Consider the following 133,228-nt stretch of genomic DNA (forward strand, 5'->3'; position numbering starts at 1 on the left):
ATAAATGGAATTAGATTAGCTTTGTTTGCCATGATAATACTAATTTTAATCACACGACTGCTACATCTAGTAGCTATAACTTCATCGTGAAAGTCCCGAATCACATCTTCTGTGACATATCTCTTCTCTTGAAGATTAAAGACATCATTTATACTGACGCAAAATATACCGATATTTGGTGAAATCGGTCGTAAGATGGTGGCTCTAATTGTTTTAGAGATCAAAGTCGCTTGCATCGCAAAAAACAATTTCATCTCCAACGATAAAAAAAACTATTCTTAATTTCGATTAGAACAGATCTAATAAAATTAAGATATTAAGGTAGAAAATAATTTTTAGATTTAGACCAAAATTGGCCAAAAAAGAAATTTTACTCAAAATTAAAGACAAAACTATGGAAAAAGTTAAAAAAAACTAAATTTGAGAGATTGGGGAGGTGGTTTTTGGCCATTTTAAAACTATATAAAAGGTTAAAAAAAATTGAATTTGAGAGATTTGGGAGGTGATTTTTGGCCAAAAATGGCCAAAAACCACCTCCCAAATGAATTAAAAAAAAAACTTACTAGAATTTGAGAGGTTTCTCAAAAGAGAGTCGACTAGGGTGTATGCGTTGCGTGATGAAAAAAATCTGAGCATATCTGTTTTACAATAATGTATTTCCTTGAAGATAAGAGTTCTAAAAGTGCAAATAGTGCACATAAATTCCCAACAGTTGAATTTTTTGATTTATTGGCGGTGTCGAAATTTCATTATTGGATTTTTACTTATATTGTTTTATTTTTAGTAGATCAACTGTTCGCGTATATTTTATATCAGTTGATTTGTGTTGTACTTCAATATTTTATCAATACTAGTTTCGCATTACGTGCTATGCACGTGGCTCGTAACGTAACTCGTCAATGAATATATTAGTAAATTTATTATAATTATGTCAATTTTTTATTTATAATTAATATTAAATTAGTTAAATTTTTTTATAAAAGTAAATATAATATATTCGGTTATTAAATTTTTTTGCATACTGAATTTATTTTTCTTTTGGTTTTATAATAACCATAATTAAATAATTAACTTAATTTTATTAATAATATCTTTAAAAATAATAAGATAGAAATTTAAATAATATTATATTGTCCAAATACAATATTTTAATTTTGTAGTTCAATCAAACTAAAAGATAGGTATTCCTACTAATTTGGAGACAATTTAGTTATTTTTTACATACTAAAAACTAAATTGGAGATAATTTAGCTACCTATTCTAATTAGGACTTTAATTACAATAGTGATTAATTAAATAACTAATTAGTTAATGACTATAAAACCTTTATTTTTTAATAGACTGAAAAGGATTATTCAGTAAATTTGCCTGTCTCTCCCCCCATCCGTGCTTTTATATATAATATAGATATAGATATATTCTATCTTTGAAAAAAAGATTTTTTTAAAAATTTATAAAATAATTTTTATATAACTTTATAATTTTTATTAGATTTAAGATAAATAAATAAATTATAAATTTTAGCGTTCTTTATAATTTTAATATGAAAATTCAATTGTGACAATTTAATACATGATGAACTATTATATATTATAATTTGAAACATCTAACATTTGTTGTTAAAAAATGCTGATGAATGGTGTTCACATCAGTAATTTCTGACGGAAAATTATGTGATATTCCAAATTGATGTTTAATATTGCTAAAGTTTAAAATTCGTAATTACATTACCAAATTCACTAAAATTCGTAATTTTTAAAATAGTTAGACATGAAATCAATTATACACCACTATATATTCAAAAAAAAAAATTATACACCACTAGAATTGCACGAGAAGAGTAAAGCTATTTTTTTTTGAAGGTGTCTATGAGTGTACTTGAGTCGTTCTTCCACTGTCATTGTCGTCGTCTATTTAAAATAGCAGAGCTTCGTCGCCCATTAAGAGCGTGAAAGCACGCGCCACATAAACACGTCACCTAGGAATAGTAAAACTAAATGGCGGGGAACAGCAACAAAATTTGCTCCATTTTAAAAACAGACAGAAACCTTTTTTTTACAGAAGAAGCAAACTCTGTATTTCTTTCATAAACTGTGATTTTGTCCGAATGTACAGCGTTCAGTTCATGTTCATGTACACCACTCACTCACATTCATTAATCATTATTATATAACTAATCTGCATGTAACCTCTTAAACTTACACAGAGAGGTAAATTAGAAAAGGCATAATCTTATTTAATAATTCTTGACCTTGATTTTGCACATGGCTTCTTGGGTTTCTCTTTTCTCTCACAAATTTTAGTTTTTAATTTAATTTCACATTCACATGGTCTCCTCAATCTATCTATTTCTTAATTATATGCACCAGTAAATTAATCTAATCATTCCCCCTTTTTACGAGTAATATAAAATACTTTTGACTCTCATCATCAATCAGTTTTGCAGGTTTTTCAGATCTACAGTGAAAAAATCTGTGCCTATTCTGCAACTGAAAAGTTTTGGGTTGCTTCTGTTTTTCCAAAAGGTCAGTTCTTTGAAATTTTGTTGTGTTCACTGAAGAATTTTGGCTTCTGGGTTTGGTTTGTGTGGACCTTAATCAGTATGAATTTTGTAGAATGAGACGTTTTGATTTTGACTGATATTAGAATGTTTCAGATGTTGACGTGTTATGTAGTTATCAAGTTGTTTGGAGATATGATGTAAGCAGAATGAATTTATGTCAAGTCTTGAATTCTAATTTTAATTATAGAATTTCAATTCTGTTCTGCAAGTTGATCAAATCTATAGATTTTTTAGATTGTTTTTTAATTTATATTCAATTATGTTTATTACTTTTATAAATATTCTGAGATTTGGGTTCTTGCCACCACCTTAATTTTGGAAATAGTTGCAGGACTTGGTTAATCTCACATTTTAATATACTTCAGTTTTACTTCTTGTGTTTGTTCTTATAATTTTACTGATCACACCGATTATATTGTTCGGTAGTCATATCGTATATGTGCATTTAAGACATGTTAATAATAGTTTTTGATGGATGATATATCTATTAGGTAAGGTCTTATTTGGATTTCTGCTTGAATGTTGAGGATGTGATATTTTCTTCAATTTCATATGCTCTTTACAGGTTGTGATTATATATAGTCCGGGAATTGGTTTCGACTTCGAAAAGTTGGTATGATCATTCGCTTAGATGCTTGCTGCGTGGTTTTCATATATCTATGTATGAAGTGGAAGTAAACGACACCGAGTTCTGCAAGATGGAGAATGATCAAAATGAAGAGATGGAGATTGAAGTTGTCCCTTCAATGTGGCCTGAAGATATTGATAGTGAAAAACCTTACAATATAGAAAAGCCACGTGGAGATCAAGATATGTTGGAGGAGGTTACAATAGTCGAGGAGCCAAGTATAGTCGATTTTCATCGTCTGATAGAGCTAACAAATTACACTGACAGAGGTTCTTCGCAGCTCGCATACCTTGTAAAGCATTGGGAATATCAGCAGGCCAATGCAGTACGCCTTCTTAAGGAAGAGCTCGACTCCCTAAGCCAGCAGAAGCAGGAAGTTGAGCTCAAAAAATTGGAAATACTCGAAGATTTTAGGTTCGACGAGGAAGGTTATGGTGGTGACAAACGCCCGATATCTATTTTAGATGAAGTAATAGATTTATATCAAGTTCTTCCTTTGAGGAAGAAAGATGTAACTTTTCAAAACAAGATAGTCAAAATAGATGCTGAATATGACACTGTTGCATACTGGAAGCATAAAGCCATGGATTTGGAGAAATCGTTAGAGGCCAGTATCCAAAGAGAGCAGATGCTCATAGAGAAGTTACATGAAAGCATAAATGATCTAGAAAGACAATCATCACCGGTAGAAGAATTATCGCAGATTCTGAAAAGAGCTGATAATTTCTTACATTTTGTGCTTCAAAATGCTCCTGTTGTCATGGGCCATCAGGTACTCACATCACATCTTCAGGGATTCTTGTCATTAGTCTGTTTCTAGCCGAAGAGGCTAATTAGCTCAAAATGTTTTTCTCCAGGACAAAGAGTTAAGATATCGCTTTATCTACAATCATTTTCCGCGTTTGGGAGAGGAGGTAATGAATTGCAATAGGACATTATCTCCTTCTTGAAGTTTTCATATGTTTCGAGAACTGTCTGCTTGAGTGAAGCTACACTACTGATATTCTCTTGGTACTTTGTGTCAGGATATATTGGGAAAAACAGATATGGAAATTTTTTCAGGAGCAGGAGTTAAGGAATCACAAGATTTCAAGAGAGAAGTTCTCGAAAAAGGATTGCCTGCCAAGAGAGAAATTACATTTGAGACGGAGCTATTTGGGTTAAAGACCTTTTTGATCTATGTAGAGCCTGTATTTAGCAAGGCAGGGGAAACAATTGGGATAAATTATATGGGAATGGATGTAACTGATCAGGTAAATGAATTCATTCCCTTTATGATTTCTCAGGATCTTTCTTTATCTTGAAAAGTAATAGTAACATACGGCCCTGATTGTGTAACAGGTAAGGAAAAGAGAAAAGATGGCAAAGCTTCGAGAAGAGATAGCAGTACAAAAAGCCAAAGAAACAGAACTGAATAAAACAATCCATATAACAGGTTTATTTACTCGGTGAAAAGTTTCGTATGCTCAATTCTGTTCTAATCCATAAAAGAGTAGTGCATTCTAATCTTGATTCATTATGATGCTTCTGCAGAGGAGACAATGCGTGCAAAACAAATGCTAGCAACCATGTCTCATGAAATAAGATCTCCTCTATCTGGAGTTGTTAGTATGGCTGAGATTCTATCGACCACAAACCTTGACCGTGAACAAAGACAGCTACTGAATGTGATGATATCTTCAGGAGATCTGGTTCTTCAACTTATTAATGACATACTTGACCTTTCGAAGGTTGAGTCTGGTGTTATGAAGTTAGAAGCTACAAAGTTCCGTCCACGACAGGTTGTCAGGCATGTTCTCCAAACTGCTGCTGCGTCGTTGCAAAAAGTTCTGACTCTTGAAGGACGTATAGCCGATGATGTTCCTACTGAGGTGACAATTCTGATCTTTAAAATTAGGGGATGTGCAGTCAAGTCAATGCTGATTATGGATCAATTCTAAATGATCTTCTTTTTATGCACCAAATTCAGGTGATTGGCGATGTTCTAAGAATTCGACAAATCCTTACCAACTTGATCAGGTACTTATATACATTGCTTTGGAAGTATTTGTTGAATCTTGTGCGGATTGTGTTGGTTTAAACATGCTTGGTATTAATCCTACCTGTTTTCCACAGCAATGCGATCAAGTTTACCCATGAAGGCAAGGTAGGAATAAACCTTTATGTGGTAGCAGATCCATGTTTTGAAAAAGCAGAAGAAAATCATCACAAGTCATCTGCTGATCTGTCAACACGAAAAGCATCAAAAGAGGAAAATTGCGAATTAGCATCTCAAACTAACAATAATCAGAATGGTTCACATATCCTTCATCAAAATCATTTGCTTGATGGCGAACCTATAACCCCTGGTCGAAATAAAGTAGCAAATGGTAACAAATCGAAGGAGCCACAATCACAAGAAACAATAGTGTGGTTACGCTGTGATGTTTACGACACTGGAATTGGAATACCAGGTGCCTAACTATACCGACTTCAGTTAATTGTCAATTTCTACTGAAGAGTGCTTATTTCATATTCTTGGTATCATGTACAGAAAATGCCTTACCTACTCTTTTTAGAAAGTACATGCAAGTGAGTGCAGATCATGCGCGAAAATACGGTGGGACAGGACTGGGCCTTGCAATATGCAAACAGCTGGTGAACTGTTCTTACAATCATATATTATTATTATGCATTGGAATTTACATACTTAAGTGCTTACCTTATGACATTTCTGCGCATTTTTTTTAGGTTGAGCTGATGGGTGGCCGTCTTACTGTATCTAGCCGGGTGAACAATGGGTCTACATTTACATTTATTTTACCATACAAGGTATCATCAACATGTGATTCTTCTGATGATGCTGAGGAGCTTTCAGAGATTGTTGATCATGATGATGAGATGGAGGATGAAGCTACCGGCTTTATTTCGTTCCAACCGCGTACTTTGGGCTCTCTATTTTCTTCCAATGGATCCACCAGAGGTCAAAAATTATTACAACATAATAATAATTACCCTAATTGTCAGAAACAGAATGGTTTCTCCGACAATCTTTACTCATTTCCTTCTAACAACATTAGATCTAAAGAGACAGGTTCAGTTCAGGATTCCTGTTCTACAGTTGAAGTTGCCGAGACATTATCTGAACCTGAAAGTTCATATAGTCACAGCCCGGAACCTGATAGTGAGAATTTGGCTTGTAGAAGAAAACAGTTTCGAGATGAAAGTAATCGTCAACCGCCACAAAATGGCTCCACGGATTCCACTTGCCATGTAGACTCAAGCAGAGAAGTGGATGCACAGTCGAAGGAAATAGAAGCCAACGGATCATGCCGGGATCGCGAGAACTCTAGCATAAGTTCACAGTCTACATCCGGAAGTAGTCCACAAGTAACGCCAACGAACTCACAGCCAAAGATTCTTCTTGTAGAAGACAACAATGTTAATGTAATGGTGACACGTTCAATGATGAAGCAGTTAGGACATACTATAGATATTGTAAAAAACGGTGTTGAAGCTGTGCGTGCAGTTCATAGCAATTGCTATGATCTCGTTTTAATGGTAAATTTTAATTCGGAAATACTTTTAGTTTTTCAAGTTTATGGATATGAGTACATAACACTTGTAATGGATGAAGTGAAAGTTCGGTTAACTGATTTTGCAGGATGTGTGCATGCCAGTTATGGATGGTCTTCAAGCCACAAGATTGATTCGTTCATTCGAAGAAACTGGCAGTTGGGATGGTGCTGTGCAAGCTGGTATTGATCTGCATGCATCTTCCTCAAGTTCATTGCCGGATACTCAAGGCTGTATGCCTTCTACAAGACGGACCCCTATAATTGCGGTATGCTCTTCGATTCCTTATAACTATTGAAATTCATGATGCTAATCGTTTATAATCTGTAGCACGAAAATGAAAGCGCTAAAATGAGAAACGTCAGCTGTAAAATATAGAGTTTCAGAGTTTTACAAGCGTTTTTGCTAAAAAAAGAAACATGAAAACATAAGGCTCGTGAAGTTTCCATGCAACATAGTTTATAATACATGCTTGTGATGAGAAGAAAGCATAACTTAATACAATTATTGATAAAGTTGGTTGCTGAGTGCAGATGACTGCCAACGCATTGTCGGAAAGTTCAGAAGAATGCTACGCCAACGGTATGGATTCATTTATTTCAAAGCCTGTGACTTTCCAAAAACTGAAAGATTGTCTAGAACAATACATTCCATAACTTCTCATGTAAATGAATGACAGAGTGATAGAATAGTTTTGTAACCAATGTAACCATTAGCATCTAAATAGAAGTTGTACAAATCCATCAATACCAAAAAATGTTATAAACTTTTGGATCTAATTGTTCTGATCTTTCAAAAAATAGAGAAATTTCAGAACTCAATAAAAGAATACATGAACATGTAATTAGTGGCATCAAGTAGTGTTTATAGTTCTTGATTCCACGAGTTCATTAGTATTTATGACTACTTGTTGAGGTGTTGGATTTGGATCATCGTAAACTACAGAAGGCGTCCCGTGTTCTTCAGGAAAATCTGTTCGGACAGAACAGATTGAAGGACTTGGGTTGGTGCTGCCAAATGTATCTTATTTACTTCACTACCCTTTCTGAAAGTGTGTGATTTCAAGTCCTTGCGGTCAAAATTATATTCTGACCAACTTTATAATTCTGCTCCATACTGATGAAGAATCATATAAATCCGGATTAGGTTGCAATATTTGATCTATATTTAAGAGGGCCAACTTATTTCTAAATTACAACATATGATTTCTAATATATTTATTATATTCAGTTCAATTTTAAAAATAGAAGATGCTAAATCAGTTTTCATACAAACCAAACTAAAAAATTTATCTTAGTTAAAAAATCAATTGAACTTATCGCTGTTGTATAATTCATTTAAAAAATTAAAGGTTTTAGGATAAATTAATTTGATTTGGTTGTGTAAAATGACAAATTCAATTTAATTGAGTTACCGAATACACACTCCTAAAAAATTAACTCAAAATTAACTCTTTTATACATTTATAATCATAATTATTGAAATTAATAGTTATTAAGAAGAATGTGATAATCTAATTGTGGGATGATTTTGAATCTTAATTTTTTTAATTGTCCTTAATTTTCTTCGCAATTTCATTTTAAAAAACTTTATGGACATAAAATTGTGTCAGAATGCAAAAATTACCTCAAAGTTTATAATTGAGAAATAAAGAAAATACATAAGGAGCTTAATGGGCGTTTCATCAAAAGCAGCAGCAAGTTTGAGGTTTTTTTGCGCTGGAAAAAACATAAAGGTCAGAAGTGATACGGACTCAAAGTATTAGGGCCATTTGAGTATCTTTTCCCTAAATAATCAATTACAAATTGCTCATTATCGCATAGATTAGGGATTATACTCGCCGGAGAGATGTCGTATTTGCTTCCGCACTTGCACTCCGGATGGGCCGTCGATCAGGCCATCTTGGCCGAAGAAGAGCGTCTCGTTCTCATCCGATTTGGTCACGACTGGGATGACACCTGTATGCAGGTATCCACTTTATTTTTATTATTTACTCTTATTTAGGGTTTTAGTTTTATGAATTTTATAATCCATATTGTTATTGATTAATCGATTTAATTCATTATGCTGATTGGGATTTGGATATTTCTGATTAAATTGTTAATGATTTTTTTTTTGTTTTTGGTTTTCAGATGGATGAAGTTTTGGCTTCAGTTGCTGAGACAATTAAGAATTTTGCTGTCATATACCTTGTGAACATCACAGAAGTACCCGATTTCAACACGATGTACGAACTCTATGATCCATCCACGATCATGTTCTTCTTTCGGAACAAGCACATAATGATTGATCTTGGAACCGGGAACAACAATAAAATCAACTGGGCGCTTAAAGATAAGCAGGAGTTCGTCGACATTGTTGAGACTGTGTACCGTGGGGCAAGGAAGGGCCGCGGTTTGGTTATTGCACCTAAAGATTACTCCACCAAGTACCGCTACTAAGTGTATAGGTAAGTTATTATTCGTGTGATTCTGTTGAAAACTATGCTACGAAATTATTAAAGTGCAATGTGCTTGTTAACACAGGTTTATTGTGGTATTACTGCCTCTATTTTATTCTAGTTTTGCATTGTTACCTTGATAATACAATTAAAGCCAAAAGTTTATAAAAAAATTAGGTATCAGCTTCTATTTGAATGCTAATGGTTAGAGAAATTTTCAGGACTTGATAAAAGAAAATATAGATGTGAACTATACAAACATCTATGAATGACTACTTGTTGATTCTACAAGTTCATTAATATCTATCACTACTTGTTGAGGAGTTGGATTTGTATCTCCGTAACCTACAAAAGGCGACCCGTGTTCTTCAGGAAAATCTGTTCGGATGGAATAGATCGAAGGACTTGGCATCGCCGAATGTATCTCATGCACTTCACTACCCTTTCTGAAAGTGTGCGATTTTAAGTCCTTGTGGTCAAATATTCTGACTAAGTTGATAATTCTGCTCCATACTGACGAAGAATCTGAAACATCCGAATTTGGTAGCCAAATTTGCCTATGTTGGTAAAAGAAAACGAGGGCGAATATGATCAGAGCGAATACCGAAGCTACTCCTGCAATTAAAAATAATCCCCAGAAACTTTTGAGACTAAGGCTACTGGAAGCAATACTAGTGCTTGCATCTGGACACGGGACTTGTTTTCCAAACCATGCTTTCTCAATTCTCTTAATTTTATCTCCTTCGGTCACATCCAAGATTGCTCTCGATATATCAGGTACTAATGGAGATCCTCTAGGGAAAACCTGAAATGCCGTGTCAAAATGTAAAATTTATCTGAAAATTAGTAATTAAAAAAGAAAAAGATGAGGAGCTTACAAATCCAAAGCCACCCGTCTGAAACGTCGGTTCAACCATAGTATATTTGGAGCAATACTTTGCAAGAAACAGCTTAATGTATGGAATTTCATCAAAAGCAGCAGCAATGCCGCCATTTTTTCTTCCCTTCGAGAAAAGTTCGTTGCATTCTTCAGTAGATTTGTACATTTTGAGATTTGATTCATCAAAGCCCAAGCTTGTCAAGATATCTGGAACAAAAGAGCCTTTTAGGTACCCAACGTTATCTCCATTTTTTATGAGCTGATGAACATCAGTTACAGTTGGTATGAGCTGCTGGACGGTGAGGAGACTTGTTAAACTAGCTGTATAGCTTTGAGTGAGAATCAATACTACAAAGCACCATATGATTACTACTACTCTGGCCAAGTTGCTCATCACTTTCTCCCCTGAAATTGTAAGTATTAGTTCTTGAATTCATATCTACATTTCACGGAAAAACTTATCGAGTCGTAAATTCATTTCTTTTAAAACTCTATATTTAGAACTTATTCTAGTACAAATATATATTATTTCAGCGCTAGTGTGTCTACTATATAGTTTTATATCATCAATGCGTCGATGAGTACTTACGTTGGGCAAAAGCCATGGTGGAGAAGGAGAACCAGAAGGCTGTGCCAACTTGATGCGAAGGAGGACCTCTAAAATCTTCATTGATTCTATGTTCAAGAACCCAAACAGCAAATCCAATGAAAATAAAGAAACAGAAACTTGTCACCCAAAGATCCCATGTCAAAGGCTTCAAGAAAACCCATGCATTTTTACTCTTGTTGTCTTTAATTGGAACAAACATTGATACTCCTGACGGAGTATAAGGCAATGTGAAGTCGACATAAAAGGATCTATTGGCAATTATAGTTGTGTCTCCCACCACAGCATCAAAATCCTGTTAGTCATAGAACAAATAAAATTAACTCAGACAACAGTATACTCACTCCGTTGCAAATTAGTCGATAGTTTAGGATAGATACAAATACAAAGAAATTTAGGTTATTTAGCTAGTTGAATATAATGTTGAGGAGAGCTTAAAAGATTTACCCCAGTGTACACTTGATTGACTAGATTATTATAAGTTCCTGCAGTGCTACCATCCGGCTTAGCGAATGGGATGTATTCATAAGTCAGAGAGTAAGGCAATGCTTCTACTACAGCATCAAAAACATCTATGCAGTAGCCTTTTACACTTGTAGCATTAGACATGCTATCTCTCGTCACCTTAACAAATTCACTATAGCCTTCCTTCACCGGCACTCCGATTCTTAGTTTCTTGCCATTTGTTGGAATCTCCCATCCCTTGGGAACAAAAGTTGAATCCCCTGGCCAAATAACAGGTGCAAGATTGGACTTAGAGGTGCTTGTTTTTGCTACTGGCGAGCTCAGTTTCTTGATAAGACCATTTTTGGGTGTCCAAAATCCAAGTTCTCTAGTTCCATCACCGATAACATTGATTATCTGGAAAGCTGATGGTGGTAGCTGCCCTTTAACGAATAGGAAATCTCCAGCGAGGCCTTTGAAGCGAGTGGTTGATAATGCTTGAACTAGGGCAGGACCATTTAGTGACACCCCAAGTGATGCAAGGTCAGTCGATGAAGAAGTATTCGCCTCTCGGAAGGATAAATTTCCAGCCCCAGTTTTCTCAACTGCCATAGCTAATGCAATAGCGGCATCATATGCCCATAGTTCGAAAATACTCAATTCAAAATCAGTATTCCCTGGATTTTCCTGCAGAAAATGTCTCTTCCATCGAACACGAAAACTTTCGAGCTCCTTACTCATTGGAACATAAGGTCGAATACCAATCACACCTTGCATTGATTCAATAATAGAAGGATCTAGAGAAGTCAAATAATCAGCCATTCCATCAGTAATGATCCAAACATAGCCTTCGCTCATCATTCCAAGTTCTTTTGCTTTGGTAAAGAGACGAGAGCCCAGAAATGGCGGCATATGAACAATGAAAACTCTAGTTTGCATAGTCATCAATTTTAAAAGCTCTACAACTATTTGATCATCAGTAGAAACAGGAGATAGAGTACACCTGTAAGGGATACGGGTATCGATCTTTTGTAAAGTATCCGCTAAAAATGGCAAAATTCCTTGGCCGTACTGATTATCGATGTAAATGGGCACTGCCTGTCTCCATCCAAAAGCTTTAATGACTGCACCAATGGCATTGAGTTGAACTGAGTCATCTTGTGCAACTCTGAAAAAATATGGGGTTTTGATGGAAGTAAGTAATGAAGGATTTGTTGCAGAATATGAGATGATGGGTATCTGAGCTTTTTGTCCAAGATCAATTACGAAATCAGCTTGCATTGATGTATTTGGTCCTATGATTGCTTGCACTTGCACATTTTTTATCAGGTCCAGAGCTGTGATTTCATAACAGGAACAGCTACATGAGCAAACTGTACAATTCTCCTTTATTTTGTTTGGCAAAGGTTATATAAAAACATTGTACTTTTTGGTTTGGTACACATAATTAAACTCCTGTATACATTTTTTGGGTACAAATAAACTTAAACATGAACAAAATCTTAACTCTCTTATAGTTTAAGATAAAAGGTATAAAAAAACTTTCGTACTTTTTGAAAAGAAAAAATAATACCCTTTGAAAATAGACATATTATTGATTATAAGCAGCGCTTTTGTGCCCGTTGTGACGATGTTGAAACAGGAAATCACATTGTTATTTTCTGTCATTTTACTTGGAGTTTTTGGTCAGATTTTCTTAGCAAGATTGAGATTTTAGCATGGACCATTCCGGGTGATATTTCTAACTTTTAGTCAATGGATGGATTTGACTAATCCGAGCTACAAAAATCTTTGGGCAATGATTTAGTTTTTCTGCATTTGGGAATTTTGGAAAGCAAGAAACAAATTGATGTTTCCAATGAGGCTATTAGCAACAAGGATTTGATTTTTTTTTTTTGTATTAATAAGGGTGTGATTCATCATAGATATCACAATTCTCATTTTATTTATGGCGGTAACGATGTATTCCGATACTTAGACTTCTTTTTTGAGGTTTTAGCTTTCGATTTTTTTTCCTTCACATCTTATGGTATAGCTAATATAATCACCATTTATCAAAAAAAAAAAATAGACATATTAATAAGCTATAGTGTTTTACATGACTGTCGGATGTATGTTCATGTTACTGCAATATTGATTTTATTTTTTGATGGAAAGATAATAATTAATAGAATGTAATTTATTATTACAAAATTAACTTTTTAGTATTTTCAAATGCAAATTAAAATAGGATTAATTGCATATAAAATCACCACTTTTACACGATATTGTAAAAATAACACGACCTTTAAAACGTGGCAATTCAGGACACCACCGTTCATTTCTTTTCAAAAACAACATGAACGCATTTTTAGTGGTGGTTTTGCTGACGTGGCATGACACGTGGCACTCCCATCGGGTGTCAAATTCAGCAAAATTTTATCTAAAAACATGCTCATGTTGTTTTTGAAAAAAAATGAAAGGCGGTGCCCTGAATTGACACGTTTTAAAGGTCGTGTTATTTTTGCAATTTCGTATAACAGTGGTGCTTTTATATGTAATTAACCATTAAAATAAAGGTATCACATAGGAAAAGCGAAGAGAATTTAGGTAGGTTTTAGTGAAAATGTTCCCATTCTTGTTATTGACTGTTTCAAAGTCAAAATATTCTCATTTAAAGATCAATATTATTTTGGTCAAATGTTGACTTTTTGCTAAAAACAAACCGACTCTCTCACATACCTACATCATACCTTTTCCAAATCGGGAAAAAGTACAAAACCAACCCTAATATTACTACCAGTGTGCAAAAATGAGCCTGATGATTTTTGAAGTGCAAAAATAGCCTTAATATTCCCATTGTGGTGCAAAAATGACCATAACGTCCTGAAATCTATAGACCCCTCTATTAGACAAAATTATATCATATGTTAAACTTAAGGTTATTTTTGTGCTTCCAATATCAGGGTCATTTTTTAGCCATATCGGCAACATTAGGAGCATATATCTTTTCGATATTAACAAATATTATTTCTCAAAATTTTCATTGTAAAATTGTTCTGTAAATTATCCTTGCAATTAAATTATTTCCTTTAAATTTTTTGATTTTATTATTTTTATCTCAATTAGTATCCATGAGATTCTCATGCCATGTCAAATAGATTAGCCGAATTAACCTTTTCTTTTATACTCCACTGCCTCATATTCTTCTTTATTTCACCCAAGGATTTCTGATGTGGTAAAAGAGACTATTTACTTATTTCTTTGAAGAATAATTACAAAAAAACAAACAAACTCTCCAATTTAATTTTGATAGCAAAGTGAAAAATCTTAATCTATTTACATATTTTAGGAAATGACAAAAATGATAAACTTAGTAAAGATGAATGGTTTTATAATTTATAAAAAATAGAAAAATTCTCCAACTAATCTGTCGAACATATATAGCAGGAATAATAATAACAATATGGATATTAGTTGAAGTAAAAACAACAAAGATGAAGAATTAGAAAAAAAAAATATTTGATTTTATAGGATAATTTTATAATAGAAGTTCAAAAAAATTATTTTTCAATACACATCAACATAAAGATATAAAAATGATTCTAGTGTTGCGCATAAAAAAACTTGGCCAAATATTGTAAAAAGGCCAAACCTTTTACAAAAGTTTCACAAAAGTTCCGACCTTTTAATTTTGTCGATTTTGGCCAAAAACTGATTATTTGTTTCACAAAAGTCCTGACCTTTTAATTTTGTCGATTTTGGCCAAAAATGGATTATTTGGTTTCACAAAAGTCCCGACCTTTCAATATTTGGCATGCCAAATAGGCGTCACATAAGCGCCACATAGGCAAATTGAAATCAATCTGAGAGTTGGTCACAATTGAAACCAAATAATCAGTTTTTGGCCAAAATCGACAAAATTGAAAGATCGGGACTTTTGTGAAACTTTTATAAAAGGTTTGGCCTTTTTAAAACATTTGGCCAAAAAACTTTAATGACTTCGAAGGTAAAAAGATGATCTTAAATTTAACGGCGTGATATTTGTTTTTTGCCAGAAAACGGCGCGATATAATCATGTCTAATTGAGAACTCTAAGTTTCAGTTTTTCAGAACATTAAGGTCATTTTTGCTCCTCAATGACAATATTAGGAAATATTTGCACCTCGAAAATCATTAGGATCATTTTTGTTCTTCATCATTTTTGTTCTTCAGTGACAACATTAGGATCATTTTTATATCTTTTCCCTTCTAAATAATTAAGACGTGAGTTCCAAATCCTATCATCAAACTAGTTATAACAAAATAGTGATTACACAAACTAATTATAGAAGAAGTAATTAATTTTCCACAACTAAAGTCATCTAGACTCTAGTTCAGCCAAATGAGATCGCCTTGGTTTAGCACAAATTTTAAGACAATCAAAGTTTTTATCATCAATTTAATTTCCTCATCCACAATTTAACCATATATATATATAATAAACTGCTCATGAATTGAAGAGATAGAGAGAGAAAGAAGGTGACCTGCAGAAGCAGCGCCGACGACATCTTGCATGGAGTCTCTAACGTTAAGAACCAACCTTGTTTTGTAATAAGAATGGGAACCATAAAAATCCGACAGGGCCATCTCTATGCAGCTCAATCCTTTCCTCTCGGCCTCCAGGTCGACCACAACTCCGACATTTACGAGCACTGTCGTGTTCTGATTCTGAGCCTTCGTCATTTCTATGAACACACCAATAAGTAAAAGCAAAGTGAAAGAGATGACATATTTTGAATTATATTTTTTCATCTTCTGTTTTTGCTTATTGGGGTACTATTTCTGTATACACAAAATTATTGATTTGTTTATAACATCTCTGGATTTTATAATTATATAGAGACAAAAAGAGAGACGTGAAGAGTTTACTTTTATGCTGGGACGACGAAGAACATAAATTAATAATTGTTATTACATATTTAAATCTGCTAAATTGCTTCCACTAATGAGTGACTAAGATTGCAGACATTTGAGATGCACTGCAGTCATTTTAATTTTCCTGCTTACTTGGAATGGGCACCATTTGTTTTTATCTATTTAACTTTTTTTGATTTTTTTATCGGACAAAAAAGGAGTGTGCAGTATACTCACCGTAATACGGTCCCAAACTGACTTTAATTGTCTATTTAATGCGACACATTAGCATAATGTTCTGCGTCATTGGACTTTGAGAGACGAAATAAATAAAAATATAAAACTACAAAAGATGTAAGAAGATATAGTAAATAATTTTTTTTAAAAGTAGGGGATTTTTCATTATTACTATGTGAAATTAAAAATTACTTAACAGAAATTGAGCGACATATTCACAATTTTTGTCTATAAAAAGACTTAATAAATGCAAAACGGAAAGTATAAAAATCTATTGAATACAAAAACTAACTTAAAAAATGAATCAAAATAAATAAAAATATAAACATGCATCATGCATGAATCGTTTGATAGGTTAAGCTTTCATTACATTCTTTTAATTCCAAATTGATAAAATATTTGAGAAGAAATATATATTAAAAAATTAGCTTATAATTTCGAATTAAAAATATAAATTGCCGTCAAAGTATGATCCATATTCAGATAATAATTGTCTAACAGTTTGAGATAAAAAAAATATTTATAATAAGTACGTCGAGAGAGTTACTATATTCAGATAATAATTGTTTAATATATTATTGATTTACTTTACTTTGACCAAATCAAAGTATGATCCATAAATATGATGATTAGGCATTTTGTCTAAAGTCCAATAAGCAGATTAACTACGGGTGAAGATATTATGCTATTCCAGATCAGAATTTTTATTTATTTTATTGTATAACCTATTGGTTTACTTTACCTTGACTAATTCAAAGTTTGTTCGATGTCAGAAAATTAAAGTTTGATTAGAGAAATTATGACCTGATGAATTGCAAATTTTGACGATTAGGCATTTTCTGGTGATTTTGTTATCTCCAATTTGAAGTCTTGTGAATTAAGACGGATAATTGACATTGATGGTATCGAAACTACAACTTATTTATTTGTGTGATCAAATTTTAATTTGTTTCTAATTATTAAATTTTAATTTGTTTTAACAGAAGTTTTTTTTTAAATAAACAATTTGGCAATCGGAGAGCTTTTTGGTCAAATTATACACAAATGTCAAGTTTTATAGAAAAGAATAAAAAAATATAACTTTATTTTTTTTATTGAAAAACCTCTCATATAAATAAAATTAATATTTAATAACCAAATAGAATAGATAATAGTAGAATTTAATAATTGACGTAGCAGAAGTCACAACTAAGAACCAGATAATTTAAATGTCGTTGATACGTAATATACTAGCAAGTAAACTTCTAAAACTTATTGATTCAATATCAAGAATTTTAATGAGGCATCAAAATTTCGTTGATCCAATTAAGTACCGAAATTTCAAAAAATGATTAAATCTGTCTTTAACTATATAAATTGCCGTCAAACAACTCATAACGCTGTCTAAATACTAAAATAAAAAAAACCCTAAAGGAAATAAAATAACAAAAATTTTAAATCTACCATAATCACAAAATTGCCATTTTAAAGGCTCAAACGATGGAATTTTGTCCAAAAAACGATGTAGACCATAAATAAAGCTGAAGAGTATTGATTGTTAGCTAATTTAACTTGTTTCTTATAAATTTAGGCTCAGAAATTGCCCAAATCGCACCTCCAATTTTGATAAAATTACAAAATGTTATTATGCCGCCTTGTACTCCTTTTTCTCCATGAAGTCGAATTCCGTCTTCACAACTGCATCAATAACCATTTTAAACGAATCAAAATTTAATCATCAAAATATAAAATAGTAATAGTTTGAATACTTCCACGGTCAATTACCCGAATTAAGATATTATGCTATCTTTCTTGCCAATTCAGATGACTCATAAAGCTTTCATTCTTGACTTGCTTGATTACTACTAACTTCATAAAGAGGCTGAAGAAACCACGACCAAATAAATAGTTTACTATTTTGATTTAAATATAAAATATATTATAAATTTTAACATGTTTTATGATTTTACTATAAATTTTTAATTTTTAGCAATTTAAAATATGAAATCTCATTTTTTAAATCAAAATGATGAGCTTTGATAATATCGATTATGAACGTAGTAATCTATATATTTTGTCGTCCACATTAATATTTTTGTATTGAAATATTTAGTTTTTTTATCATTTAAGATAAATTTCATCTCGAATGAGAAAATATGTCACAAAAATTTATAAAAATCGAAAAAGCTTATGATAATAAAACGGCTTAATAGCATAAAAAAATCACAAATTTTAGTGTGTTTAAACTTTTAATTTTGGCAAATTAATACATTAACTTTTTTTTTTTTGTAATTTTAGCACCGAGCAATTTTCTGTCAGAAAAATGTTGATGTGGACGTCGGAACAGTGATTATTCCGTCGTACACATCAACATTTTTCTCTATTTTTCTGAAAGAAAATTGACCGGTGCTAAAATTGCAAAAAATCAAAAGTTTGTGTATTAATTTGCCAAAATTAAAAGTTCATATTAAATTTGCAAAACATGCTAACATCGTGGTTTTTTATAAGCCATTAAGCCTAATAAAATTCCTGAATCATCTTAGATTTACGTTTAGGCTTTTATTAGATTCCTTAAACGACTAGCAGACATCTAGGTTTTATACTTTGACTTTAATTCTAAGATGACTCAAACAACAAATGACTTGGAATTCATTTTCTTAGCTTGAATTCAACCGATTAAGAAGCAGAAGACGATTCTAATTAATGGTCATATAGTCATCAGAATCATAGTATTCTAATTGACACATTAGAACAGAGTAAATTTCTAGAAAATTAAGTCCTCCACAAATTTCAAAGTTACACATATAAGGACAACACTAGTTAATAAATAAAAGAATATATAGATATGACGGTAAGTTTAACATCTTTGATTTTGAGAGCCTCAACTACTAGGCTGAATACATAGTTTGACCCCTGAACTTGTACTTTTTTACCCATTTAACTTCCAAACTTAACATCTCACCTATCGAACCCCTGAACTTGTTAAATAACCCGATTTGACCCCCGAACTTGATAAATACGTAAACATTTAACCCCTCCGTACACAATTTCTTCTAGAACGTTTCAAGTGACAGGTGGACACGAAGGGTTCAATACTTATATATTTATCAAGTTCAGGGGTTAAATCGGATTATTTAACAACTTCAGAGGTTCGATAGGTGAGACGTTAAATTTAGGGGTTAGATGGGTAAAAGGGTACAAATTCAGAGGTCAAACTATGTATTAAGCCTCAACTACTACTACATGAACTATACAACCATTATGGATGACTACAATTCCACAAGCTCATTAATATTTATCACTACTTGTTGAGGAGTTGGATTTGGATCTCCGTAATCCATAGAAGGCGTCCCGTGTTCTTCAGGAAAATTGGTTTGGACGGAATAGATTGAAGGACTTGGCATTGCCAAATGTATCTCATGCACTTCTTTACCCTTTCTGAAAGTGTGTGATTTCAAGTCCTTGTGGTCAAATATCCTGACCAACTTAACAATTCTGCTACAAACTGATGAAGAATCTAATAAATTTGGATTAGGTAGTAAAATTTGTCTTTGTTGGTAAAAGAAGACAAGTGCGAAAACAATAAGAGCTAAAACTGAAGCTACTCCAACAATTAAAAATAGACCCCAGAAACTTCTGAGACTAAGGCTACTGGAAGAAATAATAGTGCTTGGATCTGGACATGGGACTTGTTCTCCAAACCATGCTCTTTTAATTCTCTTCATTTTATCTCCTTCCCTTAAATTCAGGATCGCTCTCGATATGTTAGGTACTAATGGAGATCCTCAAGGAAAAACCTGAAACTTCGTGTCAGAATGCAAAATTTATCTGAACATTAGTAATAAAAAAAAAGACGAGGAGCTTACAAATCCAAAGCCACCTGTCTGAAACGTCGGTTCAACCATAGTATATTTGGAGCAATACTTTGCAAGAAACAGCTTAATGCATGGAATTTCATAGAAAGCAGCAGCAATGCCGCCATTTTTTCTTCCCTTCGAGAAAAGTTCGTTGCATTGTTCAGTAGATTTGTACATTTTGAGATTTGATTCGTCAAAGCCCAAGCTTGTCAAGATACCTAGAACAAAAGAGCCCTTCGGATAGCCTACGTTATCTCCATTTTTAATGAGCTGATGAACATCAGTTACAGTTGGTATGAGCTGCTGGACGGTGAGGAGACTCGTTAAACTAGCTGTATAGCTTTGAGTGAGAATCAATACTACAAAGCACCATATGATTACTACTACTCTGGCCAAGTTTCTCATCACTTTCTCCCCTGAAATTGTAAGTATTAGTTCTTGAATTTGTATCTACGTTGCTCGAAAAAACTTAACGAGTCCTAAATTCGTTATTTTCAACACTATCTTAAGAACTTATTTTCGTAAAAAGATATATTATTTCGGAGCTTTTTGAGCATGTACTACATAGTATTATACCATCGAGGCGTTGATGAGTACTTACGTTGGGCAAAAGCCATGGTGGAGAAAGAGAACCAGAAGGCTGTGCCAACTTGATGAGAAGGAGGACCTCTAAAATCTTCATTGACTCTATGTTCAAGAACCCACACAGTAAATGCAATGAAAATAAAGAAACAAAAGCTTGTCAACCAAAGATCCCATGTCAAAGGCTTCAAGAAAACCCATGCATTTTTACTCTTGTTGTCTTTAATTGGAACTAACATTGATACTCCTGACTCAGTATAAGGCAGTGTGAAGTCCACATAAAGGATCTATTGGCAATTATAGCTATATCTCCCACCACAGCATCAAAATTCTGTTATTCAAGGAACGGATAAAATTAGTTTAGACAGTTTACAAATACATATACCGAGAAATTTAGTTCATTTAGCTGGTTAACTATAATATTGAGGAGAGATTAAAAGATTTACCCTAGTGTACACTTGATTGACTAGATCATTATAAGTTCCTGCAGCGGTACCATCAGGCATAGCAAATGGGATGTATTCATGAGTTAGAGAGTAAGGCAATGCTTCTACTACAGCATCAAAAACATCTATGCAGTAACCTGTTATATTTGTAGTATTAGTCAGGCCATCTCTCCTCACCTTTACAAATTCAGTATAGCCATCCTTCACTGGCACTCCGATTCGTAGTTTCTTGCCATTTGTCGGAATCTCCCATCCCTTAGGAACAGAAGATGAATCCCCTGGCCAAATAACAGGTCCAAGATTGGACTTAGAAGTGCCTGTTTTTGCTACTGATGAGTTCAGTTTCTTGACAAGTCCATTTTTGTGTGTCCAAAATCCGAGTCCTCTAGTTCTATCGACGATGACATTGATTATTTCGAAAGATGGTGGTGGTAGCTGCCCTTTAACGAAACGGAAATCTCCGATGAGGCCTTTGAAGCGAGTGGTTGATAATGCTTGAACAAGGGCATGACCATTTAGAGACACCCCAAGTGATGCGAGGTCAGTTGATTAAGAAGAAGTATTCGCCTTTCCAAAGGCGAAATTTGCAGCTCCAGTTTTCTCAATTGCCATGGCTAATGCAGTAGCAGCATCATAAGCCCTTAGTTCAAATATGCTCAATTCAAAATCAACATTTCCTGGATTTTCTTGCAGAAAATTTCTCTTTCAAGGAACACGAAAATTTTCGAGCTCTTTACACCTTGGAACGTAAGGTCGAACACCAATCACATCTTGCATTGATTCAATGATAAAAGGATTTAAAGAACTCAAGTGGTCAGTCATTCCATCAGTAATGATCCAAACATAGCCTTCGCTCATCATTCCAAGCTCTTTTGCTTTGGTAAAGAGACGAGAGCCCAGAAATTGTGGCATATGAACAATGAAAACCCGAGTTTGCATAGTTATCAACTTCAAAAGCTCTTCAACTATCTGATCATCAGTAGCAACGGGAGATAGAGTAAACCTGTAAGGGATATGAGTATCAATTCGTTGTAAAGAATCAGCTAAAAATGGCAAAATTCCTCGGCCGTACTGATTATCGATGTAAATGGGCACTGCCTGTCTCCATCCAAAAGCTTTAATGATGGCAGTAATGGCTTCGAGTTGAACTGAGTCATCTTGTGCAGCTCGGAAAAAATATGGGGTTTCGATGGAAGTAAGTGAAGGATTTATTGCAGAATATGAGATGATGGGTATCTGAGCTTTTTGTCCAAGATCAATTACGAAATCAGCTTGCATTGATGTGTTCGGACCTATGATTGCTTGCACTTGCACATTTTTTATCAGCTCCAGAGCTGTGATTTCATTACAGGAAGAACAACATGAGCGAACTGAAAACATGTTTAATGTTTATAGGAAGAACAACTTGCATTGTTTATTTGTGCTTGATTCTATGTTTATTTATTTAAACGATATGAACAATATTTGGCTCGTTTATGTTCACAAATAGCTCGATTACGGTTTCGTGAACTAGTTCGTATAAAAGCTTGATAAAGAGTTTAGGAACTGATACATATAAGAATTAAATAAGAGTTCCAGAACTGGCTAATCTTATTTAAATCAAATATAAAACATTCTTAATACATTGCAATTTTATTGTTATAAACAAAATTGCATAGTTTTAACAAAAGAAAAAAGCAAAATTAAGTAGTTTCGGCTCGTGTTTGTGTTCGTTTAACTGTTAAACGGATAAATATGAGTTGAATACAAACCAAATAAGAACACTATAAATTTTAAATAAATTGAATATAAACACTAATTCAAATTAAGTTCAGAAAAATATAATAACCGATACAAATTCCTCGTTCATATTACGAGCCGAATATGAACATTTCAAAATTTCGGTTGGGTTATGTTATGTTCACAGCACTATTACATTGTCAGAGGCAAGAAATGAAAGTTTCCCTATATCTTGTTATTGACTGTTTCAAAGTCAATATATTCTTAGAGAGAACATTTAATATTATTTTGGTCAAATGATAAATCTGAATTATTTTTCTAAAGACATTTTTTGGGTCGGGAATGAGATGAATCTATCAAAACAGAGCCAAAAAGAAACCAACTGACACACATAACTATATCATAATTATTCTAAAATAAACAAGACGTGAGTTCCTATCATCAAACTAATTTTTAAACATTGATTGAAAGAACTATTTATAAAAAGAATTGATAAAATAATAATAAAAAAAACAAGTTAATCAGTGTTTCATTATAAATATTATCCTGTAGAAAAAAACAAGTGAAGGTTTTAGAAAAAATGTTCTGCATCTTAAAATAGCAGAATTGAAGAGATAGAGACACTACAAGAACAATTTTAATCTTCAATTTTTTTAGTATTGTTAAGGATCGATGGTATTGTTTTGTAACGTGAAATTATACAAAATGTGTCCGCTTTTTTATTTGTAGCTTATATTTTCGATAAACGGTAATTATAAGCTGCACAATTCAAAAATACAAAAAAATAAATTGTGTTATGCAATGTTTAAAAAAATAAAATTAGACTGTTACAAACATAAAACGTGAGACTTAATATGCAAATAACTCTAATATTAATATTAGAATATAGCATTATATCATTATTTTGGCGTTTGCTTTAATATTTTTAATAGGAAATTTTCCATATTCTAGATTATATGTAAACAAGGTTTGGGGTTTAAATTATCAAAGTTGACAAATTTACGTTTAAAACTTTAAATTATAAAACACGCTAATTTTCATGATTTATTTTACAGTTATCTACTTACCACTGTTATTTGTATGTTTAAGGTAAATTTGATCTCGAATGAGAAAATATGTCATAAGAGTTAACATGTTTATTGATAAATCTCCCATAAACTCTCATCAAATCTTTTTTGAACAAAGGGTCAACGCGCCCTAGGGGTGAGCATCGGTCCGTTCGGTTCAGTTCGGTTAGAAATTTTTCGGTTTTTTCGGTTTTTGGTTTGGAAAATTCTCAAACCGAACCGAACTTTTAGTTTGGAGGTGAAAAAACCGAACCGAACCAAACCGAAAATTTCGGTTCGGTACGGTTCGGTTCGGTTAAAACCGAATTTCACCACTTTTTATTTCTTTAAAATTTTTTATATTAAAATTAATTGAAATATTAAATAATTAGAGTATAATAAACTTCCATATATGTTTAAATAACAATTATTAACTTATATATCAACAATAATTAAGATATAAATACAAAAAACATATAAATATAAGTATATATGTATATTATTTTTAAAATATATATATATTTTATATTAAAGTTTGGTTAATTCGGTTTTTCGGTCGGTTCGGTTTTCAAAACACCCAAACCAAACCGAACACCGAACACCAAACTTTACCTAGAGTAGAAACCGAACCAAACCGTTTTCACCGAAAAATCGAACCAAACATCAAAATTCGGTTCGGTTCGGTTTTTCAGTTTGGTTCGGTTCTTGCTCACCCCTAACGCGCCCCCTAAAATTGTGTCATGGGATCATCTAATCCAATTTATACTTTTTTGAGCAACTAACCCCAAAACTCTTCATTTTCGGGTCAAATAATCCCATAATTGTATTTTTAAAACGCGTAAAATATAAATCGGAGATGAGGGATGCAAAAAAATAATTAGATACTTCCCTAATTGTTGCGATATAATTATTCTTAATCTGTTTTTTAAAATTAAAATATAAATTATGGGGTTATTTGACCCAAAAATGAAAAATTTTGGAGTTAGTTGCTCAAAAAAGTATAAATTGGACTAGATAACCTCGTGCCACAAATTTAGGGAGCGCGTTAACCCTTTGTTCAATATTTTTTTTGGAACATTCTTACATATATTAATAAGCTGTATATAAAATACATTGAAGCCAATGAAATTGGTTTTGCCATATTACAATTTTTATTTTACATTTAGTTTTTATTTTAATAATTGTATTATAATTATTAATATTTTTATATTGCTAAACATTAGAGTTGGGATATATATACACACACACTCCAAATTTAAAACTCATCTTCTAATATTCGTTTTTGAGAAATCTATAATTTCTTATAGTAAATTATTACATATAGATTAAGCAATAAAACTCATCCATAATTTTTTTTACTAACCCATGCTTGATTAATATTTTTATTACAATAAAAAGAGGGAGAATCGAATCTAATACTCTTAACCGAGGCTATACATGTGGGGACACGCTTGTTTAATGTTTATTAAATACAAATTAATGAATAATATCTTGAGGGATTGAATTTTCTCAAGTATATTTTGAATTTGAGTAGGTCATTTCACGGTATATACCATTCTTTTTTTTTTTTGAAACTCAATACCAACTTTATTAATGAATATCAGAAGCTAGTACATCAATAAGAAAATGAGGTGGACTATTCCACACTCTACACACAGACATAGAATTGACTGCTTTCGCCAAACAATGGGCAGCAGAATTCGCTGAGCGTTTTACAAAAGTAAAGGAAATATTATCCATATTGCGCAACAAAACCTTGATGTCAGACACAACATCAGCAAAATAAGAGATATCCTTGCAAGGGCTCTTAAGAGCAAGGACTAGCTCTTGACAGTCTGTCTCAACACGAATCGGAGAAGCTCCTCTAGTTTTCAGCCAACTAAGAGCCTCACGAAACCCAATTGCCTCCGCAGTTCGTGGCTCATAAGAACCGAGAAGACCAGCCTGCTTGGCAGCACAAAAATGACCTCTATGGTCGCGAAGAATACATCCATAGGCACTAAAGTTTCCAGCAACAACAATGGCAGCATCAACATTGCAAGTGAAAGTACCTGGAACCGGGTTATGCCAACAGCTTGCTGGAGGATGAAGCGCAGGAGAAGAGCCGTTCAGTTTAGAAGCTCTTGCGTCTTTCCACTGTCTAAGGAAAACGCTAGATGCCCGCACCACATCAGCAGGAGAATCAGATTTTTGATTCCAAACCATATTATTCCTGTTCTTCCACAAATACCAGAATAAAACACACAAACCATCAAAATTATCGGTACTCATCATAGCATATTCACATAGAACCAATCAATAAAAGACATAGCAGATCTATTATAGTTGGTCTTTAAAAATAGCTTGAGACAGTCTTGAGCGAAAGAGCAATCACGGAAAACATGAGTTTCAGATTCGCCTTCCTCCTTACAGAGACTGCATTGATTCACAACCACGGCATGACGTTGTAGAAGATTGTCAACCGTAGGAAGGCAGCCTGTTAGAGTTCTCCATAAACAATTCTTAACTGAAGGGGGAATACTCAAACTCCAAAACTTATTCCAGTTAATCTTTTGAATAGAAGAATCTATAAGATGATGATTACTAAAAGACTGATGATAGGCACTTTTGACTGAAAATAAGCCCTTTTTATCCTTGTTCCAGAACCAACAATCATTGTTTCTGCTTGGGTTTAAAGGAATAGAGTATATAAGAGCCCTATCCCTTTCATTAAACAGAAAATCAATAATGGAGGTGTCCCAACTCGCTCCTGGGATGATAAGCTGAGAGACATAAATAATGTCATTATTTTGCGGTTCCATTGACGTTACAAACGGAGCGTCGTTCGCCGGAAGCCAAGGATCAGTCCAAATCAACGTAGATGAGCCATCACCTATCTTACGAGCTAAACCTTTAACCGCAATCTCCCTCCCAGCCAAGATACTACGCCACACATACGAAGGATTACTTCCGATAACTGACTAAAGAAAGCCACATTGAGGAAAATAACGAGCTTTGAGAACCGCTGAGGCCAAAGAAGAAGGAGAATGAAGGATGCGCCAGCTATGTTTAGCCAACAAGGCAAGATTGAAATCATGCAAATTACGAAAACCAATCCCTCCGAATCTTTTAGAAAGACACATTTTTTCCCAGCGTTGCCAAATGATGCCCAAATTACTATTTCCCGAAGCTTTCCACCAAAACCGAGATATAACCTTCTCAATATCATCACAAAGATTTTTTGGGAAAAGAAATACTCCCATGGCATAGGTAGGTAAGGCTTGAAGCACAGCCTTTATCAGAATCTCTTTACCTGCTCTAGAGAGAGACTTCTCTTTCCAATCTTGAAGTCTTTGAAGAATGCGATCTTTGATGTAACCAAAGGTTTGGGTCTTGCTTCTCCCTACAGAGATTGGGAGACCCAAATAAATACCCATCTCAGTAACCTGCTGAACCCGTAGGGCATTACAAATGTCAGAGCACATCATATGATTTGAGTTTCTGCTGAACGTGATGGAAGACTTCTGAAAGTTGACTCTTTGGCCCGAGGCTGATTAGTAACTAGCAAGGCTCTCGCGAATACAATCTGCTTCAGCTATTGTGGCATTGAAGAATAAATAGCTGTCGTCCGCAAAAAAGAGGTGAGAAACAGGAGGGGCTGTAGGAGCAATTTTAAGACCATGTATCTGACCCCGGTTAACTTTAGAAGCAAGGAGTTTCGATAAGCCTTCAGCGCATATGATGAAGAGGTATGGCGAAAGCGGATCTCCTTGCCGGAGGCCACGGAAAGGCCGGATAGGACCTAGTTCTCTGCCGTCATGCACAACAGTATATTGAACCGTCTCGACACAAAGCTTGATCTAGTTAACCCAGACATTAGAGAAACCAAGGGTACTCAACATAGCAGAAAGAAAACCCCATTCAATGCGTTCATACGCCTTACTCATATCAAGTTTAAGGGCAGCCAATCCTATTTTTCCTTGACGCTTACATTTAAGATGGTGAAGCAATTCATAAGCAACTAAGACATTATCAGAAATTAAACAATCTGGAAGGAAAGCACTTTGAGAAGGCGAAATGATATATGGCAGAATTTGTTTGAGTCTATTAGCAAGCATCTTAGACACAATCTTAAACAAGACATTACACAAGGCAATCGGTCTCATATCAGTAATATGACTAACATTTTCTTTCTTAGGAATAAGAACAATGAGCGTATCATTCAAACCATTCGGCATATGGCAATTATTAAGAATGTCAAGGAAAGATCTAGATACCTCAGAACCCACAATATTCCAAAATCTCTGAAAGAACGCTGGGTTAAAACCATCTGGTCCCGGACTCTTGTCTGGGTGCATAGCAAATAAAGCTGTGCGGACATCCTCTTTTGTAAAGGTCCTGGTGAGGAACTCATTCTGGGCATTAGACACCACTGAACCAACAACAGAAAGAACCTCTCTCATATCACCATTGTTAGAAGAGTAAATAGATTCAAAATAATCAACAATTAGATTATCCAAACCTGAGCTCCAAGTTCGCCAATTTCCCTGGTCATCTTGAAGTTGTTGGACTGTATTTTTTCCTTTTCCTTGATGAAGCGAAAGAATGAAAATACTTCGAATTGCAATCACCTTCTTGGAACCAAAAGAGCTTAGCTCTCTGCCTCCAATAATCCTCCTGTTGGGTAAGGATCATGCCATAATCTTTAGAGGCATTGTTGTATTGAGCCAGCGAATAAGAATCAGTTTTTCCTCTGTGTCTAGCCATCATGTGTTTGCTGATATCCAATCTCCTTTTGAAGGACTTGATAATAGCTCTTCCCCAATTCTGAAGGGCCTCGGTACAGTTAGCTATGCGCCCTTTGATGCCTTCAGAAGCATTCATATGCCAAGCTTGGAAAACAACTTCAGAGCAATCATTTTCTCGGAGCCAAGAGTTCTCGAATCTGAAGCGACGAGAATGAGTATTTTGCTGCCCAATTTTTAACTCTAGAAACAAAGACGAATGATCAGAAGAGATTGTGTTAATATTACGGAGCTTTGACTGATTGAAGCAGGACTGCCAAAGGGGATTAACAAGAACACGATCAAGGCGCTCCTCGATCCAATTATCCGTACCTCTTCCTCTTTCCCACGTATAAGGATGACCAATCATATCTAAATCCATAAGGTCACAATCTGTAATAGCCAAATTGAAACCATCAATGAGCCAATTAGGTTGAACATTACCTCCTCTCTTTTCACTAGAGCGGAGTATGTCGTTGAAGTCACCAGCACAACACCAAGGAAGGGAGGCCAAATTGTTGAGAGAACGGAGAAGATCCCAAGACTCACGGCGACGGTGTCTTTCCGGGAACCCATAAAAACCTGTGAAGCGCCATTGCGGCAACTGAGGGAGAGAGACAATGGCATCGATGAAATTATTATCAAAGCTTCTGATAGAGACCCAATCTTGATTTCGCCAGAACAAAGCCAAGCCACCACCATGGCCAACACTGTCGACAATACAGCTACCTTCAAACCCTAAACGGGTACGGACCCGGTCCATTTTGTCATGTTTTATCATCGTTTCCATAAGGAAGATGAGAATGGGTTTATGGATATGAACCAAATCCATAAGGACACGGACTGTGCGTGGGTTACCCAGCCCACGACAGTTCCAGTATAAAATACTCATTTCGGTAGGTGGGCCTGCTCCACAGGGCCCACCAAATGCAAGTTTTTTGATTCAGTTGTAATGGGTTGCTGGCCCAAAACTTCAAATCGTGAAATATATTCCCCTTGCCCTGGAATATTTTCTTGGGTACGCTGCCTTTTAGGATCCAAAATCACCCCTTCTTTTATCATAATAGTTTCCTTATTCACCATCAGACTAGATTGTGCACTGCCATGCTCGTTAGTTGCCTTTTGAGTTACTGCCTTATTGACCGGATCTGATTGTCTCCCTGATTGCCTTGATTGATGGTGTTGCCCCTCAAAATTATCAACTTCCATATTTGCTTCATCCCCTCCGTCGTTCACCGGAGTACCTTTTTTCAGCCATGGATTAGCTGAGAAAATTTTCGGCTCACCCATAGTTGCTCTTATGGAACTGTCATACTTCTTCTCCGGAGGATTAACAGGACTGTCATAGCGTTCCTCATAAATTTTTTCTGAATGGCCGATTATACCACATATAAAACAGAAGGATGGAAGTCGTTCGTATTGGAAAGATAGCTCTATCCAGTCCCCACCACTTCTCTTCATCAACATATTCTGCTTAAGAGGCATACCTACCTCCATTGAAATACGAATTCTCATATAGTTTCTCCACGCACCATCAAAGTTTTTTTTATCTGTCTCCACATGATGACCAACATAGTTCCCAATTGCCAAACAAGTTGCCTCTGTTCTGAACCCAACAGGCAGATTATACACTTGGATCCACATCTCAATTTTTGTTAAACTCACCATTGATGGTAGTTCATCGTTCTCCAACCGTTTCACCAGCAGAACATTCTGGTTGAACGTCCAGGGACCATCATTCAATACTCGAAGGATATCGAGTTCATGAAAGAATTCAAATAGAAACTGGCCTACCACCTCAGTTTGTGTCACACTAACTCCCCTTCCCGGCCTCCATAGAGTGGACAGGGTTTGTCTCATCGATTCAAAATGAATTGGTTTTTGTAAAAGGAATTTCCCCACCATGTAGAATTTACTCGCTTCCACCATTTGTAAATCATCTTCTAGAATAAGCCCTTCCACAGATCTATCATCCAGAGATAGTTTAGAGCATAGCTCTGTCACTTCCTTGCCACTGGAGTTTCCAGCCATGATTAATGAGTAAAACAAGATGAAACAGGAAGAAAATAACACTCCAAAAGGAGAGACTATCACACTCCAAAAGGAGAGACTTTTCTAATGAAAATACGGTATATACCATTCATTATAAAATAAACGGTGTAAATAAAAAAAGCACAATCAATCAAATTAATCTGCACCGTTCATTTTATAATAAACGGTATAGATCGTAAATATTGACTTCTTAAAGTTCAAATGAATTTGAAGGAATTCCAATTCTATCTTGAGAATATAATTCCGTGACCATATACATCATAATAAAATTTACATTTATGATTTTTCGAGTTCTTACACAACTAGAAATTGACAAACAACGTCTAGGTCTTATGAGAATATTCACTTCAAATTCAAATTATTTAGAGGCACTTAGACTTTGTAAGATGACTCAATGAACAACTGACTTGGAATTCATTCGCTTAGCTTGAATTCAACTGTTCCAATAAATGTTCATGGTAATCAGAATCCTAGTAATCTAATTGAAAGTTGAAACAGTCTCATAAGAGTACATTTCCAGAAAATTAATTCTCCACAAACTTTCAAGTCACATATTTAAGGAATATACCAATCATTGACTTTTCTTCATAATGCTGTGGGTTCTCCTTCTCACTTTAAAGTCTTTGACGTATATGGTAAGAGGGTGGCTGCCTATTTGGGATGTTCGAGAGCGTTCCTAATTTCTAAAATCCAATTTTTACTAATATATACTCCCTCCGTCCCACTCTAATTGACAAAATATGAAGTTTGTGGTGTCTGATTCTAATTGACAAAACTAATATAACTATAATTTTTTTCTTCAATTTTCCATCTTTACCCTCATTTAAAGTCATATCTTTTATGGAAAAATGGTGAATATTTAATGAAAATTTGACTAATATACTAATAGCATTAATTAGCTCTATTATCAATAGAAAAAGGGTATACAAGTAACTTTTTATGTCATTTATTAGTTTGTATTTGTTATTGTAATTTAGTTATTTTGTCAATTAGGATGGGACAGAGGGAGTATATATATAATGCTCGTTTATTGCACGGCTTGTCATGACATTAAAAAGTGAAGGAATTATGTTTTTGAGCTATATATTTTTAAAATTAATAAATAAAATATTATCACAATAGGCGGTACAATAAAAAATAAAATAGATGGATTAAATAGCGGTTTTTATAATATTCTTATTTATAGATATTATTGTGGGAATGACCGTTATATTTCTTTATCTTTTGATTGAATATATATATTCTCTTTGTTTTAAATTGACAAAATACTATAGCATAAAAACATATATTAAGAAGAAGAAAGGGCCAACGCGCCCCCTAAACTTGTAATACGGGTCATCTAACCCAATTTATACTTGTTTGAGCAACTAACCCCAAAACTCTTCATTTTTGAGTCAAATAACCCATAATTATATTTTTAAAACGCGTAAAATACAAATCGAAGGTAAGGGATGCAAAGAAATAATTAGATACTTCTCTAATTGTTGCGATATAATTATTTTAAATTTATTTTTTGAAATAAAAATATAAATTATGGGGTTATTTGACCCAAAAATGAAGAGTTTCGGGATTAGTTACTCAAACAAGTATAAATTGGGTTAGATGACCCCGTGTTACAAGTTCAGGGGGCGCGTTGACCCTTTGTTCTATTAAGAACGTTTAATATTAGGACTAAAATATTGTCGCATGTTTATTTAAACATGAGAGGTCGTATTAGATAAATTTACATTATTATTTGCTAATGAAAGACATGGATTAAAAGAATATACATTATTTTAAATTAACCTACACTTATCATTTTCACTAAATGATATAGATTTACCGAACATGATCTCGCATTTGCAAGTGAACTTTATAATTAGTTTGTAAAAGAATAAGTTATCAACCGCTGAATGAATTATAATTATTTTACTTATGATAAAATAAATAAAATAGACAAAATATAGAATAGCCATAAAAAATTATTCTAAAATTTAATTTACTTTTGTTTTAAATATGTATATATAAAATTTTCACAAGTATCCTTATGCAAATCAAGTAATCTACTGCGAAATTACTATATATATTTTTTCAGTAAAATTATAGTCGAAACATTAGAAAACACACTCGAACACCTCAACTATATTGACATTCTCTTAGCACATGTATCGTGTTTTGAAATTAGTATTAAAAATAAAATTAAATACTATAATTAATAAGAATATAATAATATTTATTTAATCACTTAATAATAATTAATTCCTTACAATTTGAAATTAATAATAACAATAATAATTAACTTCCGTATCAGTTTGAAACAAAAATAATATTTATAATAAGTTTGTGAAAGCTAGAATATTTATCAGGTTTTAATTTTTCAATCGTGAAACAGTAAAAATAATTGTCATAAAAGTTTAAGTATGAGGTAAAACATATTCATATAAGAATTTTTTTTTTTTAATGTATAGCATATTGGTTTACATTGACCAAATCAAAATATGATTACTATTTTGTATCCGATAAGAGTTTAGAAATGGAATAAAGCAACGACGTCTGAATTCTGACTTGGTCCCTCTCCAAAATAGCTTCTTTTCTTCTTGGCAAAACCCATGTGGAAACCCCTGTAGTTTACTTGTTTTGTTCGAGAGGTCCCTGTCTCAAAGTTTGTCATGTCTGGATCCATGTACTTGTTATTATTTCAATTTTGACACCCTTACCTGGACGGAATTGAGCAAGTGTATCACACTCTCGTTAAATGAGAGTGTGCAAAAATATAATTCTCACATTTTAACACTTTAATCCTAAAAAATAATACATAAAATATAAGGACTTTCTACCATATTTTACCATCATCTTCTTCCTTTTTCTTCTCCTACTTTATCTTCTTCCTACTGTTAAATTCCTTTTTGCTTTCATATGTCTTTAAAGAAGCACTAAAAACCAAAAAATGTCTAAGAAATATTGATTTAAACTAACTGATATTATTACCCTTTAAAAATTCTTCTTCTTGATTTTAACTAACTCGTTTTATTATCAAGACTATTCTTGATCCATCTGATTGATTTAAACTAACTTGATCTCAGAGTTTCACTCACCGCACCAAAAAAATATTCGCTATCAATGTCACCGTCATGAGAACAGGTAAGAATATGACGATAAGGCGGTGATAGTGACGGAGGCGACGGCGGTGCTGCAATAGAGGGAAGAATCTGAAAATTAGGATAAAAAAACTTGTCAATGTCGAAAACAACCAACGACCCATCATCATAAGCGGAAAACCCATTAATCTTTACGCTGTTAACTTTAACTTCGTCGGAAGAATTTCTGTTGGAAGTGACGACTAATGAGTGATTAGCCCAAAATGTTGAAATTTTGGAACCGTACGGAAGAGATTTGAGTGAGTTGAAGGAAATTGAGAACGAAAATAGGTGGAGCTGGAGAAGATTAAGAGGGGGTTGCCGGTGCGAGTGATCGACATCGGAAGATGGGTTGTCATTCAAGTAGAGAGTTATATTAAGAGTGAAACAGGGAAGAAGAAGATGGCTAAATTCTTATTTTAACATTAAATTTATTGTGTTTTACCATTTGTTATTTAATTATGACTTTGAATAAGACAAGTCCTTAGTTATGATGCCATGTGGACTTTAATATATTAAAAATAATGCCATGTCATATTTTTCCGTTTGTTAACGGAGAGTGAGCATCACTTGCTCAATTCCGTCCAGGTAAGGGTGTCAAAATTGAAATAATGACAAGTATAAGGATCCAGACGTGACAAACTTTGAGATAAGGACCTCTCGAACAAAACAAGTAAAGTACAGGGATTTCTCCATGAGTTTTGCCTTTCTTCTTTGGTTTTTTTCTACACCTCGCTGAATGTTAGCTTCCTCTTCAGCATGACGGAGTCAGATATTAAAAGCGCTAAATTACAATATATATTAGGTTTAATCATTCAAAAATAACCTATCTTTTCAAATTTTTTGTTTATGACTCAAATCTTTAAAATCGTCAATTTTAGCCTATTTTTCATTTTTCAGTTTCAATCATAGTCAATTGTTTAAATTAAAGTAAAAAAAAACTTTAAAATATATCGTTCATATTACTTCATATTATTCTAATTTATCATTTTATCATAAAAAACTTCCAAACATGAACATTTTAAAAGTTTGGGCTATAAATAAAAAAAATCAAAAAATTTGGGTATTTTTAAAATAATAAGCCTATAATATATGAAAAATTAGATACTAATTTCGAGAATATTTTCAGTTGAATGGGGCCAAGCCTCTCCCTAACCCCCTCCTAGTTCCGTCATTGCTCTTCAACTTTTGAGGGCAATGGTCGGTGGCACTGCCGAGCAATTATGTAGTATTGTGCTCCTACCGTTTCAGGTAGGGAACGCCTACCAACTTTCATAGGCAATGCTATGCCTTTTTTATACTAAGAGATCTTGTTTGAGTTACTCTTTTTTGCTCTGGTGAGCATGCCAGGCGGAAAAGGTGGCTCTATATAGTCAAAAAAATTTGGAGCTGTGACAACCAATCTGCCATCAAAATTGCAGAAAACCTAGTGTTCCATGAAAGAACGAAGCATATTGAAATAGACTGCCACTTGATAAGACAGAAAATTGAAGAGAATTTGATCAACTTGTTTCCAATAACCTCAGCTAATCAGCTTGCTGATTGCTTCACCAAACCCATTCCAGCTCCATCCTTTCAAGCTTCTGTTGTCATTGTATACTCCACCTTGAGGGGGGCTAACAGAATATGAGTTAACTGATTTTCAGTTAACTAAGTTATGATCATATGCTTCGCATGTATTTAATAGCTCATGTATATAACTTGATGATTAAGCAATTAGTTTGTGATTTTCAGTAAGGATAGTGAGTCACATACTCAAAACTTCTATTTATAAAAGTGCCTATTAAATAAAAAGGGGAAATGTGTTAGTGATATGCACTAGGTCAATCATGTTTGACCATGTTTTGACTTTATCATTTTATTATTTATTGATTGGCATTTTTGTATCATTTTATATTAATGATTAAAATACTTGAATGGTTAATTCTTTCTAAGGTCATCAAGTATGTGACTTGATAGTAGAACCCTTAGGTTTAATAAAAGAATTATATACCATCTATCCATAGTCTTAATACAACATTAAGACTAGTATGATGTTGACTGATGATTATGTTTTACTAATCATGTATATGAGATATTAAGTCAAATCATAGGTGCTATTTGAGAAATAAGGCACTGGATGACCCACTGTGAGAATACTACATAGATCACTGTCATAAGTAATTCTCATTACAGTTCTATTAGTATAATCCTTTGACCTTGAAATCATCATGGATTTCTACATAGTTATTTCATATTTTGATACAGTCTTACATTATCTTTAACAGGATAATGGAATAGATTGTCATTGGATATGAAAGTAACTATGTGAGAAATGTGAGTGACTGAGAAGGAATTTGTCCCTCATTTATTTGAGTAAGATATCTATGGGCCCCTTGAAGAAGATAGACTGAAGAAAATGCATGGCCATGCTAATTGATAAGAAGTTATCATTTTCAGTCTACTTAGAGTCAAGAAACTAATGATTGAATGTTATAAGGATGACATAACTATGCCTTATATTCAATCTGGATATCGAGAGACAAAGGGATTAAAATATTATTGTAAATGGTTAAATCGGATTATTGATATTCATATAACTTGGGTAGTCATAATGTCTTGCTAGAGGCCACTTATGACTTGTGGGCTGAAATAGGGATTTCGAGCCTACTGCCAACGTTATATGAACCTACAGGGTCGCACACTAAGAACAGGCCCAAAACAGTTATGGGTTGTACAAGCCCAATGTGATTAAGTGATTAATTATATATATATATATATATATATATATATATATATATATATATATATATATATATATATATATATATATATATATATATATATAATTCGTAATATATATATATATTAATAAATATATATATTAATTCGAAATTTAAGGATAAGTGTTTTCCTTAATTTATTATTTTTGGAAAATAATAAATATAGTAATTAATATATATGGATAATTATCAAAAAGGAGTTTTTGATAAACATAAACTTGTAGAATTGCAATGAGATTGAAATTCGAATTTGTTTCAAACCCTAGTGTTATTTATCACTATAAATACTCATTAAGCAATTGGTTTGAGGATCACGAAATTCATTATTCACTAAATCACTAAAATTCGAAATTGCTTGTGAAGCAATAGTGCTAGCACACAAGCACTAGTTTTGGCTAAGGTCTGTTCGTGTGGATACTCGTAGAGGACGCGTTCTTTTGGAGGCGTTTCTGATCCGAGGCCAGGTATCACCAAAGTGAACCACCTCCTTCCTTCCTACATTGCTGTTGAATTCGACATACAAGTAAGTAATTATTCTGTTAATTCGAATTACATGGATCTTGGTTTGGGTTTTTAGATAAATTTTTGAAATTCCGCTGCGTTATGAACCAATAAAATCCAACAAAATGGGTATTCAATGCTCTAAAGTTTAGGGTTTGGATCAAGTAAGCCTTCAACGTCCGGAAAAGTTTACTCATGCCCCCAACGTTTGTAAAAATGAACAATCGGGTCTTTCGGTTTAACGCCGTTTCATTACTCCTAAGACTCCGTTAGTGTGATCCTACGTGGGAGAGATAAAAGGTTCATTTATACCCCTAAGGTTTTGGTCCATGATCAAATGAGCACTCAACGTTTGAAAAGGGTTCACTTATGCCCCTAACGTTTGAATAGGTTCATTTATGCCCTCAACGTTTGAAAAAATGAACAGTTAGGCTCCCAGTTTAACGATGTATCATTGCTTTCCAAACTCTACTAGTGTGATCCTACGTGGCTAATTTTTAGTGTTTTCCATTAATCAAACCATAGGCAACTGATGTCGAACATTTAATCGGTAATAATTCTGCGCTATCACTGAAGACGATTAAACATAATTAATAACGAAACGTAAATTAAAAAAAAATCAGTTTATTCATCTTCTTCGTGTGTTTCGATTCGACAATTACATTCATCCAAAAATTAGAAACCCAATAATTATATAAAAATTAACTAAAAGGATAAAAATTGTACTCCCTCCATCCCATAAAAATAGGCCATTTGGACAAACACAAGATTTAAGAAAAATATAGTTAAGTTTGTTAAAATTAGTTTTTTTATTCAACTTTCCAATTTTATCCTTCTATAATTATTAGATATATAAATAATATATTAATGACTAATTTGTTTATTGGTGAGTCTTATATTGGATCATGAAATCATTAATTGATTTGAGGATAACTAGACATATTTATGAGGGGTATATAAGACTTTGAGTTGTTAAGTTGTTTACCAAATATAGAAGGTGGCCTATAATTTGGGACGCCAAAAATAGAAAGGTGGCCTATCTTTGTGGGACGGAGGGAGTATTTCTTTTCATTTGGCGTTCCATCTCATGCACTGCCTCCTTCTACCTCACCAAATACTTTTTTTCTCCGTCTCTAGCATTACAAGTTTCATCAAACAAGATACCGATTATTGAAGAGAATTTCTTATTCGGTTATTGGAGAAGGATAGTCTATCGGGTTAGCTCGGTCTTATAATATAATGACTTTGCAACGACGGACTATTGTTGCTGTGAGAAAGAACCGTAAAGAAAAATTTGATGGTAAAAATTAGCCACGTAGGATCACACTAAATGAGTTTGGGAAGCAATGAGACAGTGTTAAATTGAGGGCCTAACTGTTCATTTTTTAAAAGTTGGGGGCATAAGTGAACCTTTTCAAACGTCGGGGGCATAAGTGAACCTTTTGTAAACGTTGAGGGCTTATTTGATACCGGACTCAAACCTTAGGGGCATCAATGATCCTTTTATCTTTACCACGTAGGATCGCATTAACAGAGTCTTAAGAGCAATGAAACGACGTTAAACGGAGGGGTCTGATTGTCTATTTTTACAAACGTTAGGGACATGGGTGAACCTTTCCGAACGTTGAGAGCTTACTTGATCCAGACCCCAAATCTTAGGAGCATGATTGACCATTTTTCCAATAAAAAGATAAATAATACATGAACCTATTAAATAACATATTTGCAAGAGAAACCAGATAAAAAAAATTATAAAGACCTTTTGGTAAATTAAGCCAAAAATTAATTTAAAATATCTTTTTATGTAAACTGCTCTAAGAGCAGCAACTACCAAACAGCAGACACTATTACAGTAAAAAAGCTTTTTAGATGTATTAATATATAGCTCAAATAATATAAACATAGACTAATATTTCGTGGATTCATTTCCTCCCGTAAGAGCTAAAGAGAGAAAGTAATTAAGCTGCAGAAGCAGCACCAACAACATCTTGCATGGAATCCCTGATGTTAAGAACCAACCTTGTCTTGTAATGAGAATGAGAACCATAAAAATCCGACAGGGCCATCTTTATTATAAGATCTTTGAATTTTATAAATATAGACTTTATTACTTTATGCTGAGACGAAGAACATACAAGTAAGCTGACTTGATTATATATTTAAATCCGGTCATTGTATAGACTAATGAGCGACTAAGATTGAAAACCATATCGTCCACTTGAAATGTGTCATTTAATATATTCATCTTCACCAATACTGCAGTCATTTTACATTTCCTAGTTATTTGGAATGGGCCACCATAATTTTTTAATATAACTGTTACGTACCAACGAGATGTAGCTCAAATGTTATAAGCGTTGGACAATAAACTGTCAAGATTGTGGGTTTATTCCTCACATAAGCGTTCTTCTTCCCCAATTATCGGAAAAGGAATTACCATTACGTCGAAATCGAATTCTATTAATCTATTGACCATCGTAATTTTTTGTATCCAATTTTCATATTCTATTACCAGATCATGATTGTGGGAATGACCATCGTTATTCGGCATCCACTTTGATATTTTTATTGAAATTGTTTTTATATATGAAATTATAAAAAAAATTATTCGTATTTTAAATTAACAAATTTAAAATTTTGTGTTAAAGTTATAAAACACATTAATATTTATAATTCATTTTATAGATACTCCTATTGTTTGTATCGTTTAAGGTACATTTAATAATAAGCATATCACAGAATTTGATATGTTAAATTGTAAATTTCCCACAAACTCTCATCGAACCTCTTTTTTTTGAAACCATCCTTACAAATATTGAGATTGAGAATCTAAGTATTATTTTTATTTTTTATTTTTCTAAAAGTTAATAATATTAATATTTTTTTTATTTTTTTTCATTTAGTTTATATTTAATAATACAAATAATTTTAGTAATAATTAAATAATTAAGAATTTCTTTACTAAATAAAAATTAATAAAATTTTATTATGATTTATAGATTTAAAATAACTTCTATTAATACAATTACGCTAAACAAAATTGTTATTAATGACACTTTTATAATTAACTTAAATACCTATAAGAATTTGGCATATAATATAGCATTGGAGTGGAGCTATGCAATTCGTCATAAATTCATAATGCTAAATTTTCTATGGTAAGATTGATTTAGCGTAGCAATTGAGATGCTATGAAGTATCCTATATTTAGCATTTTGCTAATTTTTAAAAGGCTTAACCCATATAGAGGCCCTTATACTTTACACTTTTTTTTCCGTAGATCCTTATACTTTATTTTTGTATTATCTGGTCCTTCTACTTACCTATTTTTGATTTTCAGGTCCTTTTTAAATTTTTTCCAGTCCCTCTACTTACAAATGTTTTTTCCTCCAGTTTCTATACTTACAATCTTTTTTTCCTCCAGTCACACAAAATGACTGGAAAAAACTCAAAAAGGACCTGAAAAATAAAAATAGGTAAATAAAGGGATCAGATAATACAAAAATGAAGTACAAGGACCTACGGGAAAAAAAATGTAAAGTACAGGGACTTCTAGATGGGTTTGGCCTTTTTAAAAATATGATGAAAAATAGAACATATAATGGAGATGCTCTAACAAGAGTTAAACCAAATAGCTAGCCATTGCGACAAAGAGAATATAACAAGTAGGAATTACAATTAAAAATGTATTCAGAAGCATCAAACCTCTCTTATTCAAAAGAATCAAAATACATCTAAAATGTAGCAGCAGAATCAAGTTTCAATTTTATTTTTTTTCATTCTATATATGCTAAACATGTCTCCTATTATTATCATGTGGTCACACAAACAAGAACATACAACGGCCAGACATTTAATTATTATAAATTTATAGTGACTTGCAGATACGTAAAGTTCTATCTCTAAACTAATAACAAGAGGATTATGAATTTTACATTGTGAATTGAATGATTGAATAGCTTTAACTTGAACTCTATTTAGCGCTTTTGGATAAGTTTTTTTTTTCATTTTTTAGAAATCAGCTCGAAGGTAGGCGATCGGCTCGAGATGTAGCTCAAGCTGATCCTCAATACATTCCATAACCTCTCATGCAAATCAATGACAGAATGGTAGGATAGTTTTACTAAATCCATAAATAATAATTGTTTTTCTTTAACTGTGTGATAAAGGCAAAGTTGACAGCTCAATTGGGACGGAGGGAGTATTATGTTCTCTCTAGCTATTAGCATCTAAATAGAAGCCCTGCAGATCCATCGATACCTGATTTTTTTATTATAAACTTTTGGCTTTAATTGTTTCGATCTTCAAAAATAGAAAAATTTCAGGAATCAATAAAAGAATAAATACTACATGAACTCTACAACCATTATGGATGACTACTTGTTGATTCTTCAAGCTCATTAATTTTTATAACTGCTTGTTGAGGTGTTGGATTTGGATCACCGTAATCTACAGAAGGCGTCCCGTGTTCTTCAGGAAAATCAGTCCTGACAGAATAAATTGAAGGACTTGGCGTCGCCAAATATATCTCATGCACTTCACTACCCTTTCTGAAAGCGTGTGATTCCAAGTCCTTGTGGTCAAATATTCTGAACAGCTTAACAATTCTGCTCCATACTGATGAAGATTCTAATAAATCTGAATCAGGTAGAAATATTTGCCTATGTTGGTAAAAGAACACGACTGCAAATATGATCAGAGCTAAAACTGAAGCTACTCCTGCAATTAAAAATAATCCCCAGAAACTTCTGAGACTAAGGCTACTGGAAGAAATACTAGTGCTTGGATCTGGACAAGGGACTTGTTCTCCAAACCATGCTCTCTTAATTCTCTTTATTCTATCTCCTTCCCTCAAATTCAGGATCGCTCTCGATATGTCAGGTACTAATGGAGATCCTCTAGGAAAAACCTGAAAATCCATGTCAGAATGTAAAAGTTATCTGAAAATTAGTAGTTGATAAAGAAAGATGCGAGGAGCTTACAAATCCAAAGCCGCCTGTCTGAAATGTCGGTTCAACCATAGTATATTTGGAGCAATACTTTACAAGAAACAGCTTAATGTATGGAATTTCATCAAAAGCAGCAGTAATGCCGCCATTTTTACTTCCTTTTGAGAAAAGTTCGTTGCATTCATCAGTAGATTTGTACATTTTGAGCTTTGATTCGTCAAAGCCCAAGCCTGTCAAGATTCCTGGAACAAAAGAGTCCTTCAGGTAGCCTACGTTATCTCCATTTTTAATGAGCTGATGAACATCAGTTACAATTGGTATGAGCTGCTGGACGGTGAGGAGACTTGTTAAACTAGCTGTATAGCTTTGAGTGAGAATCAATACTACGAAGCACCATATAATTACTACTACTCTGGCCAAGTTGCTCATCACTCTTTCCCCTGAAATTGCAAGTATTAGTTCTTGAATTCATATCTACATTGCTCGAAAAAACTTATCGAGTCCTGAATTGCATTTCTGAAAACACTTCTACAACTCTTTATTTACATTTTCTTATTGTAAAAAAAAATACTATTTCGGTGCTTATGTTTCTGTACTACATAGTATTATATCATCGAAGCGTTGATGAGTACTTACGTTGGGCAAAAGCCATGGTGGAGAAAGAGAACCAGAAGGCTGTTCCAATTTGATGTGAAGGAGGACCTCTAAAGTCTTCATTAATTCTATGTTCAAGAACCCATACAACAAATCCAATGAAAATAAAGAAACAAAAACTCGTCATCCAAAGATCCCATGTCAAAGGCTTCAAGAAAACCCATGCATTTTTACTCTTGTTGTCTTTAATTGGAACAAACATTGATACTCCTGACGTAGTATAAGGCAATGTGAAGTCCACATAAAAGGATCTATTGGCAATTATAGCTATATCTCCCACCACAGCATCAAAATTCTGTTATTCAAGAACAGATAAAATTAACTTAGACAACAAAATTATACTCTATATTATATATGCGTCCCGAGTTAATAGACAGTTTACAATACCAAGAAATTTAGTATTTTTAGCTGTTTAATTATAATGTTGAGGAGAGATTAAAAGATTTACCCTGGTGTAGACTTGATTGACTAGATCATTATATGTTCCTGCTGCTGTACCATCAGGCTTAACAAATGGGATGTATTCATAAGTCAGAGAGTAAGGCAATGCTTCTACTACAGCATCAAAAACATCTATGCAGTAGCCTTTTACACTTGTAGCATTAGTCATGCTATCTCTCGTCACCTTTACAAATTCATTAAAGCCTTCCTTCATTGGCACTCCGATTCTTAGTTTCTTGCCATTTGTCGGAATCTCCCATCCCTTAGGAACGAAAGCTGAATCCCCCGGCCAGATAACATGTGCAAGATTGGACTTCGAAGTGCTTTTTTTTGCTACTGATGAGTTCAGCTTCTTTATAAGTCCATTTTTGGTTGTCCAAAATCCAAGTCCTCTAGTTGCATCTCCGATAACGTTGATTATCTGGAAAGCTGATTGTGGTAGCTGCCCTTTCACGAAAAGGAAATCTCCGGCGAGGCCTTTGAAGCGAGTGGCTGATAATGCTTGAACAAGGGCAGGACCATTTAGAGACACTCCAAGCGATGCAAGGTCAGTTGATGAAGAAGAAGTATTCGCCATTCCAAAGGCGAAATTTGCAGCTCCCGTTTTCTCAATTGCCATGGCTAATGCAATAGCAGCATCATAAGCCCTTAGTTCAAAAATGCTCAATTCTGAATCAACACTTCCCGGATTTTCCTGCAGATAATTTCTCTTCCAACGATCACGAAAATTTTCGAGCTCTTTACTCTTCGGAACATAATGTCGAACACCAATCACACCTTGCATTGATTCAATAACAAAAGGATTTAAAGAACTCAAGTGGTCAGTCATTCCATCCGTTATGATCCAAACATAGCCTTCACTCATCATTCCAAGCTCGTTTGCTTTGGTAAAGAGACGAGAGCCCAGAAACGGCGGCATATGAACAATGAAAACCCGAGTTTGCATAGTCATCAATTTTAAAAGCTCTTCAGCTATTTGATTATCAGTAGAATCCGGAGATAGATTACACCTGTAAGGGATATGAGTCTCGATTTGTTGTAAAGCATCGGCTAAAAATGGCAGGATTCCTTGGCCGTACTGATTATCTATGTAAATGGGCACTGCTTGTCTCCATCCAAAAGCTTTAATGATCGCACTAATGGCTTTAAGTTGAACTGAGTCATCTTGTGCAGCTCTGAAAAAATATGGGGTTTTAATGGAAGTAAGAGAGGGATTTGTGGCAGAATATGAGATGATGGGTATTTGAGCTTTTTCTCCAAGATCAATTACGAAATCAGCTTGCATTGATGTGTTTGGCCCTATAATTGCTTGCACTTGCACATTTTTTATCAGCTCCAGAGCTGTGATTTCATTACAGGAAGAACAACATGAGCAAACTGAACATGTTTATTTATGTTTATAGCAAGAACAACTTGCATTATTTATTTGTGTTCGTTTCTATTAAACAAACCGAGTTCAAACTTGACTTTATGTTCATCTATTTAAACGAGCTGAACATGAACATAATGATGTCCGGCTCGTTTATATTTTTGGACAACTTGATTACGGATTGATGAATCCCATTCGTATAGAAGCTCGATATAGAGTTCAAGAACTAACACGTATAGGAATTCGATAAAAAGTTCCCCAACTAGCTAATAGTATTTAAATTAAATATAGAATATTATTTAATACATTATAATTGTATGGTTTTAAGCAGAATTTCACCGTTTTAATAAAAGAAATATTAAGCAGTTTTTGCTCGTGTTTGTATTCGTTAAGCTGTTAATAAGTACCTTTGTGAACTCCTTATATAGCAGCTAAACGAACGAATGAGGTGAATACAAACCGAACAAAACTATCGTAAATTTTAAATGAATTGAACATAACCACTTTAGAAAAAACATAAACTTAATATGAACACTTCATTTATATGACGAGCGGAACTTAAACATTTCAACATTTCGGCTGAGTCATGTTCACAGCCCTGTTACATTGTCAAAGAGAACAAATGAAAGTTTCCCGATATCTTGGGGTTAAATATTTATTAAGTCACCGAACTATAGTATTTTTTATAAAACGGTTACCAAATTATAAAAAGTTACAAAATGGTTACCGAAATATAGTATTTTTACAAAATGGTTACTGGACTATAAAAAATTATAAAATGATTACCGAACTATAATTTTATTACAAAACAGTTATTGAATTGTTGTTTTTTTTTACATAAAAAACTATCTTACTATATATATTTTCCTTGTCCACATCATTAAGATGGTAACCCGTTTATAAAAAAATAATACTCCAGTAACCGTTTTGTAACTTTTTATAGTTCAGTAACTGGTTTGTAAAAAAACTATACTTTGATAAATATTTTATAACTTTTTATAATTCGGTAACTATTTTGTAAAAATACTATAGTTCGGTGACCTAAAAAATAATTAACCCCTATATCTTGCTAGTGACTGTTTCAAAGTCCATATATATTCTTTAAGAGAATATTTAATATTATTCTCTTTCAAGGATAACTCTAAATATTATTTTGCTACCGACTTATTATTTTCAGTAGGCAATGAGATGAAACGTTTCAGAAACCCTATTTATCAACAGAGGCAAAAGAAACCATTTCACACACATAGCTACATCATGATTATTCTAATATAGACAAGACGTGAGTTCCTATCATCAACTAATTTTTAAACATTGATTGAAAAAACTGTTTATAGAAAATTAATAAAAGAAATTAACTAATATTCCATGTATCTTATAATATTTGTGCAACCAGGGCACATCTAGTTTAGTCTTTCACTTCAGATTATCAAAAAATTTAAGACAAATCCAAGTTTCTATCATCCATTAAATATTCATCATAAACATTTAACTATACATACTGCTAATGAATCTATAAAATATCTAACTGTGCAGAAATAAGAGATAGAAGGTGACCTGCAGAAGCAGCACCGACAACATCTTGCATGGAGTCTCTGATGTTAAGAACCAACCTTGTCTTGTAATGAGAATGGGAACCATAAAAATCCGACAGGGCCATCTTTATGCTGCTCAACCCTTTCCTCTCGGCCTCCAGGTCGACAATAACTCCGACATTTACGGGTACTGTCGTGTTCTGATTCCGAGCCTTCGTCATTTCTATGAACACACCAATGAGCAAAAGCAAAGTGAAATAGATGACACATTTTGAATTATATTTTCTCATATTTTGTTTTTTTACTTATTGGGTTGCTAATGCTATTTCTCTGCACATAATTTTTTTGTGTGCTAAATTGCTAATAACATCTCTATAATTTTGTATATATAGAGACAGAATGAGAGAAGTGAAGACTTAGACTTTTAAATCTTGTAAATTGCTTACACTAATGAGTGACTAAGATTGAAAAACACATATCATCCACTTGATAATTGCCATTTAATTTTCATATATATGCACTGCAGTCATTTTCTTTTTCCTGCTTATTTGGAATGGACCAGCTCAATTTTTTAGTATTACAATTACATTGTAATATTTCTATTAACTAGATTATGGTTGTGGGAATGACAATCATAATTTTCATATTTATGTATCATGTCTTGGTACTAATATTAAAAAAATTAGTACTATATTAAATAATTACTTATAAATTTTTTCTTTGATAATTAGGGGGAGGGAAGCGTTTGTGGGATACCGATTATATTCTTCAGTTTATATTTCATAATTTATTATCAATCACTCTTATTCAAATTATTATAATCTATTAATATTTTTCTTTTTATAATCTCATTCTGTTATTCTTATAAGTGGTTTATTTGTAACTCATATTCTAATTACATTTATATCATAAAACTAACTTGTTTTCAATCCGTAACTTCGTTCTAATATTTATTAGTTATCATATACCAATTATTTGATATTTTAATTTGTTTTTTGATAATTGGGAAAATACACAAAAAAAATTCAAATGCTGTCAATCAATTTGAAACAAAAATAATATTTATAATAAGTATGTGATAGTTTGGATACTTGTCAGAATTTTGTTTTTCAATTGTGAAACATTAAAATAAGGAATAACTACACAACTATATATACTAAAAGATCACTTAATTTACAAAAATACGTACTTAGTCAAAAAAAATTCACTTCCACCCAAAAACTGAATTTTTTTACATAATTTACTTACTTTTTTATACTATAAAAAAAGTACATTTTTGATATATGTTTGATACATTATCAAAACATCTTCAATACAGTACGTAAAAAATTAAAACATATTTTGCATATTTGTAAATTTTTTAGGTATCAAATGTAAATTTTTAGGGAAGTATATATTTGTATAATTTTTTCCGTTTTTTGGATTTTTTTTGTAATTTTTCCTTAAAATAATTGTCATAACAATTTAGAATGAGCTCAGGTAATACATATTCATTTAAGAGTGTTTCTTTGTTTTATTGTATAGCATATTGGTTTACCTTGACCAAATCAAAGTATGTTTGGTGTCAGAAAATTGAAGTTTAATTGGTCAATTTTGATTACAATTTGAGTCCACGGAGTTTTGCATTGGAAGAAAGCTGCAACGTTTGAATTTTGACTTAACGACAAATTTGATCATTTACAAATTTGAAGAAAGCTGGTTATGCATTTTAATTTGGATTGATGACGTTATAAAGTTAATTTTTTATTTTTTTAATTATAAATCTATCATAATTAGGCTAATTTACTGTATAAATCAATTTAATATTTCTAAAAATTAATATATCTTAACCATGTGACAATCTTAACTCTTAATTCTTCTTTTTTCAAATATTTTTTTAAATAGTAAACATTTAATTACTATATAGAAATAATTAAATTAATTTTAAAAGATTAGATAATTTTCAGCAAATTTGTAAATTAAAATAAATTTACAACTTTAAAAATTTAGATAAATGCTTAAAAAGTCGAACAAGTTCAATTTTTGACATAATTAGTATTTTGTCTAAAATCTAAAGCAGATTGAAGATATAGTTAATATTTATTCTGTTCTTTCTTGCCAAAGATACAAATTCATTTACTTATTAAAATTCGACTATAAAAGTCTTAAATCCAACCACCATAATTAAGTTAGATATTACGGAAAATTAGGGCTATTAGACAATATAATGTGTACCCAGCATATAACGCCACAAAGTTATATCTAAAAATAAATCTAGTTCCAGGACACAAATTTACAAATATAAAAATTGTAACAATATAAAAAATAAAAAAAAACTTATCATTCAAGCATAAAGATTAATTTAAACTAATTTTTTTTTTAAAAATGCAAGTAAATGTGAATTTCGGCGACATACGTAGGTTGATTTTTAGACAGATTAAAAGTTCCAAAAAAAAAAAATCAAAGCATTGTCGGTAAAGATATTATGCAAACCTTCTTGGCAATTCAGTTGTCACCTAAACCCTGCATTGTTGACTTGCCTGATTATTACGTACTCTAGAAGAGGCTTTAAGCAACGAACAGCGATGCGTAGCTATATTTTTGTAATTTGGACCACCGTCTATTTTTTAGTAAAATATGATTATATTAAGGGTTATTTATATATTAGATTTCAGCGTTTTTAGTGATTTAATTTTACTTTTTAAATCATCATATCACGCACTCAATTTTTTAAATTTTACTGACATTTTTCAGTTTTGTAACATTGTTTTATACAAAATGCGACCGTTTTTTTTTTTATACATATTTTTTAGCTTATATTTTTGATGAAAAATGATAGCATGTTATATAATGCAGAAACACATAAAACTACGATGTGCTATAAATTTTTTTGAAAAATGAGATTAAATTGCTACAAACGTGAAACGTGAGACTTACTATGCAAGTAACTCTTACATTGATATTAGAATATAGCATTGTATCATTATTTCGGAATTTTCTTTGATATGTTTAAATTATAAAACACGCCAATTTTCATGATTTATTTTACAGTTATACTTATCACTATTATTCGTATGTTTACGGTAAATTTCATCTCGAATGAGAAAATATGTCATAAAAGTTGACTCTCCCAAACTATCGGCAAATCTTTTTTTCTTGGAACATCCTTACATATATTGAGAAGCTATATATAAAATACATTGAAGCCGAAGATATTGGTTTGCCATTATACATATATAATTCTAATATTAGTTTTTTAAAATCTATAACTTCTTATAGTAAATTGTCTTAGGATTTAAGTTAAAAGTAAATACATATAGATTAAGTAACAAAAATCATCGATAATTTTTTTACCCCTAACTCATGCTTGTTTAATATTTTTATTACAATAAAGGGAGGGAAGAATCGAGTCTAGTACTCTTAGATCAAATTAGGATGTTCTTACTGCTAGGCTATACATGTAGGCAGTGGCGGATCCAGAAATTTATTATAAGGTGGGCAAGATTATACTAAATATTTATAAGAAGAAAAAATTTGAAAATTTAAGGTGATCAGTGCAATAAATTTTAAGACCGGAAAACTATACTACTAACGTGTATATTTATATTTTTCAAAGATTCAAAATAATAAGGTGGTCAACTGCCCACCATAAGCTCTTCCTAGGTCCGTCCCTGCATGTGGGGACATGCTTGTGTAATGTTTATTAAACTAGTGTCGTTTTACGTATTTCACACGTGTCTTGTAGTGTGACTCGTCAAATAATGATAATTATATTTTCTAATGGATTAGGATAATTATATTTATATTTAATTAATAATTATAAATTATATTTAAATATCAAATATTAATTAAGATGTTGGTTAATTTATCTTATTTGTAATATGTATGGTTATTTTGTCATTAGATGAATACTTAATGATTTTTAAGATATGAGTGTTTTATTAAAAATAGACAATTAAAAAAAATAGAAAGAGTATATTTTCAGTAAAGTTTTTAATGAATTAGAAAAAAAGTTAAGAGTTTTAATTGAGTTAGAAAATATATTATGAATTGAACTAGAATTGTTAATTGGGAACTAGGTCATTTATGCCCCTACGGTTTGACTCGATCATCAAGTAAGCCCTCAACGTCTGAAAAGGTTCAAATATGCGCCTAACGTCTTAAAAAGTGAATAATTGGGCCTTCCGAGTTTGACAACTAGGCCCCCAATGTCTCATTTATGAGTCAAAAAAAAGGGCATGTTTATTCACTTTTTAAAATGTTAGGGGCATATTTGAACCTTTCCCGACATTAGAGGCTTACTTGATCCTATAGACAAACCTTATGGGGCATAAATGACCCTTTTCCCTTGTTATTTTAATAATAAATTTTACATATTAATTATTAAGGACATTACCGTAAATTTACCTATCCCCCTGTGCTTTTATATATAATATAGATATGGAATGAAAAATATCATGAGAATATAATTTCGCGAGCATACAACATAACAAATTTACATTTATGATTTTTATTCGAGTCCTTAAACAACTAGCAAACAACCTCTAGGCCTTATGAAAATATTAACTTGGAATTCAAATGACTCACTGAACAAATGACTTGGAATTCATTTACTTAGCTTGAATTCAACTGTTCACAAAATAGAAATTAAGAAAAACAATTCCAATAAATGGTCATAGTCAATTCCAATAAATGGTCATAGTCATCAGAATCCTAGTAATCCAATTGAAAGTTGAAACAGTCTGATAGAGTAAATTTCCAGAAAATTAATCCTCCACAAATTTTCAAGTCACACATGTAAGGAATATGGTTTCATAATGCTGTGGGTTCTCCTGCTCACCTTTAAAGCCTTGATGTCTAATTGTTTATTAAGACACTGCAAAAGATAATCAAAATAAAATAATTTAAAATATCTTTTTTGAAGAACTGCTCTAACAGCAGCAACTACCAAAATCAAATACATGAAAATTGAATCATGAGCAAAGATTATAAAAAACATACTGAGAGTAGAAAAATAGAATTAAGACAATGAATTAAAAACATCAAACTTCTCTTGTTTGGAAGAACCAAAACACATCAAAATGGTACCGGCAAATTTCAAAAATTCCTCCCTTTTTAAAAAAAAGTTTCACTTTCGCATATATTTAGCATGTCTTCTATGATGAGGTTACACGAACATGAACATTGAATGGCTAGAAATCTTATTTTTATAACAACATGCGGACGCATGAACTTCTTTCTCTAAGCTAATTACCCCTCTGTTTAACAAGCAGGACGCAGAAACAGCAATAAATCATCATACAATAATATGTTGGAGCTTAATAAACGTACAAAACGAATGTTGAAAACCTTCTCGTGAACCGGAGATTAGATTAATCATCTCTAGAGGCAGGATCCATTCCGGTTGATGGACTATCTGCAAAATACTCTTGGTGCTTCACATTCACGCCATACTGCCGAATTAAAAGCAAATCAAGTACATGTTAGCAAACTGAATATAGCATAGAGAGAAATCACACATCAATACAAAAACTTAAAAGTACTTTCTCAATTTGACACCAGCAACCAAACACAGTTAACCAAATGTGCACAGCAGAACTTTTGTATGATTAAGCAGACTCTTTATTCTAGACTAATCCAATATTAAAATGAGAATCAACTTGAAAAGTCAATCCTTTAATGCATGATTAAAGTCGGGAGTCTTAGGACCAGAATAACATTGGATCTCTCCAAACAGAAAAGAATTTACAATATCCTAGTGCTTACCTCATTCAGCGCCTTGGAAAGGTCTTCCATTGTCAAGATTAGTCGCTTATCCTGTTTGACAGAAAATGTTAAGACAGCTTTTAAGAACAATCTCGAGACAAAATACATAAGAACACAATATGACAATTGAGCACCTTTTGCTGTTTGTCCCTCTTATCTTTGACAACTGCTGATTGGCGAGCTTTGCATTGCCTGCATTAAGGCGCGCATAGAGTTAGACGTTTTTCATCAAAATAACCCGAGCAATAAAAACTAATGTACCACCCCTAGATAAGCTGGCTAAAATTCAGTAAACCCTAGGAAATAAATTCCAAGAAACTGTGTTATCCACCGACATAATAGCCTCATTTAAAATTTAAGCAAAGTCATCTTAAGCTGATCCTACTCCTACTGCTCTTCAAAACATTCAAACAATGCTTATCGACAATTATGCATATAATCCAATATAATGAGAAAAAGCTTTCAATTTTAATTCTTATCATGTAGCAATTGGATAATATAGATTACTAAAGAGCGTAAAAGAGAGAGGAAATACATACTGAAGTGCATCACTAGCAACCTCTGAAACAAACTTCTGAGTAGCAACAGCCACCAATCTAATTCTGCAGAACAAGAACCATAACATAAAAATTGCGAATTTGTAAGACAAAACTCAAAACCCTAATTTTCCCAATTAATAAGTACTTTAGCATCAAATTAAAGACATAATAACAGACAGAGATGAAATAATTAACGAAACCCTAGGTTGTGGAAATTAGTGAAAAGAGTAGAGTTAAAATAAACAAAAATAGGAGTACCTACAATCGAACATCGGGACATTGAAACCCACTTTTGGCTAAGTAATGCTCCACTAATTCGTCCGGTATCTGCAAAAAATCAATCAATTGAGACGATTGAGAACTCAATAAAATGGAAAGCCATGTTTTAAAATAATTACTGTGGGAGTGTAATCCATCAAGGAAGATAGGAATTCAGTGAGAGCTGCGTCATCGTCGTGTCTTCCATCGGTTGATTGCTGGTGCTGGTGCTGGTGCTGGTGCTGGATATTATTGCTGTTGTTTTGGTTCATCTTGTTTAGCTGTTTGTTCCTTTAATTTGGTACTTGCAGCTCACTCAGTATTTCCGAACAGTGCTGGAATTTAGAACTTGAATAAGAAGAGACGATTTGGTTAAAAAGAAAAAACAAGACCTGACCGATTCTTGGAAACTGATTTCTGAGTCGGATTCATGGTTATTTAAAATCGATTTAAATTAAAACAATTAAAATTATTTTAAAACATTTGATAGGGTGGAGCTCGAACTACTCAACTTTAATTCCATGTCAAACTTGAATATTAATTAAATAATTTATTAAAGTTCGTGAATCTAAAATCTAAATGAGCCTTCTATAAATATAAAATAATAATTTATTTCCTTATAACATTTTTTTATCATTTTAATTGGTTGATTTATATATAAAAATTCTAAAAAATTATTGAATATGATAAATTTTTTAAATATCATTTTTATTTTTTATTAAACTCGTATTGACCTTGAACTCGAGTAACTCAATTGCCGTTCTTTGACCTCGAGCTCGTTAAATGTTCCAATATCTTTTGAACTCGAGCTCGTTTACACCCCGCAATTCCCACTATTTAATGATATTTCTATTTCTATCATAAAATTCTATTGATGAACTATATTTGTTTTGCACAAAAAAAAAATCTTTTATTATGCATTCTTGTGATATTTTTTTGAAAAATTTAATTATTTGATTAATCTAATAACAGCAATTATATTTTTATTTTCTCCACATTTTTTATAATAGTGCCTCGGACAATTTTGCAAGTAATCATTGATTCATTTATTCAAACTAATGAATAAAAAGCAAATACCATAACAAATGCACTTTGTTGCACATCAAAACATTGACAATGTCCCAAAACGTTTAACAACTTATTCTGGCAATTTAAATTATTGTTGCATCAGAGATGCAATAAAACACAAAAAATCTTTAAACCTAATTGAATCTTAAAGCTACAGACTTTGAATACTTGATTCAACTTGTTGAACAAAAAAAATCTGCAGCTTCGCTCTATATCTTTAATGGCGGAGAAAATGATTGTAACTCGATAAATCTACTTTGATCTTTGCTGGGTATATCGTAGTATTCCATGTACATCGATGATTCCAGGAGGAAACACAGGGTCAGTTGCTGCTCTTACTGCAACCTTTGCCACTGCAGTAACATTGACAGGGGGGGTGAACAGAGGTCCAATAAGTGGAAGCTGGTTTAGTGGCTTTGCATGTTGAAGAACCTGCAGTTGTACAAGATAAGTCCGCCGAAAAATAATAAGAACAAAATGTAATCATTCACCTAGATGATCCCGACGTCTTGCTAAAAAGAAAACTGTCAGTGGAAGAAGGGATAGTTACCATCTCCAAAGGAGAACCAATCACACCAAGCGGTAACTTCATGCTCCCGACATTGCGCGTCCCATAAATAAATCCAGGCCTGAGAATTATTCCTAACGACGCAAAATAAAAATTAGTTCTCTGGTAGACAGCCGTCATAACAAGAATGGTATAGCTAAACTATGAAATTCAGCTACATGGAGGACTACAAATATACATTTCTAGGCTTCTAGCATATAAAATTTTCATACAGTCCTGAATTAAGTAAATAAAGACAGGCCGTAAGTGAAATTCCAAAAACAATACTGCATTTGAGAAGACAAAATTCTGTGTTTCTTCAGAATCATAGATAAAGATTTTAGGAATGAAACGGTACACAAAATACAAAGAGTGTAAATGGTTTACCTCCATAAGGAAACTTGGTCAGCAACTCTGTTTCAGCAGCTCTCTACTTCAATGAGAAGGCATGTAAACAATTGATCAATCAGATATGAATTTTAGAACAAAAGGAATTCTTGTGAGATAACAAGTGCACACATAAAGCCGTAGTCAATCTACCATATCAAACATGGTAACCCCAACAGAGTTACTTGGGCAACAAATTCATCATAAATGAACAAAGGAGTTGGCGTAAAACTTCTGAAGAGAGTAAAATTACGTTACAGGCAGTGGCAGAACAACACCACAGTTTCTGTTCTAAGAATCAACTATTAAAAATAAATTCCATGTAAAATTAGTAGCTAATAGAACAGAATAACAGTACCTTTCCCTCATAATATCCTTGCAGTAGGTAATTAGCCACGCCAAAGTCAGCAGCAGATATATAAACAAATCTTTTTACACCTGTAGATTAAAATGAAGGACCATTATCCAGGCCAGTAAAATAAGTCACAAATGTAAAAAGAGACAAGGAGTTGCTCATGAGCTAGAATCCATCAGTACTAGGACAGAAATAAAGTGGCCATATCTCACTAACAGCCAGCTGTTTAGATTAAAGAACCCAAAACTATTTGCAAGAAGGATAAGCATTATCAAAACGATTCAAAAGTTGGCTTACGCTATTACTGCAAAAGTATAGGCATGGAAGTTTGGACATGGGAGAAAGTAGGTAAATTCATTTTAAGAAAATGTAACAAGATTATCTTCATAGTTTGCATTAATAGAGTGAAGAAAGTAAAAAAATTTAAACTCAAAATTCTATCATTTAGTCATATGAAACTTTAGATACATCAGTAGCACTACATATGCCTAAAATCATTCAGATACCTAATAATAGACCCATAGCCAGGAGCCTAAAATATTTTCATTGCCCAATACATCCATCGCCAGGATTTATCTTAAGAGCATTACTGGTTTAGCTTATAGCTGGCATAAGTCTTATTGGAGCATTTTTTGTAACTGCTTCCAGCTACTTCTACAGAAATAGTCCATTGGCAATGGAAATTCTACAAGTACCTTTTTCTGAAGCAGCCCTTATTGCATTGATGTTTGCAGTTCCATTGATCTTATACATGCGAGAGTGTGATCCAAAACCACCAACGCAGGAAATCTAGAAAGATCAATTTAAATAAGCCAACAGACCAGCAACTAATCATAAACAAGAAATAAAGAATGCATCATATTCAATACTTTGCCAAAAAATAACTTGCATATTTAGATGCAAGAAAAAGTTTTTCTATTAAATTTTTCTGGTGCATAAGATACTTCAGTGAATTGTAACTCAGTAAGGACTACATACAACGGCAGAAACCCCGTCCAAGGCTTCCTTCCATGAATCAGGTGAAAGAAGATCTCCTGAAGAAAAATGATCACGCTCCAGGAATTTAGGGGCATCATAAATACGAAAATGCGATAATAAAAATAGACACATGGAAGAAAATAAACCTTGATGCCAGGTCACAGCATTAGCCCAAGAATCCTGCACAGACGGCCTACCAGATCTGAAAGGAAAAAACAATGAGGCCAGGTACACGAACAAAGAACACATAGCATACACCACAAGAAATTTCTTGTATCTAGTGAGAAGGTTAAGACTGTTCGTGCACAACAAAAATCTACACAGCCAATCACGAACCATAACTCCAAAGTTGGAGGAATAAAATTTTACACATCTTAAACAAAGTGCGAAGAAATCGATTTATATCTGATGCCTTATCTACATGACTGAAGATACAGCTAAGTACAACATCCAATATATAATTCAGTAATTGACAGGTTATGATCAAACAGGCAAACAAAATTCTAAGAGTAGTAGAGAGTATTAATAATACCTGCTAAGGCTTTGGACTCTCACCCCACGATCTAAAGCTATTTTGCATACATTGGAGCCAACAAATCCATTTCCACCTAATACAAGAACCTAAAAATAGCAGACAAGTGTATCACTAAAAAATGAGTAAAAAATTACATAATCTGCAATGCGATCCTCAGGAATACAAATAATGGCTAACCTTCTCCGTCGGCGGTGGAGGTACATCAACCGTCTCCGCTTCCTCTACTTTAAACGGTTCGTCTACCTTATTAGAATCCGTTGTTAAATATCGCGTGTTCCTCGATGCAGCCATTGCACTATTTTTCATCCAATTAAAAATGAAACTAAGAAATTTAATGACAAAAAATGAGATTAAGAAATTTAATGACAAAAAAAGAAGAAGACGAGTGGTTACTGTAATCGGGAGAGGGACGGTTGAGAATTAATCAACCGCGACGCTAGCGTCCTCATTTGATGAATTTTGATACGGAGGAAAATTTCCGGCGATCAAGATTTAACGATTTGAAAACTGCAGTTCTGTGTGCAGCGCCACTGTTCCTGCTAGAAAGTGAGAAAAGTCCGTCGCTGGGACATACGCGAAGAGAGAAGAGAACACATGGCGCGTTATGGAGGTGACAGGTTGCGGGCATATGTGGCTCGATGTCAACCTAGAGATTGACACCTGCTTGTTGAGCTTTTAAGGCCCATAAAATGGTTGAAAGATCTGGGCTTGTGTGGATGTGTAGTAGCATTGTCGATATACTGGGCCGCGTTCTTTACATTGGGTTTAGTTAAGGCCTCGTTTCTTCAGAAAGAAACCCAGCATTCTCATAATGAGCAACTAAATAAAAAAAAATGAATTTTTATTTCATTCTTAAATTTATATTTTTAAAAGAGAAAATTACAAAAAAATCCTAAACACTGGTGATCTTTTCAATAATGCTAACCTTGCCTAATCTTTACACTAATGTCAATTTTACAATTACAATTAACAGCTAAGTGATTTATTTATTACATATCATACGCTTTCTTCCTAAGCCACCACGTGGAAGTGGAATTGATAAAAAAAACACATGGACAAGGATTTACACACTCCAATATTAATATATGCACTCCACTATGTCTATAGCTGAGCTATATTTTTCTTCTCATAAATATGTATTGCTCTCATGTTCTTTTATCATTTTATTTCTTTCATAACAATATGTATGTTTTTCTCGATTGCTCACGATTTTTACATTATAAATTAAATCTCATATTTCTTTAAATATTTTAACAAATAATTAAAAATAGGATAAAAATAAAAATAAAAAATTGGAATAATTAGATTTTTCATTATAATTATCAATAAATTAATATTATGCAACAAACAAAAAATAAATAATTTATCTATCGAATGAATTATTTTATATGTAATAATTATTATTAAATTTTTATTAATTTTGTTTGCTTTTAAAATTATTTGTTTTGTCTTATTTATCCGCATGAAATACCACCATCCTCCACTACTAGAAAGTATAGCCGGATTTATCTGTCCCTAATCAAAGCTATCGAAGGATTACCGAGGGAACATATACCCGTCGCTAATTAATTGGTCGTTAACTTGTTTCAGATTAACTGATCTGTTAGTGCCTTGTGCTACTGAATCTCTTCAAGATTCAATTTTTATGGTTTTTGAAAGCTTTTCGATTAAGGTGCATATTTGAACATTGCTGTGGGAGAAAATCCTTATTATGTGCATCAGTTAGGTTTGAGCTTTGAGGATGGGTTAACTAAGACTTCTATTTTGCTATGAAACCAAATAATTCTAATGATTGACTAATATTTAATTCAATTATGTCATTGTCTCTTAGTTACGTCATAGACATACCATCAATATATTTGTAGTTTATGGTTTCAACAATGTCTTTAATGAGAAGTTTAATATATAGTTTTTTTTAGAAAATGTATTTAAGTTGTCTCTGAGATGTATAGAAAATATATCTGAGTTGTCTCTGATACATTATTATGCATCTCTAATACATCGTGAGATAAAGATGTAGAGGAAGAGATTAGAACTCTCAAGAGGGCTAGTAATCAGGTATTGACAGCCAGAAAAACTGTGAAAGTTTGTTGCAACCAAACCTAATCAACCTCGCCATTCAATCCATCTGCTGGAAGTCAATAAATCGTTTTTTATATTGTTACGTTAAATAAATATAAGATTATGTATCAAGTATGTTGTATAGATGTATCTGAGATATTTTTTTCAATAAGTTTCATTAATAATGTGACTGTCTTCGAGATATATTTTTAAAATATATGAGATACATATGCAATACATGTCAGATACATGTCAAAAACAGCTCAAATACATTTATTTTTAAATATATAGTAATTCATTAAATGTGTTTGACATGGTTTTTAGATGTATTTATAGATAAATTTTTAATATATAATTTATACATGATAAATATATTCTTGATATGCGTCTTCTCGTCAATGGTGATATCTTAATGGAGCATGTGACATATTTTTTATTTTAATATATGTTATAAATATATTTCAACTACCCGTAAGTTATATATTCAATGCGTTAAATATATAACTCAAGTACAAATACTATAAATATTCGATACATCTTTTGTACATATCAGAAATAGTTTAGACGTATATCCGATACATAACAGATACATAAATGATACATGTTTGAATAGTTTTGAAAACCTGATGCGTGACTGACACACAATTCAGACGCGCGTGTCTGACGCGTTTCTGACACGTTGTTGACTTTTTTTTATTTATTTTATGTGTGTCGTGTGTTGCATTCTCATTAGAAAGATATTAAACGTAAAAGTTCAATTTTTTGAGGTGTTCATGTAATATTTCAGCAAATTTAGCATTTTTGTTATTTTCTTCCACTTTTTGTCTAGTTTTGTAATCTTCCTTTTTTAAAATGTTTAAATAAAAATTATATTATTATGAAATGTAGTGAGTTAACGGCTTTAATATACTTTTTCATTATTTATTAGTACTAAATGAGGTAAAAAAATTAAAAGTAAAAAAAGTAAAAATTGAATAAATAAAATTTATTAAACTATTAAATTTCACAAATGTATATTTTTTATTATATTTTTGTCAAAAATAAATTTAAAAACTAAACTGAACTTTTAATTCTTTTAAATGTTTTACTCAATTGACTAACACGAAAAATGAACAGAAAAACTAAATTGATGACAAAAATAAACTTAAACTATAATATCATTTGATTTTTATATAAGAGAGCTGAAATTCTGCTAATTTATTCTTTTTTTTAATTCAAAAAAAAAAGAATAAATTAGCAGAATTATAGCTCAAGAATAGCTTTTGTTTCATCATGTGGGCGGATATTAAACTCCTTGGGTCATTAGGGTTACCTCGAATTACATAATGATCACTAAACTTCATTTTGTTACAAAATGGTCACTGAATTATACTTTTTATTACAAAGGGGTGTCACCCATATTAAACGCATCGTTTTCATGCTTAAGTTGTTACAAAAAGAATACTAAACTTTTCATGAATTACAAAAAAGTCATTGAGTTACACTTTTTACTGCAAAAAGGTCACTCCTTTTTGTAATTAAAGCTTGCCAGGTAAGAAAAAACGTTGCGTTTTATATGAGTGACACCCCTTTGTAACAAAAGGTATAGTTCAGTGACCATTTTATAACAAAATCAAGTTTAATAATCATTATGTAATTCGAGATAACTCTAGTGACTCAGGGAGTTTAATATCCTCATGTGGGCAAAGATATCAACCGTAATGCTTATGGAATATGATATCTATATCTATTGGTGAATATTCCTTTTTGGTGCCCCTTAAGAGACTCAAAGGTGATATAGGCTAAAATATAGTTTAAATTCTAGATATGAGTATAGTATAAGATCCACCATAAGAGCAAAAAAGTGGACGAAAGCTTTGTTCTTGACAGCAATAGATCAGCAGGGTGCAAATATGAAATATGGCAGAGGAACAGTCTAAATATCTTGGGATGCTGTTCGAAGGGTCAATTTAGATACGCATATTAGAACAAAACTCACATGCCTTTAGAGTCTGTGCCAACTCGGTGTGTTCAGAAATTTGCAGCTCTGCATCATATTTTACAAGATTCTATCACTTCTGGATTATGATCTCACTTTAAATGGATAGATTTTCATCAACAACATGCTTCAAATTCTCATATTATATACTACCTTTTTTATTATATGATTCTAGCTTGAAATCGTTGCAAGTTGAATTGAATATGTCAAGTTGTGGGGCAAACGGAATCGACATATTTAATTAAAATTTAATTAACCGAATTTATCAAATTATACATTTTAACAAAAATTGATCTAGCATAACAAAAATCTTAAAAATAAAAATTAAACCGACATAATGAATCGGTTAATTCGGTTCAATTATTGAAAATATAAGGAGCCATATTTAAAAATAAATATGAAATATTCAGCTAATTCAAGTGATCAATTTTTTTACAATAACTACAGCCGAATCAAAATATTTTATCGATCAAACTAAATTACCAAATTAAATTTGAATTAATAAAAAAATAACTAAAGTTACTTAACCAAAAAATATGATTAAACTGGTAAATTCAGTAGCAATCATTTGCTTGTTGGTCTAAATATCAAGAGATATTATGAGTCAGATTTTATTAAGGATATAAATAAGCCGAACTGAAATTAAAAATACGTTAAACTCAAAATCCAATATAGATGTGCTATACAAATTCAAATTTTAATTCGAATTTAAATGAGCTTAAATTTGTAAGCTCCAACAACATCCTATATATTTGAGGTTCGCTTAAATTTTTTGAATTGATTTCGTCTAATTTATAAGTATCAAAACTCATTACAAATGTAGCTTTCATGCATCATATACAAAAACCGTTCTCCCTTAAAAATATTTATATCTCAAATTGGAGTTAGGTCAATTTATATTTTCTTTTTCTCAAAAGAGTTAGGGCACGTAATATCTCATCGGTATCTAAGCAATTGCTTCTACGTAAATTTCCTTTTATATCATTAAACCGTCGACCATTAATGCAACACCCATAGTATTTGACTCCATATTCAGAGCAATGCATGTTGTACATTCTTTAAATCTACTACTTCATCTGCCATTTCTGAATAATTATTGGATACAACCGTTGCGCCATGTCATTCGTGCAACAAACCAATCATGCGCTAGTCATGTGAAAAAATTAATGATAAAAAAATAAGTGATAATTAAAAAATTTCCTATCGCAAATTCTCATTGATTTGCTGTAAAAATGACGTAGCGCAATAGCTGCATGAGATAAACACTCGCCATTTCTTCATCACACTAGCAAGGAGATGATGATAATACAAGTAATTAAAGATAATTAAATGGGTAATTGAAAACATCAAAGAATGTAATGAAGAGACATATCTATTCCGGCAGCCCTATCTACTCAGAATCTATTTACGTCATTGATCCACTCAAATTCAAGAACAAGTGCTCTCTCTCTCTCTCCTTCTTCCTATCATAATTTGTGTTGTGACACAAGATTCCAGCCAAATCTTTGAGAATTTAAAAAGATTTAGTAATTAGATTAATTAAGCATAAGTGGAAGTGAATTTGGCCCCATAATAATTCAAGTGCCTCATCCACTATTAGTGTTTGTGTGTTCACTATGTCTAATTTTATATCATTACCAACAATTCTCCATGTCTATGAGACTATCATTATGGGAAATCATATTATTCTCTCCTCTTTATTTATCTAATTAATTAACCTTCCATGCATAGATATAACATGGGTTATACTAAATAACATTCTAACTAAATAATTTACCGTATAATTCTGATTATATGGACAATAAAATTAAAACATTCACCAGACTATAAATTTTAAATTATCTATATATATATTTAATTTTAAGATGGGTAAATGACGTGATAAAAATAAAAATAGTAACACTCGTTTTTAGTTATATTATCAAAAATTACTAACTCACCTCCACCATTAAAAAAAGGCTTAATGGCAAAAAAGACTCAAACTTTACGACTTGTTGCAATTTTATCCAAACCTTTTAATTTTTACAATAATATTCCAGATTGCATTATTTTGTTGCAATAATAGCCAAATTGCACTTTTATGTGATTTTTTTGAGTTTTTTGCCATTTTTTTTACTTTTACTATATTATTATATATCAAAAAATAATAATAGCCTAATATCTTAATTGAAAACAACAAGTTTAGCCATCAATTTGGCAATTATTGCAACAAAAAAAATACAATTTGAATATTATTACAAAATTAAAAAAATTGGATAAAATTGCAAAAAGTCGTAAAGGTTTGGATTTTTTTACCATTTGGCCTTAAAAAAATAAATATTTAGTTCTTTTAAGAAAAGGTTTAAAATCCATATGATTATAAAAGGAGAAAAAATTAAAATCCATATGATTATTTCAAGTTTGCAATCATATAATATTTATTCGTTTGAAGAAATAAAATCATATGAAAAAATAAATATTTACTTAAATTTTTTAACCCTAGATAGCATATATATGCTTTTCATAGCAAAAACAGAAGAGGGTCGCCGCGCAAACCTTTTAAATCCATATGATTATAAAAGGATGATCATGATTGAGGGACATGATTAAGTACAAAAGTGGAATCTGATTATTATCTGCTAAATATTTTTAAAAAAAGAATTAATTATTTAAAGAATTGAAGAATAAAGTAATGGAATGAAATTCAACTCGGAGTGGAAGATGAAGAATATGTATTGACATTAACAAAAGAAGATACGGAGTAAGTTGGATTTAAACAGAACTGATGTTTTATTTAAATGACTAAACAAGAAAGTGGAACACTATCAACTAATTATAATATTAAAACTAAAATGAAAAAAGAAAAAAATTTGGAATAATTTATATTCCAACACTGCAACTGCAAGTAACAAGAAAATACTAATACTTTTTTTTAATAGGCAAGATATGAAGCATAATTATTACTATTGATTAATATATTTAAATATTATGGAAAGATCTTTTTAAAAATAAATATGGAAAGAAGAGTGCAAGAAGCATTAGTCCTTGCAAGTGTACGAGAGATAAGTTGGTGGAGGGTGAGAATGAAAATTGTGGAACCCATGCAATATATATTATAATTGGCACTATGAAACACACATGAGCTGCACACACCACTACAGATAAGATGTTTTGGTTCAACTCGGTTAAAATGATATGCAAAATATTTAACCTCCCAGCAGCCCGAACTTAACTTCAAATCGGATAAAAATTGAATATATTTTTTATGGAAAATTAATCGAACAAGTTTAGTTTTGGTTATTCGTTTGATTCGATTTTTAAACATCTCTATTTGTATGTATTGTGTATTGGGGCATCCACAAAAATTATAATGCTCCATAGTTTTTTTTGTATATGTTTATTTTACTTGCAGCTGAATCTATTCTAAAAGACAATCCTTAATTTGATAACTTTAAGTAGAAGTAGAGAAGGCAAAGGGCAAAGAGCCAAAAGCCAAATAAAAGGGTTCCTGTTTGGAGTGGGAAGCAATTAAGGAAAAGCATGCAATGGTGGGAACTGGGGACAAAGGCTAAAGTGTTAAATTGCCTCATTTTCCTGCCATTTTCTCTCTATTTTATGGTCCCATTTCCACATTCATCATTCACCTGAACTGGCCCCTTTACTCAATTTCATCTTCTTTTCTTCCTCAAATTATTATTTGCCCCATTTTCCTTTTCTTTTCTTTCTCATGAATTCCCAAAACTTTTTGTTTTTCAATTCTATTCTTATTAAAAATATAGTAGTTTTTTTTAAAAAAATCTCGCATTTCATGTTTATAGCCAGTTTAAATATTTTTATGTTTACAACTCAACATCAGTAGTATCTGTTGCCATCTCATCCATTAGAAGAAGAAAAAATAAGACTGCTTGGTGAAAAAAAAACACTTTCATGCTAGAAAATATTAAATAAAAAAATAAAAGGTTTAGTCCTTTTATTTCAAATTTTAAAAATTATATTTATATTGCTATAAAAAATATCCAATAAAAAAACACATTAACAGGGATCAATATGTTTGTTTTCTACTTATAACATTTTCCTTTAACTTTCTCTAAACAACTATTGAATAACGACAAGCTAGGTTGACAACTTGATATTTTAATGATGAGTAATAAAATCAATAGAAATGTAGTTGTGGTAATGCATGTTAATTAATTTTCTTTTTCTCCACCGGTACAACAAAATATCAGCACAGGGAAATGAGGATAAAAAGCCAAGGACATCAGGTAGTTGATAAGCTAACTAAAATTCACGAGTGAACCGACGGTCCGAACGAACACATGTAATACTTCTTTTAATGCAGCTATGAAGTCAACTAAAATATCATATAGACCTTTTCACTGGCTTTTATTTTTTTTGGGGAGGATCTTGTAGCTATAGGGCTGTACTTGTTCCCGAGCGGTTCAACATTCAGCTCCATAAGAGCTCAATTTCTATTCGTTCGTATCTTAAACAATCCGAATTTGAAAATATTTTTATGTTTATTTATTCAAGCAAGCAAAATTTAAACATACTGATGTTCAGTTTGTTTGTGTTCACGGACAATTAATACGTAAACATATTTAAATAGTTCGTGAACAAACTCGCATATGATCTAAGTTAAGAGTTCATTAACTATCTCATATAGAAGCTCGATTTGTTTAGCATTTAAACAAACAAATACGAGCTAAATCTGGATAATATAAATTTTATATGAACATAACATGAACATTTCATTTAAAGCTCGAGTTATGAACACGAATCAAATCTAAATACTTCATTCATATAACAAGCTGAATATAAATATTTTAAAATTTGGTTCGACTTGATTTATTTATATCCCTACTTGGAGCTTCCCCTTATTTTTTCAGTTTTGAGTTGTAATTGGATGTCGTAAATTTAAAAAGAGGGTATCAACTATAAACTAGGTGCCTGTGGCTGTGAGCACGAGTCTTTGTCTACCCTTAAGTGAGAAAGCCAAAGTGGTATTGTAATCCAGGCGTGTATGCAACTTTTAAAGCAAATAATTGGATCCAAAAAGCTTATTGTTTCTCTAATGTTTTGCAATTTGTATACTCTATGAAATTTAATAATTGATCAACTTTAATTACTGGTTATTTGAGTGGGAATGGTAGAGATTTTTTTGGGTTGTTACCACTTAGAGGGTGGTTTTTGAGTCAGACAAATGGATATGGATCAAAATCACAAAACAAATGATGAAACAAATGAAAAATATGAATAGCTTGCTACCACTTTACCCACACTGTTTATTCCATTTTATCTTTTACTAATCATGATGCTCTCTACCTTTATACACAAATCTCATCATCAAATTTCATTCGTTCAGTGCGTTTTAACTATTGCCTCATAACCCTAACTTATTTGCCTATTTAACCCATATATTTCAATTAATTTAGTCGGTTTGGTTTATAAATACTTTCAATTTGGTTATAATTAAGAGTTTATAAATTCGGTTAATTAAATTAATCATTTTTTAATTTTTTGTAATTATCTTTTATATGTCGGTTCTGTTTTATATTTTAATTTTTTTTGGTAATTCGGTTAATTTGATCAATCCGGTCGATTTAATTAAAGAGCTAATATAATTTGATTATTTTGATAATAAATAAGTTAATTTGATTTTAACCGAACCAACCAAATATTCGCCCTTTATTTTTTTTATAATTATTTTAATTAATATTATTCAGTGAGTTGCTTCAACAGGGAAATATTGCATCATTCATCATCAAACACAAAATGCCTAGTGGGAATTTGTCCTTTATCTATTTTGTTTTCCACACAATAGGAAATAGTGATTCCCCAATTGGAATGTGCTTAGGCCTATGTGGCACTCCTAGGTGGCATTTTTCCATTTCTTATTGGACAAAAGAATTCCACATCAGCATACATCTTCTTGAAAGAAAAGTGGTACCATATAATTATCCCAAATTTTCTCTACCATTCTCATCATCACATATCCAGATGTGGGCAAGTGCCAATAACAAAAAAATCAACACCAACAATAAAAAGATAAAAATCCAATTGCTAGCATTAGCATACAGAGAAAGATATCATCCAATTAATAAAGTATCCAAAGAAAAAAGAATATGATTTCGCAATCATAACCTTGGAGGAAATTATTCCCAATTAACTCGCATATTTTTTTAATGGAAACATATATTAATCTAGTTTGGGATGGGAATAATCTCGATTTAACCTTAAGGGTAGTTGTCAACTAATCTCGATTTCTCTATGTGGCTTCGATTTGAAGCAGTCTGATGATGATTATGTTGATTGTAAAACTTTAATAAGTCCCATAATTTGATTATAAATTTATGAGGAAATTACACCATTTATCAAAAAAAATGAAAATAATTATAAAAGTATATGTTGACTTTTTTCATTTACAAAAATATTAATAATATTTACAAAAGTACAAAAAAATAAAAAATAATATCAAACATACGGTGTATACTGTGGGTATAATGTTAGTATACTAATAAACTAACATTATATCAACATTGTACCAAAATTATACCAACATTATACATACTGAGATTTTTATTAATATTAAATAAAAATTTACCAAAATTACATCAAATCGTATACTGAAAATTAAATTAATAATATACCAAAATTATACCATCAGTATACCAAGAGTATACAAATTTTCTTGTTCATTACCAACTATAGTGAAAAATACACATAAAAAAAAATACATGTTATCAATTAGAAAATATATATAAAAATTTATAATCAATATACCAAAAATATACTGAAATTATACCAATAATAAACCAAATATTATTTTTAAATTATCTGATTTATAGTTTTAATATTCCAAAATTATACCATAATTATACCGACATTATACAAATCGTACTTTTGTAATTAATTTTCATTTTTTGATACTTTTGTAATTAATTTTAAATCAGTCGTATTTTTGTAAATAAAAAAAATTACAGGTACTTTTGTAAATATTTTTAAAATTTTAGGTACTTTTGTCATCGTCCCTAAATTTATTTCACATATATCTTCTACACTTAGTTTTTTAAAGGGATTATTTTCTAAATACCTGTTTTGGATAAAGTATTTACATTATTTTGGCACATCTTTTTCTCGTATATTTACCAAAAAAACACCATAAAAACACTATATATACACTACTGTTACACTATAAAAAATAAAAAAAATTCCATAAAAAAATCTATAAAAAAATAAAAATTAATACTATATATACACTAATTTTACACTATATAAAAAAATTGTTGGTTGGTTCGGTCGGTTCGATCGACCGAACCGAAAAAACCAAAAACCAAAATTGAAAACCGAAAAAGGTATTTGTGAAATTAAAAAAAATGTATTTTTCGTAAATAACAAAAGTCAGAAAAAAGTCAAAATTTGCAATATAAAGTTGTAATTAAAATGCCGAAACATATATTTGAGAAATTACCACTTTTTTAAATTAATAAAATGTATATATTTTAAATTTGGAATGTACATATCAATCATACTTTTTCTTGTTGCATATAATACTTTATTCACAACACTACAAAATTTATTTTTATTCGGTTAACTACTTTCAATACTTTTAATACAATTATTATAATTAATAAAATAAAATTCACCAAAAATAACAATAATAATAATAAAAATTAATGCATAAAGTGGGATTCTATAAGTTGAGGCTCACATTCTTCCTATTGATTTAGTATAAATATATTTTCCACCAAGCCAATTTTGGAGTAGCATAATTAAAAGCAACATACAATGAATGACTATTGCATGTTCAAGTCTTATAAAAACAAAATTCATACAATTTCATGTTACTTGGTTAGAATGTTGTCATTATATGTTATACTTTCTCATTCATTAATTTATTTCTCAATAATCAAGACTACATTAATCAAACACCTTACATAATGGCATATATATTGACATACTTCTTTTAATTAACGTAATGACTAATTATCACGTAACTGTTGTACCATGCAATTTATGCAATAAACCAATAAAGTTCATGAAACATAATTATTTTTTATAATAACTATATAAGACTGAAAAAATTCACGCAATTCTTACATATTGTTTACAAATATTATGGCACAACGGTCGCATAAAGTAATTATTACACATAATAAATCATAAATAAAAATTGTAAATTAGAGGTGTGTAAAATTTTAGTTTGTTTGTAATCGATTCAATCGATATTATTTTAGTGAAGCTCAATTAAAATAAAATAAAAATTAAATAACTCAGTTATTACTTTCAAATAATTTTAGCTTTAAATCTATGTTCACCAATTTAACTACAACTATTTATTTGATATTATATTATAAATAATTTCTTTATTTTAATTGAATAAAATACTATTTTTGTTAATTTAATTACTTTTATACCTTAAATAATTTTTAATTGGTTAAAGCAAAGCTATTTACCATAAAGTGTAGTTTATGAAATTTTCCATATCATAAATACATTACATATACACACCACACATAAATACATTTTAATTTTTTTAAAACATAAATAAATATACAGAAGTACACAACTTGGCAAATCCGTGAAAGCAATTAAAAGTAAAGCAAATTCTCCACCTATAAATACTCTCATTAGCCGCTCTCTGTTTCTCAGACTTCACTCTAAACCTTCTTTTCTCTTCACAACATTATTAAATCTCTCCTCCAAAAACATAAAAAAAATACCAAAAATGAGACCCATCAGAATTCTCATCACCGCCACCGTTCCGGCAACAACAACCCCCACACTCCCAGCGCCACTCATGAACACTCAACAACAACGCTCGCCGTGGCACTCCCCTGTTCCCTATCTCTTCGGAGGCCTGGCAGCCATGCTGGGCTTGATTGCTTTTGCTTTATTAATACTAGCTTGCTCTTATTGGAGGCTCTCCGGTCGGGTAGAAGATCGTGAAGGCGGCGGCAGTGGCGGCGACGGTGATCTTGAAAATGGTAATGAAAAAGAAAGTGACGCAAATAAGACAGTGGTTAATAAGGTTTATGAAGAGAAGATTTTGGTTATAATGGCCGGTGAACATAACCCTACTTTCTTGGCTACTCCAGTTTCCGGTAAAGCATGTGACAAAAATTTCAAGATTGAAAAAACAGGGGAAGAGAAAACAGAGAATATTGAAGAGAAAATGAAAGAATCAGAATTGGATAATAATCTTGATCAATCAACTGTAATACCAGTGGAAGAAGACGCTGAAATTGCAAACAGAGAGACTCGACAAGTTCATGAGCAAAACTCTTAAACTGCTGCGTTTTTTTTGGTTTTGGCCTTATTTTGGTTTTGTTCTATTTTTGAGGGTTTGAGTTTTATTTTCTGCGGTATAATGTAATGTTCTTGCTGAGTTAAATGAGATGATCAGCATGAGAGAGTTTTTGATTCCAGCTACCATATTACTATTACAATTTTCCATGCATTTATGGTGAATCACAATCTTTAATTTATTAGGCCCATCAATCACTTTGAAAATCGAAATCATTCAAGAAAATGAATAAGTCTACTCAAACGAATAATTTTTTTGTGTTGGGCATTCTAAATTTCACCTATAACAAATGGAGAATAAAGAATAAACAAAATAAACTCAACATATGCTGTACGACGGTGATTAGCTTCCGTTTCTTTCATTTTTGGTGGCCGGGAAATTCCTCCGGCGAGGGGTTGAGGGGGGGGCACCTGAAATTTAAGTGAAGAAATTAATGTGTGTTGTTTTCCTTGGGATGCAAAAGATGGAAGGGGTCCACGTGGTGAACTGTCATTGGTTGGTGAATGATGAAAGCAACGTGTAAGTTAAAGCAAGATCGTCGTCTGCGCGGCGAGACGAAGCCGAGAGCATTAATGATAGAGTGTTGACAGAATGAATAATGAAGCTTATATGGTAAATTTAGGAGTCATGACTGTGTAATACTAACAGTTTCAGTTTGGTTTCTACTAATTTTTGTAATGAGATGAAAGAAAATAATGACACGTTATTGAAACCTGTCGCCACCTCATTACCTGACTTTTTCTGAATCTAATAAATAATCATCAGTCTTGGGACGCAAGTATTTGCCTTTTGCTTGCAGATCTTACTAATCTATGGATTGTTTTTGAACTGTACTAAACTAATGTAGGATTATAAATTTGAAAATTAAGGATTTATATAGTTTTATCTCTAAATATATCATATAGTACATTAGTATAGAATCACTCGACTAGTATAATATTTTATATTCTATAAGATATAGATTTATTTCAAATAAAGTAGTATTATATTTGAAATTATAGCAAGCAAAAAAAATCAAATTTGATTTTTACTTATATTCATACATTATACTATAATTAATAAATTTAATCTAACTGATATACTAATTCATTATCAAAAAAACTAATATACTAATTAACAAATTTATTATTTCTTATAGAAAGAAATACTGTTAAAAAGATTGGCATATGCATGAAAATAATCTACAATTTATAACATATATGAATATATAAAGAAAGATACATATAAACTAATAATAATAAAATTCTTATAATCAATTTAATAACTTATTTTTAACTATTTAATTACAATATTAGAGATTTAATTATAAATGTTGTTAGCAGTGAGATTTAATGATCGAAATATTAAATTTTATAATTTATTCTATAAAATTAACATAATTATAAAAAAAAGTTTTAATTTTAATTATAAATAATTGATAATGGAAATTAAAACTCGGCCTGGTGGCCAATTTCTTGTTGCACGAGGTTGGAGGTCGGTCCCCCAATTTTCTCTGGCCGTCCTTTGCATGTTTGAAAAATGTTTAATACTAACAATTATCTCCGAGTATAATTAGAGTACTCCAATCTAGGGGTGTGCAAAAACCGACCGAAACCGAATAACCGAACCGAACCGACAAATTCGGTTCGGTTCGGTTTGAAAAAGTAGAATATTTTCGGTTGGTCGGTTCGGTTTTTAGAGTAAAAAAATTTCAGTCACTTTCACACGTAAACCGAACCGAAAAATCGAACCGAACCGAAATAACCGACCGAACCGACAGGTTCGGTTCGGTTCGGTTTGAAAAATTAAATTTTTTCAGAATTTCGGTTCGGTTCGGTTTCTTAAAAAACCAAAAATTTCGGTTCGGTTTAACCGAATGCACACCCCTACTCCAATCTAAGCTAAAACAAATTTAAAAAAATTAGTAATGAGATAAATAAATATTAATTAGTTTATTATTTATAAAAAATAATTTTGATTGAAAATAATTAAAGTTTTATTAAAAAATAATTTGAGTGGGCTGGGCATAAACGTACTAGATGTTCGTATGGATCCAGCTCACTGCTTGTATCCAAACCAGTGTGAAACTACTACGCTTTGAAGCTGCTGCTGTTATCGTTTCTGAAAAAATAAATTCACCAGTTCAGTGAAATTATCCATGACAATGGAAATGAAGCGCAAATAATAAATTAGAAGACAGGAAATGGGAATTTTATTCAGTAGAATGTTCTCATCTCTGTTTGGTAATAGAGAAGCTCGAATCCTTGTTCTTGGCCTTGACAATGCCGGCAAAACCACCATTCTATGTAATTTCTCATTTTCTCTATGTTTTCACTAATTTCTCTATCAACATTTATTTTGTTAATTTTGTAAAATATCTGCTCATTCAGATCGGCTTCAGATGGGAGAGGTAGTCTCCACCATACCAAGTAGGTTTTCAGCTCGCCTTATGACCTCATTACTATTTCAATTTTTTTACTATTTATAATGTAATGTTTTTGTTTGATTCGTATTCTAATTAGATGCTTAATTGTAATTCGGTGCAGCAATTGGATTCAATGTAGAAACTGTACAGTATAACAATATTAAGTTCCAGGTCTGGGATTTAGGTAAGCTGCAGCATCAACTACTTATTCATCTTTCTACATAAGCCCACGCGATGTATTAGATAGCGATTCTTATTGAAATTTATTTATCAATGTTGTTTATTTGTTTTATCAAAATGTTTAGCTGGTTAAACACTTTAGTTCGTCATGAGTTTAGTCATTATTCATTTTCCTTAAGGTCCGCTATTAATTTCGGTATGTGCTTTTTTGGAACAGGTGGTCAGACAAGCATAAGGTAAAGTTTTTTCTTCTTTGTGTTGTAATTTGTTGTTTCGAAGAGGGAACTTTATACCAGGATTTTTTTATGTGCATTGTTACGTTATGAAATAGTAAATGCTTAATGGTGGGGATAATTTTTTTTTTATATCAGTGGATTAATTTTTCTATGAATTCATCTTAATATGTCACTGGGAAGCTCATTGCTATTGCTGTCATCTTTCCTTCGTTTCCTTTTATTCGTGCTGATATGATATAATTTGTTCTTTTTCGGTTCTGTAATGCTTCTTACAAGGCAATTTTATTGTAATGTTTTTTCATAGAGTTCAAAAGTATATCTGTTGACTATTTCTAAGTTGCTGACTGTATAGGCCGTTGTATTTGTCTGTTCATTTTATGTGGATACTCACATGAATGTTTTGTATTGATTATCATATGACCCACCTGTATGATAGAGGCCTTTGAGAGTGAAGAATGTTGATGTAACAATCATCTCTTACAGATTTCCGAGATTAGTTTTTTTAGACAAAATTAATTGCATACAAGCAAAAAGGCCATTAATTAGACATCTATAAAAAGAAAGACTACATGCTTGCGTTTAATGAATTTCAAAGTTTCTTTTCCGGACTCCTGTTTTATGTATTTCTTGGCTACTTGCCAGCTTTGATTGCTCGCAAGAGGAGAAATTTGGCATCCTGTTACATGCTAACACCATGTCTCATTTCTGTCATTTGGGGTGAATCTCTGTTTATGCCAGGCCATACTGGAGATGCTACTTTCCAAATACTCAAGCTGTAATTTATGTGGTTGATTCAAGTGATACTGATAGAATTGGAATAGCCAAAGAAGAATTTCATGCTATCTTGGAGGTATTTTTTTGGATTCTGAATTTTATAATATATTTTGTTTAAAAAATGAGATGATATCATAATTTTTCTCCATTAAATCTTTGATCATGAACTCTGATCTTAATGAATCGGTAAGTAAGCTTAGGTGGTGTGGATTGCTGAGTTGAACCACTTACTGTTAGAGGGTTAGGTATCCCCTTCAAGTGGCCAATAGCTTTTGTCTTTCTAAAGCCAAAAGTAAAATGAGGATATATAAGACTTGGACTCTCTTGATTTTAGGATACGCTCTGCTGAACTTTTTCTTATTGTTTTTCTTTTTCTATTGAAAATGTCAACCAATTAACAAGTATCATTTTCCATCAAAACCAAATTCAGGTCAGACTTGTTTTGTGATTTGATGCACTTTGTGGCAACAGAAGCTTTGGTGAGTGGTGACAGGAAAGTGGGATGCTGCTAGGAGCATTATTGCTCAAGTTGTGTGATGATCTTTTTGTTGTCTGAACTATAGAAATTACACTTTTTTTTTGTCAAAAAATTACGCTATGTTTGGTTCATGAAATAAGTCCGAAATAGAATAACTATTCCATATAGAATAGCTATTCCTCACTTTGGTTCATGTAATAGTAATTCCATGGAATTGCCATTCCATGATTTTATGGAATAACTACTACTCTCAAAAAGTAAAAAAAATAGCTATTTCTCACGGAATATCTATTCTATTGCATGCTATTTCATTCCATGAAACAAAACTACTGAGCTCTTAAATAGAAAGTTAAAAACAATTAATTAAAGTAACAACAGATAGCCCATTGAGTTTCTCTCCTGCTATATATCCCAAAATTTGTCTGGATGGAGCCTGCTAACATCTGATTGAAGCTTGATCAGCTTTTCTTAGTTTAATGAGCATGTCAAAATTTTGATGCATGTATTTAACTTTGCAGGAGGAAGAACTGAAAGGTGCAGTTGTCCTCATTTTTGCAAATAAGCAGGTTAGGATTATTTTTTAAAATATCCAAGAAATTTTTTACAGTTATATCCTTAGTCTTTAGAATAGGCAGATCACCTTTACGATTTTGTTATCTCTAGAAACTTTTTAAGTAACTCCCTGTATAACTGGAGAAAGTGTTCACCGATTGTAGGGTGTTCTTGTAACATGAACTTTCTGCTTACATGAGCAGGATCTTCCTGGTGCACTTGATGATGCTGCCGTGACGGAAGCCCTAGAGTTGCATAAGATAAAAAGTCGCCAGTGGTCCATCTTCAAAACATGTGCTGTTAAGGGTGAAGGCCTTTTTGAGGGCCTGGACTGGTAAGCTTAGTTCCCTACTATATACTCCATATCAAGGCTTTATTCAACTGATTTGGGATCGATTCAAAACGTGGTATACCTGCATGTCATCATAATAATTAATAGCGCTGGCATTTATGTTTAATGTTGACAGATTTCTTAACACTTTGGCTATAAGATTTAGTGTATTTTATGCTCTGCATTGTTTCTTGAGATGGTGGTTTGTTCCGGAATGTTGCTATTATGCTTTGGAAGTTTCCGAGGCATCTCACTTTTGGCTTAAGAAGACAACATGCTTTTTGTTTCATATTATATCTAAATGTGAAACTTGTGGGAAAACAGAGATATACAGAATTTGCATTACATTGGAAGAATATGAGAGAGCTGGTTGGTTATACATAAATTAGAAAGATGAATGATATTCTATGATATAAGAATAACAATAAAACTCGATTCCAATGCAATCCAGTAGAAACCTTTTTATTTTGCAACGAACAAGAAATTTCTCTCGTTGACAACCTATTGATGCAGAACCAGCGATTGGATTTGGAGAAGATTTAGTAACGGTTGAGTTCTATAGCTGCATCACTTAGTTTAAGGAAATGAATATGATTGGTGGATGGCTATGAAGCATATAATAGAGCAGAATCTTGGTGTTTGGTAATGTAGGCGAAAACAAATGCTAATGAATGTAATAATGAATTGCAGGTTGAGCAATACTCTCAAGTCAGGAGGTGGCTAACTTAATTTGTCAATCAGGTATATACAAATCAAGAGTGATCTATAGTGGTATTGCCATTGATTCATCAACCACCCGTCTTTGTTTTCATAAGTCGTTCTTTTTTTTGCTTGTACCCATATAACCTTTTTGTGATAGCAGCTGAAGGAGTTCTATTTTAGGTATGCAAATTGATGTGAATATTAATATATGAAGCTGGATGGAGAATTTGCAGTTGCATTTTCTATTTGAACAAAGGTTCACTGCGGTCCCTAAATTTGTGAGTTGGAGTCTATTAACTCACCCTTACCCATTTTATTTAATTAAAGATAATAATCTCTAATGCTAGGTCAATTAACTCCTAAATGGATCATCACGTCCTGTAAAGTGTAAACGCGTTGATTTTATACATTTAGGTGTTAATTATTAGAGAGTATTATTTTTAATTGATCAAGATTCTTAAATGTTTATTTAATCATGACAGATTTAGGTGTTACTTGATCTACAATTAAAGAGTATTATCCGAAATTAATTAAGATTGCTGAGCAGGGTGGAACTACCCTTAGGCTAGGGTAGATTTCAGCCGGAGCTTCCGAGCTTGGGTTGGGTTTTTTTTTTAAGAAGTAAAGCTAAGATTTGTATTCATGGTTAGAGAGTTAAAATCTCAATTGTTGAAAGGTTAGAAGTGGATTATAAATTAAATTTGGGCTAATAGATCATGAATCCGCCACCGTTGTCATGAATTAATTCGACTGATAAATTTAGAGACCTCGAATACCATTTATTCTATATTCCCTCCGGTCCATAATATTTATCGCTTTTGATAAAAAAAATTGGTGTATAATATTTGTCATTTAAATGGGATAAATAATAGTTATAAATATACATAAATTTTAATGGAGGGTTAATTTAGTAATAATAAAAATATATTAATTTTTATTTATTTTTTTGTCAAAATTAAATGGGATAAATATTACTGATAGAAGGAGTATCATTTTTTCGCATACAGAAAATAAAAGGTGACAAACATGTATAGTGGGTTGGTGCGATGTGGCGTCCTGTCATGTATCATGTATGAGAAGAAAGCAGCAAATGGGTGAGGGCCAGGTTCTTTGGATTTGCATGTGGGGTAATCTATACAAATCCCCTAAAACCTGACCTACCTATTATTTTTACCTCAAGATTTTAATTTTGGCAATAATCACTCAAAAAAATTAAAAAGTTTTCACAAATCACCCATAACCCAAAATAAGTTGATTTTGACTTAAATTCTGACATTTATATCCTTTTCTTCTTAACTGGAATAGAAAAAAAAATTGGATGATTCATCGAGTCTGTGATGAAATTCCATGTAGGATTCCTATAACCGGTCGTTGAGTTCCGTCGGAGAGAACCGTATTCGCCGCTCGACAGACTTGGCAGTTCCAATTTTGGTCTCGGTGTTCTCACTGTGCCTTGTCTTTGTTCTCTCTGTATTTCTCAAGAAATAGAGATAAATCAAAATCAATTTCACCACATAATAAAAACCAGAAGAGAGATTTGTTATCCAAGAACAGATGTTCTTGATTTCAATTAAAGATTACTGAAAAGAAGAAAGTTGGGAGATTTCATTACAGCCGTCAAAGTGGATGTTTTCGCCGGTGAACAATCGATTAGCCGGAAAAGACAAAGATTATCGCCGGTGAACAATCGATTAGCAGGAAAAGACAAAGATTAATTTAATTTTTGTTGAAATTAACAGGTGCAAGAGATTTAATGTATTAAGTCTTAATTCTATTGTTCTATCAAAAGCTGTAGCGAAAACTTTTGCTTCAAAAGCTAAAACCTGGTCCGATTCAGCTCTGTCAAAAGGGGATAAAGGAATGTGCAGTGAGTGTTTAGATCTTGTAATCATGGTGGAAGAAAAAGATAATTTGGACACTAATAAGGTATTTGCATTATTTCTAAAGGCTCTACATTTATTTTATTTCTTAAACTGAGACTTAGTGCTATCAACTTAAGTTTTCAAAATGAGAAATAATTATATAAAAATGAGTTAAACTAGTTCAGTTGGTATAAGTTCATATCAGGTTCACATCAGGTCGATTTTTAGTTTTACAGACTGTTAAATATATTTCACTTAAAAGAGATATTCAATTTGTATATTACACTAAATCTCAATATTTTTTTATATAAAATGTTAGTTAAGATTATAAAGACCAGTAAAATAAATTTTATAAAAAAATTAATTAAAATAATTCAGTTGATATAGGTTCACATCAGGTTAATATTAGGTTGATTTTCGGTTTTATAAACTGTCAAATACAATAAACTTAAAATAGATATTTAATTTGTATATTACACTAAAGTTCAAAATTCTCTCTATATAAAATGTCATTTAAGATTGTAAAAAGCACCAAAATAAATTTTATTTAAAATTGAATTAAGATAGTTCAGTTGATATAGGTTCACATCCGGTTCACATTAGGTTGATTTTTGGTTTTATATTATGTCAAATATATTTTACTTAAAAGAGATATTCAATTTGTGATTACATTACATTTCAAAATTCTCTCTATATAATATGTCATTTAAGATTGTACAAAGCAATAAGACAAATTTTATTAAAAATTGAATTTGGATAGTTCAGTTGATATAGGTTCACATTCGGTTCACATCAGGTTGATTTTTAATTTTATAGACTCCATAATACATTTCACTCAAAAGAGAGATTCAATTTGTATATTACACTAAATTTCAAAATTCTCTCCATATAAAACATCATTTAAGATTGTAAAGAGCAGCAAGATGAATTTTATTAAAAATTGAATTAGGGTAGTTCAGTTTACATCCGGTTCACATCAAGTTGATTTTTGATTTTATAGACTGCTAAATATATTTCATTTTAAAAAAGAGATTAAATTTGTATATTACACTAAAATTCAAAATTCTCTCCATATAAAACATCATTTAAGATTGTAACTTTATGATAAACTTTAATTTATTCAATATTTATAACAAATAAAAAGTTAAAAAATATCATGACATGAATTATGATAAAAATATAACTTTTTTTAATAATTATTAAAATATCAATTTAACATTATTATGATTAAAATGATACTTTTTACATCATCTTCAACCTCTATTTTTTTTCTTATCCAGTAAAACAAACCATTAGTAAAATGCACAACAGAACATATCCCAACCTAACCATTCAGGTTGATATAATTCAACTTCCACTTCCAATGTATATGTTATATCAAATTCATGTATTTCCCATTTGTAAAGTACATTTATTTATCCAATGACTTTAAACCATTCTCCTTTTTTTTTTTTTTAACAGAGATAAATGTATGAAAACAAAGAGAGTACAAATGAGAGAGCACCAAAACGATTACACAAGAATCAGCAGCCCCGGTGTTGGTGAAAAGTCTTAACTGTCTGTGCCCATGTATGTGCTTCTGTATTATGAGTACGTGGAGTATACTGGATTGTTATTCTGCTGAAGGAAGGTACTAGACGCCATATATCTTCACAAATACCCTGAAAAGAAACATTCGTACAATGCCTTGAATTGATTATGTTGGATACTTGGAGAGCGTCTCCTTCGAAAATAACTGAAGTCCAGCCTTTTGATAATGCCCAATTCATTGCTTCTCTTAACGCCAAAAAGTCCAAAATACCCGGGTCCCATACAAATTGGAAAACAGCTGAGAATTTACCCTGTCTGTGCAAATGACTATCAACAGCCACCACCCCAATATATCCATGTTTTCTGACAGTGTCTACGGCCGCATCATAATTGACTTTCATACTTCCGGCTGGAATAGTAGCGTGTACCTGCGATACGCTAGGATTAGTAGGACGGTTTTGAGCTTGGGAAATCATAGCCTGCTGACTCTGCTGATATTCTGCATGGTCCTGTAAACTTTGATTAATCAACTCGACTGTATTTGGTGTGGCATTGTTAAAGATTGTATTGTTTCTTGACTTCCATATATGCCACATAAGGAAGCAGAAATAATGAAGAGCATTATCCATGCCATCTAAAATTACGAGTTCCTGAGTTATCTTTAGCCAGCCCTGGGGAAAGTTATAGTTGCTCATTTCCTCCGATCTGAAATTAAGTGGGGAAGTAAGCCATATTTGTTTAGCTCGTGGGCAGGCAAAAAGCAAATGAATGAGGGTTTCTTTCCCCTCACAAAAGCAGCAGGCTGATGAGTACTGTAGACGGTAATGTAATAAATCTCCAGTTGGTAAGCCATCATGCATGCATCTCCATAGAAATACTTTAATCTTGTTGGGTATCATTAATCCCCATATTTTTTTCCAATCTGCTTTTGTCACATGATTAATAAGTGATTGGTATGGGCGAGGACCTTCATGGAGCGCAATATAGTATCCCGACTTAACAGTGTATAACCCAGATTTAGTGAAGTGCCAAATATATCTATCCTGATGTGGCCAGTATGGAATAGGTAGCGATAAGATCTGAAGTGCATCCTCCCTATGAAAATGGAAGAGAATCACATCATGCCTCCAATTTCTTGTCTGTTGATTTATGAGGTCAGAAACATACAGAGGAGCTTGAGCAGTAACTGGGTTTGGGCGAGGGATAAATGGGTAAGCAGTCGAAATCCATGGGTCAAGAAGACAGTTGATATGGTTGCCATTGTTAATATGCCAACGTAATCCTTTCTGAAGTAGCTGTTTACCCCAGCACAGGCTACGCCAGCCCCAAGAAGGCCTGGTCCCTAGCTGTCCTGAGAGGATATGGTTATGTTTAAAATATCTGCTCTGGTAGACCCTATATAGGAGTGTGTTTGGGTTTTGCATGATTCGCCAAAACTGTTTTGCTAACAATGCCTGATTAAAAGCTGGCAAATCTTTAAATCCGAGTCCACCCTCCCATTTGCTAGTACACATTTTCTTCCATGAGATCCAACAAATTTTCCTCTCATCGTGTTGCTGACCCCACCAGAATTGACGGATAATTTGCTGAATACGCTTGCATAATGATTTTGGAATTCTGAAACTCATCATGGCGTAAATAGGTATTGCAGTAGCAACAGCTTTAATAAGGATTTCTTTGCCTGCTGATGATAAGAAATTCCCTTTCCATCCTTGAAGCTTTGACGTAATGGAGGAGATAATTCCTGCAAATGTCACATTCTTAGAACGTAATATCTGAAAAGGCAATCCCAAATATTTTTCCTGTGTTGCATTTTGTGGGATTTTCAGCATTTCAGCAAACAGTGTTTTCTGGTAGTCATCGACATTGGCACTAAATAGAACTGAAGATTTGTTGTAATTGATACATTGACCACTGCATCGTCCATATAAATGTAGCATATCTTGAATAGTTGCAATATCCTGGAGACTCACTTTCGAGAAAATGAGTGTGTCATCGGCGAACAGAAGGTGAGTGATCGTAGGACAATGTGCATTGAGTTTTATTCCTGTTAAAACTTTTGCAGTGGCCGCTTGGCTGAGAATATGTGTCAGACCTTCAGAGCATAAGACGTACAACAGAGGGGATAGCGGGTCTCCCTGGCGAATACCTCTTGTGGGACAAAAATAACCTGTAGTTGCTCCATTGATACGAACTGAATATGAAACAGTAGAGACACATTCCATTACCCAGGTGATGAAAATAGAATGAAAACCCCAAGCCTCCAAAACCGATTGTATATAACTCCACTCTAAGCTATCATAAGCCTTACTAACATCTAATTTGACTGCCATGTAATAAGCATTACCTGTAGATTTTGTTTTAAGGTAATGTAATACCTCATGGGCTAGCAGTATGTTGTCCGCAATAGATCGTCCTTTAGTGAAAGCGTTCTGATGTTGAGATATGAGTAGTGGAGTAATAGACTGAAGCCTGGATGCTAGAATTTTTGAAATGATTTTGTAATAAACAGAGCATAAGCTTATTGGTCGGTAGTCTGAAACTTTAATAGGGGTTTTGGATTTGGGAATGAGAGCAATAATTGTATGGTTAAAGCTCCTTAATAAGTGGCCTCCTCTGAAAAACTGTTTGATGGAATGGTTCACATTATCTTTAACTATATTCCAATAGGCATGATAGAAAAGAGAAGTAAACCCATCACCACCCGGTGCTTTAGAAGGATTGATGGAGAAAACAGCATTGTAGATATCCATATCCAATATAGGTTTACATAACTGTGTGTTCATATCAAAAGAAACTTGAGCTGGAAAATGAGTGAGTACCTCCTGAGGTTCTCTTGGATGTGAAGTTGTGAATTGTCCCTGGAAATGAGTAAGGATAATTTGCGAAATCACAGTTGGATCAGTTTGCCATTGATCATTAGCATCATTAATGCCTAATATATTGTTTCTCCTTCTACGTTGCATGGTGGATGCATGAAAAAATCGCGTGTTTTTGTCTCCATGTTGTAGCCAGGTTTGACGTGATTTTTGACGCCAGTAGTTATCCTCTTGAGATGAAGCTTTAAGCAGATGACTTTCCAACGCTTTGATATATGGCCATTGGATATGAATCGGAGGAACAGCTTTAGCTTTCTGTAGTTCCTGTAATATTGACGTGATTTTTTGAGCTGCATTTATGTGATTCTCCTTGTGCCACTGAACCATCTGATGGCGACAGAGTTTGAGTTTTTGGAAAACTTGGTACATGCTAGATCCCTCCACTGTCTGTGACTATACCCTGTGAACTATTGCTGATATTTCCGGATTGTGGATCCACTGTTTGTCGAAATGAAATTGTTTTGGATGTCTTTGTATGAGTGTATCAGTGGTGAGAAGAATGGGGCAGTGGTCTGACCCAATATCTTCTAAATGTTGAATTTGTGCATGGAGATAGTGTTGTGTCCAACTGAAATTACCAAAGCAACGATCTAGTCTTTCCTGGATTAAATCAGGATACGACCTTCGGTTGCTCCACGTATAATCACATCCCAAATAACCCAAATCAAACATATTCATAGTATTTACAAAATCTTGAAAAGTTACATGGTTTACATGATTAAAAGGCAGACCTCCTAATTTATCTCTTGGATCTAAAATATCGTTGAAGTCCCCTACAAAAACAAAAGCTCTTTGAAGATGTGATTTAAGTAGCTGTAGTGATTGCAATTGACCATCACGAGTAGATTGTTTGGTGTTCAAATGACAGCCCACTAAATCAAAACTAAACCCACTCTGATCTTCTATGGAAACAGCAAGATAATAGCTATCATACTGCTGGATTGCTAAACTGAGATCAAGATTCCACAAAAGAGCAATACCTCCAGAGAGGCCACACGGATCAATAGTAAAATGAGATTGGAATCTGAGCAGTTTCTTCAAAGACAAAATCTTATGTACCTTGTTCTTTGTTTCTACAAGGATAATAAGTGCCGGAGAATGTTGCTTGCACATGCGCTGCAAATGCTGAATTGTCAGGGGATTCCCCAACCCCTGACAATTCCAGAATAGTATCTTCATGTATATGGTGGAGACCTTGTTGGGGTGGTCTCCTGGTCCCTGAGAAAATTGTCAGTATTGAAATCCTCATCTGAGTCAGACTCTAGTGCCCGCAACTGTCCCTCCAAGCCCTGGGAATGTGAAGTGAACTGGAAAAAAGCCGGCAGTTGAATCTCTGATTGTTCTTGAATATAGGAGGCTTTAAAGTGTTTGGCTTCTTCCTTGTCCTGTGCCAAAACCCATTCCATTTTCCGTTTACCAGCCACACGAGACAATCTGCTAGCAGTAGAAGAAGTTGCAGTATGTGAGAATTGTCGTGTACAGCGCTTCCATTTACCCACAGGAGTAGGTGAAACAGTCTTCACTGATGGAGGTGCAGTGTTGCTCAGAGTTGCCCCTAATAGTGGATTCAAGGAGTAATCATCCACACAGACTTCCTGAAAGAGGGCGGCTATTTCTTCACTATAATGGGCGTTGCAATGCTCAGATGCCTTTGGGTTATGTGGCTCATTTCGGTACAGGAGATCAAGACAGACCTCGACCTGTTCCGGCTCATTAAGCAGAATAATGGGGCCTGCTTGCTGAAATTTTTCCTTAAGTGGTGGGCTTAAAAGCTGAATGAGGTGGTTAGGTAAAAAGATTGGTTTTGGGCTTTTGGGCGGTCCAGTTGAGGTAGAGGCAGTGTAGGAAGTCTGTTTATGTGGCATCGAAAACAGCGTGGGGTTCATAATCAGGTGTTGGTGAAAATCAAAGGTAGCCTTGGTGACAATTGTAGTATGTGTTTTTGCAGATGTCATAGCTTTGGATTGAAAGATGAAAGATGGAAGGGTAGGTGAAGAGCTAATACCTGTTGAAGTGCCATCTGGAGTAATAATATCTGACACCGGATTTTGAACAATCTCCAATGGTGCTAGGCTGGCCTCAACGTTGTTCCCCACTATCGTTGTTGGTGCATTGTGAGTTTCCTGTAGCATGCAAACCCTAGCTGCATCATCTGCATTTGGGTTAGTAGAACCCTGTGGTTCAACTGCTGGTGTAGGAGGTTGTCTATAACGTTGGGGTCCCCGATTGTCCTGAACGAAATGCGATTCATAGTCTGCCTTGTTGATAACCTGCGAACTATGAATCATTGGTGCTGCTCCCATCTGAGGACCAAAAGGAAACGACTCACGAGGATTAAGAAAGAAGCCTTGTTCCTCGTTATTTAAACGATATCTGCAAGCTCGAATAATATGACCCATTCTGCCACAGTAGTAACAAATATCTGGAAAATTCTCGTATTTGAAATCTGTCCAGAATTGTTGTGGTGTTCTAGGGTTACTGAGCCATCCCTTGATAAACGGTCTGTTTGAAAGAACTTCTACCTTGACCCTTAAAAACTGTTGCCTCCAAATGGGGTTAGATCGGTCAAGGTCAATCTCAAGAAACCGATGGAACAGGCTAGCCAACTTGGTCGCATTTGCTTCAGTGAGTAAGTTTCTTGGCAAGCCATGCATTTGAACCCAGAAAGTAGTTATCTTGAAGTTGATATTACGCAAAGCTTTGTAGGATGGCCATTCTTTAAGGACAATATGCTGGTGTAGAATATTCCATGGCCTTGTGGATAGCACCATATCATGATCGCTCTTTTCTTGAAAAGCAAAAGTAAATATATTGAAGGAATTTGCTTCAACCAAAAGATTACCCTTTGGTTTCCATTCACGTTGTACCCACCCTTGAATATCCCTAACAGAGAAGGTTTTTTTGGTGAGGAGTTTGCCAACTAAAACCCATTGATAGCATGCAGGAATAGCTTCATCATCAGCTTGGAGCTCAATGACCGGATCAGATACAGTCATTTTCTTTGTTTTTTCAGTAAGATCAGCTATGGAAGAAGCAAGATTTTTGTATGAAATAGTGTTAGAGGAGGAAGCCATGGTGGAAATAAGAGAGCCTGAGAAGCGTTTAATATGTAAGTAAAAAACTAGAAGATTTGAAATCTGAAGAACTAAAACGACGGTTGCTTGTTGGGTACGATTGTAATCCATTTGAATCTTCATGCCTGACATTATGGCCATGTGGCATTCATGAGGAACAAAATGGCTGTATGTATCTTCTAGGGCAGAAAGCCCTTCGTCGCTTAATCTCATCTGAGAAGAAGCTGGATGGACGCGCCACCATTCTCCTTATTTCAATTTTTTTATCAATGCTCACATCAGGATTAATATCTTTATTATTGTCATCTCTACTATTCCTCACCATCACCACCTCCTTTCTATTATATTCTCAATCATCTTCTTCATCAGTTATAATTGAGTAAAATTCTTCTCAATTAAAAAACATAGTTCAAAAATTAGTAATCTTAATTAGAAAGTAAAATTCTAAAGCAAAAGTTATTGATCCATCTCCGACCTCCAATCTCTGCCGTCCCATCACCGGCCATCGCCAATGATCATCATGATAGATACTGCTTCTTAACTTCCACACAATTAAATCAAATCTAAACTTCAATTTCTCAAATTTACACTACAACCCAACACATCAAATTCCCACTATCCAAATTAAAGTTTCCATTTTACATATAATTTCTTCCATTATAACAGATCTGCAAATATAATTTTCTTTCTTTAGAATTTCCTTTTGCGATGGTCTTCTGCCTCATTTTTTCGATTTTGATATTAGCTTGAGTATCATATGCACCGCGTGTAGTAACCATGAAAATAGGTGAAAAATAAGAAATAAATAAGTGAAGCAGAGATTTCGTAGAAAATGAAGGAAATGTAAGGGATTATGGAGAATGTGATGAACAGTGAAGAAGTTGTGATGTTTTGAATCAAAATTAATTAGATAACTGTTGTGGGTAGTGAAGAAGAAGATGGTGGGGTAAATAATTCGGTGTAATAAACACACAATAAGAAACATATACTTTAGGGATAAAATAGGAATAATAAATATAAAAAGGTAGGCATGAAAAGAATGTTTTAAAATTGAGGGATTTTTGCAAGAAAAAAAAAGATGGGTCACTAACATAAACTTTTGAAATTTTGAGGGATATGGTGTAATTTTCTCTTGCATGTGCTTCACTGCTTCACTTACAATACCAGGCTTTACAGAGATAGATAAGGCCGTAGTTTTCTTTTTTTTCTTTTGAAAGAGATAAGGCCGTAGTTATAGTACTAACATAATAAAAATAAGGGAAAAGTTGAAAAATATTTGATTTTGTTAAAATAATCTTAAAAATACTTATATTCGTTTTTATTTGCGGATAATACTTACGAAAATAAATAAATTGCACCTAGCACTTGATTTAATAAAAACATTAAAGCTAACACTTAAAATCTTATTTTTCTAAACCCTAAACCCTAAATTATACTAAATCTTAAACCCTAAATCATGCTAAAGCCTAAACCCTAAACTCCAAACATGCTAAACCCCAAACTCTAAATTCTAAATCTTAAACCCTAAAACCTAAATCATGCTAAACCCTAAATCCTAAATTATGCTAAATCCTATATCCTAAATCTTAAACCCTAAACCCTAAATCATGCTAAACCCTAAATCATGCTAAACCCTAAATCATGCTAAACCCTAACCCTAAAATCATAAACCATAAACCCCTAAAATCATAAAATTTAAATTCTAAATCTTAAAAAAATGGAGGTAAATGTTGGATGAATAAAAAGATGAAATTAAATGTTGGACGAAATAAAAATGTTGGGTTAAGTGTTGGATGAAATAAAAAGGTGAAATCAAGTGCTGGATGAAATAAAAAGGTGGAATCAAGTACTAGATGAAATAAAAAGGTGGGATCAAGTGTTGACAGAAAAAAAAAAGATGCTTAAGTATTTTTGGAATTATTTTTGATAATCAAGTGCTGAGTCTAATTTCCTCTAAAAATAAAGTATCTTTGTATTTGTGCCAAAATGCATAATTAAAAGCATTCATACAAATAATGCCAAAATATTTTGGCGTATTTTATTCTAAAACTATTCTATTTTAATATTTTGTTTTTAATAGTTGATATTATTCTTTACAAAAAAAATATTAACTGTATATTTTACTCAATAAATTACTTAAATATTTTATACATTTTACCAATAAATTATTAAGATTTATAAAATATATCTATTTATTTATGATAAAATATACTAGATTAATTTTAATTATATATAATGTATTCATATATTTTTAGGTTTATTAAATAACTAGATCTATTAAAATTCATTAAATAATAAAAGACACAGCATATACTCTATTTATAAATTATTGAATAAATTAATATAATATTTTATTGTAATAAATTTCCAACTAAATTAACATATTTATTTGGCCTATATTGAAACAAAAGTTAACATATCAGTAATTGATGGATACCGAATCTTACCATAAATACTATGGAGTCAAGTCGCAGGAGAACCACTTTCAGACGATATCGGAATCCCGCTCAAAGGGTTAAGTCATACGAAACCGGTGGCCGAATCTATAAGATCCGCCTCGACTGGAATACAATCACATCCATTAGATACACTATAGTAAAATTACTTTACTTTAAGATACACTATAGTAAAAATACTCTATATGTAGAATAAAAAAAATAAAGTATGTTAATATCGAAAATGAAAAATTATTAGAGAAGTTTTGCAAACCAAATTAAAATTCGGTGTGCAGTTAAGGATGAACTTATAACTTAGTTCCTGTAATCCATCGTATTAATTTAAGTGGAATTTTGCATGAGAAAATCTAAGCCTTTATTTGGCTCTAACTGTTAATAATTTCATTTTAAATTTCAGTTTATAACTTAATAATTTTTTTATTAAAATTTAGTGAGTTATCATTTAACTTACAATAAACAAATTTGAAAAATGATAAAATATACTAAATAACTATAAATTTTAATAAAATAATATTGAAATTTCATTAAAAATATATAAATAACCGTAAAATTATAATAAATTAATTAATTTTTGAGTAACTATTAATGTGTTTGTTTTTGGTTTGATTAGTTGACGGACTTAGAGGCGTATTTGACTAAAATGCGATCGGCAAAAGTAATAGCTTTCGGAGTTGCCCTAGAGGCATGATGCCAGGGAATGTAAACAAAGCTATGCCCGTTTGCCCATATCTTGGGACTAGGAGGGATGGCAAAGTAAAGTAAGTAAAGTATGGCCAACTGCAAACTACAGATCAGTCTCGAACATCAACTTGTCTACACTGTGGGTTCCACTCGCTTTAATATTCTCCTTTCAACCCAATTTGGTCTTTTCCTGTATAGGATCATTTTACTTTGAAATTAATTTATAAGAAAATGGAACCAAATTTATTAAATATAATAATTCCATTTTATCTATTTATAATTATTATTATTTTTTGAATAAATTATTAATTTAATTTCAAAGTCCCAGAACTAACTCCAAAGAATATCATAGGGGAGAAGATAAATTAAGATTAATGAAGATCCGAGCTAGAAGTAACTCGGATAAAGATAAGTTCAAGATAAAGCCAGCTCGTACCAGAACGATACAAAAATCCGTGCTAGGAGTAGCTTCTATCAAACAAACTTAAAAAAACATCAAAATTCAATATTCGAGCAAACGATTAGGATTTCATTTTTTAGTGTTCTTTCAATTTTTATTGTCTGTTTTAGAATTTAGACCGACTTATATGCTAATACTATTATTTAGTGGTTCATCAATGGAGTTGTGCAAAAAAAAAAAATTAAGGAATTCAGATTAAATCCAATAATTATATGTTTAGTTTAAAATATGAATTGTTTTAATTAGATTCATAAGCTCGTAAAATTTTAAATTGATATAAATCAAATTAATGTAATACTATCTCACAAATCTTTAATTCTATTTGGTAAACAAAAAACAATATTTAGAATTTTTTATGACAAAATATCCATATAATTTTATAAAACTATCAAAACGAGTTATCATGTACAAATTATTTAAATTTAAATAATAGTTCAAATTCATTTTTTCAAATTATCAAGATCATTTAAAAAGTTTATTTTTAATATGGTTAATTTTAAATTAATACGATAATGCTTCCTCGGTTCTAAATTGATAGATAATTTATGAAAAACATAAATATTAAAAAATATAATTAGTATAAATTAAATGAAATAGAATATAATAATATGACATATTTATCCTTATATCGTAATTTTTTATTTTATTAAAATTAATAAGAATATATATAAAATTAATTTTTAAAATTGTAAATGATAGTTTATAATTTGAGATAAATAAACCAGACAACTGCCTCCCAATACAAAGGGTAGCGATTTTTACACTCCCTTAATTGATAACCACACTCCACATTCTCCTTTTCCAATCCAAAATGACATCTATAACCTTAATCACTATGACTATTTACATAACAAATTTGGTCCTTTTGCGTTGTTCATAAAAAAAAAAATTAATTCAATCTTTTAATAAATTGCATACTCAGAAAGGAAGTTTTATTAGTTCCCTCTCTTTTTTTATCAACTTGATTTAGTTTTCTTATTATTTTTACAATCTATAATATTATAGAATAATTTTGTAATTTTATATTTTATTGAAAAACTAATTATGTTTTATTAATTATTTTCTAATTAATTTAACGTAAGTGAATTGCAACAATAATCACTTGAAAAAAAATATTATTAATACATGTACAATATTTATCAATGAGTTATAGTTCAAATAGTACAAGTATCGGGTAATATTCTATTAAAGTCGTGACTTTATTCCTCCTATAAATAATCCCCTTCGAATTATATAAAAAAAACATGTACGATACTTGCAATCGTTTTATTAATATTCAGATATTATACATTCATTTGTTTTAATTATATATTCTAGGGGAAGACATAAAAAGGAAAAAAAGTACTAATTTTCATTAATTTTAAATTTGTCCTGACAAACCTACTTTCATAAACAAATAAATGAATTATTTATATAATTTAGTGAAAGCAGTAACTGAATGTTAAAATATTTATACTTAAGAGATAATGAATTGATGGAGATGATAATTATTTCAATAAATAAATATTATTTGCCATCACCATATTAAAATTGTTGAATTAATATTATTTGTATATATTATTGTCTAAATTTGATTGACAGAAGTAAGAATATGAAGAAAAAAAGTATTTTTCAATAAAGAGCTGTAGTTCATAGGAAAAATATTAGAAGTGACCGGAATTTAATTGATGAAATGAAAGGATAAAATTGTCCTATAATAAATTACATATAAAATTGGAGTGCTATTATAAATTAGGGGAGTGCTAAAATCCTCACCCGTATGGAGTGGGTAATAAAATGTTTAAAAGTTCTTATATATCGATCAATTATGAAATTCATGTAATTTTTAATGGATAGATGTTTAACTACATCAAATGACAAGTGTAATATCAGAATTAACATATATTTCAAATTTTACTTTTTTAAAATATATATTAAAATACGTCGGTATGCTTAAAAAACTCAACTTTATCAATTGCAGAAACTAATTTCCAACCGAAAAAATAAAAATGGAAACCCCAAAAGGTCCCCAACCTTCAACGCCCTTTTCACGTGGGCTCCACTTCTAAATTTATGCAAAGTCTTCTTTCATATCGGCTGATCCTAATACACGTGTTCATCTCTTATTTGCTAATCTCTAGATCTCTCGGGGCCCACAAGATAGCCTCATGCTTACAACAACTCACCAAAAATTTCACACAAGAAGAAAAACTGTGCTTTCTTTCTCTGTAGAAAGAATCACACAGAACCAAAAACAGAAATTAGAAACCCTAACTTAGCAAAGCAATGGCGTCAAAGCTTTGTGATTCGTGCAAATCAGCGACGGCGACGCTCTTTTGCCGACCAGACTCGGCGTTTCTTTGCATAAACTGCGACTCTAAAATCCACGCTGCTAACAAACTCGCTTCACGCCACGCGCGTGTTTTCGTCTGTGAAGTCTGCGAGCAAGCTCCGGCTCACGTTACCTGCAAGGCTGACGCTGCAGCTCTATGCATCACCTGCGATCGCGACATCCACTCTGCTAATCCTCTTGCTCGCCGTCACGAGCGTGTTCCGGTTACTCCGTTTTACGATTCTGTTCCTTCCGTTAACAGCAAGACTAACGCGGTAACCTTTCTCGAAGACCGTTACTTCTCCGATGTTGACGGAGACGCCGGAGATGTTAGTAAAGAAGAAGCTGAAGCTGCCTCGTGGCTTCTTCCGAATCCTCCTAGTCACAAGTTTATGGAGAATCCGGATCTCAATACGGGTCAGTATGTGTTCTCCGATATGGATCCGTATCCGTATCTGGATCTGGCTTACGGTCAAGCAGATCCGAAACTTGAAGCGAATGAACAAAATAGTCCAGGAACTGACGGTGTTGTTCCGGTTCAAAGTAATAAAACCGTTCCAGCTCCGTTTGTTAACGATAACTGCTTCGAGATTGACTTCACTGGTTCCAAAGATTTTCCTTATGGTTACAACACAGAGTGCTTGAGCAATAGCGTAAGTTGAAATTCAAATTTAATTTTCGTTACAATTATTTCAAAAAACAAATTTTATAATCTTGTTTTCGTGTTTGCGATCGATTCCAGGTATCATCGTCGTCATTGGAAGTCGGAGTAGTGCCGGATGGCGGTGACATGACGAATCAATCAATGACGGAGTCGACAAATCAAACAGTTCCCGTTCAGCTATCGGCAGTAGACAGAGAAGCAAGGGTGTTAAGGTACAGAGAGAAAAGAAAGAACAGAAAGTTCGAGAAAACAATAAGATACGCGTCACGAAAAGCTTATGCCGAAACACGACCCAGAATCAAAGGTCGATTCGCTAAACGAACCGATAAGGAAGTTGAAGTTAACCATAGCAGTCTCTACGGATTCGGAGTCGTTCCGTCGTTTTAGTTAATCTAAATAGTAACGAAATTACGTTGTTAATTACTCGCTTTTTATCTTTATTTCTTGCTGGCTTTTTTCTTGTTTTAGCAAACGAAGCTACCGCTGTTACTGTGTACTAAGCAGAGTATTTTCTGTACTGTATATATTAACTTATGTTTGTAGTTGAAGCTGTTTGATCGATGGAAAACCGTAGATTTTGTTATTTTTGATGGTAGTAATAAATTTTGTTTAACTTGGTAATGATCCTTTTTTTGACATACTCTATCCGAAATTTGAGGTTGTAATTAAAAAGGATCAAAAGCTGAATGATTGGTGTACATTATTGATGTCATGTGCCTAAATTGGCTAAAAGAATAATGCTCAACTCATAAAAAGTCCATGTACTTCAATAATTGATGGTGCACTACTGGTTTTCTATTTAATGAATTTTTGGACCGCAGTTGTGAGTGTGTGGTTGGTTAAATAATTAACAATTTTTATACAAATAATAAAAGATTCAAATACTTTCAGTATTTTTATAGCTCAAATGGTATAAGCGCTAAGCAGCAAACTGCTAGGTCGTGGGTTCAATTTCTTCCACAAACGCTCCCCTCCAATTATCAAAAAAAACTATAAATTTTTATTTATCCAGTTTCTTTTTAAATCTGGTAATGTTGTTCATTTTTTTAACATGTTGAATTAGGTGGACATATAAACTCGGTTTCACATATGTTTTAGACAGTGATGTAGTCAGAAATTAAATCTAACAGGGGTAAAATATATTATCTTCATAAATAATATGTAAAATTTAAAATTAATTAAATTAAGGGAGTCAATATATAATATTTTCTAAATAATTAATACAAATAAAAATTAACTTTATTTAAAAAATTGTATTTTAAAAAAATAAGAGGGGCAAATGCCCCTCTTATCACGCATGTGGCTCCGGCACCGGTTTTAGGTGAATGTGACACATATTCATTTTCTGTTAAAAAAAATCTAAAATTTGAAAATAAATTAAATATAAAAAACTGGAGATGAGCTTGGCCTAAAATAATTAATATTATTAAGTTTGTGTTCTGTTCGGAAAAGTGAGGTTGGACTTTTGTAAGTAAGTAGTGATTATTTTAGTCGGTTTTTGCTTGCTAATTGAAGTTCTTAAAAATCTATGTTAAGAAAACAATTGACCAAAAAGACTACTTATGATTAAAATAATGAAGTCATTAGTGTAAGTTAATCAAAATCCAAACTGTTATTGGTTATGGCAGATTCGTCTTCTTTTCTATATAATTATAAAATGCATTGTATGTTTATTACTACTAATCAAGTATTAAACACATGCACATGTGACTTGGACTTGGAATATATTGTAAGATTAACATAAGCCTCCAGCCGATTTGGACATTCTATCAATCAGCATTTTCATTTTCATTTTCATTTTCATTTTTTTAAGACTTCATGGGTGAACATAAACCATTTCAAATAAATGTTATTATTATAGTTTCATTTCTAAACATTGTTTGTCTAACAGTATCGGATCAATTTCGATTAGAAAATCAGCTTGACAAATTTCTGTTTTCATATGAGTGATGAGTCTATAGGATAGGGTATAAAAAAGTCAAGTAGCTCTCTCTCTCTCTGCAATTTTATGCTTCCATTTTTCTCTATAAAAACTCTCATTTTCTACATCTTTTTAAAAGAGGGAGAAAATGATTTTTTCGGTTAGTCGAAAAATTATTTTTTCTCAGTCCATATTACTAATTATTTTAGGTCTACTATTTTAGTTCAATAAGCCATAATTCACAAGTCTAATTTTTAATTTGGATTTTTTTTTGTTGGAATAAAGTTTAAGGTCTTATATACCTTATTTGATTAAGATTTCTTAGATCTCACAAGAAATTTAGTGTTTGTTGAATTTTAATATTAATGTCTTGTAGATCTAGAAAATGAAACGGGCATGGATCTATCTTTTATAGTTTCAATGAAGATGAAGATAGAAGATCAGAAAGAAATAGTAGGCTTCAACGGATCAAGCAGATTGAATGGAAAATTGAAAAAAAAATATCAAAACACCTCTCAACGGAATCGTTGTGTTAATGTTCAAAAATTTATGTCTATAATTTTCTTATTTTTTTATTATTTATTACTTGTATTTTTATTGTTGCCTATTATTTTGTAGTTTAATCTTTGAAAGATTATATAAATGTCTTTTGTTATATAATTTTTATTTTTTATAAGTTGAATCTTCATAACTGACTCTATCTTTGGGGAAAAAAAGTATATAGGATAGGGTCGAATCGTGAAAAAAAGAAAAGAACAAATGTTCAATGAAAATCAGAATAAATTTCTAAACACTCACTTTAACATCCAAATCGATATGATAAAGATAGGAAAAAAATAGAAAAGAAGTGCATTTGGAAAAATTTATCCATAAAACAACTTGCATTATTTATGTGTATTCTAAAGGGATATTTGTCATTTACAATATTATAATTTAGCATTTAGTATGAAAAAACACCTACACTTCTATTTTATATGTTAATTTTGACAATATGCTAAATTTTGTATTAAATGTTTTTGCAAAATTAATTAGCATATGCCAAATTCTAATAAGTTTTCCATCAACAATGATAACTAGTTATAAAATTACAAATTTAATATTAAATTTAGCATTTGAAATTCAATAATATTTGCTATATTTAGCATTTTATTTTTGTGTGTGCTAAAAATAGCATAATATGCAATAAAGATGCTCTATATATATATATATATATATATATATATATATATATATATATATATATTAATGTGAATTTTCTTGTTACGATTATGTTTTTTATTCGAACATGAGAGTCCCTTGTTCAGATTTTTTAAATTTCTATTCATATCTTATTCTTGCTTGGTTAATTTGTATTCATGCTCGGATCTTGATGTTGGTCAAATATAAATTTTATTTGATAATTTCATAAAAAAGAACAATATATAAACTAAACTAAAAAAAATACTACAACCTTTAAATAAATAGAAAATACAAAGCCTAACTATTTATCACTCTCAAACGCACGATGCAACAAAAATAAATATCATGAGTTCAGTCGCAAAGTGAAAACAAGCTTAAAAATGATAAAAATTTGTAAATTAATTATAAGTCGTAAAAAAGAAGAAACGAAAGGTAAAATTTATTAAGGTGTCAATCTATGTGGTACTCTACAATATAAAAAAAGTCGGAATCCGTAGAAAAATAAATGTTGGCAAGTAATGAAGGCAACTAAACTATTTCACAAGAAGTTAAAGTTATAGTATGATATTTTTAAGCTTCATACTTTTTTCAAGAAATAACAAAATCATCTAAAATACAAAAGCTAGTAGTGGATTTAAGGCCCGTAAGATCAACATCAAAGTAAGTACATAACCTTAAAAATGAAATAGATGAAAGTGTATAGAAGTGTATTCCAATTCCTCTATTTCTAGCTCAAGACAGATTTGCCTGGCATCACACACCCGACATAGAGTAGACGGTGAAATCAGGATACTACACAACTATAAATGAAGGAAGATCAATGCAGGACTTCGAACCTCAGTTAGATCAAGACATCTATCCATTTATTTTTTTAAAAATGCAGCCTGCATTTTAAAAAGATCTAGCCAAAATAAATATATATATGCTGGTAAACCACAATTTTTAAAAGAATAAAAATTCCCTGCTGCCTTAGCAGCAGGAAACTCCTACAAACTCTTGATGTGGCATCATAGAAAGCTGCCACAACTTCCTTATTTTCTTTCTCGTTATTTGGTTAATTAAGCAATTTAATACTTGTTAACTAACCAATTTTATTTCACCATTACCATGAAAAGACAACTTGCCTGCTTTTTAACTTTTCAGACAAACTTAGAGCACAAGCCCCTAAATGAGAGCAGTTTCATCAATTAATTATTTACTTTATAATTTTATTTATTTTATTTTATTTTATTTGTATTAAAAAATTATTTATATTATTTGTATTTAGCTAAACTTTATTTATACTTTATTTTCATTTTAAATTATATTTAATATTCTATTTTATTTTATAATATTATACAAAAATAATATTTTGTTAATAATTAATATTTAATTTTTTACAATAACATTTATCAGTAAGATATAAAAAAATATTTATCCTAAATAAAATTAAAAAAATCAAAAGTAACCAATGAAATTTTGATTTCTTTCATAAAAATATTTTGATTTAATCTCTAAAGAATTATATTTGTTTTAAAGTTAAGATAATATCATAATTGTAATTAATAAGTATATATATATATATATATATTGATATTTATAAAATGCTACTAATTATGTGTGTTGTGATCATTTATTTATGGGTTGTATATGTCAAAATACGAAAGACGATTAATCATTAAAGTAAATATGAACACGATATGATTAATAATCATATTTGATATATAAAATCCACACATGAAGCGTTTATAATACAGGTTACACGATACGTAATGTATAAACATGTTTAGTTAAACGTATTAGATATATTTTCATATAATATTATTAGATAAAATAGAATATTAAATTTAAGCTAATTTGGAACATATACAGAACTTTAGTCTTCTTTTGTAGTATAATATAATGAATATTTATATTTAAGTTAATATAACAATAAAATCATAAAAATAAAGAGTAAACTAACCAAACTGTTGTATTAATACAAAGGGGCATGTACGCTTAATTTATATGAAAAGCTAATGTTAAATCTCCGGGACCAATTGATAAATCGCTCTTTTACTGTTGAGGAAAAATTAAATGGTGAATTAACCAGTATCAATGGGTTAATTAAACTAAAAAAAATAACAATTCATACGTGGCAGCTTCTTAAGCTGCCACACAGAGTGTTGCAGGAATTTCCTGCTCCCAAGGCAGCATGAAATTTTTGTTCTTTTTAAAACTTCAAAACCTAAATCTAGACCATTTACCATAAAAATTAAAAGTTAAAACGTAAACCTAAATTCTTGGATCAGTAATCACATTTTCCAGTTTGGTTTTACAATTTTAGTTCGGTTAATCGATTTGACCGATTTTTTTTGATATTGTGATTGATGATAAAACTGTTGATATCTCGATTAATCTTAAAATTTAGATCTTAAAATTTATTTTAAACAGTGAGCTTGTGACCGCTAATGAGATCTAGTTCAAGTGGTTACATCTTTCAAATGCATTCTTAAAATTTCAATTTCGAGTCTCAACATAGTAAAATTAAAACTGATTTAATATAGTACATATCTAATAATTAACTTAGATTGGTTTGATCAACCTATAAACGCAATTGAATTGATAAACTATTTTATATATGCAACTGTTTAAAATTTTAAAGCTAAACTTTAACGTACAGTAAGAAACCTATATCCAAACAATGAGTAACATCTCAAATATTATAAACGCTAGACAACAAATTGTTAGTTCGTGGATTTAAATTCTCCCACAAATATTTCTTCCTTTACAATTATCAAAAAAAAAAAGAATCTATATTCAGCTCTAACAAAGATTAATCTAAATATTAAAAAAATTAAAAGTGTTATTTTATAATTTGAATCCATATAAAATACCTCAGGTACTCAAAACATTTCATATATTGTACACTTAAAAAATAATTTTTTATTTGTTTTATTAGAAAATTAATACTTGTTCAATCAATCTAACTTTTTAATGGGATCCATCAAAATTGATCTTAAACCATTTATTTCAATCCTAATTGATCAAAAATTTGAGAGAATATTAGGTATTTACCTAAAATACGAAAATAATAGGAAATATTACCTCAACAAAGAAAAGATATTAAAAATACATCACGGTTTTATTTTCTTTATTTTTATACTCCCCGTGTTTAAATATTTATACTTTTACTCTATTACATAACCTATGCAATCTGACACACATAGCACATGCTCTTTTTCTTTCTCCAAACACATTTTCCATCTGGCGCATGCTTTCTCTCTCCATAAATTTATTACTAGATCTGTTCTTTTATTGCTTTTGTATTGATTTCTTATTACACAATTGCAGAGACTACATTCTATTCTCTCTCTCTTTCTCTCTCTCACAATTTGCACATACCATTTTTTTTTCATTCTTTAAGATTCATGAAAATATGCAGATTTATACTCCCTCCGTCCCACTTTAGAAGTTCCATTTGACTTTACACACAGATTAAGAAAACATTAATTATTCTTGTCTCTTCATGTTTTTTCATGTTTTGCCCCTATTAATGATAGTGGAATTTTCCATAGAGCTCCTCTAAGATAACTAAAATAAGGGTAAAATAGGGTATTCAATAGAAAAACATCCTAAAAATAGTAATGGGACTTTTTAAATGGGACATCCCAAAATAGAATATGGGACTTCTTAAACGGGACGGAGGGAGTAATACATTTGATATTTCTTTTTTATTTGTTCAAATATTCAGTTTTTTCATTTCTTTTTATTTTTCGTTTTTAAACTAATTATAAATAATTTTTTTAATTAAAATATGAAAATTTTCTATTATTTTGAAATTAATTCCACTATTTATTTAATATTCAATTATATTGATAGCGAATTTAAAAATTCATATGAACTGAGTCGAATTATTAAAAATTTGATAAAATAATATTATCGTGACGTACTTTATCATAACTTTATCACAACCTATTATCTTACTATTATCATAATCTTATTATAAACTTTATCATATTATTATCATAACCTTATTTATCTATTATTATAGCTATATCATACTATTATCATGTACTTATAATGTCATAATAATAATATGATAACGTTACGATACTAATATACTAGCATTAGTGATACTGATATGATAATCGAACACTTTTTTTTATCATTATATTATCATTATATTGTAATTACATTATCATTATATTATCATTACACTATCATTATATTATCATTACATTATCATAAATTTATCATTATATTATCATAATATGCTTTATCATTAATATTAATGTAACTTTATTATAATATTATCATGATTTTATAATTAAAATTTATTTTACGTACGTTATCATAACTTTATCATAACCTTATGATTACATTATCATAATATTATCATTGTATTATCATATAATATTATCATTATATTATCATAACATTATCACAATATTGCAAATTTATTTTAAATACTTTATTATAACCTTACCATTATATTATCATAATCTTATCATAATATTATCATTACATTATCATAATCTTATCACAATATTATAAATTTATTTTACGTATTTTATCACAACCTTACCATTATAGTGTCATAGTGTTATCATAACCTCGTTATAACATTATCATAACCCTTAATCATAATGTTATCAAAACCGTGTAAATATAGCTCCTATATTCACAACACTTTGTCTCAAAGCACTACCATTTATAACCTGCCATTTCTAAAAGCACTACCATTTCTAATTAGATACAACTGAAAATCATCAATAATTACATCTTTGCCATGATTGATCTATTTCAGTTCAGGTTCGCACTGGCCTTCACATAGAGAAAAGAGAAACATACATTTAGGGCAAATCTTCATCAGTTGGATGAAATCTAAATCCAAACAACATAACATCATCAGTATTCTTCCCTTTCTCCATTTCCTTTCTTCAATTTCTTTGATTTTCAAATCTTAATTTGCAAAGATAAATCTCAGTAAACCCTAGCTTGGGTTTTAAATAAATTGAAACAGTTAATGAAGTATGATCTCAATAATTAGCGCGATATCCTTTGGTCTCTCTTCAATGTTAGATTTTTAGGAGGACTGAATTGAAAGAAACTTTTATTGTTTGTACTAAATTGTAATTAGTACATACACTAAATACACTTCTTGCACAATAAACCACTCACGTACACACACTCCACTAATTGACTTCTTTCACTCTTATTCTCACGCATATATTACAAAGTTGAGGATCGTTACATATATATATAGCCCACATATGGCGGTGGGACAAATTTCTAGGCCTTTCTTTATTTACTATTTTCTAGATATTTCCTTAATTAGTAGCACTAGATTCTAGAAGTAGGAGTTCCTAGGTAATTCTAGAAAATTCTAAGGAGTTGTTGTTGACTTTTAACACTCCCCCTCAACAACTACTCTCTTGAAACGCTTTTCTGCTTATCACACCAAGTCGCTTTCTGAAGTCTTCAAACTTTGTACAGTTAAGTCCTTTGGTGAATATATCGGCAACTTGGTCCTCGGTCTTTACGTATTCCAACTTTAACTCTTCGCGTAAGACCTTTTCCCGAACATAGTGGTAATGGACCTCCACGTGTTTAGTTCTTGCGTGGAACACTGGATTTTCAGTTAAACAGATAGCTGACTGATTATCGCAATATAATCGTACCGAGTAATCAGTTGGTTGATGAAGATCCTTCATAAGTTGCAATAGCCATGCACATTCTTGAGTTGCCATTGCCGCTGCTCTATACTCTGCTTCCGTACTTGATAATGAAACTGTAGGTTGTCTCTTGCTGCACCAAGAGATGGGTCCTGTTCCCATGTTAAACACATAACCTGTAGTGGAGCGCCTCGTATCGTGATCACCAGCGTAATCAGCATCACAATAGCCATTGATCTCAATCTTTCCTTCTTGCTTGTATAGTATACCATGATTCATCGTACCTTGAAGGTATCGTAAAATTCTTCGAACAGCTTCCAAATGAGGCTTCTTAGGATTCTGCATAAATCGACTCACCATGCCTACTGCATATGATATATCAGGCCTCGTGAGAGTGAGATAGATTAAGCTTCCAACTAATTGTCTGTACATGGTAGCGTCGTCCAAGTTCTTCCCTTTAAAAGAGCATAACTTTGAATGCACCTCAACTGGTGTTGTAATAGGCTTGCACTCGAGCATTCCATACTTCTCTAGTAGATCCTTTGTGTACTTATGTTGACACACTACTAAAATGTTTACTTTTAGCGACGGATTTTTCCGTCGCTAAAAGCATGAAATCCGTCGGGAAAACGTTTCCCGACGGATTTCCCGACGGATTCAATCCGTCGGCAAAATCCTCGTCGCTAAATTTTTGGCGACGGACCAAAAAATTTGGCGACGGATTTTTCAGAAATTGCCGACGGATTTTAGCGACGGATTTAAATCCGTCGCTAATTACCGACGGATTTTAGCGACGGATTTCAATCCGTCACTAATTACCAAAAAATAAAAAAAATTAAATCGTAAAATAAATTATTATTATTTAATCGGTCACACACCCGTCAACCTCCGTCCCCCACCCGTCCCCCGTCGCCCTCGGTTACCCATCCGTTGCCTCCATCACCCACTCGCAATTTTTACAAACTTCCCAGTAGGTCACCCATCCTTCCCACTGCTCCCACTCATTGCTCTTTAACTTTGGAGTTCTCCCGCGCGTATCTCCACCTGAACCAGCTTAGCTTCTTGTTATATATATATGTATATTTATATTTAAATGTAACTAAAAATGACAAATACTTCCTCCCACATTTTAATATAATTATTTTTTATAATTAATAGTTATTTTAAATAATTATTAATGAATAAATAAATAACAATATTTTCAATATATATATTTATGTTATATTTAAATAATATTATATATAATTAAAAAAATAATAATTATTTTTTCTTTAATAATTATTTTTCTAAATAATTTCTTGATAAAAAATTTATTTAATTTAATAATTTTTTACGATTTTTTTATTTTTTGGTAATTAGTGACGGATTTAAATCCGTCGCTAAAATCCGTCGGTAATTAGCGACGGATTTAAATCCGTCGCTAAAATCCGTCGCTAAAAACAGATTTTGCGACGGATTTGAAATCCGTCGCTAAATACATCAAAAATAATTGGCGGGAGTGTTCCCGCCAACTTTAGCGACGGATTTTCCATCGCTAAAGTTGGCGGGAACACTCCCGCCAATTTAAATGACAATTTAGCGACGGATTTCAAATCCGTCGCTAAATCCGTCGGTAAAAAAAATTAGCGACAGATTTTGAATCCGTCGCTAAAATCCGTCGGTAAAACACAGTTTTTTAGTAGTGACATAAGAACAGTCCATTCTCCGTACGTTCGACTTCAAGACCAAGAAAATGGTTTAACTCTCCCAAGGCTTTCATTTGGAAACGTACTGATAAGTTGGCTTTCACCTGATCTATTGCAGCAACATCATCTCCCGTGATGATGAGATCATCTACATAGACCAATATTATTGCCATCTTTTCATCTTGAACTCTCACGAACAAGCTAGAATCTGCTGGTGCCATCATATAACCATTTTGGATCAGGAGCTCTGCTATTTTTCCATACCAAGCTCTGGGCGCTTGCTTTAATCCATAAAGTGCCTTCTTTAGCTTGCACACATAATCTTGATAGGTCTTGCTTTCAAATCCTTGAGGCTGCTCCATATATATCTCCCGATCGAGCTCTCCATGTAAGAAGGCGTTCTTTACATCCATTTGCCAGAGCTTCCAATCCTTGCAAGCAGCTAAGGCTAGCAACACACGAACTGTTGTAATCTTTGCTACTGGACTGAATGTCTCGTCATAGTCAAAACCATACTTTTGTGAGAATCCTCGAGCAACTAACCGAGCTTTGTGCCTCTCAACTGATCCATCGGGACGCCTTTTTACTTTGTAAATCCATTTGCACGAAATCGGCCTCACATCTTTGGGTTTTGGCACCAAATCCCAAGTCTCGTTTTTATTTAAGGCTTCTATTTCTTCTTTCATAGCTTGTCTCCATTCTTCACTATAAATTGCTTCATCAAATGCTGTAGGCTCCTTTGTATTCTCATTTCTTTTAAATTGGTGCTCATCTTTCACTGAATTTTCTTCTTGAATCTCTTCACTATAATTGATTAGATGATCACTCATTGTTGCAAATGCCTCTTCTTCCAGAGACTCGTTCTCCTTTCGGTCTGTGGATAATTCCTCGATGACACATGATGCTTGAAAATCCCATTCTTCTTCAGTTTCCACCTGTGGGTGTGTGGATGCCACGTTTCCTTCAACTTTCTTATACCAACAATCGCGAGCATAATGACCCCGTTTGCCACAAACGAAGCATTGATTATTTTTACGTCGACTCGTATCCTCTCGTCGATCATTATTGGTTTCTAGTTGAGCTCCCCCTTGTTGCGAGCTCCTTCCTTGTCGTCTTCGCCAATTTTCTTGTATTGGCGTTCTTCTTCCGTTGTTGGATCTCACACCTTGTGGATCCCTACCATTTTTACCACTGAAGAGGGCTCTCTCCTCTTCTTTGATTGAGGTTTTAGACATTTGCTTGTCTAACTCCTCTTGATTTGCCAACACATTTTCTAACTCATTTAAAGTTGGTTCCTTTGACCATCCACTGGTTGCGGTCACAAGAGCATTGAACTCTGGACGTAGCCCGTGAGTGATTATTCTTCGCATTCTTGTCTCCATAATTTTATTTTCAGGATCCAACTTTGAAATTTCTTGACATAAAAATTTAACTTTGGAGAAGTATTGACTTACCGTTAAATCTTGTTGTGATATCGATAGTAACACGTTCTCGAGTTGTTGGAGCTTGGCGTCATTCTTCCGAGTGTATACTCCAGCCAGAGTGTCCCACGCCTCTTTGGGCGTTTTCGCATCCTTGACATGTTGTAGCAAGTCGTCCTCCACCGATATCGATAAAGCATACATAGCTTTACCGGCCCTGACCTTCCACTTTCTAAGGTCATCTTGGCTTGTCGGGGGTGTCGTTTCACTCCCTCCGACGATCTCCCAGAGATCTTGACCGAGCAAATAAAATTGCATACGAGTACTCCATGTACTATAATTACTAGCATTGAGTTTTTCAAGGGTACTCACCCAGGTTGAAAAATCCGCCATATTTTATTTGGTTATTTCTCTAATTAACCAAATCACTTGATCCCTGACCAATACTCTGCACGGTCCCTGACTGCGTGCTTGCGGCGATTCAACGTACCACGATCCCGGATCGTTTGCTCGACCTTTCTCGAACCGGTCCCTGACCGTCCTGCTCTGATACCACTTGTTAGATTTTTAGGAGGACTGAATTGAAAGAAACTTTTATTGTTTGTACTAAATTGTAATTAGTACATACACTAAATATACACTTCTTGCACAATAAACCACTCACGTACACACACTCCACTAATTGACTTCTTTCACTCTTATTCTCACACATATATTACAAAGTTGAGGATCATTACATATATATATAGCCCACATATGGCGGTGGGACAAATTTCTAGGCCTTTCTTTATTTACTATTTTCTAGATATTTCCTTAATTAGTAGCACTAGATTCTAGAAGTAGGAGTTCCTAGGTAATTCTAGAAAATTCTAAGGAGTTGTTGTTGACTTTTAACATTCAACTGCCGGTATATTACCCATCCACCGCTTCCCGTTCCGCCGTCGCCTCCTGCCGTTAAGATTGAATCGCGTTTGACACCGTTAAGATTGAATCGTGTTTGATAGAGAAAGAAACAGAGGAAATTGGAGAAAGACAAAAAAGAGTACAAATATAATTTCAGAGTATTTATTTTAAGCTGAAAGAGTAAAAAAACTATTAAAATAATTTTTAGAGTAAAAATGTAAAAAACAATAAATCAGTGAGTATTTTCTTTAACTTTTTGTCAGTAAGGTAGGAATTACAAATATTTTTAAAATTGGAGTATTTTTCCTAAATTTCTCAAAATTTGATTTGTATTTAGACCGGGTTTATCTTCAACGTTTAATTGATCCTGTCCAATTTTTAAAACAATGATTACAACCAGTGACGAAGCCAGACCACAAATTCAGGTAGGGCACAATTTAATTGAAAAAATTTAAAATACCAGACCATAAAAGTTATAAAATTGTTAAATATTAAATATAATAAAAAAAAAAAACTGTACAAAATTGACAAATCAGCGGTTTTCATCAAAAAACAAAAACAAAACCAGTTAACGCTTTCTAATTTGAGGAAATTGTGTCCTGCGAGTCTTTATCTTCTGAAACCGTTGTAATATATCTTCATCATCAATATTTTTTTTAAAAAAAATTTTATGTAAAACATACGAGACAATCATTCATGAACTGATTTTCTATCTCATTTCGCATTGATGAGATTCATACATGAGAACAATCTTTCAATTGTTGTAGTTGCAATCGTAATACCAACCAAATAAGTAGTTAAACTAAAGAAAATTAACGATCGTATCCCGTCTTAACCATCATTTTAACAAAGTCACTAATATCATGAAGATCACTAAAATTATTTGATGTAAGTTTGAATTTTATTAAAAATTTATCCATGACCTACATCAAAAATATTATCAAAAAAATAAACTGAACATTCAAACCCGTGAAAACTTGAAATTATTTATTATTATAAGTAAATAGAAATTATAAAAAAATTATACTAAAAAGTACAACTAAAATAATCAAATATAATTACATAAATTAGTAAAAGAAAAAAAAAAGTTTTCACGAAAGACAAAAATATAACCGAATAAAGGAATTGAAATATATAAACAAAATTAAAGTATACATGACAATAACACAATGGCATTTTTTAAATCTTAATCGGTATGTCAATTTTTTTTACTAATTTCTCTCTAAAAGATAACTCTTATTTTGTTTTAATTGATGAAAGTGCCACTGTGTTAATGACCTAAAACAATAACACTAAGTATGGGTTAATGAACAGCCACACAAGACTCACTCTTTAAAAAAAATTAAAGGGAATTGAGGTAGGGCCCAGGCCCGTCCTGGCCCTACCCTCTCTTCGTCCCTGATTACAACTTGGTAAGCAAGACATATACTAATTAATATAAAAGAAAGCGAGTCTAATGGCTTTATTAACACTCATGTTGATCAAGACATCTATCCATCTATTTTTCAAAAATGCAGCCTGCATTTTAAAAAAATTTAGCCATACAAAAATACTTCACTCAGTGGCCCGATTAGAAAACCGCAAAAAACTGAAATTGCGATTAAATCAGGTTGGATAGGATCAAAGCGGTGAACCGTAATGGATCCGGATACGAGAATTAGCGACGGAAAAATCTGTCGCTTAATACCTAAAGCCATCGCCACTTCTATAAGTTTTAAATTTTAAAATAAAAAATGCATTAAACCGGTTAAAGCGAAAACCGGTGGCCTCACCGGTTTAGCCAGTATTTCAGTTGTTAAAAGACTGATTTCACCTTTTTAAATTTTTTATGTTTATAGTTCAAATTTTTAAAATCATCAACTTTAGTCTATTTTACAATTTTTAATCTCAATTATAGCCATTTATTCAAATTGAAGTGAAAAAGATGTTCAAATATACCCTTTATATTATTTCTTGTTCCAATTTACTTTTTTACCATCACAAATTTGAAACACGAAGCAAGAAAAGTATATTTGAATTTTGTTACTCCAATTTAAACAAATGGCTACAATTGAAAATAATAATTAAAAAATGAGCTAAGATTAAAGATTGTAAGAGTTTAAACTATAAATAAAAAAAAGTCAATTTTTAGATGATGAAACCTTTTTAAAAAAAATAATCTGTAGCATAATGAGAGATTATTGATTTACAGCTTAATTGGTCAATTAAATTGATTGGTTTGTCGGTTATGATAAACTAAAGTTTTTATAAGTTTAAATCTCTGATGGAATTTATCAACATCAATCACAAACCGTTTAAATCCTATTTGGTTGAAATTTTAGATTATTTTTCATTTTTTCTAAATTGTATCTACCTTTATAGTTAAACCAGTCGACATAAAAAGTTTGGTCAAATTTATTTTTTTAAAATTACAAGTTGGTGAATGGGGCAAATAATATAACATCTTTTTTAACATAAAAGAAAGCGACATGCAGCTTCATCATCATTGATTTAATTAGTCTATGGAAATTAGTATAACCTTGAAGAGCAAGGCAGAGACTTTGGCCATTTCTATTCTATAAAGAGCTCCATTAATTCTCACTTTCTTATAAAATTCCATCTTTCTTACAGTCTAATTGCTTAATTGCGCTTAAAATTTTGTTATTTTTGTTTGGCTTATGCAATTAATTTTAATTTGATGTTTTTAATTTTTTTAATTTAGTATTTGAAATGTTTTTACTTTTTATCAATATATGGGAGAGAAGTAGAGAACAATGATGATGAAAAATGTTTGTTCGTTCGCCGAGCTTAATGGCAAATTACTTTTGCCCTGCTGAGACTGCATTATTCCTGAGTTCTCTTTTGTTAAAATGTTTTTTTTTCTTTCATTTTCTTATAAAAAAATGTCTAATTTCTACATGCCTGGGGGAATCCGTAAATATGAGTTCTTTGATGAAAAAAATTTAAACTTTCAAATAAATTTAATTAGATTATATTTTATTTTTTTATGGAATAGTTTAAAATAATTTTATTAATGATTTAATTTGATGTGTATTTATCGTTTTAGTGACATATTATGAGTTTCTTTTTTATAGATTTTTAATGAAAATAATTTTTTTTCTAATTTTACATATGATTTTTAAAATTGATTTTTTCATATATTATATTATTTATTAAATAATAATTCTAAAAATTAAAGCATAGCTATTGTTAAATTGTAGATTAATTTAAATTAAAAAAAATTATTCAAAATTATATTATTATTTTTATATCTAATAGTCCTTAATAACACACTAGGCTTAATTAATATAGATACATAAATAATATGTTATAAAATTCAAAAAGTTGCTAACTTTTTAAAGGGATACGACTGGAATTTTCAGGTAAAGTCAATTCTCATTTTCTTCATGCAGAAAAAAAAAATCTTCAACGTCCACAAAAAAATATTTTATTAAATTATAATTTTGTTAAATTCTACTATAAATATTACTAATTTCTGCTGAAAATTTAACTTTTCATTTACTTTTTTTTTGAATTCAACTTTTCAATTACTTCATTCAAAATACAATATCTTTAGCGCCATGAGGTTTTTAATTGAATTAGAAAACTTCTATGATTATTCTTCAAACACAAAAATAATATTTTACAAATTTAAAAAACTACTAAATTTTTAATCGAACCCCCCTAAAACTTCCAGGTTGAAATTTATAGCTTCTCATTATCCTAGTTTTTTTTAAACCAGTACACTATGTATTTTAAGGTTAATATAAATTATTAAATTAAATTAAAACTAAAAAATTACTCATATATGTTTGGTTTTTTATTTACTTCTGAAATAATGTTTGATTTGAGAAATGCAAAAAACATTCTCTAAGTACCCATGTAAAATACAAATCGAATACATTGCTTCAAGTTCTTATCAATGCAGGGGTAGGGGCATAAATAAACTGAGCAGAACTGAGTTATGCCTAGCTCAAACTCAAATGAGTTTAAATTTGCAAACTCGGGCTAGAATTCAACTTGAGTTTACTAAAACAAAATTATCATATTTAATTCTTTTTTTAATATGGAATATATTCAACCAATTAAGATGATATACATTTAAATTTAAAAATATAAAAACAAATATAATAAACACATAAATTAATATTTTACGTAAGAGGCTCATGTAGGCTCCTGAAGAGCCTCTTTAATTGACACTCGAGCTCAGCTCGAGGTACTCAAGCTGGCCTCAAATTGTCCGAGCCAATCTCGAGTGACTAGTTTACACCCTTGAGCATGGCAGACAACACACTTCACATGCTAATTATAAAAGCAAATAAATCAAAGATAAGAAGCAAAACATCAAATAATCACAATGTTTGATATTTCTATTAACAGATCAAGTACAGAATTGTTCTCAAACATTAAACAAGCAACTGACGGACAAACAACTCAACAAGTAAATTGAAAAGAAGAAAAAAATATGAATCAAATTTACAACACAAGAAGTAAGTAATTCAGAATCTTTACAAATGAACAAGTGGGACATTTTCTAGCTATCCCATCAGCCAAATACATAGAACTAAACACAGCTCTATTCTAGAGGCTAATATATAAAAAAACAAAGGACCATCACGGTCCTTTAACTAGTGCATCCGGATCAATTAATTCAAACTTCGCCATTTTAATCAATTAAGGATAATACTATCGACTTTTAGATCAAGTAACCCTCGAAATGGGTCATTGGAATCCCTTAACTCGTTCATTTTGTATAATTTAGGAGTTTGTTGACATAAAAAAAGAGTATGTCATCTTGATTAAAATGACCGAGTGTCAGTTAATTGATCCTGAAACACAAGTTCAAGGACCGCTTAGTTAATTGATCCTGAAACACAAGTTCAAGGACCGCTTACTCAATATATTAAGCAACATTCTCCATCTTCCTAATCCTATCACAGCATGCCACGCTTAACTTTTGCCCCAACTAGCTACCTATACACCTCCAAGCTCTGATAATCAAACCATAGTACAACAACAACACAGAAATTTTTTACACTGAAGTAACACCAACAGTACCATGAGATGCAGCGCCTCGAGAACTAGCAACTTGATTCGCCAAAAAGCGGACTACAACACAGGTGATATTGTCCGCACTGCCTCTCTGGAATGCATCTTGCAGCAGTCTCCTGGCTGCCTGTTCTGGATCCTCTATCGGTTTAGTCATTTCGACAGCTTCCTGGAAAATCGTACATAGCATCAGATGGCGCAGCCAATAATAAATAACCCGTTCTCTCCTTTATTATTTATATTAAAATGGAGAATTAGATGTTAAGGGAAACCTCATTGGTCACGACATCCCACAGCCCATCACTTGCAAGAATAAGAAACTCAAGCGAGCTGTCGATTTTCTCCTCCTGCCACGAAGAGAGATGTCAGCAACCAACACAGAATAAAATGCAAACAAAAATATGTAAAGCAAAACAATGGAAATTTAAAAATAGATGAGATGACTACTTGAGAAATCTCATATGCAATAAGGAAAAAATCAAACACTTTATCATTTAAAGTTACATAGCAGTGAGAAATGTAAATATTGATAGATCCTCATTCGTATAAGCTATCTTAATTAAGGAGTTAAATTTTGACAGTTAACCTAGATCTCCTCCTTTTCATCTCTCCTTTTGTATGCTTTACCATGAAATTTTGCATGCAAAAAATACAAAAACTGTCGGAACAAGAAGGGCGAGACCTGAATTTCTGGATCAGCAACAACATACTGCTTCAAGAGCTTATCACCAAATGCACGAGAGACGGCAAGAACACCACCAACTCTCCAAGTACCTGTTTCGTAATCAAGAATGTGAGAACATCATTGAGAAGATTTAGTAAATAAATGAAGCGGTTAAGATTGGCAATGCAAAGTCCTTGCCTGCCCACATAACAAATCCTCCAGCATCCTCAATCCGTTGTCGCTCATCAGTTTGGTCCGGCTTGTGATCTCGAGAAACAGCAAAAGCTGCATAAAATGCAAAACATAGCGTGAATATGTAACAGTCAACGGCATTGTAATCCCAAATTTCACGAGGGTAAATATTACAAACAATAATTCTTCTAAAACTTACCAGTGCCTCCCCTGCATATGACAGCTCTAGAGTCTCCAACATTTGCAACAAGTAAACGATCACCGAAAAGAATCGCAGTGGATGCTGTTGATCCAGCATCACGGTTTTGATTATTTTCTGATTTCAAAAATTCCGAGTCTGTGTGACAGTATGCATCAGCTGTGGTACAAACAGAGAATTTTTGAGATTAACATGGAGTTTGTCTTGTTGGATGATGAATTCATAAAAAGTGCTACCAGTGGTAGCGAGTGAAATACCTATAGCAGATTTTGTATCTGAAATGAACTTTGGATGACTGATCAAATTACTGAAAAGGTTTTGTTTCACATATTCAGCAGCCCGAGCACCTCCATGACCTGCAAAATAGCATAACAGAGATTTCTAGCATCATCTAAATTGTACAAATTTAAGGAAAAAAAAAATAAAACGGGCTGATGTTATTTGATGCTAAAATTAAATGAGCAATCAGCACCACGAGTTTACATCTTATTAAGTGAAGAAACAATAGCATAATCATGCAAAATCTATGTTAAGAAATTGGCAAAACAAAGTGGTATGTATGTCCTTAGCATATAATTCGAAATCCATGCCAACTCCATATTTCCGAGCCATCAGTGGCACTAAAAATGGCTTCAAATACCGGAACCATAGCAGAGCAAATACTCAAGCACTAAAAAATCTGTAATACTGCTACAACATTAGAGCAGATGCCAAAAAACTAAACGCTCTGCATAACCTTTCGGCCACTTATTTTCCAAGTAAATCTACACTGAATGTAAAAGGAGCATAGACACTGATCTACAGACTAATAATTTAGTAGCATCCAATCAGTACGAAGGAAGACATGGAATAATACAAAAACAAATGAACTTATAGATTTTGTAACCACCAGAGATGGAGCACTAACACAGTAAATAAGAGTTCTTTATTTTTAGAATTTGAAAATTGACCCATCATCCACACCAAAAAGAGAAGGAAAAACAAGATAGATTACTAATCACTAACGAACTATAAAATGTACACCATTGTATTCTGAATTTGGATAAAGTTCCATCCCCACTTAGCATTCAGCAAAAGTACTCTTGCTAAGCTCATTATACTTGCTAGTAATGCATCAAAACACTCAAAAATCACAAACAAAAAGACGGAGATAATACCATCAAAAACTCCAAAGAGGCCGATTATCTCTCCATGAACACCGTCAATTCTTGTCTCATAAAAATCTTCCATGGAAGATCTTTTCCCTGGAGAGCTTGCATATCCATAACTGAACTTCCCATTCTGGCTGTTGCAGTAAACAAAAAAAATATTCAGGACAAAAAAAAACCTATGAACATACATTACATATAATGCAATTGTAGATTGATGGTCAAAACTTTGAAACAACGTCTCTAGCCACATAAAATGAACGAAAATATCAAAAATGCCATTTCAAACATAATGTGCTTTTAATCTTGCACTTTGCTCAAAATATAAACGATAAAGAAGAAAAGAATCCGATGGAGAATAAACAGCTATAAACTCAACAATAGGAATATAAATCTAAGAATAGCAGACCCTTTGAAATCAATTGAGCTTCACGTTCATTTAAATTTTTACAAAGATTTAATTTAGAAAAAAATCAACCAACTACAATATCTAACTGCATAGTAACAAACCATATCTTCAAAATTACACTTCTATAATCATCTCATAATATTCATCTACAAAAATTTGTCATCCGCACACAAAACCAATAAAATAAGAACTCTGTATATATGCAAAAAGGCGAAGAACAGAAGTAACAGAATTCTTTCTCATAGGAACAAAATAAACATAGCATTTAGCTGCAAATAAAATACCATCTTTGAATACTTCATTTCTAAACAAACTGCAACAAACATAATTAACACATGGACAATCAATCAGAGCAAGTCAACCACACTGTAATTTAACAAATTAACAGAATTTCAGACAAAAACATCAACTAGTATTCTTGCCAAGACAGAAAAAGTTACACTTTTTCAAATCAAAGAATCATAGGTTAATATTAATAAACAATGAAAATAAATATAAATCATTATTATATAAACGGCCGTCCGGCTAATATTACCTGAGACCACCACCGCTAACCGGTGAATCGTCAGCATGAACCTGACTTGAATTTGACAGTATAGAATTTAGGTATCCCATATCTTCTTCCTTTCAATTTTCACCAATATTATCACTATAATAACTTTAATTTTAAATTACTAAACAAAATTCACAACACCATACAGGTTTTGTCACATTCATCAACTTCAGAAAATCACTCGCATTCACCTGCAAAAAAAATATCCAAAAGTCAAATTACAAATAAAAAAAAAACAAAAGAACTTGAAAAACAAAATAGATCAGGTAGCTGTTAATTTACCTGAAGAGAAATGAAATGCCATAACAGAAATTTTTCTAGAGAGCTACAATAAAAATCTTCTGTTTCATTTCTTTTTTGGTCTTTATTTGGTTTGTTTGGGGGAAAAGAAAAGAAAAGAAAAGAAAAATAGTTAAGACATGAAAAAAAATAGAAAAAGAAAAGAAAAACATGTTTTGTTTAGCTTAAAAGAAGGGGGTGGTTATTTATTGTCTATCTAAAAATAGTTATACTTACGTGTCATGAGATGCGTGACGCAAGCTTACGATAGGACCGACTAAGTCAATGGCAAAAACATGATTGATGTGGTGATGAATACACGTGGCGCTCATGTGATAGATGATGATGGCTTGTTACTTGTCCTGATGAGCCGTAGAGTAATTATTTTTCCTTTTTGATGCATGTCAGAATTTCATTTGTTTTGGACATGGATAGATGCCAGAATGGGTTGTCAGAATCTTAGTACTTCCTACTACAAAATTTAGATCTTTTCTAAGTTTCTATTTTAATTCAAAATATAATTTTTTTTAAATAAATAGATACTTCTCTATTTCAATATAATTAGATCGGCTTAATTCCTTAAAAGAATCTCACCTTATATTTTATTTTCGTTTATATCATGACCTTGTAAAAGCACCATTTGTACTCAATTTTGAATTTTTATGTTTCATCTCTACCCAAAAGCATTAAATTGTACTCTTTTTATTTGAAAAAAAGTTTAAAACAATCCTTCATTTTTAACTTATATACTAATCAGATATTAATGTTATTAATAGTACAAAAATACCATTTTCTTCAAAAAATTAAAAATAATAATAATTTTTTTTTTATTTTTTTTATTTTATAAAATTAAAAAAATTAATTAATTATTTAGATGTATTTGATTATTTTTTAAGTTTAAGGATTTATTTGTATTTTTTAAAATAGAAAAAAATATGTTTTAAGTTCTTTTCCAAATGAAAAAAGTTCAATTTAATGCTTTTGGGTAGGGATGAAATATAAAAACCCAAAATTGGGTACAAATGGTGTTTTTACAAGATCAGAGTATAAACGAAGAAAAAATGTAAGGTGGGGTTTTTTTAAGGAATTAAGCCAATTAGATCTTTTTAATTCAAAGTATTAACACACACACAATTTCAATATAATTCTATTTTTTTTATCTCTAAATACTTTCTCAATTTTATAAAATATTATTCTTAAACTTAATCTTCATATATTATGACTACTTAAAATTTACTATTTATTTATTGTCATTAGTCATAATAGTTAACAAAAGTACAACAAAAAGATACAAATAAATTTATAAAAATATAGAGTATTAATAATGTTTTTTTGAGCCTGTATAAATTGAATAATTGTTTTAGGTCAAATAGAAATACAAATTTTTAATATGTCAATACTTATATTAAAAGATATATAATTTAAATATTAATATTATTTAAGCGTGTATCATTCAAATTTTTACCGTATAAAGTTAAAATAAATAAATATATGAAAAGAAGAAAGTAGCTTATTGATTTTGTTAGGTAAAATTAGGCAGGGAGCTACTAAAATCATATTATTTACATAACCACCAAACAAATATTTAGAAATATATATTTTAAACTTGCTCCTTCCGGTCCATATTTATTACTTTAGAAAAATATTAATCACTAATACTAGTCACTTTAGAATATCAAGTGAGCATTTATTGTTGTTTCTTAAACTTATTCCTAAAAATATTTAGTGAGCTGAAACAAACTAATTAAATATAAAAACAATTGTAATTAGTGTCGTAACGGTGTATATAAATTAAAACATATTTATTATTTTTTTATTTATGTGAAATTGTCCAAAACAACAAATATTGAGGGATAAATCAGAAAAATATAAATTTCTACTCTATCCTAAGCAGGTGCCCTTGGATCTAGGAAACTACATCCATAGAAAGAGACCCATCAGAAGAATTATGCTTCTCAACATCTTTTGATTGGCCTTCAAGGCTACTCATATATTTACATTATCCTGAAAATATCATACTATAAAAATGCAGATTAATAAAGGATTATAGCTCATCAAATCTGTTCTTCTCCATCTTATGCAGTAGTCTCGATGTAAAAGTCCAGAAAGTTTCAGGAATTTTATGGCTATAATTAACAGCAAGGGCTGAAATAATGTCGACTGTAAATGCATGAAAATCCGGCCTCAATGCTAATCGTATAAGCATTGCAGTCCACATCTCCGGTGCCAGCTTTACTGCTTGACGTAGATAATGGAATCCGTTAACCACCCTCATGACCACTGAATGGCCCTGCAGTAGAAAAACAAAATCATATACTATATTCTAACATCAGTTAACACCGCATCAGTTAAAATCATTTGGTTCCTTTATTATTTTGCGTGCTATATATTATGTTTCTATGAGACAGACAACCAAGCAAAAGCAAAACCACCACAAGATATTCGCATGTAGACTGTAGAGAGTTGAAACTTGAAATGATAAAAGCTCCTATTGCATCTAACTTCTAAAACACGGGGAACTATTCAGAGATCACAAGTTAACAATACTCGATAAATTAGTTATGTGCCAAAGAAGAAATCTCATCCTGCTCGAGACTCAAAAGATGTTTCCCTTGTAAGAAAAATTAGTTCCATCACTTAATAATTGCAACTTGCTAGTGAAAAAGAAAGCCAGGAGGAAATAAAAGATAACTATAAAAAAGTGTTGAGGAAAAAAAATCTAGTAGACTTATTGGAAAACTGAAGTTAAATAATTACTAAATAAACTGTAAGATTAAGCCTGGAAATTGATATACAAACCTCAGTCCTAGATGCTCCTCTTGCTTCATGTTTCTCATCTAATATGCAACCAACAACTTCATCTTGTAAAAAGGCATCAGCAACCTTAATTATATCCCGGACAAGGAAAACACGAACCCTCCAACCCTTTTCAGATAGAATGAAGAGCAAAAGATCTTCAGTGGCACCAACAACACAACCCATATCAAAGGATTTCCATACAAAAGTATCTTTTGCATTTTCTTCAGAATTAGAGTCCTCTCCTGTTGACGCTGAAGCCTGTTCTGATATTGCCGCTACCTAAAAAATGTCAGGAACAGACTCACATAAGGATGCCATAAGCTAATCAAAATCCATTTAGTTATCAGCGATCTAAATTCTAAAATCAAACTCAATACCCTAATCACTCATGTAAACAAGGTTCGGTCATAATAAAGAAAAAGAAAATGATACAAAGAAGATCATAGTATGATAAAATGGCATTTGGGATCTGTCAGACTGAGTCCCATCTCAAAATGTGTTGCATACAGATAAGCATGCATTAGATACTGGGAATCAGTAAGCACACAAAATATTATTATTATTGCGCAGAGACGTCATGCAGTTTATAGATTGCCAGTAATGGGGATAGACAATGTTACCGAATTGTATTAAAGAGAAATACTAATGGAAGTGAAGGGTCATCACAATCATCAAAATAAGTGAACCGGCTTATCATGCTCGAAATGTAAATGTATTGGCAATTAATTGCTAGACGTTCAGGATGACCCAGCACGTCCAAACATATCCATGTCTTACAACATGGAAACCTAAACAGAGGTTATCACTCGGATTATATATGGGTATCCTAAGATTTCTGTGGAAAGCAGCAAAAACTACTTCGGTGAAGCACGAACAGGATTATGTGGAAGTACTAGATTGACTTACCAGGCGTTCCAACCGATTCCATCTTATTGATCCATCATTGCATATAAGAAGTTGCCTCAAAATTCTTCTCATATCAGGATTTGGGTCTGCCAAAAGCCTACCGATGACGAAAGGATATGCACTCTCAACAACTTTGAAATTAGGATCCAGAACTTTTGCCGTGCCCTCAAGAGACCCAAGTGCTCTTATCACTAAAGCATAATCCGGGGGAAGGGAGAAGTCAAATTCATACATAACATCATACAGTTGATTCATTATTGCCTGAAATGAATACGAGAGACAATAAAACAATGAACATTCACATGCTAAAACTGCCCGTCGGACATGATAATCTATAAAAGAAAATTGATAAAGACTCTGAGCTTAGGTCCAGAAGAACAAGAGGGAGAGAGAACATAACATGTAACATAGTCTAAATAAAAGTGACACAAACCTCAAAATCTCGAGATTGTCTAATCCCATCACCAAAAGACGCTTGCAATGCATCCGATACTGATTTGATGTCAATCCCTTCAGGAATAAATCCCAAAGAAAGAAAATCATTTGCCAAACCCAGAGAGTCACGATTAACAAAGTGCACAAGCTGAAAGAAACGCAAATTATCAAATATTCTGTGTATATTTATCGATTGTCTATAAACTTGACACTCCTCTCCACATGTGTATTCCAAGTATGGAGAGGTTTGAGGTTACAGTGGTTCGTGTAACAATAATGACATCAAGGTTAACTGCTTATGTAACTGATGAGGTACTTTAGATGTCTAAGTGTAAGCATGTGCCAAGGTCTATTCAGCTAAACATATATATATATCTATATATATATATATAAAAATAAAATCTTGAGAATATGAGAACCAAGTGTTCAAATGGATCATAATACTCTGACACTAATAGAAAGTGATACTGAATGTGGATGCTAGGAAAATTTAGAAGTAGCCAAAGAAAGCCGCAGCCGGACAATCAAACGGACATTACCATTCGGATGAGTCCCACACGGTAATGACGTGGAATATCCCCCATCATCCCAAAGTCAAAATATGCAAGAAAACCGCTGTCAGTAGCAACAAGGTTTCCTGGATGTGGATCAGCGTGGAAAAATCCCACCTCAAGCAGCTGCCTCAAAGAGCAATATAAACCCTGCAATTCATATATAAATCCATGTTTGTCAGATTTGGCCAAAAGGGTTTGCAACAATATACCCAGAAGAAATGGCAGAGACTAAAAAAAAAAGGAAAATGGAGAAAAATCATAAATATTCGTCACTGTAAAGTATGAGCGCCTTATACTTGGTCAATTAGTTTCTTTCTGTTCAAAAGTGCTTTCTTTAGTGCTGCATCATCTGTAAGTTTGATTCCATCTATCCATTCCATCGTCAGAACACCCTTGCAGGTCATATCCCAATATATTTTAGGAACTTTAACACATATTTCTTTCTTCTGGTGCAGGGCATTACCAACCCTCACATTTTGATGACCTTCTGAATCATTACCTGATTAATGCAAGGAGAAAATATATTAATCTAATAAGAGATGAATCGTAAAAATGCAAGCATGTTCAAGGGAGCAGGTGGCTGATAGAAGCTTGACTTGACATTACATACATATGCATTTACAGACGCATGTGTGTGTGCAAGTGTACAGATAAACTTCATACAACTGACACTTTGCCTTCACCAACCCTTTGGTTTACAAAAGGACCATAACAAATTATGAAGTCAAAACGTTTTCAGAAGAATAATACGCAACCAGCAAATTTTCCAAAGTAAAATGTGGACGTGAAGAACATGACTTATTGCGGCGGGCTTTCAGATTGAGCTACTAGCTTGACAGTCAATTTTCACTATTTAGCCTGGGTTTGGCAGCCCAACAACATCAGCACAAATTACAGGTATTTGTATAAAATATACTGAGCTATACAGGAAAAAGACATTGCATTAGCAGATTAATAGGTAAATCTGCATAAGTAATAAGAATAGACAACATACATGGATCACAGCCATAGAGAGATGCAAAGCGTTCAGCATTTTTCCCCTCTAGGACATAATCAATTTCGTCAAACATGTGCCTGACCTGCTCATTCAAAAATCAAGATAGACTTGAAGATGTCCATAAGCATGTAAAATCTTAATAAAAAGAAAACGGAGATAAGACATAGAATAAAAGAGAAATTAGCACCTAAAAAACATTTTGCAGAGTAGCACTCAAAAGGAAAATTATGCATGTATGCAATTAGTGGATATATATACATAAGAGTGATATGGCAGTTTGCTTCCTCTTTTACTTTATTTTGCTTCCATAGGTCCTAGTCATGCTGATTGAGCAACCAAGAATTCATAAAATATCCATAATCTAGATCTTCCTCAAAGTTTCATCCCCATTATTTCAATTATGTTATTAAACAATCGTCTAAATTTCTTTCCTACTTAAGACAAGTTAGAAATGGATCATTATCCAACATTTGACCCTTTTATGGAACATCATGGCCATCAACATAGCCAAGCAGGCTTCAGCAATTCAAATACATCTTCATAAATTTCCATACCTACTATTCATGTATCAGAAGGTTGGAAGAATAAGATGTAGACTTTTTTTTGGCATGGAGATCTATATAATAAAAACAGGTTCAGGGTGACATTCTGAACTATGAAGCTAAATTTAAAACTTAACTAAAGATCAGTGGGTAATGAGCAACTGTCAATAATTAATTATTTATGATTCTCAATACGTAATCAACTCCCCATAATATATATGAAGCTTAGTCAAACTGCAAGCAAGAAAGGCATACATGAGTAATGGAAAGCTCACCATCTCATTCACTGCCACTAACAGATCCTTACGAGCCTTAGCAAAACGCTTTAGTTGGCCACCAATCATATGAAATAACAGTGCGTCAAGGGTCAACAAAACTGACATACCCGGTCTCTGCACCTTGACGGCTACAAGCTCACCAGAATGCAGATGAGCTGCAAACTTGAAGCAATGAATGGCAACATTTAGTTTGTGTTACTGCCAAACACAGCATCATCTGCTGGACAACCAGATACTAGTAATGAAATAACAAACAAAGATAGCCCACAACCAAGACATTTAAAGAGTGTATATGTATATATGAGTTAAAACAAGGATGTGCGGGTTTAGTTAACCAGAAGAGAGTATCTAACCTTTATAAACCTGCCCCAAGGATGCAGAAGCAATAGGCTCTGGACTAATGTCAGAAAAAATTTGTGAAACTGGAACACCAAGCTGGGATTCGATAGATTTAAATGCAACATGGGTAGGAAATGGCGGTATTTGATCCTAGTAAGAATAGAAGAACTTAGACTGCAGGAACGGAAAAAAATAAAGAAAAATTGGGAAGGATCCAGCAGAAATCCATTTCAGAATCTGATAATATGATCCATTTCTGAAGTGCATTATGAAAGAAGGAAAAGCTGCTGTACCTGTAACTCAGCAAGCTCTTGACAATACACAGTGGGCAAAATATCTGGTCTTGTGCTCAAAGCCTGCCCAAGCTGCAGATTGAAACAAAATTGATAACAAATGCAAGGTCACAAAGCAGTTGAAATCTTGATTACTGTATTAAATTTCTATCCAGTTAATAATTTTCTGGAGCTTAGTTAGTTGTTCAACCATAGTAAAAAGAGGCCTGGATGCAGGAAAATCTAGAGCTGGATTACTTGTTCTTGTTAGTCCTATATAATGTTTTTTCACAGTCTGTCCACTCTTTGCACCAAAAAAACTCTTGGTCGCCAAATAAATAATAAAAGCAAAAAATAGTTTCACATCCATTATCCATTATAACAACTGCATTCTGAAGAGCGGGAAAACTTCAAAAAGCAGTGGTTTATAACCTCTCGCTATTAATTCCGTTTCCAAAGAGGTCATGCTTAACGATAAAAGAACACATTTCCTCAAGGGATATCCCAGAATCAGTGTCAGCATATGCTGGCAATTAAAATTCATGGCAGCACACGATAAAGAGTGGAACCGAATCAGACAAATTATTTACAACAATCTAGCATGAAAAGTAGCAGGATGGATGATAAAACGCACTGCCAAAGGAAGAAAAAAGGTAATCTAGTATGATAACATCATGAAAAATCACTTGCCTTTATATAGAATGGCCCCAAGCTGATTAGCGTTTCCCGGAACTGCAAAGAAATTTCAAACAATACTGTAAACTTCTAGAATTATACAAGCTTTGTTTCTCCACATTAACAGACATAAACAACCATTTCTTAATTACCTTAATAGCGCGTTTTTTAACATCTCGGAGAGAAATGTGCCAAAGAGTTAACTTAAAAACGTAAAACGAAACAATTGCTGCTCTATAGAGGGCCAAAAATGGACCAAATCTATAGATGACAGAAACTCTCTTGGAACTATAGGCACCAAGGGCTTGCCCAAATTCACTTTCAAGCGATTCCTTCCTTAATTTTGCATACTCAGCAGATGGACTTTCACCATGTACACTGGTGAAACCTGTCGAGAATCTGCACCAATTAATACCCATAAACACATAGCAATAATAACAATTGAAAATGTTTAACTAATTAATCCCTACAATAGTGACATTTAGGTTACATAATTTAACCTGTGGAGCTTAAAGTATGGCAGAAACAAAATTTCTTTTCTCCTTCTGATCTCCATATGATTCATTATAACATTACCATTATGAAATGGAGCTGCACAAAAGAGAGCATTATCTAATTATATAAACGAGCATGAATTCTGAAATAAAATTGTGTATAAAAAACAGTATTAATGTTCATAAAATGGAAGATGAATTACTTTTGGAGAGAATTGAGAGATGCCGGTGACGCTTGAGAGTTGCAAACACATTCCTCATTTGAAATTATGAGATATCATAAACAAGAAGAAGTGAAACTGAATTTTCTCATGCTATAATCAGACTGATTTTAAGAATTGCAGGCTAGATGTTTGATGAAATGCCTAACCGATGAGAAGCGGTGTGTGATGACTGTAGGCCGTGTGATTTGCACTTGAGGAATTCAGAGTGCTGCCACGTTTGCAGTATTTGGCACCTCCACGCGTCGCCCCGAAAAAACGGCTTGGCATTGTGCACACAGTGCACAATGTTTTCTTTAGATTGGGTTCATGTTTATATGGGCTAGGCCTGTGTGAAACCCAAAAACTTCTGTGATTTGTATTTCACCATTTGTTGTAAATTTTGGTAAGTTTTATAAATTTAAAATCTATAAAATTTTAAAACTTAAAATTACAATTAAATATGAAATCAATAAACTTTATTTAATTTTATTGTATATTTTACTAAATTTGTGAAAATTATTCATCTAAAATTTCTCAATTCAAAAGGTAGTAATTTTTTTGCTTGACAACATAATAGTGCATATTAATTATCTTTTATCATCTAAAGCTCATTTTTACTTCTTTTTTGTGATAATTGGAAAAGAAGAACGCTTGTGAGAAAATTTAAGACCACAACCTCACAGTTTACTGCTCATCTTTACCGTTAATTTAGTGTTCACTGCTTACTTTCATGCAATTTGCCGGTTAATTCAAATGAATATTATGAGTTTATAATAATTCATTTTAGTAATTGAATTCTGAATATAATAACTACTCAAACTATCTTTACATTTTACACGTGAAATTATAGATCAGCATTAAAATCAGGCTTCATCTAACTTGCATTTTCAAATTCTAGATAAAGATTTGAAAGAATTATTATACTAATAGAAAACTGCCAAGTCACAATATAAATGAAATTTTTTCTTTTTATTAGACCTTGAGACGAAAGGTATACATTGATGTCCCTTAAAAGAAGATGGACATAAGTGTATAATTTATGAAATCAATGGTGACTAAATCGCTAATAATGCTAATATAAGGTCGTTTAGTAATTTACCAAAAACGAAACGGCAAAGCCAATACGAAATAACTGAACGCGAATTCGAAAACCCTGGTTTTAGGGCTTTTCACTGTCTACTATCTCTGAACTCTTCTTAAGATGGCGAATTATTCAATAACTCGTCCATGGTTTCTCGAATTGGTGCCCCTGCTGGTTGTTATTCTAATAGCTGCTCATGTCATCGCGTTGGTAAATTTTACTAATTTCTGTTTTTTTAATCTCGATCAAAGTTGACCTAAATTTGAAGTTAAATCTTTGATTTGTTTCTCTGTTTGTTTTATGTTTTCTTAGGTTTACTGGATGTACAGATTAGCTACTGATAAACAGCCACAAAGAAGAAAGGCGCATTGATTTTGATTATCAGGTATGTTAATAAATTATTTCCATTATTGTTGTAATCGCAACAAAATTATTTTAGGTTTCTGCATTAATCCAGAATTGTATGTATAAATATGGACTAAATAAGTTGTAAACAGTTTCTAATACATTTTCAGTTTCATTTTTATTTTTCTGAAATCATTTTTACCTTTTTTGGTTCAGATCACAAATTACTTTATTTGCAAAATGATCTCATTTATAATTCATTTGATGCGAGTGATGATATTGTCAGACTGTGACTTCGATATGGAGTTGGAGTTTCTAATTAGGATGAATTCAACCGATTTCATATCACCTTTCATTTTGAATTATGTCTCCTTGCATAATATGGATTCCAAACACTCGTGATCAGCCATAAGCATGAACAGTTCTATATAATTTTTAAAAAATAAAGTTCTCAAATGAATTTCTTAAGTACACCAAACACAATCATATTCATTTGTAAATGAATATTGCCAAATTTCGTGAAATTCATCCGAACCTAAAGCACTATTAATGCATAATGCATATTGAACTAGCAGCAAGACTTTGCTTTTGTTCCATAAAATTGGGGGACCATTGCAATGCATAGATGATTTTGAAATTTGATGCAGCCAATTTGAATTTAGGTAAATGTTTAATGTATTAAATTTTAAGGCAAAGCAAATTTATTCTGAGCATTGTTATACGCATTCCAAATGCTAATGGTGTGTATATGCGCTAAGAAATTGTTAATATTTGCTAAAACTTGAATTAGAACTATTAGGTATCTTAATGTTTAAGAAAGGTTAAATCAGGAAACTTTCACTTTTCCGTCACTACTATGAGCAAATATACTGGTTATATGTTACCAAACATGTCATATCCTTCTGATTGGTGGTGATGGTCATCAGGTCTATGTAGTGTGTCAATAGAACTAATCAGTAGAAGCTTGATGCATCTTTCATTAAGGAGTTAGTATTGTTTGGCAACTTCACTGCTCTCTAACATCTCTTTTAGACACACTAATAGTATGTTCCTTCTTTTGAGTGTTTATATCATGACAAGAGATTTTATCGAACATCATGTGACCCTTTGTTATAGACCAATGGTGTTTGCACCAGTAACTGTTGTCGCCCAGAGGTGTGTGTGCTTAACATGTAGAATGAATGTTGCCATTTAAGAGATATAGAGTTGTGCTTTTTGAAACGGAATCAATGTTATCAAAATGTACGATTTGCGATTCGAGTCCTATGATTCGATACAATTCATCACAAAAAGGGCTCGCATCTCTGAAGGAATTGCAAATTAATCAAAATTGATGCCAAATCTATGGAATCGATAGTGAATCGTAATGAATCCTTGAATTGCATAATTCATCCGATTCATAAAATAAAAGAAATTCAAAATAGGAAAGAAGAATAGAAGAAATAGTCACCCAATTAGCTGTTTCATATACCATAAATCAAAAGAGAGAAAAAATAAACAAAAAATATAATTGCTTTTATTGGTACCTGGTATTTTAGATTGTTTGATATTATTTTTAATTTAGTAATTTCTGTTAAGATTGTTATGTGCTAAACAATAGTTAGTTTTATAAGCACTTTTGCTAAAAGTACTCTAATTTTATTTGTAAGGACTTTATTTTGTGTGTTTAATAATTTTATATGAAATTTCATATATAATTTTTGCAAGCATATATTTTTTTACCTAATATAAAAAATATAAACAGAATCTTGCAATTCGATTTCTCGATTGGACAACTATGAATGGAATGGAAACTAGATGTTTTTATAATAAAGTAATATAACTTATCTCAATGCTAAACTGTCCTAGTTATCATTTTGTAAACTGCTTCTTGATATTAGACTACAAAAGCATTCAATTACCTTGTTGCTGTATCGAATGTGGATTTTTTTTTCTTTTAATGTCCTCTTCATTTCTATATGACTGAGTGGATATTATTTTAATTCAGATTGATCTTATTGCAGGTAGTTTTTTTCGACACATTGGATGGGATTTCTTAGACAGGTTATACAACATTTCTGAAAAGCAGCATTTAAATATGTGGTAACTTGTGTTCTCTATGTTAAATATTTGCTGCATGCTTCTTGTCAGCTGTTTATTCAAAATCAGACATTGTTGAGTCCCTTGTATCATCCCTGATGTTAACTTGCTTGTTTGATTGCTCTCCCACTTTGCTTGTCTTAATTTATTCATTGCGACCAGCTAATATTACACTGTACTCATATTGATGAATTGTTGTTGAAAATTAAGGAAAATTTAAGTAACGGCTAAACTCCTTTCTTGCAATTTGAATTTGAAAATAGTTTATTTTAGGCTATTTTGTTTTGTGAGCATAGTTTTCTTGCTTAAAGCAAACATACTTCCAATACTTTGTGCTCGTTGATGGGAAGATGATGTAAACAAATATGATAAAGTATTGACCTTTACGCTTATGGACAAACGACGCTGTTTTCCTCCTCCTGTTAATTCCTTAACTAGTAAATAGCCAATACAGTAGTAATTGTATAATACTACAATAATGAACAAAAGGTCATTTCGGTCCCTGAAATTGTGCATTAAGATTAATGAATTCACATTTAATTATTTTAATCAGTTGAGTATAATATTTTATATTTTTAAATTAATTAAAGATAAAATTGCACAAAATGAATAAGTTTTGGAGGGATGATTTCAATTTTGTCTTTGATTTAACAGAAACTATTATTCTTAATTGATTTAAATTTTTTTGTCTTTGATTAATTAAAATAGTTAAATGTGAGTTAATTAATTTTAATGAATTTCATACAATAATCACATTAAGCAACATTTGACTTGCTTTTTTACTTAAATCTTTTTTCACATATTTAGACAAATGGAGATTTATGGTTGAAATTAAAAAATTGTTAATCAATTTATATGGATAGCCCGTGGGAACAATTTGGTACTAATTGTTGGCCGTTATGAGTTGTTAAAGGCGAGCTGTGACGCATAATTCCATATCCAGGTGTTGTCACGGTGATCTGTGCATGTCAACTTTTTGGAGTGACTTTAGTTATGCTCCTTTGTCTTGCTTCATAAATGTCTTTAATGTCCTTATTAGTCCCACGTGTCTCTTTCTCCATCGTCACCATCAATTGACAACTAATTTCGCCTTTCTATTTTTTCATCCCCTAAACTTCCCTCTTTCTTTTCTAAATTTACATATTGCCATTATTAAGCCACTAATCAAATATATTTCACCAAACTATTTCTTTACTTACGCCATAAGAATTAAGGTAAATTCACATTAGAAAAAACTAACACATTAAAAGTGTAGTATGTGCCCCATTTATTTTTTATTCAGGAAATATTTTATTTAATCAGCCAATTTATATGTTTAAAATATTAATAAATAACGACTTAATAAAATCATATTATTATTTTAAAATTGTAGTAAAACTAAATTGTTATGTACATGACCAACAATCTTTTATTTATTTTTTTAAATTTAAATAATTAATTTAAAATTTTGATTATATTTCATGCTTTATAATTAATATTATTTTATTATTTAATAGTTAAAAAATTCTATATTATATTATAATTATTAGAAAAGTTGTAAGAGTATAAAATAATATTTATTAAGTAAACTAAATTGTTTTAAAATCCTAAATTATAATTTTATTAAAGGGAATTTTATATTAGTAAAATTTTAAATAATATTTTATTTAAATATAAAATATACTGGAATACATGTGATTTTACATTTCAATTTATAAATTTACTCCAACTAGTTTTTTTGGCCACGTGCTATGCACGTTAACGATATCTATATGACCCGTTATTTAATATTATAATTGTATATTTTTTAAATAATATATTATTATTTAAATTTTATTAGACTTGTGTTTTTTATTTATTTTTGTTTAATTATTTTATAAATTTTAATTTTTTATTAGAAATGTAAAAAAATTAGAATTAAACAATAGATTTAATTTTTGATATTGTTGTTATTAAAAAATGATAATATGATTGAAGCAAATTTATATTATTTTTCATAGTAAATAACTAATAAATATAAAAAATATCAAAGTTTTAACACAAATATTATAATATAATTATTTAATACTAATGAAAGGCCTAATGTCTTAAAAAAACCCCGACCTTTTAGCTCCTTTTCAATCATACCCTGACGTTGAAAATTTGTCAATTTTACCCTATTTTGCATTTTTGTGTTTCAATTGTACCCTGAAAAATTAAATTAACGTCTTTTGCGTTTGAAAATTTGTTTAAAACATTCTCCATGTCTCGCATATATTAATTGTATATTTTTAAAATTTATTTAAATTTAGTTAAATTAATTAAGAATTTAAATTAGTGTTAATGTGATTATGGTTTTTAGTTAGTTTTTAAAAATAAAGGATTTATTTGTACTTTTTTGAATAAAAAAAAATTTAATTTCTTGTTTAGACTTAATTAATTGACTGATTTCATTATTTAAGTAAAAAAATTAACAAAAATTAAAATATTGGGGTACAATTGAAAACGGAAAATTCAAAAGTGGGTAAAATTGACAAATTTTCAACGTCGGGGTGGAATTGAAAAAAAGTTTAAAGGTGAGGGTTTTTTAGTGATTAGGCCTTAATGAAACTCGTCATATCTTTTTAGAATTAGGAATTTAATTATAATAATAGTTGTTGCACAATTCTTTTTAGGATTAGGAATTTAATACATTATGATAGCTAATGCGATAATTATTTTTAGTATGTTTCCTTTATGGATTAAGAATGTCATCTTTCTATTTGTTAAGTATAAATATTCTTATATGTCACAATTAGGAATATCAATTTGGATAAAATATGTAGAAGGTATATTTGTCCGTGAATAGAACTGTTTCCCCGCGAATATATTTTTATATTTGTTATAGATAGATAGATATTTAACAATTATGTAATTTATTAAATATATTAATTTTAACAAATGACTTAATTGTCCGAAAACTATCAGAAAAACTTATTTTTAAATTAAGAAATTATCAAAGATTAAATATTAATGCACATGTATGGAATCAGCGTCCGATAATTGACCAATCACAGTGTTGACTTTAATCTGCATATGACAATAATGTTAATAATAATAAAAAGTTTACTATATTAAGTACAAAATTACTTATAATAAAGAAAAAGAAGAAGCGTGGGCCTACTGTCCACTGTCCAGATGCAGAATGGTACTGTTGTAATTTCCTTATAAAAACAGGGCAAACTAATTCCTTACCTTACTAAATCACAATAATAGCACCGTCTCTAAGCATCACACTCTTCTCAGCTATCAACAATCCAAACCATACGCACCCAAAAAAATAAATAAATAAAACATGTGCCCAACCAAACAGAAACACCGGAATTCCGGCAAGGAATCCGCCGTCTTCAGATCCACCTCCACTGCCTCCACCACCACCTCCTCCACAGGCTGCTGGATCTCCGAGTCAATCAACGGCGGATCCCTCCGCCGTGTAGAGCTTGACGATGGTACAAACGGCTGGGCGTCACCTCCAGGTGAGCTATTCTCACTCCGTTCAAATAATTACTTCACTAAACGGCAAAAAACCGCCGCCACAGGCGGCTATTTACTCTCGCCAGCCGGTATGGACTGGCTGAAGTCGAGTACGAAGCTCGAAAACGTACTCGCGCGTCCCGATAACCGCGTGGCTCTCGCTCTTAAAAAATCACAATCGGAAGGAAAATCGTTAAAAAGTTTTATATTCGCCGTTAATCTTCAAGTTCCTGGTAAAGAACAGCACAGTGCGGTGTTTTACTTTGCGACGGAGGATCCAATCCCTAACGGCTCGTTGCTGTATCGTTTTATCAACGGCGACGACGCGTATAGGAATCAACGGTTTAAAATCGTGAACAGAATCGTTAAAGGACCGTGGATAGTGAAAAAAACAGTAGGTAATTACAGCGCGTGCTTGTTAGGGAAGGCTTTAACTTGTAATTATCACAGAGGAGTAAATTATTTGGAGATTGATGTTGATATAGGTAGCTCTAAAATAGCTACTGCGATTTTACATCTTGCATTGGGATACGTGACGAGCGTTACTATTGATATGGGATTTGTCGTCGAAGCTCAGGCGGAAGATGAGTTGCCGGAGAAATTAATTGGTGCAATTAGGGTTTGTCAGATGGAGATGTCGTCGGCGACGGTTGTTGACGGGAATGGAAGTAATACGGTTGCGGTGGCGCGGGGATTAGGTCATGCGAAAGTGGAACACCATGAGTCGGGGGATGATGATAAAGAAAACGACGACGCATAACGCATGCTTTTTCTTTTTCTTTTTATATTTGGTTTTATTAATCTGTTATTATGTTGGGTTTCCTTTTCGATGGGGCGTATGGATGGATGGCTGTAGATAATAAGTGATTAACCAATAACCATTTAAGGATTATTGTTATTTTTAATTTTAATCTTCTTTTTTAATGAAACTTACTTCGTTACAAACGTGTGGCGTTGTCGTTTTTGCTCTGTTGACAAAAATGTGGTCGGCTGAATTAGGGCCATGGACGAGTTTTGGGATCTCCTAATCCGAGTGGGAATCAAAAATGTCCATAATTGAAAAATACATGTCGATCATTGGCTTCTTTCGATGTGGATTTTACTGAAATTTTATTAGGTACTTTTTTTGATTTTAGGCAGATATTTACTTCCAAAATCATATTGAATGGTTCTGAATTGAGGAATCAAAATTATTATTGAATTCAATATGGGTGGCTCTATAGCCATAGCAGTAGAGCAATATTTTCTTTTAAGGAAAAAATAAATAAATATGTCCTTAGACGTCTGGAGTCGTGAGCAAATATCTCTCCTAAAATGGAATAAATAAGGCCCTAACGTTTTTTTAAAAGGGATAAATGAGCCTTTTTCTAAACGGCGTGTTAACGATATTGTGTACGGTGTGTAGATTTTGCTAACATTGCGACCGTGAATTTATATCTTTTCAGCTCTCTTTATAATTAAAAAAATGATTAAAACCTAAATATTCAAATTCAGAACAATCGAGAATCTTAATTTAAACTATTTTGATTTTATTTTCACGTCTTAAAATTTGAATTTGAGATTTAGGATATTTAATTTTGGAATCATTTTTTTGCAAAGATGTAATTCATAGATTTAGGATGTCATGTAGGATTCACGTTTGCCATGACCGATAAAATCTACACACCATGCATACATTGTTAACACGCTGTTTAGGAGAAGCGTTTATTTGTCCCTTATTAGAATTTTTAATGGCTTATTTTTTTTAAACTTTAAAAACATATTTGCTCCTGACTCCAAACGGTAGGTGCATAGTTGCCCTTTTTTCCTTTTTTTTTAAAACAAAATCATCCTCTTTCAACTTGTATTTATTTTTTTCTTATCAATTATCAATAAAAGGAAGGTAAATTTGTAAAGATAAACTTTTTTATTCTACCATTATCAATTGTTGCTCTAACAATAGCGGCTTTTTCTAATAAAGTGTATTGCCAAGCTCTAAAACTGAATTTTCGGAATCAAATTCTGGTACCGAATCATATTGGAATGATAAAGTTTCTAAATCGAACTGAATTTAAGTATAGTTTTGATTTTCAATTTATTTTTGGAGATTTGCAAGAGTGATGACCAAAAAAGAAACACAAATACATTCTGGTTATGATACAAAGAATGCACTCTTTTGCCTTTCAAAACATCATGTTTATGGAAATACTACTTTTTTCTTTGGATTACACTCTACAAATTTATAATGCATTGCACAACTAGTTCCCATCTTATCTTTCTTTCTTTAATTCCTTTCTGATTTGGGTTTAATGAATTAAAAAATGAGATTCACATGTAAGCTAATGGTATTTGACTTTTTGTGATACACGTTCCACTGGATTATACAACTCATTAATTAGAAGCATGGACACTCATAAAAACTATGAGTACACCATTATCATACAACTCATTGCCCATGCATTTTCATCTGTTTTTTATGCTTATTATTTTGATAATTGAATATGAATTTGTGTTTGAAATTGATACTATATGATTTATGATTTCTATGATAATTGGAGAAATAAAGAAAGGGTAATATAGTTAGGGCAATTTAGACCCAACTTTAGGACCAGCTTATACACGAATTAACTAGGACAATTTAGACTCTTCACTCTATTGATAGATTGATTTTTGATATAAATTGGAGAATTAAGCAATCAAAAGAGAGTACAATTGAATCATGCAAAGAACAAGAATTAGAAAACATGATTCAATTCAACACTCCAAGAGGAGATCAAGGTTGTCCAATATCAAATCATTGGTTAGGTTAATAATCACCCACAGACCCTAACTTTAGGGGTACCTTACGCTAAACCCCCTGATCTAAAAAAACCTGCCGTAAACCCTCTAAACTTTACCCAATACTAAACTTTACCCAATAATTAGCTAAACCCCCTTTATCCTAAAACCGCCCCAAAAAACCGCCCCAAGCCCTTTATTTTCTCAAAAATACCTAAAATACCTCTAAGGTCAATAACAAAAACCAAACCAACCTAATCTAACCAAATCTAAAGTCATTATCTAATCAAATCAGACATAAACCATCCAAATCATACTTAAATCACCAATCAACTCAACTAAATCAAACCATCCAACCGAAAACTTTCACCCGCCGCCGCCGGTTTTTTCCGGCCACCACCGTCCATTGCCGCAAAAAAATTATTTAAATAAAAACTCATTTAATTTTAAAAAATAAATAAACAATTATTTTTAATTTAAATAAAAAAAAATTTAAATTAATTTTAAACCCACCGTGAGCAGACCCACCGTGGGTCTGCTCTTTGCAGCAGATCCATCGACAATTAAAATACTAAGGAAGTTTTAGTTTCTTGAGCTAAATTATGCACATTTTTGTTCAACTGACAACTAACTGAATTAACAGAGCACCATCGAGAAGACTTTTATAAATGCTAAATGTCTTGACAGATATTCAACGTAAACGCTAAGAAATATATTTCCAAATTAATTGGTTGAGATAACAAATTTTCGGTTCTTTCTCTTATAAACTCATTGGGATTTGTTATTGAATTTATTTTATTTTATTCATGATGCCAGTTAGCTAATTTGAAGTAAGAATGGAACATTATTTGGTTAGCCTTTAATCCAGCACACCCTCCATCAATTAAAGATTCTTGTTAATTAACACTTTTATATGGCATCATAATTGTGAGAAATTCTTAGAGAGATTCAGTCTACCACGTCATCTGTAGACTAAACTCATCACATAGTGACACGTCATTAAAATGATGGCAATTTTATAAATTCGATATTACTTATTTACATATTTGAATAGTAATATTACAAGATCGCCATCATTTTATTGATGTGTCATTATGTGATATGGATGACATAGTAGATTGAATTTATCTAAAAATTTCTACATCAAAATAAATATAGATCTGCAGAACTGTTTTCTTTGGTTGATATTACCTAACAGAATAAATGTGAGGTGGTATGGTGCTTTTGCAGAGTGTAATTTGGATTTGCTTTGTGTTATCCATACTGAAACTTTGATAGCCACCCCAATCCTTTGGCACCACTAAGAGTCATATATTTTAATTTTATTTTGTCTTTTTCTTTAACAGTCCTTTGACTATAGTTTATACATAACCATAACATTATCTTTCTAGCCCTTGCATAACAATACTAAAAAATTGAAATAAAAAGCGACATTGTAATAAAGTGACTCTGTTTGAAAAAAGATGTGAAAGAAAATAAGTTAGTAGAAAAGTAATCAAAAATTACTTGTAATTAAGATTAAGGGAGGATTGTTCATTCTGCTATTTATTTTTCGCATTGTTATGAGATCCGCATATTTATATTCATAATTGATTAAATCACCGAGTTATCTGATTGCTCGATGACAGTAAATTAACTAAAAATAAGGAATAAGGAGGTCAGAAAGAGTGTTGGATTTTTTTTAAATTGTTCACTTTGATGCTAAGTCTGTATAAATAGAGAAAGAAAAGAGGAGACAAAACAAATATAAAGTCTAAAAAAAGAAAAATTATTTGGACTTTATTTTAAGAATAATATATATAGAAAGGTCCATGACCTATCATATACTTTTCATCAATTCCCAGTCTAAATTGTACAATTCTATTTATCGTTAATAGAGTGCGTCAAACGCGGATGGAGCTGATACCCCTTTATGTGCGTCAATTAATCTTTTATGGTCTTTTGCTAATTTATTAAACAAGCAATGTCCGAACAATACTCATCTCCGTTACGACTACTCTTATTGCTAAGTATGTCAATTTCAGTTTTTTTGAGTTTAGAATGTAAGCTTATTACCTTTTAGCTCGGTCGTAGGTCGACTTATTTTTTTAGTGCTCATGTTATGAGATTACAATAGCTCGGGTATTTTTTTTTTATTTGACCTCTTTTGTTTTAGATTATTCGGGTCGGTTTTAATATTATTAAAATTTAGTGACTTTTCAAATAGTACAGGTTGTTTCACTCCTGAATTACATTATCAATAACTATTATTATACAAATTTTAATTTAGAAATTATTTGGTCCTTTTATTTACACATATATTATATTTAAAAATGATCAAGTCAGAACCATGAAAACACAAGTGCTATGCACTTTAAAACCATATTGGCATTCAACAACTTTCTTACATTTCAATTAGTTTATAGGCTGAAACTTATTTATTTTACATGAGCTTTTACAAAATTTCTGCTCAAAATTCTTGTTAAATTAAGTGATG

The 133,228-nt window shown here is 31.9% G+C and overlaps 13 protein-coding genes and 1 long non-coding RNA gene across 20 annotated transcripts; 7 read left to right on the forward strand and 7 right to left on the reverse strand.

Annotated features, from left to right (window-relative positions):
- Nucleotides 1-2,059: 2,059 nt before the first annotated feature.
- Nucleotides 2,060-7,615, forward strand: LOC126667085 (histidine kinase 5). Its single transcript, XM_050360051.2, has 13 exons — nucleotides 2,060-2,210; nucleotides 2,439-2,525; nucleotides 3,129-3,963; nucleotides 4,049-4,105; nucleotides 4,217-4,444; nucleotides 4,533-4,626; nucleotides 4,725-5,062; nucleotides 5,161-5,210; nucleotides 5,307-5,644; nucleotides 5,725-5,828; nucleotides 5,922-6,731; nucleotides 6,835-7,014; nucleotides 7,280-7,615. Exons 3-13 carry the CDS (start codon nucleotides 3,223-3,225, stop codon nucleotides 7,400-7,402), a joined length of 3,063 nt encoding a protein of 1,020 aa, XP_050216008.1. The 5' UTR covers nucleotides 2,060-2,210; nucleotides 2,439-2,525; nucleotides 3,129-3,222; the 3' UTR covers nucleotides 7,403-7,615.
- Nucleotides 7,616-8,547: 932 nt separating this feature from the next.
- On the forward strand, nucleotides 8,548-9,306 carry LOC126667088 (thioredoxin-like protein YLS8). Its single transcript, XM_050360056.2, has 2 exons — nucleotides 8,548-8,714; nucleotides 8,879-9,306. The coding sequence occupies exons 1-2, from the start codon at nucleotides 8,595-8,597 to the stop codon at nucleotides 9,185-9,187; spliced, it is 429 nt and encodes a 142-aa protein (XP_050216013.1). The 5' UTR covers nucleotides 8,548-8,594; the 3' UTR covers nucleotides 9,188-9,306.
- An 85-nt stretch (nucleotides 9,307-9,391) lies between these two features.
- LOC126667086 (glutamate receptor 2.7-like) lies at nucleotides 9,392-46,366 on the reverse strand. 3 transcript variants are annotated; one of them, XM_050360054.2, is made up of 5 exons: nucleotides 46,023-46,366; nucleotides 11,121-12,454; nucleotides 10,656-10,968; nucleotides 10,065-10,471; nucleotides 9,392-9,991 (listed from the first exon to the last, which is right to left on the reverse strand). In XM_050360054.2, the coding sequence occupies exons 1-5, from the start codon at nucleotides 46,288-46,290 to the stop codon at nucleotides 9,449-9,451; spliced, it is 2,865 nt and encodes a 954-aa protein (XP_050216011.1). In that variant the 5' UTR covers nucleotides 46,291-46,366; the 3' UTR covers nucleotides 9,392-9,448. The 3 variants fall into 3 exon arrangements, with proteins under 3 accessions (XP_050216011.1, XP_050216012.2, XP_050216010.1); XM_050360055.2 differs by lacking the exon at nucleotides 46,023-46,366 and adding an exon at nucleotides 15,623-15,967; XM_050360053.2 differs by lacking the exons at nucleotides 9,392-9,991; nucleotides 10,065-10,471; nucleotides 10,656-10,968; nucleotides 11,121-12,454 and adding exons at nucleotides 41,187-41,961; nucleotides 42,035-42,441; nucleotides 42,638-42,950; nucleotides 43,104-44,437.
- On the reverse strand, nucleotides 19,029-19,933 carry LOC130015038 (glutamate receptor 2.8-like). The gene has a single exon (XM_056104443.1). The coding sequence runs from the start codon at nucleotides 19,931-19,933 to the stop codon at nucleotides 19,478-19,480; it is 456 nt and encodes a 151-aa protein (XP_055960418.1). The 3' UTR covers nucleotides 19,029-19,477.
- On the reverse strand, nucleotides 19,029-22,473 carry LOC130015146 (glutamate receptor 2.2-like). Its single transcript, XM_056104767.1, is given in 5 exon segments — nucleotides 19,029-20,465; nucleotides 20,651-20,930; nucleotides 20,933-20,978; nucleotides 21,094-21,642; nucleotides 21,808-22,473. Coding segments are annotated over 5 exon segments (1,974 nt in total). The 3' UTR covers nucleotides 19,029-20,032.
- Nucleotides 46,367-50,448: 4,082 nt separating the features above from the next.
- LOC126666676 (transcription initiation factor TFIID subunit 10) lies at nucleotides 50,449-52,971 on the reverse strand. 3 transcript variants are annotated; one of them, XM_050359518.2, is made up of 7 exons: nucleotides 52,683-52,971; nucleotides 52,547-52,611; nucleotides 52,285-52,347; nucleotides 51,880-51,937; nucleotides 51,746-51,796; nucleotides 51,329-51,432; nucleotides 50,449-50,855 (listed from the first exon to the last, which is right to left on the reverse strand). In XM_050359518.2, exons 1-6 carry the CDS (start codon nucleotides 52,812-52,814, stop codon nucleotides 51,352-51,354), a joined length of 450 nt encoding a protein of 149 aa, XP_050215475.1. In that variant the 5' UTR covers nucleotides 52,815-52,971; the 3' UTR covers nucleotides 50,449-50,855; nucleotides 51,329-51,351. The 3 variants fall into 3 exon arrangements, with proteins under 3 accessions (XP_050215475.1, XP_050215474.1, XP_050215473.1); XM_050359517.2 differs by having other exon boundaries at nucleotides 51,311-51,432; nucleotides 52,683-52,968; XM_050359516.2 differs by lacking the exon at nucleotides 50,449-50,855 and having other exon boundaries at nucleotides 51,147-51,432; nucleotides 52,683-52,966.
- Nucleotides 52,972-53,601: 630 nt separating this feature from the next.
- Nucleotides 53,602-57,015, reverse strand: LOC126666636 (uncharacterized protein At1g32220, chloroplastic). Its single transcript, XM_050359466.1, has 10 exons — nucleotides 56,806-57,015; nucleotides 56,590-56,707; nucleotides 56,410-56,498; nucleotides 56,024-56,079; nucleotides 55,878-55,933; nucleotides 55,595-55,688; nucleotides 54,903-54,982; nucleotides 54,545-54,587; nucleotides 54,161-54,252; nucleotides 53,602-54,042 (listed from the first exon to the last, which is right to left on the reverse strand). Exons 1-10 carry the CDS (start codon nucleotides 56,859-56,861, stop codon nucleotides 53,863-53,865), a joined length of 864 nt encoding a protein of 287 aa, XP_050215423.1. The 5' UTR covers nucleotides 56,862-57,015; the 3' UTR covers nucleotides 53,602-53,862.
- Nucleotides 57,016-69,067: 12,052 nt separating this feature from the next.
- On the forward strand, nucleotides 69,068-69,855 carry LOC126666922 (protein GLUTAMINE DUMPER 5-like). The gene has a single exon (XM_050359838.2). It carries the CDS (start codon nucleotides 69,156-69,158, stop codon nucleotides 69,714-69,716), a length of 561 nt encoding a protein of 186 aa, XP_050215795.1. The 5' UTR covers nucleotides 69,068-69,155; the 3' UTR covers nucleotides 69,717-69,855.
- Nucleotides 69,856-71,789: 1,934 nt separating this feature from the next.
- On the forward strand, nucleotides 71,790-75,669 carry LOC126667884 (ADP-ribosylation factor 1). Of its 3 annotated transcripts, none has more exons than XM_050361005.2 (9): nucleotides 71,790-72,019; nucleotides 72,104-72,142; nucleotides 72,260-72,322; nucleotides 72,536-72,554; nucleotides 73,293-73,404; nucleotides 74,325-74,372; nucleotides 74,562-74,692; nucleotides 75,380-75,430; nucleotides 75,552-75,669. In XM_050361005.2, the coding sequence occupies exons 1-8, from the start codon at nucleotides 71,917-71,919 to the stop codon at nucleotides 75,411-75,413; spliced, it is 549 nt and encodes a 182-aa protein (XP_050216962.1). In that variant the 5' UTR covers nucleotides 71,790-71,916; the 3' UTR covers nucleotides 75,414-75,430; nucleotides 75,552-75,669. The 3 variants fall into 3 exon arrangements, with proteins under 3 accessions (XP_050216962.1, XP_050216961.1, XP_050216960.1); XM_050361004.2 differs by having other exon boundaries at nucleotides 75,572-75,669; XM_050361003.2 differs by having other exon boundaries at nucleotides 71,791-72,019; nucleotides 75,380-75,669.
- Nucleotides 75,670-90,508: 14,839 nt separating this feature from the next.
- Nucleotides 90,509-91,891, forward strand: LOC126667883 (zinc finger protein CONSTANS-LIKE 4). The gene is made up of 2 exons (XM_050361002.2): nucleotides 90,509-91,297; nucleotides 91,387-91,891. Exons 1-2 carry the CDS (start codon nucleotides 90,599-90,601, stop codon nucleotides 91,693-91,695), a joined length of 1,008 nt encoding a protein of 335 aa, XP_050216959.1. The 5' UTR covers nucleotides 90,509-90,598; the 3' UTR covers nucleotides 91,696-91,891.
- A 16,587-nt stretch (nucleotides 91,892-108,478) lies between these two features.
- LOC126669218 (probable protein phosphatase 2C 59) lies at nucleotides 108,479-112,684 on the reverse strand. The gene is made up of 9 exons (XM_050362628.2): nucleotides 112,529-112,684; nucleotides 112,229-112,437; nucleotides 111,294-111,421; nucleotides 110,394-110,492; nucleotides 110,137-110,295; nucleotides 109,944-110,030; nucleotides 109,764-109,855; nucleotides 109,354-109,428; nucleotides 108,479-109,250 (listed from the first exon to the last, which is right to left on the reverse strand). The coding sequence occupies exons 2-9, from the start codon at nucleotides 112,306-112,308 to the stop codon at nucleotides 109,065-109,067; spliced, it is 906 nt and encodes a 301-aa protein (XP_050218585.1). The 5' UTR covers nucleotides 112,309-112,437; nucleotides 112,529-112,684; the 3' UTR covers nucleotides 108,479-109,064.
- Nucleotides 112,685-114,312: 1,628 nt separating this feature from the next.
- LOC126669607 (uncharacterized) lies at nucleotides 114,313-121,288 on the reverse strand. Its single transcript, XM_050363109.2, has 14 exons — nucleotides 121,020-121,288; nucleotides 120,823-120,913; nucleotides 120,475-120,721; nucleotides 120,338-120,379; nucleotides 119,669-119,740; nucleotides 119,390-119,525; nucleotides 119,034-119,191; nucleotides 118,214-118,298; nucleotides 117,516-117,718; nucleotides 117,205-117,366; nucleotides 116,664-116,813; nucleotides 116,231-116,491; nucleotides 115,325-115,603; nucleotides 114,313-114,815 (listed from the first exon to the last, which is right to left on the reverse strand). The coding sequence occupies exons 1-14, from the start codon at nucleotides 121,075-121,077 to the stop codon at nucleotides 114,570-114,572; spliced, it is 2,190 nt and encodes a 729-aa protein (XP_050219066.1). The 5' UTR covers nucleotides 121,078-121,288; the 3' UTR covers nucleotides 114,313-114,569.
- A 729-nt stretch (nucleotides 121,289-122,017) lies between these two features.
- On the forward strand, nucleotides 122,018-124,770 carry LOC126669538 (uncharacterized). Its single transcript, XR_007638502.2, has 3 exons — nucleotides 122,018-122,310; nucleotides 122,413-122,485; nucleotides 124,449-124,770. It is a non-coding gene; the product is annotated as an uncharacterized LOC126669538 (long non-coding RNA).
- A 2,952-nt stretch (nucleotides 124,771-127,722) lies between these two features.
- LOC126670224 (protein ENHANCED DISEASE RESISTANCE 2-like) lies at nucleotides 127,723-128,940 on the forward strand. Its single transcript, XM_050363904.2, has one exon. It carries the CDS (start codon nucleotides 127,817-127,819, stop codon nucleotides 128,753-128,755), a length of 939 nt encoding a protein of 312 aa, XP_050219861.1. The 5' UTR covers nucleotides 127,723-127,816; the 3' UTR covers nucleotides 128,756-128,940.
- Nucleotides 128,941-133,228: the final 4,288 nt, after the last annotated feature.

This window comes from Mercurialis annua, linkage group LG2 (assembly GCF_937616625.2).
Source record: "Mercurialis annua linkage group LG2, ddMerAnnu1.2, whole genome shotgun sequence".
Classification (NCBI taxonomy): Eukaryota; Viridiplantae; Streptophyta; class Magnoliopsida; order Malpighiales; family Euphorbiaceae; genus Mercurialis; species Mercurialis annua.

What these genes read in the sequence shown, in the direction of transcription:
- LOC126667085 (XM_050360051.2), top strand. Translation starts at nt 3,223, where the DNA reads ATGTATGAAGTGGAAGTAAACGACACCGAGTTCTGCAAGATGGAGAAT. An exon ending in TTGCAATATGCAAACAGCTG is followed by an intron (nt 5,829 to 5,921) that starts GTGAACTGTTCT and finishes CATTTTTTTTAG; the next exon opens with GTTGAGCTGATGGGTGGCCG. An exon ending in GCTATGATCTCGTTTTAATG is followed by an intron (nt 6,732 to 6,834) that starts GTAAATTTTAAT and finishes CTGATTTTGCAG; the next exon opens with GATGTGTGCATGCCAGTTAT.
- LOC126667088 (XM_050360056.2), top strand. Translation starts at nt 8,595, where the DNA reads ATGTCGTATTTGCTTCCGCACTTGCACTCCGGATGGGCCGTCGATCAG. An exon ending in GGGATGACACCTGTATGCAG is followed by an intron (nt 8,715 to 8,878) that starts GTATCCACTTTA and finishes TTTGGTTTTCAG; the next exon opens with ATGGATGAAGTTTTGGCTTC.
- LOC130015038 (XM_056104443.1), bottom strand. Translation starts at nt 19,933, where the DNA reads ATGAAGAGAATTAAAAGAGCATGGTTTGGAGAACAAGTCCCATGTCCA.
- LOC126667086 (XM_050360054.2), bottom strand. Translation starts at nt 46,290, where the DNA reads ATGAGAAAATATAATTCAAAATGTGTCATCTATTTCACTTTGCTTTTG. An exon ending in TCAATCAAGTGTACACTGGG is followed by an intron (nt 10,969 to 11,120) that starts GTAAATCTTTTA and finishes TATGACTAACAG; the next exon opens with GATTTTGATGCTGTGGTGGG. An exon ending in CACCATGGCTTTTGCCCAAC is followed by an intron (nt 10,472 to 10,655) that starts GTAAGTACTCAT and finishes TTACAATTTCAG; the next exon opens with GGGAGAAAGTGATGAGCAAC.
- LOC126666676 (XM_050359518.2), bottom strand. Translation starts at nt 52,814, where the DNA reads ATGAACCAAAACAACAGCAATAATATCCAGCACCAGCACCAGCACCAG. An exon ending in TGATGGATTACACTCCCACA is followed by an intron (nt 52,612 to 52,682) that starts GTAATTATTTTA and finishes GATTTTTTGCAG; the next exon opens with ATACCGGACGAATTAGTGGA. An exon ending in AGAGGGACAAACAGCAAAAG is followed by an intron (nt 51,797 to 51,879) that starts GTGCTCAATTGT and finishes TCTGTCAAACAG; the next exon opens with GATAAGCGACTAATCTTGAC.
- LOC126666636 (XM_050359466.1), bottom strand. Translation starts at nt 56,861, where the DNA reads ATGAGGACGCTAGCGTCGCGGTTGATTAATTCTCAACCGTCCCTCTCC. An exon ending in TGCTGTGACCTGGCATCAAG is followed by an intron (nt 55,934 to 56,023) that starts GTTTATTTTCTT and finishes ATTTTTCTTCAG; the next exon opens with GAGATCTTCTTTCACCTGAT. An exon ending in TGGACGGGGTTTCTGCCGTT is followed by an intron (nt 55,689 to 55,877) that starts GTATGTAGTCCT and finishes TGATCTTTCTAG; the next exon opens with ATTTCCTGCGTTGGTGGTTT.
- LOC126666922 (XM_050359838.2), top strand. Translation starts at nt 69,156, where the DNA reads ATGAGACCCATCAGAATTCTCATCACCGCCACCGTTCCGGCAACAACA.
- LOC126667884 (XM_050361005.2), top strand. Translation starts at nt 71,917, where the DNA reads ATGGGAATTTTATTCAGTAGAATGTTCTCATCTCTGTTTGGTAATAGA. An exon ending in GGTAGTCTCCACCATACCAA is followed by an intron (nt 72,143 to 72,259) that starts GTAGGTTTTCAG and finishes AATTCGGTGCAG; the next exon opens with CAATTGGATTCAATGTAGAA. An exon ending in TCATTTTTGCAAATAAGCAG is followed by an intron (nt 74,373 to 74,561) that starts GTTAGGATTATT and finishes TTACATGAGCAG; the next exon opens with GATCTTCCTGGTGCACTTGA.
- LOC126667883 (XM_050361002.2), top strand. Translation starts at nt 90,599, where the DNA reads ATGGCGTCAAAGCTTTGTGATTCGTGCAAATCAGCGACGGCGACGCTC. An exon ending in CAGAGTGCTTGAGCAATAGC is followed by an intron (nt 91,298 to 91,386) that starts GTAAGTTGAAAT and finishes GATCGATTCCAG; the next exon opens with GTATCATCGTCGTCATTGGA.
- LOC126669218 (XM_050362628.2), bottom strand. Translation starts at nt 112,308, where the DNA reads ATGGGATACCTAAATTCTATACTGTCAAATTCAAGTCAGGTTCATGCT. An exon ending in CCTCTTTGGAGTTTTTGATG is followed by an intron (nt 110,493 to 111,293) that starts GTATTATCTCCG and finishes GCTATTTTGCAG; the next exon opens with GTCATGGAGGTGCTCGGGCT. An exon ending in GGGATGTCGTGACCAATGAG is followed by an intron (nt 109,251 to 109,353) that starts GTTTCCCTTAAC and finishes ACGATTTTCCAG; the next exon opens with GAAGCTGTCGAAATGACTAA.
- LOC126669607 (XM_050363109.2), bottom strand. Translation starts at nt 121,077, where the DNA reads ATGAGGAATGTGTTTGCAACTCTCAAGCGTCACCGGCATCTCTCAATT. An exon ending in TTAAAAAACGCGCTATTAAG is followed by an intron (nt 120,380 to 120,474) that starts GTAATTAAGAAA and finishes ATTTCTTTGCAG; the next exon opens with TTCCGGGAAACGCTAATCAG. An exon ending in TAGTGGCAGTGAATGAGATG is followed by an intron (nt 118,299 to 119,033) that starts GTGAGCTTTCCA and finishes TTGAATGAGCAG; the next exon opens with GTCAGGCACATGTTTGACGA.
- LOC126670224 (XM_050363904.2), top strand. Translation starts at nt 127,817, where the DNA reads ATGTGCCCAACCAAACAGAAACACCGGAATTCCGGCAAGGAATCCGCC.